General features: G+C 46.3%; 2 protein-coding genes across 5 annotated transcripts; both read left to right on the top strand.

Moving 5' to 3' along the window:
• Positions 1 to 13,036: 13,036 nt before the first annotated feature.
• On the top strand, positions 13,037 to 20,352 carry LOC309962646 (carbonyl reductase [NADPH] 3). The gene is made up of 3 exons (XM_082840561.1): positions 13,037 to 13,366; positions 15,194 to 15,301; positions 19,867 to 20,352. The coding sequence occupies exons 1-3, from the start codon at positions 13,078 to 13,080 to the stop codon at positions 20,301 to 20,303; spliced, it is 834 nt and encodes a 277-aa protein (XP_082696687.1). The 5' UTR covers positions 13,037 to 13,077; the 3' UTR covers positions 20,304 to 20,352.
• A 10,316-nt stretch (positions 20,353 to 30,668) lies between these two features.
• DOP1B (DOP1 leucine zipper like protein B) lies at positions 30,669 to 133,591 on the top strand (the record flags this gene model as incomplete). Of its 4 annotated transcripts, none has more annotated exons than XM_082838990.1 (36): positions 30,669 to 30,806; positions 57,731 to 57,912; positions 58,289 to 58,459; positions 64,146 to 64,335; positions 66,083 to 66,181; positions 66,531 to 66,654; positions 68,582 to 68,691; positions 69,303 to 69,417; positions 72,056 to 72,176; positions 75,109 to 75,228; positions 77,509 to 77,611; positions 78,343 to 78,528; positions 79,968 to 80,652; positions 82,891 to 83,162; positions 88,244 to 88,396; positions 89,413 to 89,513; positions 90,214 to 90,404; positions 93,404 to 95,003; positions 95,493 to 95,604; positions 96,220 to 96,408; positions 99,330 to 99,452; positions 101,688 to 101,822; positions 105,875 to 105,930; positions 108,419 to 108,523; positions 108,621 to 108,687; positions 111,181 to 111,331; positions 116,612 to 116,697; positions 116,932 to 117,041; positions 117,165 to 117,311; positions 118,339 to 118,400; positions 118,904 to 119,032; positions 129,187 to 129,323; positions 130,362 to 130,417; positions 130,642 to 130,803; positions 132,543 to 132,672; positions 133,175 to 133,591. In XM_082838990.1, 36 exons carry the CDS (start codon positions 30,669 to 30,671, stop codon positions 133,421 to 133,423), a joined length of 6,867 nt encoding a protein of 2,288 aa, XP_082695116.1. In that variant the 3' UTR covers positions 133,424 to 133,591. The 4 variants fall into 4 exon arrangements, with proteins under 4 accessions (XP_082695116.1, XP_082695113.1, XP_082695115.1 ...); XM_082838987.1 differs by having other exon boundaries at positions 78,343 to 78,534; positions 111,181 to 111,325; positions 116,615 to 116,697; XM_082838989.1 differs by having other exon boundaries at positions 78,343 to 78,534; positions 111,181 to 111,325.
• Between the last annotated feature and the right edge of the window lie 9,452 nt (positions 133,592 to 143,043).

Genomic DNA, 143,043 nt, shown 5'->3' with positions numbered 1-143,043 from the left:
ATGATGGAAAAGAATATGAAAAAGAATGTATGTATATGTACAGCTGAGTCACTTTGCTGTACAGCAGTAATTAACACAACACTGTAATTCAACTATACTTCAAAAAAATAAATTAAAAAAAAACAAGAGTGTAAAAGTTTTACGATATGATCACTTTCTGACAGATATGAGGGAGGTAAGATGAGAGGATGCGTGGTCCCCACTGCCCACTGACCGGAAACTCCCTTGAGTTTTGCCTGTTGTGGAGTCACCTGACTTTGAAAAATTCAAGACCCAAGATTTTAAAAAGATTCTTTGGAGACTGAGTTCCTAAAAGATTTAGGCGAATTTTTGGAAGGAATATTGGCAGGTGACAAGAGGACATTTGCATAGCAGAACTGCAAGAAATGGGAGCTGGACAAGAAACTACGGATACAAAGCAAAAGACTGATTTAGTGCACGTACATGTTGGGGGTGTCTATGTATGAAGGAAGCTGCCTAAACCAAAGAAGATACAGACGAAACACTGGAGAAAGCATTTATTGCCTCAAAAATAGGAGTTAATATCCTTAATAATATAAAAAGTTTCACAAATCAGGAAGGAAAGTGTGACTGTGGTGGACCCAGTGGACTAGCCCTTAGAATTCCCTCCAACCTCCTTCTGCGGACCTTCCTGTAACTACAGAAGCCAAAAAGGGAAAAGTCATTCTACAAATCAGCTATTGTTATGTAACAAACCACCCCAATACTTAGTGGCTTAAAGTAGCAACCATCTATCATAATTATAAAAATCTTTTTTTTAATTAATTAATTTATTTTTGGCTGCGTTGGGTCTTGGTTGCTGCGTGCAGGATTTCTCTAGTTGCGGTGAACGGGAGCTGCTCTTCATTGTGGAGCACAGACTTCTCATTGCGGTGGCTTCTCTTGTTGCGAAGCACAGGCTCTAGGCGTGTGGACTTCAGTAGTTGTGGCATGTGGGCTCAGTAGTTGTGGCACGTGGGCTTAGTTGCTCTGTGGCATGTGGGATCTTCCCGGACCAGGGATCAAACCCATGTCCCCTGCACTGGCAGGCAGATTCTTAACCACTGTGCCACCAGGGAAGTCCCTAAAAATCTTTTTTTCTGATTGTAAAAATATTTTAGACCAGCATCATATATTTGGTCAAGTGTTAAATATCTCTGACTGTATGCATCTCAAAGCTCTAAACTTGCTTCTCAGGACCAACCACCTGCTGTCTTCAAAAACTAAACTGCTACAAAAAAACAAAAATTGCAGCTGGAAACATAGCTTAAGAGATTTAAGCAGTTGCGATGAATGTACCATATTTGGATCTTACGGCAAATAAAATATTTTTAAATGAGACAATTGTGGAAATTTAAATGCTGGCTCGATATTTGGTTAGCAACTGCTCACCTTTTTAAGGTTAGATAAGGGTTTTGTGGTTATGCTTTAACAACGGTTATCTTTTCCACATTAAAACACACACAACTCCCACTAAGACACTCAACGGATATTTCACCATGAGTATGCAGGGAGAAAGAAGTGATGTACCTGAAAAAGAAGAAATGATAAAAACTTTTCCCAGGAAGGAAACTATATATTTAGCTGGAATTTATGCCAAGTAAGTTGGATGATCAAAAAGATGACAGAATGTCCTTGAATAAGGATCAGTGAGAACTAATTCCTCAGACTGACAAAAGACCCAGAGAACTGGGTGGGGCAGCATGTTTTGAGCACCTACTGTGTGTAATATAAAAAAAAAAGAGTCGTCATCTTGTAAATTCACGAGTTTAGCCACCTTTCCATCTTTTCCTTAGCATCGATACACACTACAGGTTCTACCTGAGCACTTTCCAGAGCGGCCTCATGTACAAATCGGCAAATTTCCCCTTCTTTTTTCTGGTTGTAACTTTTTGTTGATTCAACGTTGAACTCACAGCCTAACAGCACTAAAACTTGAAGGTAGCAGAATATGCCACTCCAAAATATGTCTGTAGGGGTTCAGAACATGCCATCCCAAACTATGCCATATGGGTATATTGACTATTTGGAGCTGTAGGCACTGTAAACAGCAAATGTGGAACAGGCTTTCTGTGAACGCCCCTTATCCACACAGACCCTCCAAAAATGTCATCAATCTCCTCCCCAGGAGTGTCATCAGCTGGGAAGATTGACTCTTATCACAGGAGAAGAGAATGGAAGTGGACACCACACCCAGAGAAACACTGTCACCAACTATCATACCTCCCATCTCGTCTCCTAAGGGCCCCTTCATCTTTCCTAAAAACCATTTACTCTGCCCTAAGAGGCCTATATCCATCTCCCCTTTCCTTATAAGATGGTATTTAATTCTGAATTCTTACTCATTTTTCCCTGCGTATCTCCCTTGTATACATGAGGTAGACATGTTAATAAACTTCTGTCCGTTCTTCTCCTATGGTTCTTTTATTACAAGGGTATCAGCTAAGAACTCAGAAGAGCGGAGGGGAAATTATTGTTCCTCCCTGACAGACTCATGCCTGAACAAAGCTTTTCAAATACAGGTATTTTCTGGGAATTCCCTGGTGGTCTAGTGATTAGGACTCCATGCTTTCACTGCAGTGGGCCGGGGTTCGATCCCTGGTCAGGGAACTAAAATCCCCGTATGCTGTGCACTTCAGCAAAAAAAAAAAAAAAAGTTTAACAGAAGTATTTTCTCCATAAGATGCATCAAAGCCTCTTGTACTTAGGGGACACTAGACAGCACTTTAGCTCTGTGCTTGGGCCATTTCAAAGAGCAAAATCAACAACAAAAAGGCAAAAAATATGGCACTAACTAAACCACAATAAGGACACTTATTTAAAGGGCGGGAGAAGAAAAAAGAAGGCAGAATGTCCTGTTTTTTGACCTCAACTGGGAACCTGAATGTTGGCCGACTCGTATTTTGATCACTCTGCGCATGTCTGCAGATGACTGTGACAGCACCTTGAGGATGGATTGGACAAATTCACAAATAGGAATCCACGAATAGTAAGGACCAAGTATACAGGCAATTCTTGATCAAGATGACTTTTGTTTTAAGGCTTTCTTTTTTTTTTCCTTAATTGAAGTGTAGTTGATTTACAATGTTGTGTTAGTTTCAGGTGTATAGCAAAGCGATTCAGTTATACATACCTATACATTTATATTTTTCAGATTCTTTTCCCTTATAGGCTATTACAAAATATCGAGTATAGTTCCCTGTGCTATACAGCAAGTCCTTGTTGGTTATCTATTTTACATATAGTAGTGCATATGTTAATCCCAAACTCCTAATTTATCCCTTCCCCTTTGCTCTTTGGTAACCATAAATTTGTTGTCTATGAAGATGACTTTTTTAAGGTGATCTCTTCAAATTTTTTAGAGTTATCATTGATGAGAAACTTTATTTGCTCAAGTAGGTAGTAATAAACAGGAGACTTTTTCCCCATTTCCAAAAATTGTCTGTTCTCACCATTAACCAGATTTCCCAACATTCGATCTCTTTAACTCATAGCTCAAGGGAACAATCTATCCTTTAAATCGAGTAGCTTTTGTTTTTATTCAGAGATTAATGTTTTCTTATGGTATTGCAAATAGATTTTAAATTCCATCAGATTTTTCCATTTCAAATCAGCTCCCTCAAAACGAAAGAGAATGTGAGCCATAAATGTAAGCACATGTAACTTAATTTTGTAGTAGCCACATTAAAATTTTTTTTAAAATGGATGAAATTAGTGTTAACATTTTATTTAACACAACACAATCAAAATATCATCACTGCAACATGTAATGAGTATGAAAATTGGTGAGATAATTTATAATTTTGTGTACTAAGTCTTTGAAATTTTAACATTTATGGCTCATCTCAATTTAGACTAGTTCGATTTCAAGTGTTTGATAACCATGTTGTGGTTGGTTACTACCATACTAGACAGCATAGTTTTATTTCAAAATAATGATGCAGTCTTTCCTCAAGCATGTGCAGATATCACAGTACTAACTGTATAATTCTTCAGGATTCAATTTATAAGATTGACTAGGGATTGCTAGTATACAATTTTAAACTCGTTTTCAAAAGTTGAATTTTTGCTTTAAATGCACAAACTTTAAAAATATACATACACAGGAACTTCCCTGGTGGTCCAGTGGTTAAGACTCCATGCTCCAATGCAGGGGGCATGGGTTAGATCCCTGGTCAGGGAACTAGATCCTGCATGCCTCAACTAAAAAGATCCCCCATGCCGCAACAAAGATCCCGCGTGCTGCAACGAAAACCCGGCACAGCCAAATAAATAATTTTTTTAATTAAAAAAAATAAAATATACATATACACAAACACACACTGTAAACCAAAATCTCAGAAACAAAGACCTGATTGAAATAAAGAGGCATTAATTTGGGGTTTGTTAGGACTGCTGCCAGGAGACAGATTCAAGAAGTACTTGAACTGTGGGCCACTGGACTGCAAAATAGAAGCTTATAAAGGCAAAAAAAAGTAAGGCCCCAGTTACATAAGTCGTTTGTCAAGTATTCTGATTGGAGCTGGAAAAAAAAAATAAAGGTGCTTGTTAAACAAGGATTGGTTGGGGTCTGATATAGTTAAAAGTTGCGAGGGGAAACCTTGAGACCACAAGGTTGCAGCTAGCAGATGTATCCTTGGGTTTGGTACAGTTCAGAAAGTTTCAGTTCTCAGTGGTGCAGGGATGTATCTGAGTCCTGATTCTCAATGGCTGCCCAACCCCATTCTGTGTGCCTGAACTATGATTACTATGACTTCAATCTGTCATCAACACACACATGTATAAAATATATTTTCATATGCAGTATTCTTTAAGTTCAGATGTTCAAATGTTTAAAAAAAAAAAAAGGCCCGTGTTGACCTAATCTTTACCTGATGACTGACTTCAGATTATTCTGGGAATAACTGTCAGTCTGCGGAGTCAGATGACTTTCCAGCTCGTAGTAGCCAGCCAAGACCATCCCATGACGCCTGCCTCCTATTCATACCCTTTGTAGTCTTCTCCCACATTAGACCAGAACTGGCCTGTGTGACCAACAGACATAGCAAAGTAATGGTATGTAACTTACGAAACTAAGTCATAAAAGACAATTTGGCTTCTGTCTTTCTCACTGACCCCTGGATCACTTGCTCTGGAAGAAGCCAGCAGCCACATCTTGAGGATGCCCAAGCAGCCTATGGAAAGGTCCACTTGGCTAAGAACTGAAGCCTCCAACCAAAGGCCATATGAGTCAATCATCTTGGAAGGGATCCTCCAGCTGCAGTCAAGCCTTTAAGGCTACAGCCCCAGCTGACATCTTGACTGTAACCTCACGAGCCTTGAGCCAGAACTACCCAGCTAAGCCACTCCCAAATTCCTGATCTACAGAAACTGTGGGAAAACAAATGTTTCTTGATTTCAACCACTAAGTTTGAGTAATCCGCTATGCAGCAATAAGTTTTAATTTTAAATACACAGTTATAATTTTAAAATTAAAATTGGTAATGGGAATCTATCTGTAAAATTCTATTTAGATATAAATTACTTAAGGTATTGAAGACTTCTACAGCTTCAGAAATTTGATCTTTCAAAAAATATATTTTAAGTCAGCAATTTCTTAGCACTTTAAAACAAATTTTTAAAATTAAGTTAAAAATGTAAAATAAGTTAAGTATAGATGAGCAAAATAGAATATTGAAATGTTTTAATTAGTTAAAATTCTGAAAATTTGACCATATTTATAGTTATTTATAGTTTTAAAAAACTGATTTCTAAAACCATAAACTCTATAATGCCTTTATTGTATCAATTTTACTGTGTTCAATTAATACCTTTAGAAATAAATATTTCTATGAACTAAAATTTCAGTACAAAATCCCATCAAAAATCAGATTTGCTAAATGTGAAGTTCAAAAGCCAATGAGATACCACAACACAAATAAACCTTGAAACATAATGTTAAGTGAAAGAAGTTGGTCACAAAAGAGTATGTATCTTATGATTCCATTCATAGGAAATGTTCCGAATAGGCACATCTACAGACAGAAATTAGGTTAGTGGTTGCCTAGGGCTCGGGGGGCATGGATGTAACTGCCAATGGGTATGGGGTATCTGGGGGCTCATGAAACTGTTCTAAAATTGTGGTGATGGTTGCACCGTTCTGTGAACATATGAACAACCCGTGTGCTTTAAATGGGTGCATTATTCAGTATGTGAATTATCTCTTAATAAGGCTCTTTTTTTTTTTTTAAGAGAAGGTTCAAAGAACAAGAGTTGCTAAATAGCAGAGGATAAATATATCTTTTGACAGCAGCACAAAGATTCTTTCGCAAGGAATATAATGTCTCTGGAAAATGGTTGCTAAACAATCTTCTCTTCTATAGGCCACTGATAACTGGATGTACCCACCAGCAGCTGAAACAGAGAGGAGCAGAAAGCATGAGACGGCTGTGAGAGGACATCAGTGTGGCTCTCTAGGCGCTTTCAAGTCTGCTTTCCAAGGAGTCCCCCAAGCTCGGCTCTACAGCATACAAGCCTCACCTTATAGTAAAAGGGGTTGCACTATTAAATGCTGAGAGCAGGAACTCAATAACGATTAGCCGTTATTCTTCAAAAAGCCAGGAAGGGAGGGAAGGAAAAGACAGTTAACAATCCAATCAAGTTCTCTTTAGGGAAACCTAATGCCAGATAACAAAAAACAGTAAAGATATCATATATAATTTCTACGATGATAGAAAAAAGTATGACGATAGAGCAAATTATAGCAAACGAAAGCTACATGTTATACATGTAGGCAAGAGTCCTTACTTACGATAAACAAGTCGGGAATAAGTCATTGATTATACTGACTGAAATGAAACAACAGAAAGTTTAAAGGTTAGCAGTAGGTTGGATGATGTCCCCACAAAATTCATGTCCACCCACTACCTCAGAATGTGACTCTATATGGAAATAGGGTCTTGGCAGATGTAATTAGTTAAGATGAGGTCATACTGGGTGAGGGCAGGTCCCAAATCCAATGACTAGTGTCCTCAGAAGAAGGGGAGAGGACACACAGAGACACATAGGGAAGAAGGTCACGTGAGGATGCAGGCAGAGATGGGAGTGATGCTGCCAGCCAAGGAACTCCACGAAGTGCTGCCAACAACCAGAAGCTGCAAGAGGCCACAAGGATTCTTTGCTAGAGCTTTGAGAGGGAGTGTGGCCCTGACAACACCTTGATACAGGTCTTCTGGCCTCCGGAACTGTGAGAAAATAAATCCCTGTTGTTTAAAGCCATGCAGCTTTGGGTACTTTGCTATATACGACAGGCACAGGAAACAGATAAACATGCCATGAAGTGTAGCCACCAGGCCAGCAGAGGGCACTGTCCACCACCAATTATTACATAAACAAACGGGCCCAGAATAATTGCTGAGGTTTACAGAGAAAGCCGTACAAAAAGTGTTCAAATATAATTTAAACACTTGTACCTTTCCAATGATGATAAACAGGTTAAAATGTATCACTTTAAATAATTTACCACCATTATCATCTTACTGGCTAACCTGTGACCTTTGCAACAACTTGGCTGGGAGCTGCTTTTCAAGAACGTCCCTGTCTGGCGTCATTTCACACCCACAGGAGGTTATCTGTAGGATAAATTCCCCCAACAATTTCCCTCCAGGAAGAGATGTATATTTTAAATTTCAATAGATAGGGCCTAATTCCTCTCCAAGGAAGTAATACTACATTACATACTCACTAGAAATGCACAAAAATGGCTGGTTTTCCCCAGCCTTGGCCATACTGTTCTAGAACCAGCAGTGACGTGGGTCCCAAGAACAGGGCTAAGGGCTCTTAGATCCGCATTTCTCAGCGCTGGTGCTTCACCAGCCTGATGGTACTAAAGATTCCCGACCTCCCCAAAACCCGTCTCCAGCCCAGCATGGGCACAGTCGATTCAGGCGCGGAGCCCAGCCTTTCAGACACCACACTGAACTGATTCATACCAGATCTGCAGGGAGAATGTCTTGCTCCAAGTCAGCAATGTTTACAATAAACAGCACCCCTTTTTATGTCACTGTGAACATAGAGGCCAAAAAGCAATTCCAGGATTCCAAAGGGACAGACACTATGGTAGTCTCAAGAATAGCTCTCTCACCCATGCATAGAAAAGACATTCTCTTCAATACATGGTGCTAGGAAAATTCATTATTCACATGTTTAAAAAAAAAAAAGAAACTAAACTCCTATTGTAACACCACTCACAAAAATTAACTCCAAATGAATTAAAGACTTAAATGTAAGACTAGAAAGCATAAAACTCCTAGAAGAAAATGTAGGGGAAAAGCTCCTTGACATGGTTCTTGACAATGATTTTGATGGATTTGAAACCTAGAGCACAAAGCAACAACAACAAAAAGTGGGACTTGTTTCAAACTTAAAAGCTTCTGCACTGCAAAATAAACCATCAACAAAACGAAAAGACAACCTACAAGGTGGAAAAAAAAATTGGAAACCGTTAGCTTATAAGGAGTTAATATCCAAAAATACATAAAGAACTCATACGACTCAATAGCAAAAAACAAATAATCCAATTTTTAAATGGTCAAAGTACCTGAATGGTCATTTTTCCAAAAAAAGATATACGAATGACCAATGGGTACATGAAAATGTGCTCAACATCACTGATTATCAGGAAAATGCAAATGAAAGACATGAGGTATCACCTCTCACCTGTTAGGATGTCTATTATCAAAAAGACAAGAGATAACAAATGCTGGAGAGGATGTGGAGAAGAGGGAACCCTTACAGACTATTGGTGGGGATGTAAATTGGTGCAGCCACTATGGAAAAAAGTACAGAGGTTCATTTAAAAATTAAAAATAGTACTGTCATGTGATTCAGCAATTCTACTCCTGGGTATTCATCTAAAGGAAATGAAAACATTATCTCAAAGAGATGCGTGCACTCCCATGTTCATAGCAGCATTAATTACAATAGCAAAGACATGGAAACAACCTAAGTGTCCATTAATAGAAGAATGGATAAAGATGTGGTGTACATACAGTGGAAGATCATTCAGCCACAAAAAAAGAAGGAAATCCTGTTACTGAGTTTGTGACAACATGGATGAACTTGGGGGCATTAGGCTAAGTGACATAAATCAGAACGAGAAAGAAAAATACTGTAGGATCTGGTATGTGGAATCTAAAAAAAAGAACAGATTGGTGGTTGCCAGAGGGGAAGGGAGGAATGGGGAAGGGGATCAAAAAGGTTTAAAAAAAACACCAGAACCCATAACTTCTGAATACGACCGTTTAGATGGTGGGAATTTGGATATGACAAAAGAGCCTACTTCTGCTCAGATCCACCAACCAGGTCATGAGTCAGATGGTGTCAAGCAGCTTTTCCCCCTTCATTCATTTCTCCTCAACCCTCAGGAAGGTATCAAAGTTTTTTCTAAACCAGTATTTTCTTAAGATTTGTTCACAATTCAAATCCTTTGTGTGATGCCATACTGGGTACAAGTGAGGGGTGTTTTCACTCCATCCTGGAGGTAAGGGGAGAATCCTCCGTGTTAACTGTATTAGTTTCTGATCGCTGCTGTAACAAATTATCACAGATTTAATGGTTTAAGACAACACAAATTGATCAACTTACAATTCTGGAGGTTCGAAGCCCTAAAATCAAGACATCAACAGAGCTGTGTTCTTTCTGAAGCCTCCAGAGGATAACTCATTTCCTTGCTTTTTCCAGTTTCTGGAGGTTACCTGCATCCCTGGGTCCCTGGCCCCTTCCTCCATCTTCAAAGCCAGCAATGGGAGCATCTTCAAATCAGTCTCAGTCTCCTTCCCTCCCTCCCTCTCACTGCTTTTATCTTATATCTCCTTCTGCCTCTGACCTTCCTGCTTACCGCTAATAAGGAGATTTGGGATTACGTTGTGCCCAGCAAGATAATCCAGGGATATCTTCCCGTCTCAAGATCCTCAATTTAATCACATTTGCAAAGTCCCTTTTGCCATACAGAGGGACATCCACAGTTCTGGGGATTAGGGCTGGACATCTGGGGGGGGGGAGGGGACTGTAACCTGTGCCATTTTTGAAACTTTTCTCCTCCTTTCTCTCAAAAACCCCTAGCTCTTTTTTAAAGATTGTGTCACTTGTAACCAATTGACTCTCCTCTTATGTAACCCAATGTTCCCCAACCTTTGCTGCACATTGGAATCAGAGAGCTTTTAAATCTCCCAATGCTTGGGTAACACCCCAGCACAGTTAAATCACGATGTCTGGGGATGGAGCCAGGCATTAGCACATTTTTTTTTTGAAGATCCCCAGGGCATTCTAATGTGAAAAAATTGGGGAATGACTGCTATGAGCAACAGACTTTCTCCAAGCCACCCTAAGTACCACTTCATCGACCTGCTGCATAATTTGCGGGGCTCAATGCAAAATGAAGATGCGGGACAAGTGTTTAAAAAAAAAATCAAGAATTTCAGGACAGTAACCGCAGAGGGTGCAGACCCTGAGGCCAGCACGTTGGGCAGTGTTTTCTTCCCTCCTCATCTCTGAGGAGGTCAGTAGCTACGTGCAGGATCCATCCAGTGTCTTGGCTTCCCAGTCCCTCGACCTCCTTCACACCAACAAGATTTCCCTGTCCCGTTCATGTGGTTCATCCGTGCAACCTCTGAGAACTGGATCTCAAGGCATCCCACACTGACTCCCAGGACCCGGCTTGGCTCCAGTCTCCAAGCTTCGCCTCCAGGGGTGCCCTGCCCTCGGAGACCTCTGTTCCATCAACCCTACTGTATTTCCCTTATTATGAATTTCCGACCCTCTCGTGTCCTTTCTTCTGTCCTTAGAGGCCATAGCCCCACACTACAATCCTTTGCTTGCAAACATCTTTCCCTGTGCTGTGTGAGCCTGGCAAAACACCAACTTCCTCCACCAGCTGCACTAGGGATTGGACGATGCTGGGGGGAAACTGAAAGAGGCCGATTGTGCTGTCTTGACATTTATGACCACAGGTCTCATGTGGGCCCCCAACTCTGCTGGTCAATGCTGCCTAATTCCCTAATAAATTCACTTTCCCATTCTGCAAGATGGCTATGCCTCCCTCAAGTTTCCTAAAAGAATCCTTCTTGCTAATGACCTCAAGTCACTCATCCTTCAAAGAGAAAACAGTACCCTCAAGGAGAGCCACCCAACATCCTACAAGTGGAGCCACACACGCTGATGTTTAGATGATTACTATTGTATAAAAACGTGCTTTCATCTCTCTCTCTCCCAGCTTTAAAAACTCTTTTAAAAGAGTTCAAGTCATACAAAGTATGTTCTCGACTACCACAGAATGAAGAAATCAATAACAGCAAGATATGTGGATAATCCCCAAAGAGTTGGAAGCTAAAAAATATACTTCTAAATACCCTTGGTCAAAGAAGATGTCAAAAAGTAAATTAGAAGGTATTTTAAACTGATTGAAATTGAAAACATAACATATCAGTGTTTACGGGATGCCACTAACATAGTACAGAAAGGGAAATTAATAGCCCTTAATGTCTATATTAGAAAAGAAGATCTTAAATCAATGATCTCAGCTTCCATGGTTAAAAAAAACCCACAACACACACCAACTAGAAAACCCAAAGTGAGAAGAGAGGAAATAAAGATTAGAATGGAAATATAATATAACCAGAAAAAACAGAGAAACATATCAATGAAACCAAAAGCTTCTTCCTTAAGAAAATAAATAAGTAAATAGTTCTAACCAGAGAGATCAAGAAAAAGATATGAAAGACACAAAATACCAATATCAGGAATGAGAGAAGTGGCGTCACTCTTGATATTAAAAGGATGGATAAGGGCATATAATGAATGACTTCATGTCAGAGTCAACAACTTAGGTGATACACACAAATTTTTTGAAAAACATGAATTAAGCTCACTCAAGAAGAAACAAAATACCCGAATAGCCTTATATCTTTAAAATAGAGTTCCAAATAATCTTTAGGAGAAAAAAGAAAATACTAGGTGAGCCCCAGCAGGTGCCCACCTTCCTGACCTCACCTGTTGACTTGATGGAGAAAGTGGAGTCAAGGTGACAGACACAGGCAGCTCAGCCAACCTGTGCTTGGGTAGAGCTGAGTCATAATGAGATCGTAGCTCTCCATAAATCTAAAAGTCACTAATCAAACACACTCAGATCAAATGCACTCAGATTACACTAAAGAAGGTGGGTGGGAGAGTTCTAATTGCTTGTCCACACCGTGACACACCTTTGGAGATTCATTTTCAGTTGAACTTTGTGGCCACAAATTTCACTTAGAGAAAAAAATGCATATATGTATCCTCCTTGGACAAACCTAAAATGCACACACTTAGCACCCGTAGGAGTTGTGTAAGATGAATAAAAACATTCCGGTAAGAGGCTTCATCCACAATGAGAGTTTCATAAACATTCTCTCCCACTTGGGGGCGCACACAGCTAGGATCCCACACAGCTAGGTACCCTGCCCACACCTGTAAATCTGTTCTTGGGACCTTTTTTTCTCTCATTCCTCTCTTGAGTTTCTCTTAGGCAAGGAATGAGATCTATGTCCTGAGAAGCAGTTACCATGTCGAAATAATTTCACTGTAGTCAAGGAAAAAGCGAACATCCTCATTTTGCAGTGGATGACGGACGCACGCCCAAGAAAATTACTCAGCACTTGTTTTTCTCCTTTTGGGGTTCTCCTACAATAGTTTCTTCAATCCAACTGCAAGGAATCTCTAGACCCTATCGACCCGTCACCGTCCGCTTTTGCTTTAGGGGAACAACGTCTCGACCCCGCAAACCACAGCTTGGCTCAAGAGGCGGGATCAAAAGAGGGCGCATCGCGGGGAGGGGGCGGACCCGGGAATGGGGCGTTACGAAACCTTCAGGAACAGACGGCCCCTCCTCGGAGGGGAGGGACCGAGGACCGGAGCCTTGCTCTCTGCAAGTCACAGCGCTGGATTCTAGAACACAGTTCTTCCTGGCTTCTCTGACTGTGGCCGGGCCTCCGCAGCGCGCGTCGCCCGTGGCCCACGGCCCGGTTCGCTCTTCACCCAACGGCCTCGCGCGCCCGGCACCTGGCCATGCCGTCCTACACCCGCGTGGCGCTGGTCACCGGGGCCAACAAGGGCATCGGCTTCGCCATCGCGCGCGACCTGTGCCGGCAGTTCCCGGGGGACGTGGTGCTCACGGCGCGGGACGTGGAGCGGGGCCGGGCGGCCGTGCAGCAGCTACAGGCCGAGGGCCTGAGCCCGCGCTTCCACCAGCTGGACATCGACGACCTGCAGGGCATCCGCGCCCTGCGCGCCTTCCTGCGCAAGGAGTACGGGGGTCTCAACGTGCTGGTCAACAACGCGGGCATCGCCTTCAAGAGTAGGTGTGGGGGGCGGGAGGTCCCCGGGCGCTCCGAGGGTGCCAGACAGTGAGCCGCATACGCCCCCTACCCGCCCACTTAAGTTATGGAAGGCAGAGCCCGCCCCTCGGGATGCTCTCAGCTCTCGCCTCCCACGGCTGGTTCTCGCTTCCCACGGAGTCGCGGGAGCGGTTCGTTTAGCTCAAGACCCGCCCGAGCGCCGGGCACAGTGCGCCCCGCCCGCCTGCCGGCCTCTGCGGGCCCGAGCACGCAAGAGCTCATCCCAGGACCCTCCCAGGACAGATAGCTGCTGAGGTTTGCAAGAGAATCGGTCTCCTGCGAGGGGACCACGCCCTGCTAAGCTCATCAGCTTTCTAATGCAAGAAACATTTTCTCTGCGAATGGTCTCCAAACTCACTTTGGGCTTTCTCTTTCCTTGAAAGGGCGCATTCATAGATACGAGGAGGCATCTGCTCGGGACAGGAAGTGGATCTCGGGAGCACGATTAGTGCGCACGTGCACGCGCTAGTGGACTTGAGAGAGCTTTGATGGAGCTTTTTAATGGGGAGGTTTGATAGGCTCTGGCAAAAAGGAAGCGAGCGTGGTTCCCACCCCCAGGGAAGCTATGTTTGTTATCAAACATATATAAGTGTGGTCTGAAGTAGCACCTTTCTTTGGGGCCGGGGTGCGGGAGGGGGGAGATCAAGGAGCTTACTTACTCTTATTATTCGAGTAAGAAAGTTATCGATCTGCCATGTGCCGCGGGTAGAAATAAACAGGGCAGCCTCACTTACAACCTAGTGGGGAAGAGAAATCTAAGAGGCAGAGCGGAGGAAAACGAAGTATTGTGAAGCGTTAAGTCTTCATCCCCTTGGCCTTGGACCCTCGGCAGCGCCCTGCACCTGCAACTCGGTCTGCGGGCTTTCTGGGAGCGCGGGCGGGGGCGACTGACAGCCCCCGGAGCCGACGGCTGGGGAATTGGTGGATAAATACCCGGCTTCCTGGAGGACACACGGAGGAACACTGACTTCAGCTGGAAGCTCTTGCCCCTCAGAGTGTGGGCTGTCGGCCAGCAGCGCCTGCCCCGCTGGACACTCGCTGGAATCGCAGAACCCCAGCCCCGCCACCACACGTGCTGCATGATAATCTGCATTTTAACAGAATCCCCAGGTGCCTCCTATGCCCATCCAAGACTGCGAACTTCGATCACTGCTGCTCGGAGTGTGGCTCTCAGACCAGGAGCCGTGGCGTCACCTGGGAACTGGTTAGAAATGCAAATTTTGGAGCCTCACCCCGGACCTTCAGGATCCCAAACTCTGGGGGCTGGGCCCAGAATGCTGTGTTCTAACAGGTCCTGCAGGTGCTTCCCACACACGCTCCAAGTTTGAGAACCACGGACCTCGTGGTTTTAAAATTGTTTTAAAGGTAGTTTGTTTGGGGGACTTCCCTGGTGGCGCAGTGGTTAAGAATCCACCTGCCAATGCAGGGGATGCGGGTTCGAGCCCTGGTCCGGGAAGATCCCACGTGCCATGGAGCAACCAAGCCCGTGCGCCACAACTACCGAGCCTGTGCTCTAGAGCCCCCCCGCCCCCGCCGCCGAGCCCGTGCTCCACAACAAGAGAAGCCACCGCAATGAGAAGCCCGCGCACCGAACGGAAGAGTAGCCCCTGCTCGCTGCAACTAGAGAAAGCCCTCCCGCAGCAACGAAGACCCAACGCAGCCAAAAATCAATAAACTTATTGTTTTTAAAGTTAGCTGGTTTTGTCTTTCATTAGAGATAAGATCCACTTTGTCTTATGAATTTCAGGAGGAAATGCATCACTTTGTTTCCTTCTCTTTTTTGAAAGTTGATGATCCGACACCGTTTGACATTCAAGCTGAGATGACACTGAAGACAAACTTTTTTGCCACGAGAAATGTCTGCAGCGAATTACTGCCGATAGTGAAACCTCATGGTAAGTCCAGCTTTGTGGACTGTCAGGTTGCCTCCCCTCGGCAAGGCGTGACCCACCCCCCCGGGGGGTGTGGCCGGGGGGCTGTCCCCCAGGAATCACCCAGGGGTGCTATTTCTCTGTAGGGGGAAAAATAGAAAACTGCATGATGTTCTCATAGTATCTGGCCGCTCATACGAACATTTCAGCTTTATTGAAAGATATGTATACCCCACTCCAAGTTTGTGGAAGAATTAATTCCCTTTTCCCCCAGAACTTGTATGTTTGTATGCAGGCAGGCATGAGTGAACTTAGGCGTGTAGAGATGCATGTATGTTTAGATACCTGATTCATTTGAAGTTTATCCTTGTGTAGAAAGGAGATGGATCTAAATGTACCATTTTTCATATGGCTACCCAGTTGTTCTCTCAACATTTATGAAAAGTTCATCTTCTCCCCCACCTCCAAAAAGAAAGATGTGTATGATACATGGTGATGCTCTTGGGTCCCAAGTCATGAAGTGAATCCTAGAAGGATAAGGTGTTTCAAGTCCCCAAAGGCCTCTTGCCTTTGAGCAACTTCAGTGAGTCTTTCTCGGTTCCCCAAGGTGGCCGGGCCTCACCCAGTTCACCTGGGGCTTGGGGAAAGCGTCTGTTCTCTCATTACTATGAATTTTCCTCTATTCCTTTCTTCTTGCACCAACCTTTGCCAAGCTGGTTCAGAGCATCCAAAAGAAACTTTTCTTTATTAGGAAATATCTTTCCCACACTTTCAAGTATTCAGTGAATAACTTTTATTACTTTTCCCACAAACATTTATTGAGCGCCTACCATAATCCAGGCATGACCCTGGTGCTGGGAATACAGTGGTGAGTATTGTGGGCAGGGACAGTCCGGTCCATGGAGCACAGAGTCCAGTGGGGGAGACCACTGCCGACAAACAAGCCTAGCTGTGTAAATTACAACTGTGCTGGGAGCCGGGGAGAGAAGCCTTGCTTCCCTGAGGATTTTCTTTCCCAAGAAATCAACTGTGATTCTTAGGAAGAAGAACTCTGTGATTCTTACTAGAAACATGCTTTTCTTAATTTAACATTTTGAAGAAAGATGATCTCCAGTGCAAAAATATTTCAATTTCAAAAGATGCATGGTGAGAGTCCCACCTGTCTGCCCCTCCCCATTCTCCACAGGTGATTCTTGTTACTGGTTTCTTAGTGGGATGGGATCATAGAAAGCTCACAGGTAGAGTTTCAGGTATTGGCTCATAGAAGCCTTGGGTCCAGGGTCATGGAGTTGGTGAGTGCCCAGGGTCAAGGGGATAGAATTTTTAAATGCAAATCTAAGCAAAAATAAATGTGTGTGTGTATATATATATATATATATATATGTATATATATATATATTTGCTTCCCTTTTTACAAAAAAAGAAAGGACATTAAGTATAACGTTTGCCACCTTGCTTTCTTCACTTACTATATCTGGGGCTCTTATTCTTTTTTACAGCTGTATAGTATTCCATTGTAGCTGTGTGTTTTACCAAGTATCATGAAATCTTCCTATGGATTTTAGAATCATAGAATTTGAAAGCTGCAAAGTATTGAAAAAAAACTTACATTTTTAAAGTACATTTATGGTATCTGTCTACACCTTCACTTTATAAAGAAGGAAACTGAGCCCCAGAGAAGTGAATACAGCCAGGTAGTAATAGAGCTGGAAACAGTATCCCAGTTTCCTAACTTCACCCCTCAATCAAACCAGGATAATTAGTTCTAGTTAGGGAAGGATTATAGCACCAAATGATTGTGAACCAACCATTTTGAAAGGAAAGAAGTCTTTGGGGAGGGTGGGGCTCAGGGACCAACCCAGTGCTGGTGAATCACTGTCTTTAACCAGTTTTCTGTTACAGTAATTCCCAAAGCGGGAATCTTTGGTTTGCAACACATTGAGAATAGTGGTGACTTTTCAATAAACGTCACTCTGGAGGGCAAAACGCTGAGCATCACTGCCCCTTGGTTTGTAGGGAGTCGCTTCCTCCAGATTCAAAGCTGATTTAAAAGCCACTCTTTATTTAGCTTTATAATATCACTTTAAAGAAAGTTAACCCGCTTGCTTATTGGTTCAAGATTGAGTGAATAGGTTAAGCCACTAGGGGGAGCTACTTGCCCACTCTTGCCGGAACGCAGTAGGGGTTGTTTCCGGACCGTGGAGCCACCTGGACCTCAGCCAAGAGTGGTGGTCATGGTGTGGGCTGAGCCCTTTTCAGGGCTGATTGGGCCCATTTAGCTGTTGCAACTGTCACCCCTTGGTCTCTCCCCCAGGGGTGTGCCTTGAGATCCAAGAGGATGCCTCTTCCTCTTAGGAAGTTTTTTACTTCCATCGACGGCATAGAGTAGCTCCTGTAATTTGTTTTTTCTTTTCTTTCCTCCTTTCTTGTTTGAATTTAATTCCTTGTAGCAAACAAGCGTTTGAATACAAAGCTGCTTAGCAAGTAATGAAGAGCATAACTTCAGCAAAGCAGAATTCCTGGCCGAAATATTGAAGTGAATCTAATCATAAAAAAAAAAAAAAATCATGCCAATCCAAACTGGGGGAAATACTATAAAATAAAGGCTTAGAGTCTTTATAAAGATCACTGTCAACTGCTCTAGTGTAAATAGACTAAAGAGATAGGACAACTAAATGCAATCCATTTATCCCTCCAGGGTCCATGCAATCCATTGGACCCAGAATGAAAACAAACAAAAAACCTATAAAGGAAGATTATTGAGACAATTAGGGACGTTTGAATATGGACTATAGTTTAGATAATCGTGTTGTACGATGATTAATGTGATCACATTTGCGGTTATGGAAGAGAATGCCCTTCTGTATACTACAGTGTTTTAAGGTGAAGGTTTATGGTATCTGCCCACAATTAAGAGAAAGATAGAAAGCAAATGTGGCAAAATGTTGACAGTTGGTGAACTCAGCTGAAGGGTATATATATGGGTGTTTATTAAACCATTCTTGCAACTTCTCTGTAGGTTGCAAAGTTTTTCAAAGTTAAAAGTTGGGAAAAAGGGCACCCCTGGTGGTACAATGGTTGGGAGTCCACCTGCCGATGCAGGGGACACGGGTTCGTGGCCCGGTCCGGGAAGATCCCACATGCCGTGGAGCGCCTGGGCCCATGAGCCATGGCCGCTGAGCCTGCGCGTCCGGAGCCTGTGCTCCGCAACGGGAGAGGCCACAACAGTGAGAGGCCCGCGTACCGCACAAAAAAAAAAAAAAAAAAGTTGGGAAGGAACTATGTTATTACCAGAGAGAGACAGAGAGAAGGAAGGAAGGAAATAATATACTGGAGAGTCTTGGGTCCCTGCGGGCTATGTGAGATGCTTATGTACAAGGACAGAGTGAGGGCATCTCCGTATGGGGCTGGGCCCACAAGAATCTCCCAGCATGTACACACCCCACCAACAAATGTGTACCTGTGGTGAATGCCACTCAGAAAATGAAATAAAATCCAATTATCCTGTTGGATGCAAAGAATATGGATTCAGTATAATATGTGAGAAAATAACCCCCCAAATTTGGTGCTTTTTGATGTTGGACAGAATGTGTAAATTCACACGTTCACTGGTTTGGGGATTTCTATCAATGCTTCAAATTATTTTCTAGTTTTTGGCCTTCATATTTTATTTTATGGACAGATCTGTCTCATTAGTAGCTGTGAATCATTGCTAATATGAATATTAACTCACTAATTATATTTAATTCTTTGTTAACTATGGGCTAAAAAAAGGAATGAAAATCAAAACTGGGATGGAGAATCAACCCATTCCACATGTGAAAGTATCCATCATTAAGGATAGACAAGGGTCATTGGCAAGGGATTGCTTAAACCTGATTTTGGCACTCGGGGGTACAGAGGTGGCCCCAGGACCCCAGGAAATTATCTAAGGGTGAGGGCGCTGTCCCCCAGAAAGCAAGTTCACAAGTACCTGGAAATGAGGGTGTGTGTAGGAGGGTGTGTTTTATAAAACTACCTGGTGATTCTCCTACAGACCTACCTTCTGCTCACCTAATGAATCACTGCGCTTTAGCCCCTGTTATTGACAGAAATGTGTTCTTCCTTTTGGGAGAACAAGGGACAAAAAGTTAAAACTCACTGGTGCATTCTTGAGGCATTTTTGAATACCTTTGGAGGTTTTTTTTTAATGCCTTCTAGAATCTTTATTTTTTTAAAAGGGCTTAAAAATGCTTGGCTATTTATTTATTTATTAGAATCTTTTTTTTTTTTTTTTTTGCGGTACGCGGGCCTCTCACTGTTGTGGCCTCTCCCGTTGCGGAGCACAGGCTCCGGACGCGCAGGCTCAGCGGCCATGGCTCACGGGCCCAGCCGCTCCGCGGCATGCGGGACCTTCCCGGACCAGGGCACGAACCTGTGTCCCCTGCATTGGCAGGCGGACTCTCAACCACTGCGCCACCAGGGAAGCCCTAGAATCATTTTTTAAATCAGCAATTACACCTGCCCCATGACTCAATCATGTTTGTCAGTAGTCAACCAACGATTGTTTATTTGTGACATGCTTCTATATTTTTCTTATTCTGTTTCAGGGAGAGTGGTGAATGTCAGTAGTTTACAGGGTTCCAAAGCCCTTGAAAACTGCAGCGAAGATCTGCAGGAGAAGTTCCGATGTAAGACACTCACAGAGGAAGACCTGGTGGAGCTCATGAAAAAGTTCGTGGAGGACACGAAAAATGAGGTTCATGAGAGGGAGGGCTGGCCCAACTCTGCTTATGGGGTGTCCAAACTGGGGGTCACGGTCTTATCGAGAATCCTGGCCCAGCGTCTGGATGAGAAGCGACAAGCGGACAGGATTCTGCTGAACGCATGCTGCCCCGGGTGGGTGAAGACGGACATGGTGGGAGCTCACGGCTCCAGGACCGTGGAGGAGGGGGCTGAGACTCCCGTCTACTTGGCCCTCCTGCCTCCAGATGCCACCGGGCCTCACGGGCAGCTAGTCCGGGACAAAGTCGTCCAAACCTGGTGAATGTCTGCTTTGGCACTTGAGGCTTAATAAATGTTTGGGGAATGAATGACTTCTGGTGTTGTAGTCCGATTCTGTTTCTGTCCTTGCGGGGCATTGATGAGAAAGTGTCTAGTTCTGGGACTTTCCTGGTGGCGCAGTGGTTAAGAATCTGCCTGCCAATGCAGGGGTTCGAGCCCTGGTCCAGGAAGATCCCACATGCCGCGGAGCAACTAAGCCCCTGCGCCACAACTCCTGAAGCCCACGTGCCTAGAGCCCGTGCTCTGCAACAAGAGAAGCCACCGCAATGAGAAGCCCGTGCACGGCAACGAAGTGTAGCCCCTGCTCACCACAACTAGATAAAGTGCGCACACAGCAACAAAGACCCAACACAGCCCAAAATAAATAAATACATTTATTTTTTTTTAAAAAAGGAAAGTGTCTAGCTCTGGAATGGAGCTGAGCAATTTTGCTCTGCCCAAGCTCTAGCCTGAGAGGGAGATGCACATAGTCCGGTGGTTCTCGAATATTAGAGGGCAGCCAAATCACTTGGAGGGTGTGTAAAACATTGCCTGGAATTGGGGCCCAAGAGTGGGCATTTCTATCAAGTTCCCAGGTGCTGCTGGTATTGGGATGGCACTTAGAGAACCACTAGCCTCCTGAGAGGTCCCAGGGCTGCAGAGCAGGTCCCAGCCACGTTCCAGGTGTCCCTTGCTATTTCCAGGTTGTCGACCACAAAAAAAAAAAGATAAAGAAAAGCAGCTACAGCATGGCCCAAAGAGAGATGGCCCCTCTTCTCACAGTGACATCCATTCCCCAGCTTCAGACCATCCCTGAGATCCTAGGTTCTAAGAGATGCTCTAAGAAACTCTTGTATCCTTTAAAGAAGTTTCCCTTTTCCTTAAGCTGGTCTGAAGTGACTTACTGTTGCTTGCAACCAAAAGGAATCTAACGAACAGAAGTGCATGAAAACGTTTCATAGTATGCTGTAAAGGCAAAAATATCATGAAGTGAGAACCCATGGCGTGCTAGTCCATATGTCACGCTTAACACTTTCCTGACATTGTTTTATTATTATTTTTTTTTTGCCGTACACGGGCCTCTCACTGTTGTGGCCTCTCCCGTTGCGGAGCACAGACTCCGGACGCGCAGGCTCAGCGGCCATGGCTCACAGGCCCAGCCGCTCCGCGGCATATAGGATCCTCCCGGACCGGGGCACGAACCCGCATCCCCTGCATCGGCAGGCGGACTCTCAACCACTGTGCCACCAGGGAAGCCCCTGACATTGTTTTACATAATTCTCACAACAGTCCTTTGAGGTAGGGATTAATGTCATTTTTTCAAGTGAGGAAATAAAGGCTTGGAGAGGCTGATTAACTTATTCAAGATCACACAGCTAAGAGCCAAGAGTCAGAATTGTATCCAGGACTGTCTGACAGAAAACTTCCTTGGTGCCTAGAACTTGGTACATCCAGCTTCACTATGACGAGTCTAAAGACCACAGGCAACTCCCCTGGTGTAAAAATTAAGGAAGATGATACATTGAATCTAAGGGATTTGTAAGCCATATGGTTATTAGATCCCCAAACCAGCCTCTGTGTGAACTTTTCCATAAAGTAGATACATGAAATACGGTCTTAAAGTGGCATATTTTATTATTTATTTATTTGGCCGTGCCACACGGCATGTGGGATCTTAATTCCCCAACCAGGGATCGAACCTGCACCCTCTGCAGTGAAAGTGTGGAGTCCTAACTACTGGACTGCCAGGGAATTCCCTAAAGCGGCATATTTTAAATGGATTATCTCATACGTGTTTTTAGGCACCAAACGGTGCCGAGATCCCATCCACATCAGCTTCTCTGTGATATACGTTTCTAGGTTGACACCCGTGTGGGAAACCCACACAAGCATCAGCTTTAGACCTGGTCTGTAGACTGTGCCCTCACCTACTGAACTGTAACAGGATTGTGACAGCCCAAGAGCCCAAACGGTGATACGGTGGAGATCAAAGCAGGAGATCATGACGATCCTGACAAAGGTTTACTCGTTACTGCACGTCAACCGCAAAGTGGGAACAGCATCAACTTCAGAACTATGCAAGATTTCTACAAAGATGGGTGGAGAAGAGACGGGCTTGGAGGGTCACCAGTATCTGCACACGGAAACTCAAAATGAGTTTCCCTGGGCCAATCTTCCTGATAGGTGGGCCAGCCTGACCCATTTCCTCTGATTTACAGTGCTTTCTTCACTCTCAAAAGGGGTAAAATTCTGATTTAAATTAAATCTGAAGTGCCCTAATTAGTTTGAGTATTATTATGCAAGGAACCTATGTTATTTACATGTCTTAAACAGATGAACACAGCTCAGTACATCAAGGGTGACAAGACAGCTTGACCCAAGTAAACAGATCCTTGTAAGAATAAACTTTTAAATCTTAATGCTGTACATTTACATATAATCCTGATTATAAATGGAGTTCTTTTAAGGGTTTACACTACCCTTATTTGTCAAAGTTAATTTATATTAACCTCCACACACCTGGCATTCTTCAGAGCTAGGTGACTTAACTATAAGGGAAGTGTTTTATTTTATATAAATGCACTAGGACAAAGTTGTACATGGTGGTTTGGGCACAAACTGATTCTCTCTCCTTAATGGTGGGTATAAGCAGTTCTTTTATCTCTGTTAGTTCAATGCCATGTGCAGTGTGGCTAGGATTTGAGAAACCTAAAAAAAAAGAAACACCTGTTTGTCAACTTTGTTTTTGTAAAGATGGAGCTTATCGCATCTTCATTAGGAAATCAATTTTCATGAAATTAATTCTTTGTCTTGCAAATGCTCAATCCTTTAGTTTTCTTCTGTTTTTACTTTAAGACCATTCCTATAAGTGACCATTAGAGGATTTACATCTGGGACACTTGGTATATGCCAATTGGGTGGAGATGGAATCAGAATCAGAAGCCTGGCTGGTGAGAGGTCCAGCATCCCAAACTATTAAAACATTCTTGATGTTTGGGGGGAGGTGATAGATCCCCTCGGGAATCTGATACACTCTATACTCTTTCTCCAGAAACATACATAAACCCAAAATATTCTACACAATTTCAGCGTGTTCATGGACTCCCCACTCCCACCCCCCCAAACTCTTTCATGGATGGCCTAGCATTTATGAGCCCCAAACTAGGTCTGAAAATTCCCAGGGGACAGTGAGGGGTTAAATTGTTAGAGGCTTCCATAGAAATCACAACCTCAATCAACAGGTGCCACTGTTTTGGTTGGCTGGGAGCCTGAGCCGGTGCAATCAGGATGCTCAGGTGAAACGTGCCTGAGTCCCGTCATCAGGTGCTTCTCGCTCTGCAGCTGTCAGGCCAGGTTGGGTGCATCTGGACTGTCCGGGTCCGAAGGCTCCTGAGGATGACGGGAAGGGGTTAGAGTTTATCTGGAAACATGAATGCTCTTTAGACTTGATGTGAGGTCTCCTTTCTGAGCCAGAGCCCACATTAAGAAGCTCATTCCAGGAATTATCCACGTCATCTTCTCAGATGCCAAGGGTCGGAAAAGTGCGGCCTGTGGGGCCGGCGCACCTTACCAGGGTCCCCAAACCTCCAGCGGCCCGAGCGTGTACAGAAGGGTTCATTTCGCTTCCTCCCCGAGAGTTTGGGTGTAGTCCCGATGGCCAAGTGCGATGGAGCGCACCTTTCTCGGGTCCATCGGTTCTCCTTGTCTGTAACTCCAAACCTCTCCTTGGGCCGGCTGATTCACTGACCGACGTCCCCTTCCATTTGGGTGTGTCGGGGGAAGGCCCAGATGAGAGGCGGAGCCAAACCTCCCCCCAACCTGTGCGATGTCTCCCCAGAAGCAGACCCGCGGCGAGGGCAGGAGCTAGTTGTTCTCGCTGAGAGCGACGCCCGCCGCCGGGAAGCTGCGGGAGACTTGGGGTGGGAGCCCTGCGCTCTGGAGTCCGCGTTCAGGACCCGCCCCCGCGCGCTGAGGACCCGCCCCCGGGACCCACCCCGCCAGCCGAGGTACCGCCTCCTGGTCCCGCCCCGCAAGCCAAGGGCCCGTCTTCCGGGCCCTGCCCCGAGCGTCGAGGACACTCCCCGGCCTCTGCCCCACTCACCGAGCGCTCTCCCTTAGCCACGCCCCCCACGCGCCGAGGGCCCGCCTCTCCGCCCTGCCTCGCCCCGTCCGCAGAGAAGCCCCACCTTTGGCCGCGCCCCTATAAGCCAAGGGCCCGCCTCCCGGCCCAGCCCTTCTAGGCTCCTCCCCACGCACCGAGGGCCCGCCCTTGTCCCCGCCCCCAAGCGTCTAAGATCCGTCCCCCCGGCCCGCCCAGTGTCCTGGAGCCGCGGCCGCTGCGGCTCCGGAGCTGAGCTTCCTCCGCCGTTCCGGCTGCCGGCCGCGCCGCAGCTGCCGATCGTTTAACCCTTGGCGTCCAGCTCAGCTCCTCCGCGCCTCCCGTGGGCGCGCCCGCTGAGAGAGGCCGCCGCCGCCGGTAAGTCAGGCCGGAGCCTTCGGCCTCCAGGCGAAGCCGAGGGAGCCGGGGCGTCTCCTCTTGCGGGTCCGTGAGCGGCAGGTGCTTCCTCTCCGGGTGCACAGGGTTCGGGCGGCGCCTTGGAGGCGGGCCTGGTGTGCAGGTGGCTCCCCCGAGCGCGGCCGGGGCCCGCCGGCGCTCACTGCTGCAGTGCGGGGGCGGCCCTAGCGAGGCCGCTAGTGGGCGTGGGCTCCGGCCCCGGCCCCGCAAGGGACAGCCCGGGAGGCTAAGCGGGGTCCCCTCCCGGTTCCCCCGGCTCCCCGCAGCGAAGGAAGAGCGGCCGGGCCCGGCGTGGCCTCTCGTCCGGCAGGTAGAGGTCAGGTGGGTCACGGCCCGGCCGCCCCTCACCGCGGCCGGCGGATGCCGAACGCGGCTTTGTTTGCTCGAGGTCCTGGTCGGGGAGCAGGGCTAGGGATTGAGACCTTTATAAGTTGAAGGCTTTCCTGTTAAGGGAAGACCCCCCCAAGTCTTCCCGACTGTCCGCAGGAGAAGGGGTCCCAGCCGTAGTGCGCGCTCAGCCGCCCGGCCCCTCCGTCCTGCAGGATTGCCAGCTGCTGCCTTCCTGGATGGTCTTTCACCAACTCAGTGCCGCTGCTTATGGAGTCTGTTACCCTCAGGTGTTTCCCTAACCTGGGACAGCTGCCCTACACTTGGGAGAATCTTTGCAGCATATTTTGGTAAGGCAGTGGAGGCGCTCCTCTCCCCCCAAGGCTTTCTCCCATTATGTGTCTTACATTTTTGCCACCTCAATTTAATTACCACTCTGAAAGACCCGATTCAAAATCATGTGCCCTACTTGATTAAACCACTTGCAGATGAGTGTTTCTGTGCTGTGACTGAGGATAACACTGGTAAGTGTTCTGGCTCATGGGAGGGTGACTGACACTTTTCACTCATCTATGTTTTCATTTAACGCAGAAACGGTCCTTCGTGTAAACATCTTTAATACTAACTTCTTTTGGATCTAGACAGGTGATTTTTCACTCAAACTTGTTTTCCTAAGAAATTAAGAATGGTTAAGGTGAGAGATCCCCAGCTGACATTTTCCATTTTCTGGCGGATTCATCTGGTCTGATACGCCTGTTTGTACGACTACTCCTTTGGGTGTAATTGTTAGGAGGCTGTAGAACTCTATCAGTCTTACTGAGCTATTGAGTCTCTCACAGAAAAGGTATCCAGAGTAGATTGCAAAAACATTGTCAAAAGAGGTCTATAAGGGCTGCGCTATTAATTTTACCTGTAGCTTAATGTAGTCGAGGCTCTGTGGCACCTGGCTGGCCTGAGCTGGAATCCTAATTCTGCCAGTTGCTTGCTATGTGACCCCAGCAATTTTCTGGAGTGCCTGATTCCCAGTATCCTCATCTGGAGGCTGATAATACCCATCTCTTAGGACTCTTGTGTGTTGCATGAGAGAAATACATGCAGAAATGATGGATTTGTCAAGCCCCCCCCAGAAGACTCGCTTACTAGCATAGTATCAAGTGCCCCATATTTTGAAATAAAAGAGCTTGCATATTTCCAAACTTCTCACCAGTGCTGTTAGTTACATTGAATCATACTTTCTTCTTATAGCCAACCATAACATTGAACTGCTCCAGTTACCTGCTCTTACCTGGCTGACGCCTTCCTAACCGTGAGCAGTGGTACCCCTCTGCCACCTCCCCTCCTAAACACATGTTATCGCTGACAAGGCTCTCTTCCTGCTAACAAGCGCCCACACCTGTGGACTTTGAGGACGTCTCTGCTGGTAGCTGGGCTTCCTCTGCCCTTCTTGCCAGCATCACTGTTACATCAGCCCACCCTCCATCACTGTGCCGCATTAAATTGAAATTACATGTTTAGCTATTTCCTCTTTTATTAGGCTCTGAACTGTGAGAGTAGAACCCTGCCTTGTTCATGTTTCTTTCTCCAGTGCGTAGACACCTAATACAGTGAACAGACTGCATGGAGTATTGCAGTGGTTCAGAGACATGGGATTTCAGACCTGTACATTTCCTGGAATTAAAAAAAAAAAAAACTTATGGACTGTAGGGATGTACTAATGTCTTATCTCTTTACTTGGCAAAACAAACTACACCTCTCCTTACCATCCTTGATATTTTCAAAAAGTATGAAGGCTGTTATTTCAGAAAAAGGGGCAGGCCTTTCCAAGAATGAGCAGGCGATCTTACTGTGTGCCTATGCATAGCACAGTATATTTTTGCAGAGAGGCCCAGCATGTGCAAAGGCTCTGTGGTAGAATGAGTTGTCTTAGGACAAGCAGAGTGCCTTGAGGAGAGTCAGGTGGAGACTTGTAGGCCACAGAGTGGGGTTGGGGGAGTGTGGACTTACTGTAGGCTTAATGGGAAGAGTTTAAACATGGTGGGGAAGTGCTTTATGTTTTAAGAGGACTTGGAGTGCTGTGTGAAAGTACACTGGAGAGGGGCAAGAGTGAAGGAGAACCCTTAGGAAGCTTCTGCAGCAGGCTTGCAGGAGAAAGGTGGCTTGCACAGTGGAGAGTCCACGGGTATTTTGGAAGAAGAGCCAACGGGACTTGGGTTGAATGTGACAGGTGAAGAGAAGGAAGAGTCCAGGACGATGTTGAAGTTCCCATAGATGGTGGGGCCAGTTTCTGAGGAAAAGAAGACTGGAGAAGGAGCAGGTTGAGCAGATAGAATCAAGAGTAGAGGGTTTTTTAAACACGGAAGCAACTTAAATGTCCACTGACGGATGAATGTATAAAGAAGATATGGTGTATATACATGCAATGGAATATTACGCAGCCATAGAAAAGAGTGAAATAATGCCATTTTTAGCAACATGGATGGACCTAGAGATTATCATACTAAGTGAAGTAAGTCAGAAAGAGACAAATACTATATGATATCACTTCTATGTGGAACCTAAAATATGACACAAATGAACTTATCTACGAAACAGAAACAGACTCACAGACATAGAGATCAGACTTGTGGTTGCCAAGGGGGAGGGGAGGTAGGGGAGGGATGGGGTGGGAGTTTGGGATTAGCAGATGCAAACTATTATATATAGAATGGATAAACAATAAGGTCCTACTGTATAACACCGGGATCTATATTCCATATCCTGTAATAAACTATATTGGAAAAGAAGAAACAAAGAGGGTTTTTCAAAAACAGTGTTATTGAGGTATAATTTACAGACCATAAAATTCATTCATTGAAATATACTGTTCAGTGATTTTTAGTAAATTTACAGAGGTGTGCAAACATCACCATAATCTAATTTTAGCACATTTCCATTACCCCCCAAAAGAACCCTTGTGCCCATTTGCAGATACTCCCCTGTTCGTACTCCCCACCCTAGGCAACCACTGTCTAATCTACTTGCACCTCTACAGATTGGCCTATTCTGGGCATTTCATATAGATGGAATCATGCAATATGTGGCCTTTTATGACTGGCTTCTTCCACTAAGCTTGTAATTTCCAGGTTCATCCACCCCGTCACATGTTTCAGGACTCTGTTCCTTCTCATTGCTGAATAGCGTGCCATCGTGTAGCTAGACCACGTTTTGTTGACGGACACTTGAGTGTCTAGTTTGGGATGCACCTGGCTTGAGACACGCGTGCCATATCCGGGTGGAGAAGTCAGGGAAACACTTGCATGAATTTGGGCCTTGGAGGGGGAGGTTCGGGAGGTTGTAAATCTGTGGGTCATGAGCATGAAGATGGTATTTGTTAGTTAAAGGGATGGAGAGATCATTGAGGGTGGAGAGAGAGAGAAGGCCCAAGCTTGGTGCCTGGAAATGCCAACATTTGGCAGGCGTGTAGAGGAGGAAGGGCCTGCAGAGAAGGTACAGCAGAGATGTCGGTGGGCCAGAGGAGTGTGGGCAGACAGGAGGCTGTTTGGAGAAGGAGGAAGTGGGCTGCTGCACCGTCCTCCTGAGAGGTGAATGAGGAAACAGGGTCCACTGACGCTGGCAACTTGAAAGTTGTGTTGGCCTTAAGAAGACCGCAATGGGCCCAGAGCAATCGGAAAGCGAAGTAGAAGATATCATGGGAGTCTTACAACCTCACTGTGGCCAATAAATGAAAGATTGAGGGTTAAACATCACGTTGTCCCTGCAGTTCAGTTTCTTCCGTCTGCGATATCTGGCTTTTTATTTGACTGACTACATGCAGCTCGGTTAGCCAACTAACTCCAGCTCAGGGGATTTAATCATGTCACCATTGCTCCGTATTTCTCTCTCCTTTCAGACCACGTCCTAGTGAGATATTACTTAGGTTCATAAATCAAACAGGATTGTGTTTGGTTGTGAGTAACAGAAAACTTGATTGAACGGCGGCTTAAACAAATTAGCTCTTATGTGCAGAAAACAGTAAGTCCAGGGGCAGAGTGTCGAGGGTTGGTATGGGACCTTCTTAAAGCCATCTGGGGCCTCAACTGCTCTGTCCTTCCACTTATGCAGGGAAGTCGTGCCTTAAAGATGGCTCTTTCCTCGTGGTTGCAAGATGTGGCTTCAGCTCCAGCATCAAACCTTTGTTTCGGGCAGAAAGAAGGGGAAAGGTGGAGGACAACAGGCCAGAAGAGTCCCCCACCAGCAGTTCTATTTGTCCAGCACTGTCACACGGCCACCTAGCTGTAAGGGAGGCTGGGAACTATAGTGCCACCCTGAGCAAAATGAGGGTTCTCTTAGTGTGGAAAAGGGGGCAAGGAATTTGGTGTGGGTGCCTGCCACACTTTAAATAGATCTTAATCAGATGAAGACTAGAGAAGGGAGGCAAGTGGAAACCCTAAGGCATCACTGTTGAGAAAACCTTGGAGTATGGAGCTTGGCGACAAGTGTAGAGAACGATTTGACATTTCCACGCCTTGTGGAGTGCTTTTCAGAGCTGTAAGTTGTTTGAATAGACTGATGGCTTGACCTTCAGATTTTTTTTTTTTAAATGAAGGAGTAAAAACAAAACTTAAGCATGTATTTCTATATGTTATAATGTATAAATGGTGGATGTTTTCAAAAAGGCAAATCTGCAGCATCTCACGTTTCCTTTTGTCACATTGGGGATGAGAAGAAAAGGAAATGGTTGCTGTTGGCATCGGGGTCAGGTAGTCGACGTCTCAGGCTTTGCAGTAGCTGCAGTGGTTCATATATAATGAATGCATCTATCCACAGGAAAAAAAGAAAGAAAGAATCCATCAAAGAATATACAAGGGCCAGAATAAAATGATGACTGCTTGGGCCCTGGTGTGACACACCTCCGCGCAGACTCCTCACCCAGGGGCATAGAGCTGTCGGGGGCCTGACAGATAATTGGCACTTAGTAAATGAACAGGCACGCGGTGGGTTTCTGACACCACTGCTGTCAGACGCTTCACCCTTAGGTCCTTTTTTTTCCTCCTGGTTTTCTTGTAGAATATTTCCAATCCTCTCTCCGAGTCTAGTTGTAGAGGATTGGATTGCTAAACCAACTGTTCAGTGAAGACCATAGAGCTGCTTTTCCTTAGGTCTTGTAAATGCCCTATGCTGGGGGGGACCGCCTGCGTTGAGAATTACCAGTCAGCAACAAGATGCAGTTAGCCACTTTGTGACTTGGGTCCTAGAATTCATTTTGTCCATTGAGTGGAACTCTAGCGTTTTACTTCTTTCTGCTCTGTCCATTTGTCTCCCTCGGAGTCCAGGAGGGCCGGAACCGTTTATCTTTTATCTGCCATCGTGCCTGGCTCAGCAGCCTTGCTAAATATTTGAGTTGGATCGCCCAGCACGTTTGTGCATAGGAACGTTTGTGGCCGTGTGTCCCCTGGGACTCTGGGCTGGGAACGCTTTTCATCCTCGAAGAGCTGCCTCATTTGTTTATTCACTGATTCCCTCTTAGATACCTTCTCTGCTGCAAGAATGGACCCAGAAGAGCAGGAGCTATTGAATGATTACAGATACAGAAATTACTCTTCTGTGATTGAAAAGGCTTTAAGAAATTTTGAGTCCTCCAGCGAATGGGCAGATCTCATATCCTCACTGGGCAAGCTCAACAAGGTATGTGGGGCGGGGAGTGTTTGGATTGCAGGGAGGCAGGGACACAGCTGTCCTTTTATTATTTCAAGGACTTGTCTTTTTAATATTACACTACATGCTGATTACAGCCATTAGATAAGAAGAACCACCGATAATTCTGTCACCCAGAGTTACCCACTATTAACCTATTGATATACGTTCCTCCCCTTTCAGCCCTTTTTTTTCTGAGCATAGACATGCAGTGTGGATATAGTCGATAGAACAGCTGAACAGTCTGTTTTCTCAACAATATTTAGGTCTGAACAAGATAAATTTATAAATTATCCAGTTATTCAAAGATGAATTGTCCTTCGTGTACTGCTAGGATCTTTATGGCTTTTTCTTCTCCAGTCTACTTTTTTCACCATTTTACTGCAGACTGGTAACTCCTAGAAGAATAAAGGATGAAATAATTACGGAAATCTGCCCAGAAATTGTGCATGTGTTTGGACGAGGGAAAAGGGGTTGCGTCTGAGAAAACCAAAACTGGTCGCATGTGGTCTTGACCTCGTGTTCTGTGGATGGGGACCATTGTATTTTTCCATCCTGCCCAGAAGGAGGGTGACACAGTGATGCTCAAACACTCAGGTGACCACTGTGACCTGTAGGAAGAAGATACCTGGGCTCGAAGAGGCTGTGCCTGGCTCCGTTACTGTCTGGCCAGGGCTCCTGGCTGTGATACCTGACTTTGGAGCCCGAGTGCCATATGGGAGCTGGGAGATGTCCAGCCTAGTCTGGGAGGTCCCTATTCCCCAGGTAACACACACCAGGGGGACTCTATAACAAACCTCGCTAAAGAGAAAGAATCTGTCCGTTTACCTCTTCAAGGGACCAGGGTAGGGGGAGTGAGAATGCGAGCAGCCTGACCACGGGGGCAGCGCCTGGGCAGCCGTCCAGCACCAACCTCCTGAAAGCAGCTATCAGCACCCACAGATGGCAAAGAGGAGATAGGCAGTTATTACAGGCAGTGGCCGGGAAACTGCACGGTCTCTGCAAAGTGTATTTACAACATGTGAACATCACGGCTGGTGCTGGCTGGGGTGGAGACGTGTAATAAAACAGCAAATAAGGGCTTGAAGTGCTTTGGCTGTAGAGCTCTGACTCAGGACTTTTTCTAGCTGAAGGTAGCATTCACTGTCTTAAACGAAGGTGGGTTGCCTTTTCAGGGGAAAGCGAGAAGCCCTGGAATGGGACTTGGACAGATTCGGCTTCTTCTAGATGTTTCTCTGTTTTAGTACTTGGCTCTCCTGGAATCTAAAAACAGCATACTTTTGGGGAGAGGGGGGGTGTGTTCATTATTTTTTTGTTGAGTTAAAATTCATGTAACATAAAATTTACCGTTCAGCCATTTTAAAGTGTGCGGTTAAATGGCTTTTAGTACATTCATGATGCTGTGCGACCATCACCACTATCTAGTTCTAGGACATTTTCACCACCCCAAAGGAAACCCTCTCCATTACTCCCCTTCCCCTGTCCCTGGCAGCCACTAATCTACTTCCTGTGTCTATGAATATTTCATACAAAAGGACTGGTACAGTGATGTGATATTTTGTGTTGGGCTTCTTTCACTTAGCACGTTTCCAAGGTTCATGCGCGTTGTAGTGTGTAGCAGTACTTCATTGCTTTTTATGGCTGAATCATGTTCCATTGTATGACAGACCACATTTTGTTTATCCATTCATCAGTTGGGTTTCTACCTGTTGGCTCGTGTGACTAGTACTGTATGGATATTCATATACAAGTTTTTGTTTGAACACTATTTTCATTTCTTCCAGGTCTATACCTAGGAGTAGAATTACTCAGTCATGTGGTCATTCTATATTAAACTTATTGAGGAACCACCAAACTGTTTTCCTCAGTGACTGCCCCATTTTACATGCCCACCAGCAATGTACGAAGGCTCCAATTTCTTCTCAATCTCAGTAACACTTATTTTCAGGTTTTTTGTTTTTTTGGTGTGGTACGCGGGCCTCTCACTGTTGCGGCCTCTCCCGTTGCGGAGCACAGGCTCCGGACGTGCAGGCTCAGCGGCCATGGCTCACGGGCCCAGCCGCTCCGCGGCATGGGGGATCTTCCCGGACCAGGGCACAAACCCGTGTCCCCTGCATCGGCAGGCGGACTCTCAATCACTGCGCCACCAGGGAAGCCCGATAGTGTCTTTTGATGCACAAAATTTTTAAATTTTTGATGAAGTCCAATTTTAACGTTTTTTCTTCTGTTGCTTGTACTTTTGGTGAATATCTAAGAAACCATTGCCAAATCCAAGATTGTGGAGATTTACCCGTGTTTTCTTCTAAGAGTTTTATAGTTTTAATTCTTACATTTAGGTCTTTGCTTCATTTTAATTTGTGTTTTGTTTTTGTTTTTCATAGATGAATATCAAGTATGTAGTAAGGATAAAATTAACTCATAGCACACATGCAATTCAAACATGTAAAATTAAACAATCTACCATTGGGAAATACAAACAACATATGTGCCAAAACTTCTAAAAAATACATGATAAACACAATGACCATATTATTGTATATAACCAGGGATATTAGATATCTCTGGGATGGAAGGGGGTGGGTTTGGGGCATGTGCATGCATTCTGATGTTCTGGAAACATTTTCTTTTTCTTTAAATTTAATTTTTTATTTTATATTATAGTTGATTTACAATGTTGCATTAGTTTCAGGTGCATAGCAAAGTGATTCAGTTATACATATATCCATTCTTTTTTAGATTCTTTTCCCATATAGGTTATTTCAGATTACTGAGTAGAGTTCCCTGTGCTATACAGTACGTCCTTGTTGATTATCTGTTTATATATAGTAGTGTGTATATGTTAATCCCAAACTCCTGATTTATCCCTCCCCCCACCTTTCCCCTTTGGTAACCATCAGTTTGTTTTTGAAGTCTGAGTCTGTTTCTGTGTGTAATTAAGTTCATTTGTATCATTTTTTTTTTAAGATTCCACATATAAGTGATATCATATGATATTTGTCTTTGTCTGACTTACTTCATTAGTATGGTAATCTCTAGGTCCATCCATGTTGCTGAAAATGGTATTATTTCATTCTTTTTTTACAGCTGATATTCCATTGTATATATGTACCACATTTTTTTTATCCATTCCTTTGTCAGTGGACATTTAGGTTGCTTCCATTGTCTTGGCTATTGTAGCTAGTGCTTCAGTGAACATTTCAGTGCATGTATCTTTTCTTTTTTTTTTTTCTGGCCACGCTGTGTGGCATGCAGGATCTTAGTTCCCCGACCAGGGATCAAAACCGTGCCCCCTGCATTGGAGAGAACAGTCTTAACCACTAGACCTCCAGGGAAGTCCCCCACCCCCTTTTTTTTGCATGTGTCTTTTCGAATTATGCTTTTCTCTGGGTATATGCCCAAGAGTGGGATTGCTGGGTCATATGGGTCATATTTTTAGTTTTTTAAGGAACCTCCATACTGTTCTCCATAGTGGCTGTATCAATTTACATTCCCACCAACAGCGCAAGAGGGTTCCCTTTGCTCCACACCCTGTCCAGCATTTATTGTTTGTAGACTTTTTGATGATGGCCATTCTGACTGAGTTAATTTTGTACATGGCGTGAGGTGGGGCTCCAACTTCATTCTTTTGTGTGTGGAAATCCAGTCGTTTTGCGTGTGCAAAGCCATCTGTTGAAGAGACTGTCCTTTTGAAGGGTCTTGGAATCCCAATTAACTATAGAGAGATGGATTTAATTCTGGACTTTCATTTTTTTCATTGATTTATATGTTTATCCTTATGCCAATACCACACATTTTGATTATTGTAGCTTTGTAGTAAGTTTTGAAGTGGGGAAGTAAGAGTCCTTCAACTTTGTTGTTTTTTTTTAGAATTGTTCTGGATTCCTTGAAATTCTATATGAATTTTAGGATCAGCTTGTCAATTTCTGCAAAAAAGCCAAGTGGGATTTTGATAGGGATTGCATTGATTCTGTAGATCACTTTGGGGAGTATTGCCGTATTAACAGTATTGTCTTCTAATCGATGAACACAGAATGTCTTTCCATTTATTTAGGAACATGTATATTTTGAGGTAGGTAAAATTATAAACTTGGAAAGTGCAGTTCTTGAGCATTGAGGTATTCTGTGAAACAGGCTTTGTTTCAGTGTACCTGAAAAACTTTCAGAAATGTTTAATCATTTTAACCCAACCCAGGTTATTGAGTACAGTTGAATCTTTCTTTAAGGAACTTTGAAAGCATTAGCCATTCATTCTTTCAGTGGCCATCTGAGTGCCTAAAATGTGCCAGTAGGTGCCAGGGTGCAGCAGAGAGCAAAATTGACAAGACCGTGCCCTCATTCTGGTGGGGATGGGGGAAGCTGGATGATAAAATAGACGTGTTGTTAGGTGGTGATGAGTGCTGTGGGAACCGTGAAGAAGGGAAGGGAGGGTGAGGGTTGCTGAGACTATGCCGTTTGACCAAGCCCAGAGGCTCTGGTGTGTCTGAGGCCAGGGAGGTTGCCACAGAGCAGGCGAGGGATGGGGAGAGTGTAGGAAACGAGGCTGCAGAGGAAAGGGGTGGGGAGGACGTCTGATCGTGTCGGTCCTTTAAAGCTGGAGTCTGACAGTGGCCCCTGAGCTGGGGGCGGCTGCCCGGCAGAGTGCCACAACCTGGCTTCCCTCTTAGGTGCTAGAACCATTTCCAGCTGCTCTACTGGGTGGGGCCGGGCAGAAGCAGGGAGACCATTTAGGAGCTGTTGCTGTAACGAAGATGGGCCAGCAGGGACGTGTTTGGATTCTGAATGTACTTTGAAGGTGTTGCTAACAGGCTTTGTTCGCGGAGCGGATGTGGGATATAAGGGGAAAAGAGGAGTTCAGCATGACTTGCAGGTTTCTGCAAGGTTTTTGGCTTGAGAAGCTGAAAGGATGTGATAGGGAGGCTGGGCAGGGAGACCAGGGGCTCCCGTTGGAAGGTGTTAGTTTTTTTTTTTTTTGCGGTACGTGGGCCTCACACTGCCACGGTCTCTCCTGTTGCGGAGCACAGGCTCTGTACGCGCAGGCTCAGTGGCCATGGCTCACGGGCCCAGCCGCTCCGCGGCACGTTAGGATCCCCCAGACCGGGGCACGAACCCGCGTCCCCTGCATCGGCAGGCGGACTCCCAACCACTGCGCCACGAGGGAAGCCCAAAGATGTTAGTTTAAGCGTCTGGAAGATGTTCCAGTGTGATGTCCATGGGCTGTGGGATATGAGTTGTATTGGATAAGAGTTTTAAAAAGACAACTTTTTGTTGTCAGCCAATTCCATGTAACCCCGCTCCTGTGTCCTCTTTGCGCCAGCTTCCTGTCCTCTGCTGCAATGATTAGGTAATGAGGATGAGTGGCCCCCTTGATGAATTTGCAAGATGTCGGTGGGATGAGGGCGACACCGTCGTCTGTCCCTCCCCCAGCCTTGCCGATGACATCCGTAGAGAGCGCACTGTGCTGAGGACCTGGTGTGCATCCTTGTATAGACTTACAGCATGTCTTGAGATTGGACCCAGACTAAGCAACTTGTGCAAGATCATAGCCGGCAAATAGCAGAGGGAGGACCCAGACCCCGTCTGCCGGCCTCCAACACGGTGCTCTGGAGCAGGGCCCCCAGCTATTTTCATGTCAGTATCTGTGGCTCACGTAAGGGGTCAGGGATGCACCTCTTTGCTTTCTTCATTAGCCAAACGAGGCAGATCCGATTATTAGCCCCATTTTACTGGTGAAGCCCCCTGTCATATGGCTGCTCAGTGGTTGTTAGGGGTTGAATTGTGTCCTCCAAAATAGACCTGTCGTAACCCCCAGTATCTCAGAGTGTGGCCTTATTTGGAGATCTGATCTTTACAGAGCCTGTCCAGTTAAGACGAGGTCATTATCCAGGATGACTGTGTCCTTATAAAAGGGGGAAATTTGGACCCAGACACAGACATGCAGAGAGGGAAGACGCCATGAGAGAATGAAGGCAGAGATCCGGGGGATGCAGTTAAAAGCCAAGGAATGCCAAGATTGCCAGCCAACTGCCGGAGGATAGAAGAGCAGCCTGGAGCAGATTGTCCCTCACAGCCTCAGAAGGAGCCGGCCCTGCCGACAGCTTCATCTCAGGCTCCTGGCCTCCATTTCTGTTGTTGTAGGCCTCCCTGCGGGTGGTGCTTTGTTACAGAAACCCTGGCAAACTGATACAGTGGTAGAACCACTGTATACCGAAGACTTAGGTGCTTGGGACCCAGCACTGAATACACGGTTCCTGCTCTCATGGAACCTAAGGCTTTGCTGGTAGCAGACAAACAGCGAAAAAATACGTGCCGTTGGGGGCTGAATGCTAAGAGGAGAAGTTAACGAGGAGAGCTGGTAGCGAGGAAGGAGGATGGGATGCTAGTTCAGGCAGAGACGGCTCTCTGATAATGTGACATTGGAGATTTGAGCAGGGGCCCGGATGCGTCGAGCTAGCTGGTGGGGAGGCCATCTGGGGCACCGGCCTGAGTCCAGGATCCAGCAGGAGGCGGGCGTGGCTGGAGAGGAGAGGTGATAGGGGTTGAGGGAGGAGAGGTAGCCAGGGCAGTCCACCGGGCTTTGTCCTGCGATGGAGGGACGCCACTGAGCTTCCAGGAAGGCTTTGAGCAAGGTGACCCATCGCTGCCTTTCTCCGTAGAGGAATCCCTCCGGCTGATGCATGGGGAATGAGCCTGATCACGGGAGCCTGCGGGTGGGAGTGGGCAGCCTCGGCACCCGCATCAGAGTTACTGGATGTGGAGGGTTTGGGAAGGTGCTGGAGAGAGCGAGCCTTGATCAGCTTAGCGATCACTTACTTCTGGGAGACTCGTGACTTCTGCATTCAAGGGTACCTGATAGGAGTTGATGTGAATAAAAAATTTTCTTAAGGCTTTTGTGATGCTTAGACTTCTTGGACTCTTGTGTGGACACACAAATTCAGTGAGTGAATTAGTGACGAATTAGTAAAAAATGCAAGCAGAAACAATATCGTGGTGTGCAAAGTTAGGTGCAGTTGTGTTCTAATTAAGGTGGACGATTGCAAGTTATAAAACACAAACCGTATACTCAACAGCAGAAGTGTATCTGGCTCAACTTGACAAGAGAAAACTGAACTCCAAGAGGTCTTGGTTTGTCGGACTATAGACAGGTTCTAATTGTATTATTTCTAAAACTTGCTAAACTTTCAGTATCATGTTTAGAATCTTTCTGTATTATGGAAAAGTTTATCTTTTATAGTTTTATGTGTATCAACCTGAACAGGGTAATTTTTGCTTCGTTGTTTATCTGAGACTTCAAGCTGTCACCTTTCACGGATCATTTTTAGATAAATTTTAATCAAGGGCATTTGAGCCCTGTGAACCCAACCACTGTACCAAGCCTGGGGTAGAACTTGGATTATGGAAATGAAGGATAGTTTATTTAAACTCTGTACATTTAAAAAACCTTAGCACTGAAGCTTCTTTAAAAATAAAAAATCGTAATGGTTCTGAATGAACCACGTTTTTGGGGGGGGATTTTTTGCTGCTTTTATTCAGTATCCCACTATTTCACAAAATGGCCAGATAGCAGGTGACGTGCATGAGTAGCAAGGGAAATAGGTCTTGGGTATTGTTAAGTGTTTCATCTTCTAAAGACTTAACGCTGAACGACAAGCACCTGCTTTTTTTTTTTTTTTTTGCGGTATGCGGGCCTCTCACTGTTGTGGCCTCTCCCGTTGTGGAGCACAGGCTCCGGACGCGCAGGCTCAGTGGCCATGGCTCACCGGCCCAGCCGCCATGGCTCACCAGCCCAGCCGCTCCACGGCATGTGGGATCTTCCCGGACCGGGGCACGAACCTGTGTCCCCTGCATCGGCAGGCGGACTCTCAACCACTGCGCCACCAGGGAAGCCCGCACCTGCTTTTTAAAGCGGAGCTTCCTTGTTGTGGCATGATGGGAAGAAGGTGGCCGGAGCTCGGAGACCAGGTGAACTGTTCTGGCTCTTTACAGATCAGCTCCAAGACCTCGTCTACCTAAACACTTGATGAGTCTCACCTGGATCCTGACGTTTACCCGCGCCCTGATAACTGCTTCTCTGTTAAATAGCATTAGTTCAGATAAAGCCTCTTTGGTTTGGGGTCTTTGTTAGTTTGCTAGGGCTGCCATAACAAAATACCACAGACTGGGTGGCTGCAAGGACAGAACTTGATTTCCTCGAAGGTCTGGGGGCCGGACGTCCAAGATCAAGGTGTCGGCAGATTTGGTTTCTTCTGAGGCCTCTCTCCTTGGCTTGCCGACGGCTGCCTGTCGCTGTGTCCTCTTCTCCTTGTGTGTCTGTGTCCTAATCTCCTCTTCTTAGAAGGCCACCAGTCAGTCATATTGGACACCACCTATATGACCTCATTTTACCTTGGTCACCTCTTCAAGGACCCTGTCTCCAAATACATTCACATTCTGAGGTACCGGGGATCAGGGTTTCAACATACGAATCTTGGGGACACAGTTCAGCCCATAACAGGGTATGATAATGAACTGCAATTTGTCCCTCCACATATGAACTGTTTAAAAAAGTTCATTTCTGGTGGAAGCCCAGGTGGCTTTTCATCACGTGCCCATGGAAGAGTAGAGCGTTATTTATTTAATCTTTTTTTACTGCCCTGGAGCACTGTGGAGAACTTGAGCTCTTGTGTGTGTAGTAATACAGGATGTGCCCGGAACTTCCGAGTCCCTCAGGGCAGCCTCCCGGACTGCCTCAGTCCACTGGGGCTGCTGTGACAATACCACAGCCTGGGGGGCTTATCGACAACAGACATTTGTTTCTCACTGTTCTGGAGGCTGAAGCCAAGGTCAAGGTGTAGACAGATTCCGTGTCTAGTAAGGGCCCTCTTCCTCGTTCACATTGGCTGTCTTCGGTTGTGTCCTCACGTGGTGGAAGGGGCAGAGATCCCACTCTCGAGGGCTCCACCCTCATGACCTAATCACCTCCCAAAGGCCCACCTCCTAAGACCATCACACGGAGGGGACACAGACATCTAGACCATGACCCTGATGACTTGTGCCCCACGTGACTACACCTCAGCGGCTCTGCACCAGCTTCTTTGTGGGGCTCTTTGCGGGGTGTCTTTTAGGGGAGTCCAGCCCTCCAGGTTGGGCTTCCCCATCTGTCTCCCTGTGAGGACCCTCTCAGTCCTCCTCCCACTGAGACACAGTCAGAATTGCTGCCCGTGATCCCTGCTGGACCAGACTCTGCTTAGCAAGTGAGCTGGAGTCAGGCCATGAGCCCCTCTCAGCCCACGTGATGCCTGCTTCCATCTTGTCGACTCACTTTTGGGCCCCCATCTGGTAGAGAAATGGTGTCTCAGTTTAGGGCATTTATTTTAGTCATTTTCCAGCAACCTATTGCTGCTGTCTGGGGTGGTGACCTTGAGGGTAGAAGCTGTCAGATAAATGGGGTGTCAGGGTCATATTGGAAAGTCATGGGCGTAAATGCCTTCTGAGAAGAGACCAAACTTAAAGGATGTTGTTGGCAATTACTGACTCCTTTCACCTGTAAATAAAGTAGATCCCGCACCTCTGCCGGAGGTGGTGAGCACAGCGCCCACTTGTTTCTGGCAGTGTTCTGATCTTCTTGGCACTGGGACTTGAGAGATGCAGCTAATAGAACTCCCATTCCTAATGCGTGAAGGCTGCCCCATCCTGTGCCACTGTTCTATTATCCTTCTTTTTGTGGGTGATGCCCTAGGTGGCATCCTTGCTTCTTCCCCTACCCCAGGTTCTCCAGAAGGAGCTGAGAACTGGCAGGCGCTTTGCTGTTCAGTGTTGAGAGAATGGCCTCACCGTGAGCCACTCAGACACCATAAGGCTGACATGGTCCTTCTGGAAAAGTGCATTTCTTTTTGCTGAAGGGAGTCTGACAGGCTGCCAATAATTGATAGCTAGGATAATCTATTTATTTTGCATCTGAGCCAAGGATTTTTTCTTTTCTTTTCTTTTTTTTTTTTGCTGGTCTTCCTTTCAGATCTGCTGGAGGGATGGAAATAGTCCAGATTTGGACAGGTGAATTAGTCTTCCAGTAATCTTATGACAAAAGCTCATCTGAAAAAAAAAAAAAGGCTCATCTAGCAGAAGTGAGTTTATGGATAAGGAAAAGGGCTGTAGTTTCCTTGCGTGTTATAAACACTGTCAAAAAAGCTAAGAAACCAGAAATATCATGTCAGGACTGAACTGTGTCGTCCCCCCAACCCCCACCTCAGCCACCAAATGCATACATCAGAGCACCCCCTAGTGTGACTGTATCTGGAGATAGGTTTTCGGGAGGTAAGGTTAAATGAACTCATAAGCGTGAGGCCCTAATCCAGTAGGACTGTGGCCTTAGAAGAGCGAGCTCTCCCCTCCACATGAGGACACAGCGAGAAGGCACCATCTACAAACCAGGAGAACTGAGTCAGTCGGTACCTTGATCTGGGACTTCCAGTCTCCAGAATGGTGAGAAATACATTTCTGTTGTTTAAACCACCTAACCTGTGGTATTTTGTTACGGCAAACTAATACAGAAGGAAATAAGTTTAAGCTGGGCTATTTTTCAAAAAGGACGACTGATTGAACATGAACACCAATATACAAGCTTACATCTGAGCAGACATTCCCATTTAGTTATCTTTCTAAATGGTCTTCTCTTTTTTCCCTTTTTTTTACAATTTTGTTGTACAATAAACTACACATATATAAAGTGTATAATGGATGAGTTCTGATGTGTGGATATCCCTATGAAACCATCACCATATAAGATAATGAGTATGTATCCGTCACCCCCAGAAGTTTCTTCCTGGCCTTTGTGGTCCCTCCTCCCTCCCTCCCCTCTCTCCCCCATCCCCAGGCAACTGCTGATCTGCTTTCTATCATCATCGACTAGTTTGCATTTTCTAAAATTTTATATAAACAGACTCATACGGTATATACTCTTTTTTTTTTTTCCTGGTCTGCCTTCTTTTGCTCAGCCAAGCTATTCTGAGAGTCATCCAAGTTCTGTGTATTGATAGTTTTTGCCTTTTTACTACCGAGTAGGGTTTTGTGGATATACACCATTTATTTATCCATTTGCCTGTTAATGGACATCGAGTTGCTTCCAGTAGGTATATATTTAACTTTAAAAAACCGCCAAATTGGGCTTCCCTGGTGGCGCAGTGGTTGAGAGTCCGCCTGCTGATGCAGGGGACACGGGTTCGTGCCCCGGTCCGGGAAGATCCCACATGCCGCGGAGCGGCTGGGCCCGTGAGCCATGGCCGCTGAGCCTGCGTGTCCGGAGCCTGTGCTCCACAACGGGAGAGGCCACAGCAGTGAGAGGCCCGCGTACTGCAAAAAAAAAAAAAAAACCTGCCAAATTGTTTTCCAAAGTGTCATTTTACACCAGCAGTTACGAGGACTGCAGTTCTTCCGTATTCTTGCCAACACTTGGTATGGGCAGTCTTTTTTTTAAGTTGAAGTATAGTTGATTTCCAATATTTTATTAGTTTCAGTTGTACAGCATAGTGAGTCAGTATTTTTACAGATTATACTCCATTAAAAGTTATTACAGGATAATGGCTTTAATTCCCTGAACTGTACAATATATCATTGTTGCTTATCTATTTTATACATAATAGTTTGTATCTCTTAATCCCATACCCCTAATTTGCCCCTCACCCCTTTCCTCTTCCCTTTGGTAACCACTAGTTTGTTTTCTATATCTGTGAGTCTGTTTCTGTTTTAGGTATACATTCATTTGTATTTTGTTTAGATTCCACATATAAGTGATATCACAACACTTGTCTTTCTCTCTCTCTGACTTATCTCACTAAGAATAATATTCTGTAGGTCCATCCACATTGCTGAAAATGGCAGAAATTCATTCTTTTTTTCAGTTGAGTAATATTCCATTGTGTGTATATATGTGTATATATCACTGTGTGTATATCTTCTGTATCCACACCACATCTTCTGTATCCATTTGTCTGTTGATGGGCATTTAGGTTGCTTCCATGTCTTGGCTATTGTAGACAGTGCTGCTGTGAACATTGGGGTACATGTATCTTTTCAAATTAGTGTTTTCATTTTATCCAGCTATATACTCAGGAATAGAATTGCTGGATCATATGGTAACTCTGTTTTTAGTTTTAGTTTAGGGACCTCCACACTGTTTTCCATAGTGGCTGCACCAACTTACATTCCTACCAACAATGTATGAGGGTTCCCTTTTCTCCACATCCTAGCTAGCATTTATTTGTAAACTTTTTGATGATAGCCACTCTAACAGGTATGAGGTGATACCTCATTGTGGTTTTGATTTGAATTTCTCTAATAATTAGCCATGTTGAGCATCTTTTCATGTGCCTGTTAGCCATCTGTATGTTTTCTTTGGAAAAATGTCTGTTGAGGTCTCCTGCCTGTTTTTTTGATTGAGTTGTTTGTGGGTTTGTTTTTCTTTCTTTCTTTTTTTTTTTTTTTTTTGATATTGAGTTGTCTGAGCTCTTTGTATATTTTGGATATTAACCTCTTGTCAGTGATATCATTTCCAAACATTTTCTCCCATTCTGTAGGTTGTCTTTTTGTTTTGTTGATGGTTTCCTTTGCTGTACAAAAGCTTTTAAGTTTAATTACATCCCACTTGTTTATTTTTGCTTTTATTTCTTTTGCCTTAAGAGGCAGATCCAGAAAAATATTGGTATGATTTATGGCAGAGTGTTCTGCCTATGTTCTCTTCTAAGAGTTTTACAGTTTCAGGTCTTTACATTTAATCCATTTTGGTCTTTAATCCATTTTGAGTTTATTTTTGTATATAGTGTGAGGTAATATTCTAATCTCATTGTTTTACATGTGGCTGTGCAGTTTTCCCAGCAACACTTATTGAAGAGACTGTCTTTTCTCCATTGTATAGTCTTGCCTTCTTTGTCATAGATTAATTGACCATAGGTGTGTGGGTCTATTTCTTGGCCCTTTATTCTGTTCCATTGATCTGTGTGTCTGTTTTTGTGCCAGTACTATGCTGCTTTGATTACTGTAGCTTTGTAGTATAGTCTGAAGTCTGGGAGGGTGATTCCTCTAGCTTTGTTCTTTTTTTCTCAGGATTGCTCTGGCAATTCAGGGTCTTTGTGGTTCCATATGCATTTTAGGATTATTTGTTCTAGTTCTGTGAGAAATGTCCTGGGTAACTTGATAGGGATCACATTCAATCTGTAGATTGCTTTGGGTAGTATGGTCATTTTCACAGTATTAATTCTTCCAATCCAAGAGCACGTGGGTTCGATCCCTGGTCGGAGAACTAGATCCCATATGCATGCCACAACTAAGAGATCCTGCATGCCGCAACTAAAGATTCTGTATGCTGCAATGAAGATCTGGCCCAGCCGAAATAAATAAATACTAAAAAAAGAAAGTTCATGATCATTGTAAATTTTTGTTTTGTTTTGTTTTTTAAATTACTTTTTGGCTGCATTGGGTCTTCGTTGCTGCGCATGGGCTTTCTAGTTGCGGTGAGCGGGGGCTACTCTTCATTGCGGTGCATGGGCTTCTCATTGCAGTGGCTTCTCTTGTTGTGGAGCATGGGTTCTAGGCACGCGGGCTTCAGTAGTTGTGGTACATGGGCTCAGTAGTTGTGGCTCACGGGCCATAGAGCGCAGGCTCAGTAGTTGTGGCACACAGGCTTCATTGCTCCATGGCAGGTGGGATCTTCCCGGACCAGGGCTCGAACCTGTGTCCCCTGCATTGGCAGGTGGATTCTTAACCACTGCACCATCAGGGAAGCCCTGTAAATTTGTTTTAGTCCTATGGAAATACAGCACAAAGAGAGCTCTGAAAATCTGCACTGTTTCTTTGTATGTAATAGCAAAAAAAATTGGAAATGACCACCCTCAGTAGGGGAGTGGCAGTAGGATAAAACATGACACGACAGCATCCAACTGTAGTTACTAACTTGAAACTACATATGCAGCATCCAACTGTAGTTACTAACATGAAAGATGCTCACAGTAAAGTAAGGGGGCAAAAAAAGACAGGTCAAACCGTTCATGTATAGCGGTATTGTGTGTGTGTGTTTGTGTGTGTGCGTGTGTGTGTATGTGTTTATGTAAAAGAAGAAAGGAGTGAAAGGGGATTGTATAGGAGTGGACAAGATCTAGAAGCCCTTCGTTGTTGGCCTAGTTTGCTTCCAGTTTTCATAACTCTAAAGGAGGCTCTAATGAGCATCTTTCTGCCTGTGGCTATTTTTGTAAGGTATGTCTCCCGTGGTGGAGCTGCTATGTCAGTGAATGTAGAGTTAAATCTCTGGACACACAGCTTTATTTTGTGTGGACTTTATTTTGCTCCACTAATTAAATTGTCTGCACGGTGCCAGAGCCATGCCTTTCAGCTGCTGTGTTTACGTCTTTATCTGGCAGGAACGTGCTCTCCACCCCAGCCTAACCACTCTTCTATTCCAGAATTTTTCTACCATTCCCAGGCAGTCTTCTTCCAGATGAACTTCAGAATCATTTGCAAAGTTTTTTAAAACTCTTATGGGGCTTCCCTGGTGGCGCAGTGGTTGAGAGTCTGCCTGCCAATGCAGGGGACGTGGGTTCGTGCCCCGGTCCGGGAAGATCCCACATGCCGCGGAGCGCCTGGGCCTGTGAGCCATGGCCGCTGAGCCTGCGCGTCCAGAGCCTGTGCTCCGCAACGGGAGAGGCCACAACAGTGAGAGGCCCGCATACTGCAAAAAAAAAAAAAAAAAAAGCATTCACTTAGGTTCCTAAGCATTGAATTGTTCTTCTTATGTAAGTCCTTCTTGTGTCTTAAATATATTAGAATTTATACATGTATTTCTGCTGTTATCAGTGGGGTTATTTTCCACTATATGTTTTAACTGGTTGTTGCCACGCAGGAAACTATCAATTTATAGAATTTGGAAACCAGCCAACCTAGTGAATTTATTTCTAAGTTTTTCCAGCTAATTGTGTTGAGTTCTTTGGGTAGACAGGTGTACATATCATCAACCAGCCCTGAGTTTGTGTTTTTTCCCAGTGTTTTGTTAGCATTTTCTGGAATAAGGTTAAATGATAATGATACTATCAGTGTATCAGTAACACTAACGTTAGCTGCTGTAACAAAGAAGTCCAAAAATTCAGTGCCACCATAAGACTGAAGTTTCTCTCTCATGGATCAGTTCTGCATGCTGGTCCAGATTGGGCAGCTCTCTTCCATATGGTCATTCCAGAGACTCAAGCCAGGGACTCTGCCATCTTTAACACATGCCTTCCAGAGCTGCTCTATTCACTGCCGCTCTGTCCCACAGGAAGGAGGAAGAGCGTGTAGGTGCATGCTTAGACCTTAATGGCACATGTTACTTCCACTCATATCTTCAAGGGAGAAAAATATCGGCTGGTCCAGCAGCCCTGGCCCAGCTGTACCCTTTAGCACAGGAGGGGACTTGATTTAGGTGGGCGGTCCCCATCCCTGCTCCTACCTGGCGTGCACTAATCTTAATGGGAGTGCCTCAGCCCTGCAGATCCATCGTATTGCTTGTCTCATCAGGGATAAGCTTGTTCCTTATTTACTAACCTTAATAACTTCTTATCTTTATATGACAAGAAACATATGTCATTTCACTACCTCATCAGTTTGTAAGGTATTCATTGTGGTTTTCCCAAGCAGCACAGTTCAGCCTTACATTTTACTCACGTGCTTTTGGTGATTATTATCTGGCTTAAGCCAGATTCTCCCAGTGCCTGAGATATGTCTTGGAAGTAAATTTGTTGGAAGGTGTGCTGATTCAGATGTTGTGGGGTGAAGGAAGGAACACCGAGCTTGGGGGCAGAGCACCAGGGTTCATGGTCAGACTGACCACTTCTCAGTTTGGGGCAGACGTGCTGGTTGCCACCCACTCACCCCCCTCTTCCTTCTTGTCAAAAGAACCCAGGTATGTTTAGGGGTCAGGTGGTAAAGTGCTACAGGGTGGTAGCCCCCATCTTCCTGCCCCACTGGTGAACATTATTGTTTGAGGACTTAATCCTAGTCATTCTATTTTCCTATAGACACAGGCACATGACCTTGTCTGGCCATGAGATGTGGCCGGCTGGCTTCTGGAAAGGATTTCCTCTAATACAGAGAGACAAAAAAAGGAACAAACTTTTTTTTTTTTTACTGCTCTCTGTAGCCATGTGAGAATTTAATGCCTGATATGTGACAGATATCTGAGGTTATGGCAGGAAAAGACTGAAGATAAGTCAATTCACCGTTGGGAGCATATAAGCATGAAAAGGCTTGGGTTCTTTTAGGATGTCGTTGAGCGCTTGCATGAACCAAACGCAGAAGTAGGCTCCCCTAGACCGGGGTCTCTCAGCCTCGGCACCGTTGACCTTCTCCGATGGGGCTAGGGTGCTGTCCTGTGCATTGTAGGGTGCTTATCAGCGTCTTGGTCTCTGTCCCCCAGATGCCAGGAGCACCCCATCTCCCCTACTGTGACAGCCAGAAATGTCTCCAGACGTTGTCCAATGTCCCTTGGGGGAAAAATTACCCCAATTTGAGAACCACTGCTTTGGACTTCTGGTTGTGAGGTGGCAGATTTCTTCACTGAGACTTGTATAGTCAGATATCCTGTTCTTTACATCCAAAAGCTTCCTAACTGATCTGCAGCCTTGGACCATCCTTAACCCAGGGGGAGCCTGTTTCCTCTGCGAGCTGATGCAGGCACACTTGTTTCTTGACAATAGAGGGGTGTGTGTGCCCTTAAACCTGCAGCATGTCCTGTGCTGATCTGTGCCCTTGCCGTTGGCATTCCTGTGGTTCTCGCCGGAATCAGGCCTTTCTGGAGTAGCTGCCGATGATTTCCTGTCTCCCCATCTGCACAGGTTTCATCCAAAGTACAGAACTTCCTCATATTTCTGAGGAGATCGTGTTCTTCCAGCACCTGCTTTATGCCAGCCACACGTCTGCCTCTCGGTTCTGAGTGTCCCAGGCAGTTTTACAGCTGCTGGGGTTTGGAGAGGAGAGGCAGCGTTCCCGTTATTTTTCACACCTAGAATCCTCCAAAATCAGTGCCCTGTGACTCCTTTTACTGATAAAGACACCGAATGAAGCTCAGACTCTTCTGCGTACAGTGTTTCAGCCCAGCCAGCACCCCTGCAAAGCCCATGGGGCTGGGGGGTGGCACGTGGACATGAGGGAGGGCCGAGGACCGGCACTGCATTCAGCAAAGAATAAAGTCTGGAAACAGAAAGCGCTGGGAAGCATCACAGTAGCCCCTGAAGTTCCTACGTGGGAGACAGGGAACGTAGGTGTCAATGGTGAGAGCGAGTGACTTTTACAATCTAAATGTAATAAATTCAGAAGGGGGAGAAGAGCCATGTTTGAGCACGTGTGTTGTAGCCTGCCTTCTGTGAGGTAGCGAAGCGTTTGTTGTGATGTTTCAAGACGTGGTTTTCTGACCTAGCGTTAGATTCCTGAGTCGTGTTAGCCAGGAGCCTGGGATGGCCCCCGGTGCTATGTCTCACGTGCGTGCGCATGTGTGTGTACATGTGGGTACGTGTGTGTGATCCTGATGCCCTGTGGGGTAGAAGTGGAGTGAATACCCTGGATGCCTCTGCTCCCTTTAGAGTCTGACCTGCAGGACCAGCCTGTGAGTAGGTAGCGGCGAGTTTTCTTCGTGAGAAGCTGGGGCGTTGGCGCGGGCAGGAGCTTGTGACAGGCTGGACGGCTGGTGAGGGCCCGAGCCCGGCTCTGACCCAGGTCCGCCAGTCCGGAGCCTGTGCTCTTCATCCTGTTGCCCCTGCCGTTGCCTTCCTGATCTTTCTCAGGAGTTAGGCCAGCAAAGCATTCCCTCCGCAGCAGAGCCCGCCAGGTAAACTGATAAAAATGAGTTTCTGAAACTGCCGAGCTGAGGCCCAGGCCCAGGGCTCGATCAGGTGGTTCTTCCCGCAGATGGTTAGTTACTGCCACCCTGTGCCCCTCGGCCGAGGCCTGGCCTGGGGGCTGCTGCCCTCACCTCTCAACCATGATTTGTAAGGTCTCCAGGCGTGTAGATGCTCAGCCTTCAGTCGTCCTCCTACGCATGGTATTTGTTCAGAAAGTGCAAGTTAATATAAGCTACAACAATAAGGTAAAACTGATGCAAAAGAAATAATTTTTAGAAAATTAAAAGAAAACAATGTGTTCTAATGGGTCTCTGATGCAGGCAGTTGAGTGAGCCAGAGGCCCCAGTGCCCTGCTGGCAGCTTCAGTGCAAGCCGGGACTGTGGGACGCGGATGAGAGTTGACTAATTGGGTGCACGGCCCTGCAGGTTTGCTGTAAGCGTCGAACAGAAGGAAGCAGCACAGTGATTCTCCGGTCGGTGACCTTTTTGAGAAGGAAGCTCTTCCTTTACAAAGGAGTTGTACTGGTGTCATTCCCCCAGTTAAACCAAAGCTGGCCTCACTTTGAGAAGGAAGCTCTTCCTTTACAAAGGAGTTGTACCGGTGTCATTCCCCCAGTTAAACCAAAGCTGGCCTCACTGGCTACCTGTGGATCCCAGCTCCCCGAATCGGCTCTCAGGGGCCTTGACGAGGTGCCAGTCTCCCCACCTGTCTCCTTCCCTCCCTCGCCCCCCAAGCTGCTGCGGTGGCTCGGTCACTGCCATTTCCGGGAAGGCCCGATGTTCCCCGGTGTGGCCTACTTTAATATGGGAAGTCCTGGCCAGTTTGTTATTGCTCAGTGTCTGTTCTGTTCTTATTCTGTCGGAAGGGCAGAATTGCTGTTGCGGTCCTCTGGCAAGTATTAAATGAGTGTTCAAGCTTGTGCCAACTGGCCAGTCTTATTCACTGTTCAGCTTCCTTTTTGTGGCATGAAATGAACATCCTTATAAAGATGACTGACTTCCAGAAGGAAGACATGCCAGTACTTTACCATTTGCTTGATGAGAGCCATGCTTTTAAATTGGCTTCCTTACATCCTTTATAGACACGCATCAGGCATTCTGAGGTCAGTGCTATCACTGGGAGAGCAGGTCTGGGCTGTCTCTTCTGGGAACTTTTATCTATCTATCTATCTATTTATTTAATTTTTATTGGATTATAGTTGATTTACAATGTTGTGTTCGTTTCTGCTGTACAGCAAAGTGAATCAGTTATACATATATCCACTCTTTTTTATATTCTATTCCCATATAGGTCATTACAGAGTACTGAGTAGAGTTCCCTGTGCTATAAGTAGGTCTTTATTAGTTATCTGTTTTATATATAGTAGTGTGTATATGTTCTCTTCTGGGCACTTTTAAAGGAAACATTTAAAAATTCATTTTAAAGGCTAGAGCATTTTAAAATATAATTTAACTCCCCTCACCCATATTGTTAAATTACCCTAAAGTTTTTAAAATTGTGATAAAATACATATAACATAAAATTTATCATCTTAACCATTTTTAAGTGTATTAAGTTACTTTTTGAGTCCTCGGGCTACCCTTTTTGAATTTTTAATCATGTTTTTTACATAGAACCGTTCTAAATCATGCCGAGTCCTGGAGAATATCAGACTGTCAGACTGTATAATGTCAGAGTAAAACAAAGTGAAACGTAGACATTGCCTTGGGTGGAGTGAAGTGAGACACTTCCTGGTCTCTATTCGCGGAGCTCAGATGTGGTTCAAACTTTTTTTTTTAAGCTTACATTTTGTATTTTATTACTTTGTCCTAAGGTCAGTCTGCTAAGCCTATGAATACAATGAGGTTAAAAATATTGTAATTATATCTTAAGGAATACTTTTAAAATAGTATAGTGCCTGGGTGAAATAAATAAGGAAGTTTAATTTCCTGTCTAATCATATTTTTCCTTTCTGGTTAGCACATAAAAAAGTAATTTTGAAAGCATGGCTTCCTTGCCAATTCATCTGTTTCCCTGAGATATCTATTCTACAGTTGTAGAAGAACCTTTTTCTCTCTCTCTTTTTTTAAGTATACATCCTTTTCATTCAGAGTTAAAACAAACAAACAAAATATATATATAGGTATGTATATGTATATATGTGTGTATATATACATAATATTAAGCTTACTGGCCAGTCACTTTGGGTTTCTGTTTTCCTGAAAAACACAACCTGGAAATATTCCCTGAGCTTTTCTCGCTGGAGAAGGCTCTTGCCAAAGCGAAATGCCCAGATGGAGGCTGGAGACAGGAAGGCAGAGTCAGGGTGGCCTTCCCTGACCTGACCCGGGTCCAGTCATGGCAGGTCTTGAACAGCTGGGAGGGGCATGAGGAGGGAATCAGGCATTTTCAACCCCTAAAGGGTGCGACTCAGTTCAAGGGGGCTATTTTGCCAATTAAGGGTTAAAAACTCTCACTCAGGACAGGCTGGACCCAGTCCCTGTGTCCCTTCAGGATTGTTAAAAGGAGGCCCTTTGTTCTCTGGTCGGGAAACAGTTTTCAGTTTAGTCCAAGGTGTGGACGTCACTCGGGAATTCATGTTCCTTGCAGCTCAAAGCCAGTCCGGCAAGAGCAGTTGGGGGAACACAGCGTTCGTTTTTTTATTCTTTTTTGGTGGTAAAATATATGCAACATATGTTCAACTGTTTTAACTATTTTTGAGTGTACGGTTCAGTGGCGTGCAGCGTGTTTCATTGCTGTGCAGCCATCACCACCATTCATCTCCAGAACTTTTGCATCTTCCCGAGCTGGAAACTCACTCCCCATTTCCTCCTCCCCCAGCCCCCGGTCACACTGCTTTCCGTCTCTATGGATTGACTACTCTAGGGACCTCGTGTAAGTGGAATCATACAATATGTGTCTTTTTGTGTCTGGCTTATTTCACTTAGCACAGTGCTTTAAAGGTTCATCCAGGTTGTAGCACGTGTCAGAATTTCCTTCCTTTTTAAGGCTGAATAATATTCCTTTGTGCATATAGACCACATTTTGTTTATCCATTCATCCATGATGGGCACTTGGGTGGTTTCCACTATTTGCCTATTGTGAATAATGCTGCAGTGAACATGGGTGTGCAAATATCTGTTTGAGCCCCTGCTTTCAGTTCTTTTGGGTGTGTGCCCAGAAGTGGGATTTCTGGATCAAATGGTAATTTGGTAAACAAAGCAAATGTTTAACATTTTGAGGAGCACTGCGGTTGCACCATTTGACATTCCCACCAGCAGTGCACTGCACTCAGTTTTGAAACGTCCTAGGACAGGGCTGCTCTGAGTAGAGTGTCTTCTTTTTCAAAAGCAGTGGCGGCTGAGGGCATCAGGCTTGATCCCACCTCCCAGAGAGGATGCAGCAGAACCCCTCCAGGTTCCTATTGAGGAGTGTCTTTGGGAGCCTAAGGTGGGCTGGCGGCGCTGGGCACTTCACTCGTGCCCAGGCCTGATGGCTTGGGCGCTAGCGTTGACAGCCCACAGGTAGAAGAGCTTCTGAATCGAGGGTGTCTGCCTGAAGAAAGCCACCGGGCTGAACCAGCACACGGAGCTTTGACTATGTAGCAGCCAGATGGGGAATGAATCATATCTAACGACCTCATTCTCTTTTAAGTTTGCCCTAAAAACATGGAGCTGTTTCCCCCATGGCCGTGCTTTAGTCCTCAGTGAGACAGAGGAAAAGTCTCACGTAGGTAGAATTTGAGATGCTACTTAGTACTACTCAGGTAGAAGGTGTCTTTGAGTGGGACCCACACCCACTTCCTGTGTAAATTAAGTCACACTGGGGGAGGTGGCACCCTGTCTAGGGGAAGACTTTGTTTCCAAAAGTGCTTCCAGTCTACTACATGGAAAACCTTTTCACCCGGCAATTCTGATCTCCAGTCTTACCACATTTTTTTTTTTTTTTAAGATTTTTTTTAATGTGGACCATTTGTAAAGTATTGAATTTGTTAAAGCATTCCTTCTGTTCTGTGTTTTGGTGGTGTGGTTCTTTTTTTTTTTTTTTGGTTTTTTGGCTACGAGGCATGTGGGATCTTAGCTCCCCAACCAGGGATGGAACCCACACCCCCTGCACTGGAAGGCGAAGTTTTAACCAGTGGACCGCCCCAGGGAAGTCCCTCCGGTCTTACCACTCGCAAAACATTTCTTTAGAGTTTTTTCATTAAATATCCTTTTAAAATAATATTTTCTTTCCTTTTTAATCTTAAATATTAATGACTGTTTACCTTTTCCTTTGTTGCCTTAAAAAGAAATTTCAGGTTCTCCAACTCCACCTCTTATTATATGCAGATTTTTCTCCTTGTCTTCAGTGTCTCTTGGAAGTCTGATCATCTGTTGGGTCCGCAGTTGATTTCATCTCCAAATATACAACAGTTTGAGTTTTTCTTTTCTGATACAATGCATTCCTCAAACTTCCTTGTTAACACATCTAACTAGTGTCCTTGTCCGCTTTTGTGACAATAAAGGATATTATTGGTAAATGATTGGATTTCTGTCAGTTCTTTTAAAATGCAATGCATTTTGTCTCCATCTTTAAATCTGGTACTTAACAGTCAGCTTGTCATTATAATAAGAGGAGATGCTTGTTGATTGCTTGCTTTGTGGCAGGCCCTGAGCTAATTTCCTTAAGTGTGGTATGTCATGATGCTTGAAACTTCGTTAGGCACCATTATCCCTGTGAAACCGGAGCCCAGAAAGGTTAAGGGATTTACCCAACAGATGATGGAACTGGAATTCCAGGCTCTGACCCCCAAGCTCACGAGCTTAAACCAGGCATTATAATAGCCGCAGTCTTGTTTGCTTGTTTAACCTGCGTGTTGAAGCACATATTAAGTGCCAGGCTCTGTGGGAAGTGTGTTAACAAAATCACTATGACCCAGGCACCATTTTAGCCCCATTATTCGTGATGACAATGGTACAGAGGGGAATCAGTGTCATAGCTGCTCCAAGGAGCAGCCTTGCAAATCCTGTCCGGCCAAATCCTGACTGTAGGTTGGATGAAACCAGTTCATGATCTCTGGGTGTCTCTGCTCTACTCCTGAACCTGTGTGCTTTGATCTCACTTACCGATCTGATGGGTGAAAAGTATGGCATTTCATAGTAGTTTTTTTGTTTTGTTTTAAAATTTTAATTTTGTTTATTTTTGGCTGCATCGGGTCTTCCTTGCTGTGTGCGGGCTTTCTCTAGTTGTGGTGAGCGGGGGCTACTCTTCATTGCGGTGCGCGGGCTTCTCACTGCGGTGGCTTCTCTTGTTGCAGAGCACGGGCTCTAGTCGCACGGGCTTCAGTAGTTGTGGCACGCGGGCTCAGTAGTTATGGCACACGGGCTTAGTTGCTCCGCAGCATGTGGAATCTTCCTAGACCAGGGCTCGAACCCGTGTCCCCTGCATTGGCAGGTGGATTCTTAACTACTGCGCCACCAGGGAAGTCCCTCGTAGTAGTTTTAATTTGCATCTTTTAAAGCAGGAAGGATGAGCATCTTCTCATTTTTCTAAGTATTATCTGGTTATATCCTTTGTTCTTCTCTGCATTTTCAAATCAGACAGTGTTAGACCTGCGCGGTCTCCTAGGAGTTTTGACTCGCCCAGGAAACAAGAGTCGGAAGCCAATGCAAAACGCAAGAGGTTTATTGAAGGCCGGTGCACCGGGGTTCCTTAGTCCTCACGTGGGAGGTGGAAGAAGGAACCCTTTTGGGCGTGAATATGTCAGTTTTATAGGTTCCCACTTCCCCGTATGTAAATTATAGATTTGGTTGTGTTCTCCTGCTGATTGGTCCCGGCTTAGGCTCGGACCAGAGAGGGAACTTGTCCCCAGCTGCCTGATTGGTCTTTGACAGACACCTTTTTTACATTTTGTTATCTCCCTCCTTCTCCCCAGCTGCCTGATTGGTCTTTGACAGACACCTTTTTTACATTTTGTTATCTCCCTCCTTCTCGGAAGGGGGCCGGACATCCTGGAAATTCACCCATTGTCTAAGAAGCCCCTATTGTCTGGAGAGTTCTTAATCATTAGCTGGAACAATGTCCCTCGAGTCCCACAACAGCTTCCTTCATCTTCAGTGTACCTTTCCCTCAAGAGGCACTGACTCCCGGACTCAGATATGCTGTGTTGCTTGGATTAACATGGACAGCATACAATGAACAATCCATTCCACATGTCCTGGTCATGCCCTCAGATTTTGGTTATGTTTCTTATTCTAATTAAATTAAATGGGGTAACATTTAAATGAGAAAGAAATAGCAACCCGCCTTGTTCATTTGTAATGAATGGTTGTGGTTCCTTGTAATTCCATTTATATGGGAAGAAGTGTATTCATCAGAATAGGAAAGGTTATGCCATGGTAACAAACAGTCCCCAAGCTCAGTGATTTTTACAGTATTGTTGAATTCTGCCTCAGTGGGTCAGCGGGTGGTTTCTGCTCTCTTAATTTCTCAGGGACCCAAGCTGGGAGGGGCTCCAGTTCAACCTGTGTCTCCGTGATCTTAGAGGCCAGGAAAGAAAACCCACTGGCCTTTGAGTTGGCTTCTGAAGCCTGTACCAGGAGTGACACATCATTCCACTCAACTCACTGGCCAGAGTAAGTCACGGTGCCACGCCTACATTCAAAAGGGCAGAGAAATGGGATCCTGCTGCTGTACAGCCCCAGTGAGCCAAACACTTTTGGATCCCACGTGACCACCTTAGGAGCTGCAGCCCATCCTTTGCGCCTCAGTTAGCAAACGTCCTTAGACTATGCTGAGCAAAAGTGAGACGGTGACTTAAAAAGCAAGAGCTCGGGGCTTCCCTGGTGGCGCAGTGGTTGAGAGTCCGCCTGCCGATGCAGGGGACACGGGTTCGTGCCCCGGTGCAGGAAGATCCCACATGCAGCGGAGCGGCTGGGCCCGTGAGCCATGGTCACTGAGCCTGCGCGTCCGGAGCCTGTGCTCTGCAACGGGAGAGGCCACAACAGTGAGAGGCCCGCGTACCGCACAAAAAAAACAACAAAAAGCAAGAGCTCTGCCTGACAAACATAACAGGTGAGGACAGAGCTTAGTTCTCCTCTGAGGTCATGGAGAAAGCCCACAGCTGCAGTATCGCTAAGCCAGTGAGCCACAGACATGGTTTCCTAAAAGCTGTGTCGTCAGGACTGGCCAGCTGATACTTGTTGAAACTGGGTGATGAGTACTTTGCTGTTCTACCTGCTTTTCTGTATGTTTGAAAATGTCCATAATAAAACGCACTCTTTCCTGTGCATTTCCCACAGTCGTTTCCTCTCTTCCTCGGCACCTCAGTTCTTACCCACATGTGTTTCCAGGTCACCTCCTCAATTTTTCTTTTTGACACGAGCACATTAAAAAAATTATTTTGTTGGCTTGCCCTTTGTTTTAAGCTATCAGACTCTTACAAATAATAGTATAAAGTATTTCTTGACGACCTCTAGGTATAGCTGGTTTTTTAGTTGTAGTTTTATTGAATTTGAGAGTTCAATTAGACCACATGCTTCTGATGGAAAATATTATTTTGCTTCTTGTCCTTTTATCTCCTCCATAACCTCATTATGCAGGATCCCATTTCTCTGCCCCTTTAAACATAGGCGTGGCACCGTGACTTACTCTGGCCAGGGAGATGAATGGAATAATGTGTCCCTTCTGGCACCGGCTTTAGAAGTCAACTCAAAGCCCAGTGGGTTTTCTTTCCCGGCCTCTAAGATCACGGAGACCCCTCCATGAGCTGAAACCCCTCCTAGCCTGGGTCCCTGAGAAGTTACAGAGAGCGGTGTATGTTTTAGAGGGGGATCATTTTCTTCGCTCCTAGGAAGAAAGCTGTCATGGCCCTAAGACCACATGGTCCGGGGGCAGCGGTTCTGACACACGTCCTGTGACGGTCTTGTGGGATGCCTGCCTTGTAGGAGGCAGGTTCAGAGGGCCGAGAACAGCAGACGAGGAAGATCTTGGGTGCGGACCCAAGTAGCTCACCACTGAGCTCAGCCCTGAAGCTCATGGTCACAGCACGCGAGTCGGTGACATGGGCACTTGGAACCGGGTGGAGCACAAATAAACGTGTTCCCCGCCTAGAGTTGGGGACCATTCTGCCTCGGCGAGTTGGGTGCACAGCTGAGTCTCCCATGAGGAAAATGTTCAGGCAGAGCCTGCACGAGGCGGGCAGGAGCCACAGGTGGACCTGTGCTCTTAGGAAGCTTGAAGCTGAAGCATTAATACATGGAGCAGGTGAATCGGGCAGGAGTCGCACCGTGGAGGCCTTTGAACAGCTTTTTAAGAAGCGTGGACTTTACCCTGTCGGCTTTCAGTAAATATTTGTATGGATTGTTTCACTGCAATGACAGACACTTGGTATAGAAGATTGAGTCGTGAGGACCCACCCAGTGCTCTGCGTGTGGTCGCTCGATGCCATGAAGAACGGTGTTGACCTACTCCCGACAGGGAGGTGCCCTGTTAGCAAGAAATCCGCCGACCGTGTTTCTCAGACGCGGCCAATGCCCAGGGATACTTTAGCGCAGGCCAGGCCTGTGTCCTGCTGGAGGAGGCCCAGCTCGGGGACTGTCATTCCATGTCAACAGGGATCTGACTCCCTCCTGGGGAACTGAATGGTGAGGACGCAGGAGTCATGGCCTATAGGTGTGTCCCAGACACTCAGGGCCACCTGGCTGTGCAGCCAGGCTGGGATAATGATGGGGAAATCCAGGGCTTCCGTGGCACACAAACGAGGGGTTTTCTTGGGGACGGGAGGTCTGTGTTCTGCTTAGTCTCGTGTGTAGACTAGAGGCTTCCCCAGACAGAAGCACACGGTTCCATCAGAAACTGGCCTGACAGGGACAGCGTCCCTTTGAAGGGATGCAGGGTTTCCCTTCACTGCTGGGGGCTTCCCGGCCCCGTGTCCCTGATGCTGGCTCGTGGCCTCCCTCCCCAAGCCCTCCCGCGCAGTCCCTCTGTTCTCCTGTCCTGTCACGTCCCACCTCTTACAGCCACACCGGGGCCTGCGGGTGTCTTCCTGGCCTCGGCAGATGTCCTCTCCACAGTCAGTGTCACTGCTTTCGTCCTTATGTGCTTTTCCTCTTGTTTTCCAGGCTCTCCAGAGTAACCTGAGGTATTCCTTGCTGCCAAGACGGCTCATCATCAGCAAGAGATTAGCTCAGTGCCTGCATCCTGCTTTGCCCAGCGGTGTGCACTTAAAAGCCCTAGAAACCTATGAAATTATCTTTAAAATTGTGGGGACCAAATGGCTGGCCAAGGATTTGTTCCTATACAGGTACGATAGCATCCCCACCGTTTTACTTTTTTATTACCCAAGTAATCCATATTTCAGTTCACAAGATGAGAAAACGATAAACAAAAAAATACAGAGGGGTGTGTCAGTTCACCACAAAGCCATCACAGAGGTCACCAGGGCTCACCTTCTGGAGTATGTCCTCCCTGACTTTTCTCTAAGTCGGAGTGTAACGTGCATACTGCCTACCGCCTGCTCTGGGCCAGCAGTTCATGGTGACCGTCTCCTGACAAGCGAGCACCTCCACCACCAGTGTGGATGGCTGGCTGCTTCTGAAAACCCCCTTGGGCTGCCCAGTCGCTTGGAGCTTCTGAGCACGTGTCTCATTTTCCCTCCCCTCCCTTTTTCTGTCCCGAAGCTGTGGGTTGTTCCCTCTTCTGGCGCATGCAGCCATGTCGGTGAGGCCCGTGCTGCTTGGCCTGTACGAGAAGTACTTTCTCCCGCTGCAGAAGCTGCTCCTGCCAAGCCTCCAGGCCTTCATCATCGGCCTGCTGCCCGGCCTGGAAGAGGGCTCGGAGATCTACGACAGGTGGGTCTCATCCAGAGCTGACGGCTGTGCCCATCCAGGTGGGCCGCCCATGCGGTTTGTATTTTATTTCACTGCTGTATAAGAAACAGGGACAGTGGGACTTCCCTGGTGATGCAGTGGTTAAGAATCCGCCTGCCAATGCAGGGGACATGGGTTCAAACCCTGGTCTGGGAAGATCCCACATGCCGCGGAGCAGCTAAGCCCGCGCGCCACAGCTACTGAGCCTGCGCTCTAGAGCCCGCGAGCCACAACTACTGAGCCCACGTGCCACAACTACTGAAGCCCGCGCGCCTAGAGCCGTGCTCTGCAACAAGAGAAGCCACCGCAGTGAGAAGCCCGTTTACCACGATGAAGAGTAGCCCCTGCTCGCTGCAACTAGAGAAAAGCCTATACGCAGCAACGAAGACCCAACGCAGCCAAAAATAAATAAATAAATAAAAATTTAAAAAAAGGAAACGGGGACAGAAGCGCAGAGACCCATGAAGCAGGGCGGGTTGATGTTTACACTTCTGTGGTGGTCTCCGCCTGATGAAATACCGTGTGTGCCTGGGAATTACCTCACTTCCAGGTGAGGCTCAGAAGGTAAGAAAGTTTCCTGGAGTCGCAGTCAGTGGGCAGCAGAGATGGGCTTCTACTCCCCATGTGTCACATTCTGAAGTCCTCCTCCCTCCTGTTATACGAGGCAGCTTCCAAATGAAAAAGCAAGGCCACGTTTCATTGATGGATAAGCTCAAAAAGGGGTGAGGCTAAGCAGAATAGCTTTTGACAAGTTTCAGAAGCACCTTGGAGAAATTTGTCCAACTCATGCGCATAAAAGTTCGTGCAGTGGTGTTTGTTTGTTTTGGTCATTGCTTAGGAACAGGAGAGGGGAGAGAGGCTGTATCCATTCAGATTGAGTATACAGAGTGTCCTGTTTTTCTGGAGAATCATGATGTGAGAACTCACTTCCAGCGTATTAACTATTCTGAGTGATTGCTGCAGTGATTAACTTCTGTTCATAGGACCCATTTTCAGAGCCCACGTACAGCCTGACTGGGAGGTTTAGAAACCTGTGTGCTTGCAAGAGTTTCCATTTGATTACACAAGAAACTGCTCGAATTTTCCCCATGCCAGAGGCTCCGGCCATGCCACCTTGGCCTATTTGGTGTCGGCAGTGACTGGAGGGTGCAGGGGGTGTGGAGTGGAATCTCACAGTCAATCCAAATAATCAGAATGGTTTGTGGGACAGTCGCTGGTGACCAAGGGTGCATTAAAGTCACAGGCATCTGTGCTGGGATTGGATGTGCATTTGACCGTTGGGAGCTTTCACACAGAGCAGGTGGTGGCCATCCACTTCCCAGTGGGGAATCCACCTCGGCGGTGCACTGAGTCACTAGCATCCACTTCCCTAGGAGGCAGGGCCTGTCTCACTGCTGTTTTAAACCTTGGGGAATCCACGTCGGCGGTGCACTGAGTCACTAGCATCCACTTCCCTAGGAGGCAGGGCCTGTCTCATTGCTGTTTTAAACCTTGGGGAATCCACCTCGGCGGTGCACTGAGTCACTAGCATCCACTTCCCTAGGAGGCAGGGCCTGTCTCATTGCTGTTTTAAACCTCGCACCATGCCCTGAGGGGCTGGGTAGGTGTGTGCGTAAGGGAACAGTCAGGGTCATATGGGGTCAACAAGAGGACCTTTACCAGACTCTGTTTCTTGACTCTTAGTCTCAGGCTCTTTCTAGAGTTCTGATCCATTCACGTTTTCCTAACAGATGTGTGTATATAAATGCTTTTTTCCCATCATCTGAAGATGAACACTTCAGCTCCCAAAGCATATTGCAGTTTTTTTAATCTGTAAGAGTGAATCACACCAGGAGCATGTCAGTAGTTGGGGTGTTGTCATGTGTTCTCCTAGTTGATAAACAAATGTTCATTTGAACAGTCGCTAAAGTTGCTTAACACGGGTGTTTTCTCCCAACATTGTGATCTCTTGACGTTGAACCAAGAGCTGAGTGAAGCTGCGTGAACGACTGAGTAGAGGCAGGTGTGACAGAAAGCCAAGCCCGGCGACTGCAGCCCTCAGAGGTAGGAGTGACTGGCCTTCCGAGGTGGAGGCTGGTCTAGGGTTGTGTGGTCTCAGAGCACGGCAGTCGGGTGACCGCACGTATCCGTGTCAGTTTGAGAGAGTTCAGCAACGACTCTTCCCCAACGTGCATAGGAATTGAGTCAGACACCCTCGACCCCAGCAAATACTCTGCAGAGACAGGAAGGGGGGGGTCTGGGTGTGGGGGGTCGCGATGTCCAAGGTGATGGAAAAGGCTAAGGGGTGAGTGAGTGAGTTTGGGGCTGGTGAGGACGGGTGACTCAGGGGTCTTGTGGAGGCGGAGACAGTTCCTGGTCTGTTCTTGTCAGTGAACCATAAGGGAATGGAAATTTTGGCCAGTGTTAGGACTCGTTATTCCCCCTGGCTTTCTAATAACCCTTTGATGTCTGCAGATCACTCCTGGCCAGAATTCCTTTTTTAAAGTGCCCAAGAAGTAGCCACACAGTTTGCTGTGTTTTGCTGTACGGAGAAAACAGGATTAGTGGTATTGGGGGCGGGAGAATACTCCACTCCTGTTCTGAGAAGACGGAGGAGAGGTGGAGGTTTCCAATGGTTGGAAAGCCAGCAAAACCCGGCTCCCCAGAGATGTGCCTTTAAATCAGTGGCTCTCAGCCCCGGGGTGGTTTCTGTCCCCCAGGGGACACTTGGCAATATCTGGGGACACTTCTGGTTGTTACACCTGGGGCGGGGAGGGTGCTACCGGCATCTAGCGGGTGGAGGCAGGGGGTGCAGCTGAACTTCCCACAGTGCACACGATTGCCTCCACAGCACAGGAGCGTCTAGCCCCAGGGGGCCACAGCGTAGAGGTTGAGAAAGCCCGATTTAGATAGTAGTTGAAAAATATTTATTGACCTTTCTTTTGGCTGACTCCAGGCACCATGATGATGAGCTCTGCTGGGTCTAGAGCTTTCCCCCCCTTCTTTGACATATATCCGACTATGGTGGTGCAGAGCGCTGTTGTCACTGCCCTGCTTGTTCAGATGGTCACACCCCGCGCTGTTCGGTCTTGGGACAGCTCGGCTTTCCACGAGGGTCCATTCGGCAAGTGACTGCAAGGCCAGAGTCGTGCAGCGCCTGGGGCTCATGGCGCACGGCCTGTGTCCCTCACCTGCTATCAGTTGAGTAGAGGAGAGCGTGTCGGTGTCGTTAGAATGGGCTCGTGTTTGCAGGGGGCACGAAAGCAGCAGCCAGGGTGGCTGAGGAAGGATGGGAGGAGTAGGGATTGGGGCTTGGTGTGTGTGTTTTGTTTTGTTGATTGTTGGTTTTAAATAGAAAAGATTACCATTCTGGACACTAAACTGCACACTTACTTTGGAACTTCACAACTGAGGTGCTATGAGTAATTCTTATTTAGTAGAAAGTTACTTAGTTTTTAACCCCAGTTACCTTGCTCTTTACTTTGCTCTCCATAGCAAAGTCCTGTCAGCATTGCCATTTTCGGACCTGTAGCATCATTTCAATTTTTAATATCCATTAATTTTTAGAATAAAATGGGAATCTTTATATTTATATATAAAGCTGTGTTTCTTTAATAAAGAAACCTAGCCAGTGTTCTGTAAATATTGAAGAAAGGATAGCATAAGTGGCGTTCCCCAGGCTCCCGGACAGTGGAACCTCTCTACTGTGGAACAGCCCAAGTGGCCAGTGTTCCGTGGAACGTACTTTGGGGATATGCTGTCCTAGTCAAAGGGGATGTGATAGCAGTGCGTGCATTGTCGTGTTTGCGTTGGGTTTTAGCTAAGCGGTGGTCTTCTGGGATCCTGGGGAGAGGAGCACTCCGGGGGCTTCCTAAATTACTCTGTTGCTGTGGGAATCTCTCCCTAGCTCAGGACCATGCTGTCTGTCCAGAGGACACAGTGACCCATCTGCCCGACTTACTGTAACCGCAGCTGCTGAATGGCGCTTCTGCCCCAAATTAGGGCCTTTATTTGGTTGTTTTCAGACCTGGGCAAAGGTAAGCTCTATTTGTTTGCTCAGCCTTGATAGAAGACCCATCAGTATCTTTAGCCACTAAACCATTCTGTGTCCTTCTTCTAAACATTTGGGTGTTACTTGTGCTTCTTCATTTTGTTTTTTTCTCTGTATCTTTTGCTACAAATATTTTATGAGTCAAAAAGAAGGCTTAAGGAGGCTAGGTTTAGGGAGAACAAAATTTATTTTTTATATCAAAAGGTAGTAGGCATTTTTTGTATGAAATGTTTTAATATACACGGAAGTGGTTATTAAAAAGTAAGCTGAAAACAGTTTGGCGTATAGTAAAAGGGAAAGAGTGGCATTCATCAGACAGTTTTTTCAGGTGTGTGTCAGACGCTCATCTGGGCATTGGGGGGTGTCAGCCAGCAGAGCAGACTTAGTGGTGACGGTGGCTGTGTGGCCTCAGCATCAGCTGTTCTCCTGTGCTGAGTTTTTGCTCAAAGACTCTCAGGTATTTTCACAACATTTGCATCCCTTTTCCCTGCCATAGCTGAGAGCTGAAATGCACAGAGGTTTCACTTCTGTGCAAGTGAAATCCCTTTGTGGGAGTTTGCCGCCGCTGTCGTATCGATAGATGCTATCACCCGGCCTGCAAGCTTTGTGTTCGCAGTCGGCGGGAAGGTGCCCCGTCAGCTGCAGGTGCACCCCGAGCGGAGAAGGGCCAGGCCTCGGTCAGTGTCAGTGGAAAAACAAGCCCGCACCCACTGATGCTGCTGCTTCTGTGAGGACGGCCGTGAAATCGCTGACGTTGTGTCACGGGAGACCTGGATAAAGATAAAGAGGCGAATAAATGTTGGTCGTCCGCAGGAGGGCTTCCTGGAGTGGGAGCCGGTGTATGGAGGTGCTGTGGGCAGAGTGATGGGAAGTCGGCTCCAGACCTTCTGGAATGTGCCGTGAAGCAGGAGGCCCAGGGGAATGTTGTCCCCAGTGTTTCTAAAATCCGGTGTCACTGGGCACATTTTTGGCTGTGCTCAGGTCGGGGGTGTCTTTATCATTACTTAGGTCTTCAATCAGTCACATAAGCCTTTTTTTTTGTTTGTTTTTTGTTTGTTTGTTTTGCGTTACGCGGGCCTCTCACTGTTGTGGCCTCTCCCGTTGCGGAGCACAGGCTCCGGATGCGCAGGCTCAGCGGCCATGGCTCACGGGCCCAGCCGCTCCGCGGCATGTGGGATCTTCCCGGACCGGGGCACGAACCCGCGTGCCCTGCATCGGCAGGCAGACTCTCAACCACTGCGCCACCAGGGAAGGCCAGCCTTTGTTTTTTTTTAAATGACGCCTCCTACTTTTACAGAGTGGCTGATCTGCTCATCCACTTTGGGCAGTGGAACCTGTAAGCACCATGTAAGCTCCACGGCATCCGCAGCAAGGCCGGAGGCGGAGACGGATCTCTGCCACGGGGTGACACAACCGGTCAGATGCTGCCTCCTGGCCAAGAAGCCGCACCCCTCGGTGACATGTTTGTTTTAGCAAATTCAGTTTCAGTGACAGCCAGCAGGTGGACAAACACAGAAGGGCAAGAGATGGCAGCATCTCAAAATGAGGAGGAAGATGGTGCTTCCCGGCCAGGGAGAGAGAGCCGCGCCCGTGAGAGCCCGCGGGATGCGCCCTAATTCTATGATCTCCCGCCCACAGGACAGACGCGCTGCTCCTGAGGCTGTCCCTGGTGGTGGGCAGGGAGGTCTTCTATGCTGCCCTCTGGGGGAGCGTCCTGGCGAACCCGTCCATCCGCCTGCCCGCCTCGCTCTTTGTGGTGGGCCACATCAGCCGGGGCTCGCCCGGCACGGAGCAGAAGTACATGCTGGGGACTGACTACCAGCTCACGGTGGGTGCTCCCGGTGGCGTGGCGTGCCGGGCTGGCTCCCCAGCACAGGTGTCACCAGGGTCACGGGGCGGGGGAGGGGGGAGGGGAGGGGAGGGGCAGCGGGAAGCAGAGGCGCTTTGAGGTTGGGCAGGCGAGGAGGCAGCATCCCTGCGTAAGCCGCAAAGGGCGGCGTAGGCTTCTAACACCTGCGTCACGTTTGTGTATTCACGCGAGGAGGGCCCTCCGGGAGGCCCCGCAGCTTCCACGTTACGGGTGGCAGTCGCCGGCGCTCCGCGGAGCCTGGCTGGGGTCCGCTGTTGAGCCACAGCCTCGTTTTCTTCCCCTGCCCCTGTCACACCGCCCACTGCCCCGCACAGTAGGCTCGCTCCAGCTGCTGCCGTCATCCCTGCCGCCCTCCTCTCCTCTGGCTGCGCTCACACCTAGGTTGTCCGTGCCCAGGCCCCTCTTCCCTGGCAGCGACCTGCCTTCTCATGACCTTGAAGAATGGGAACTTCCCAGATCTTTCTCTCTTTTCCCCAAACTTAGCATTTGTTTAATGGCCTGCAGTCTGTCACCACCTAGTGGTGGACCCAAGGCTTTGAAGTTAAAATGTTCAGAAACTGAATCCGTCATTAACAAAGTTGCACCGATTACTTACCCCTCTGAGTCCGTTCCTCTTTGCAAAGTGGGAATAATAGAGCTTCCTCACGGGGCTCTCTGAGTAAAAGAGTGATGAAAAGGACCTCTGCTTAGGGCAGAGGAGACCCTCAGTAGTCACGTTCCCTTCTTCCCCGCCCTGTCAGTACCACTTTGTTTCTTTCTCTGTTTTCACTGCCCTGCCTCAGCTTCTTAGGTCTGGTTCCTGGACCATCATGTAATTTTCTAACCGGTTTCTCCCCGTCCAGTCCTTTTTTGGTTGCTAAGAGATTCACTTTGCTAAAACATAGCTTTGCTCAGATCTGTACTGTGCTTGCAAAATACCTGTTTCCTGGAGATAAAATCCATCCTCAAGAGTATTCTAACAGTCCGCTCCCAGCTCACCAGATGCTTCACTCTCCACTTCAGGCCCATTACACTCCCAGAGCTGGCTGCTTGGCCTGGTCTGGCACGTCTGTGATGCTGTCTTTGCTCCAGCCAGCCCCTCATCCTGCGCTCACGGCCTGTCCCTCCTCTCCCCCGTCTCAGCGAATATTCTGCCTGTATTACAAAAAACTCAGCTCACCCCCAAAGCTTCACTGTTCTCCCCAATTGAAAGATCTCTCCCTCTCTTCTTCCCGGTTCTCATAGCTTTTTGTTACCACTTGTCTTATGGCTCTTATCTGTTATGCAACTGTATTACATCTATCTATGCTCAGAAAAGACACCCAAAATGTCTGCTTAATTGGTTTGGAGTCCATTTGACTGACTGTCTTTGAAGTTTTAGTGTAGCTGAAAGTTCCTGTTGGAACCTAAATGTATTTGTTTCTGGGATTATAGAATTTGAGGTCTTAGAATCTGACGATCTGGTCCAGACCCCTCCGTCTCTGAGATGGAACAGTGAGGGCTGCAGCTGAAGGTCTTCCCGATGTCACACATCGCCCCCTAGCGTCTGGAGCTAGAACCAATTTTCCCATATTTAGATCTTATTATTCCGTTCCACACGATATAACACGGTGGTTTCAAGATTCCCAGGAAAAGTTTTTTTCATTTTTATGACTATAAAGAGTAGCCTGCAAACGCTGTCCAGTGTCTCGGGCATGAAATGTTCGTGGCTTTCTGTCTTTTGTAGGTAAAGTCCTTATGTGCATCCCTGCTGGACTCAAACGTGCTGGTGCAAAGAAATAACCTGGAGATTGTCCTGTTCTTCTTCCCATTTTATACCTGTCTGGTAAAAAGCCGTTTGTGTTCTTCGAGGGGAGTCGCTGGTCTTTCCTGAGGCCGTGGGGTAGACGGGAGAGGTCCGAGCCGTTTCGTCTGGAGGGGAGGGCAACCACTCAGTGACCACTCTTTGCTTTCAGCCATTCAGGGTCCTCGGTCATTTCTGTGAGGGTGGTGTTTCCATAGCGAAAATTGAATAGCCTCTTTCCCTGGGCAGCGTGTGAAAAACCAACCCCTTTTGAGAACCGCCTCTTTAAGATAAAGCTTTTGTAGACTGGTAAGGAGGGGTCACGTGTCGGAAAGCCGGCGATTTACTATGTCATCTCCTTGCAGTATAGTTTTCTCTTTCCTCCTCATAGGATTCCAACGAGAGAGCCATCCCCCTGCTCAGATCCGACATGGTGCACATCCTCTCGGCCGCCACCCAGACCCTCCTGAGAAGAGATATGTCTCTGAACAGAAGGCTTTATGCGTGGTTACTAGGTACTGAGTAATACGTGGGAGTTGAAAAGTCAGAGTTAAGGTGACACCTTTGAGTGCTGATTTTTGGAATAAAGTCGCAATCTTGTTGATCCATTTCTGAATCACAAAGTGTGGAAAGATAACGCGGTGACTGAATTGACACTGGTCAGCTGAGTTCTGCTGCCTACCCCGCAGCTTTGGTTATTTTGCAGCTGTTACATAAAAAAACAGAAGTAATGGGATTTTTTAAATGTTAACCGAATTCCATTTTAAGAAGCTTGAAAGACAACAAAATGATGGCTAAGCCTTATTCAGGGAGGAGTTTCATGGGATAAGACTGTGTGTGAGAAAACCCAGAAACATGGAATATATGTAAAAGAAAGTTTTGTCTGGATGGGAACGTTTGTGGCATTGACACGTTTGGGGAGATATTTGGATGACTTTGGAAGAGCACGAGAACCCAGGTTCATGTTTCTGTGAGCATGTGTTCTTGTGAACAGACTGCAGACCTGTAGGAAAAGAGCCGTTGACTGTTGGTTGGATGGAAGGCTTCAGGGGGACAAGTCCAGGAAATCACAGGGCCTAAAATTCCCAAGTCCGTGTACCTAAGAGAAGGTGGTTTACAGAGCGATTGTGAAAAATCTCCATTTTTTTTTTTTTTAGAAAGACTTTATTTTTTTAGTACAGTTTTAGGTTCACAGCAAAACTAAGAGGAAGGTCCAGAGTTCCCCACCTCCTCCCTCCTCCCCGCCAAGCACGGCCTACCCTATCACCGGCATCACCCACTGGAGTGGCACGTTTATTACAGTCGAGGAACCTACACTGATACCTTATCGTCACCCACAGTCGGCTGTTTACACAGGGGTTCACACTTGGTGCTTTGCATTCTGTGGGTTTAGACAAAGGGATAATGACATGCGTCTACCGTTATAGTGCCACACAGAGTATTTTTCTGCCCTAAAAATCCTCTGCTTCTCAGCTTCTTTTTTTTTCAACCCTCATAGATCTTCCCATACCAATGTCAGAAAGTCCTCTTAACCTTTCTTCCCCTAGTTGTAAAACTTCCAGAAGTCATAGCACAGACGCTTATGAAGGGTTTCCAGAAGGATATTCACAGGCTCTTTGAGCATTTTTGTTAAAAGGATGATTTTGTTAAATGCATGGCTGCCTTCCAGTGGGGCTCGGCACACTGTATGTAGACAGGACCGGCTCCTACTTGCTTAGCCACGACCCCAGGGGTCCAGACTCTCTGCTTAGAAAGATGCTGTTCCTTGCCCTGAGGACCTTAGAAACTTAAACCAAGGCTCAAAATGAGGGCATGTAGTTGAGAATACCTTGATTTTTACATAGTGCCATACAAATAAATACTGGTTTTTAAAAATGATACTCATTCCATTAGATCCTTGTAATCATACTTGTCAAAGACACTCAGGATGAATTCTTGGGGTAAACTAAATTGATGCCTGTTGAGATGGAGTTCTGCCTGTCTGATCCCTGGCCCACCACTGTCAGAAGAAAATAGGTCTCGGTTTTGCTGGATCTGATTTTGGTTTTCTGTTGGAGGAATTCTATTTTTAATAGTGTCAGAGCAAAAAAAAAAACAACAAAGCAAGAAAAACAAAACCAATAGGGGCTTCCCTGGTGGTGCAGTGGTTGGGAGTCCGCCTGCCAATGCGGGGGACATGGGTTTGTGCCCCGGTCCGGGAAGATCCCACATGCTGCGGAGCGGCTGGGCCCGTGAGCCATGGCCGCTGAGCCTGCGCGTCCGGAGCCTCTGCTCTGCAGCGGGAGAGGCCACAACAGTGAGAGGCCCGCGTACCACAACAAAACCCCCAAAAAACCCAAAAACCAAACAAACAAAAATGTCAGAGCATGAGACCTTTGCACAATAAGGTGTACTTTAAATGTATAGATTTCTTTACAGCTCATGGTGCTTGTTCTTTTATAGGTTCAGATATTAAAGGAAATACCATTGTGCCGGAATCGGAAATCTCAAATTCTTATGAAGACCAGTCCTCGTATTTTTTTGAGAAATATTCCAAGGATCTTTTAGTTGAGGTAAAGGAGCATTTCTGGAAAGTAGATCCCAATTAGGGCATTCCTGACCATGGTTCTTCAGTGGAGTTCCTTGTGGGACCTCAGAAGTTGACAGGGGGCTTGTTCCTTGGTACACGGTTGGGAAAATCTCGTATATGGTTGTCCCTTGGAATCTGCAGGAGACTGATTCCAGCAGCCCCCCACTCCACCCCCATGGATACCAAAATCAACAGATGCTCAAGTCCCTTATATTTATAACTTGGCCTGGTATTTGCATATAACCTATACTCATCCTCATACCTTAACCCGTCTCTAGATTACTTAGGATACCATCTCTAGATTACTTACGATGTAAATGCTTTGTAAATAGTTGTAGAATACAGTGTAAATGCTATATAAGTAGTTGTCAGTGCACGACAAATTCAAGTTTTGCTTTTGGGAACTTTCTGGAATTTTTTTTCCCGAATATTTTCAATCTGCAGAACCCACGATATGGAGGGCCGACGGTAGTCACCTCGTGCTGCATGACTGCTTTTACTTCTATCCCAGAGCATTTAACAGCTAGAACAACCAATAAAGTCATACTGTACTTTATATAATACCCTAACATGTGGCTTTAAAAAAAAAAACAGGGTCTGGCTGAGATACTGCACCAGAAGTTCCCTGATGCTGACGTAGAGGAACGCCACCACATGTACCTGAAGCCTTTCCGCATCCTTACCAGTCTGCTTGACAAGCCAGAAATAGGTAACATTAGATGAGCTTTACCATCATACACCATTGAAACGCCGGTGAGATACAATCAACGTGTTATTTAGAATACAGTTTAATCTTTGGAAGTTCAGAATCTTGAAGTAGTTTAGTCATGCTGTGTGTTTCAGTTTTCATCATCTGGGCACCACTTAAAAGTTTTACACAATTACTTGAACGTTTTTGTGAAGAAATTGTAATACCTTTGAGCTGTTGTGCTCGTCTGCGCGCGTGCCTGCAGGGCACGCACAGTACTGACCTTGTGAGAACGTTTCTTCAATCAAATTATTTCTTCAACTGAGTCTTGATTGTATTCTCAAGCAAATAGGGGATGTTCCTCCATCTTCTTGCCTTGTGACCCTGGGCAAGCCCCTTCTGCTGTTTGGGCCTCACTGTTTTCCTCTGTCAAATGAAAGGGTTTGAACTAGACTCTAGTTCCAAAAGGGTCGCCCCTATATACCGTGGTCCTCTGGGCACCCATTGAGGAAAGTGACCTTCTCTCCCTTCCTTTAAAAAAAAGAAACTGGGGCTTCCCTGGTGGCGCAGTGGTTGAGAGTCCGCCTGCCGATGCAGGGGACATGGGTTCGTGCCCTGGTCCGGGAGGATCCCACATGCTGCGGAGCGGCTGGGCCCGTGAGCCAAGGCTGCTGAGCCTGCGCGTCCGGAGCCTGTGCTCCGCAACGGGAGAGGCCACAACAGTGAGAGGCCCGCGTACCGCAAAAAAAAAAAAAAAAAAAAGTAACTGCCCCAGTATCCATTCACTGTTAAGATCTCAACATCTCATCCCTGGAACACGATAACAAGGAAGGAAACCCCCTTCTCCGTGGGATTCATCCCTGATGGCATCATCTGAGCGCTCAGGACGTGCCCACTGTCCGGGTGCCGTTTGCAGAGAACGAGAGCTGAGGGTGTTCTCTCAGTTCCTCCTCCCTCTGGCCTCAGGATGGGGACCCTTTGTTTATGCATTCAGAGACGGGCGTGGGGCATCTGTGCAGCAGGGAAGCTGCTAGGCTCTAGGTGTACAAAGGGCAACGAGGGCTTCTGGTCAAGGGAGACGGAAGGGAGACTGAGGTCCTGGTGTGTTTTCACTGTTGTTAATAATAACGGTGACATTTTTTTGAGCAGTTATTTTGTGCATCGTTAATACGCATCTCCTTGCATACTTCTGTACCTCCAACAACCCTGGGGTAGATTTTCTTACTGTACACATTCTACAGAGGGAGAGACTAAGGTTGAGCAAGGTGAAGTCATTTGCCAGGGGCCACCCAGGAACTGGGACTCAAACTCTGAAGTCTGTTTGACTCCAGAGCCTGAGCCCTCTTTGTCAGGACTCTGACGCTTCCTTAATGGCACTCGGACGGCCCATCCCGAGATGTTACTCATGTAACACCGGTGAACTTGGGTACCAGGACAGGTGCAGCCCTGGCTGCTCTTGACCAAAGTCAAAGCACGAAGAAGCTTTTGTGCCTCCAAGCTCCACCCTTGGAGATGGGTGTTTTACGTCAAGGCCTTGGCGTGAGCCAAGTAAAGCACTGAGCTAGCTTGGGCTCCAGGTCATATTTTCTGGGGGGGGGGGGTGGTGGTGGTGAATGGCAGGCTTCTGCCCCATCCCAGCAAATTCGTCCTACCTGATAATTTAGTTTTCCAAGGAAAGACACACTTGAAGGGCAAAGGAGTGGATTGATAATGTAGACTAGAAGGCATAGGAGGGTCATAGGTCAGTCTTATCTGTGCTTTGGCCACCAGGCTTTAGCCACGTCCTCATTTCTTCCCCTGGAATCCTGACCACAAGCTTTCCTTCACTAGTAAAAAGCATTTGGCAGTGTTATGCTATAGATAAAATACACCTGGGGCTTATCGTGAAAAAGAGACCTTTTGTCTTTGGAAGCGTAAGAGTTTAGATTATTTGCTGATTCCTTGTTTGACAGAGCTTTTGTTTTCTCTGAATCATCCTGTGTTCATTCCTCTGAATACATGAGTGGGAAGTCACGCCCTCCCTTCAGGCCTGCTGGTTGATGTTTGTGGAGCAGAAATGTCCAGCCTGCCTGTCGGGCAGGATCCAGTTCTTTTGTGCCATCTGAGGCTTTTCTGGGTTGGTGTTATTTCTTTTGTGTCGTTCTAGCTCATCAGTTAAAGAATTCAGAACAGGAAGTTGCCCCACTCTGTTGGTGCTTCTGTGGAGTGACGGCCTCTGGCCAGGCAGTTTCTGCACACTTAAAACATTTAGCCCACTCCCTGCCTCCTTCGAGAATCTTCCTGGGGCAAGTTATTCAGCGTCTGGGCCTCAGTCCTCTTGTCCCCTTGTAATCAGGACAGCCTACCTGATTGCATACCTGGTTCTGTGGCTATTGTGAGGATTAAGTAAGTTAATAGTTATAGAATGCTTAGAACAGTGGCCAGCACACAGTAAGCGCTACAAAAATGTTGGCTGTTTTCACAGATGTTACTCCTCCAGCTAAAGGTGTCATTGTCGCAACTAAAGTTTCCATACATTTAAGACTATATAAATTATCTATGTGTTAGATAGAGTTACTCTCAATACGCTTTACACGTTTGTCACTGGTTTACAATGGATTTTTACGCAAACATTTTGATTATTAATTTATTTATCTGGACATTTCCTTTTCAATTGCAGGGCCTCAAGTTGTTGAGAATTTGTTTCTTGAAGTCATCCGGGCCTTTTATTCTTACTGCAGAGTTGCTCTCGGCTCTGATCTTAAACTGAGCTACACTCAGAGTGGAAATTCACTGATAAGGTACTGGTGGGGCTTCCAGCTTCACTCTTCCTCCCTCCCTAATGCCATGATTTTTTTTCTCTGTTTACCATAAACTGTGAAGTGCTCAAGAAAGTGGGGATGCAGAGGGTCAGGCCACGCCTTAAAATAGCCTGTGCTCTTAATCAATATGAATCGACTCTTCCCTATTGAATATTGTGATGATTAAAAGGAGTTTGATCTTGTCTCTGCCCCACACTGGGAAGTACAAACCGTATTTACTGATCAGGTGTGAAAAGTTGCTCAACAAAGGCAACTGGGTCTGGTTTACAAGTGGTGAGTGACGGGGTGGGGGGGTGGGGGGGGTGGGGGGGGCGGAGGGCCGGCGGGAGGTCAGATCAGGAAGTGGGGCGAGTGGGTGTGGGTCTTCAGGAGACCAGTCAGAAGGGGGGTAGCAGGGAGCAAGGCGAGGGCACCCCAGGGGCATGAAGGCTCTCTAGGGCCCTGGAGGCAGGGTGAGTGGGGTTTGGGAGACAGCAGACGTGGTGATAACTTAAAGTGTGTAGTTAGCCATCAGCCCTGTGTTTTGTTCTGTCTTTGTACTTTCTAAGGTAGTACAACCTCTTCCTTTTTACTTTACTCTTAATATGATTTCCTTCTCCCTGACTCGGCATTGGGTGTATTAAAAATTTAAATCGATTAGAAGATTTTTCTGGTGTATTAATTGTAAGTGTACCAAGAGTCTTTAGTGTTTGCTTTTTTCTAGCAGAATGAGAGTAGTTTATTGTTTTCCTGATATGAAAAGTAATACATATTCATCGTAGAGTATACCAATATTTGAAGGTGTCACGGGAAAAGATATTACCCATAATCCCACTGCCCTTCAGAGAAAAACATACAACATTTGTATTTCTTTTCAGATTTTCAGTGCATAAGTACACAGCTGCCTATCATTTATTTTTAAGGTGGAGTTACAGTACCTGTTTAGTTGCCTGTTTGTTTGTTTTTAATGCAAGTCGTGAATAGGTCTACACTCTTCTCCTGGAGGATAGTGGTTGCCTTTAAGTCCTCAGTAAGGAGTTACACTTATTTAAGAAATCCTGACTGATTGACCAATCTCTTATTGATTGACTTTTGGGCGGTTTCCACTTTTTCAATATTTTAAAATTGATCTCAGAGAGGCAGCAGCAGTAAGGGGTGGCTTGAAGCAAGATCTTAGTTCCCTGCTCAGGAATCGAACCTGGGCAGCCTGGATGAAAACCAGGAATCCTAGCCACTAGACCAGCAAGGGCAAGAGACTAGACCCAAATTTTCCCTGGCTCTTGCCTCCGTTTGAAAGCAAGACTGTTTCAAGGAGGCAAAAACTATAAAAGCAGGTGCCAAGTTTATTATTAGAGGCACAGCACGACAAGTGGGAGAGCACACAGAGAAACCATTTATTTCAGTTTCTTTTTCCACACCTGACCTGCCCTAGGACCCTCCCCGATATGTGCGTGCAGCTTTTTTCCAGGACGGATTCCAGCCCAGAGGCCCATGGCGGGGGCCTTGGCATCACCTATTGTGGGGTGGCGGCCCCTCCTTTCTGACCCCCAAGGAGCCTTTCTGCGCCCACGCCATGTCTCCCTTGCCCCAAGGATGGGAAATATGGGACCTCTCCATCTTTTACTCAGACAGGGTTTAGCCCCTCTCTGTTCCTGCCATGACTGTTATCGTAAAGTGTCCTCAGGAGACAAAGCCTGGCTGTTTACTCTGTTTCTGCTGTTATTTCTCTTTCGAAGTGCAAACAGGAGGCTGGATGTAAATGCCTAACCTGGAGCCCATCTATCTCCTGTCTCAGGAAATGCAAACAGGAGGCTAGTTGTAAGTGTCCAGCCTGAAGCCCACCTTTTTCCTGCCCCAACAAATGTAAACAGGAGGCCAGTTGTAAATGCCTAGCCTGGAGCCCATCTATCTCCTGCCTCAAAATGACATTGTCATGATATCCTTATGCCTACATCTTTTTTTTTTTTTTTTTTCCTGGCCGAGATGTGCAGCATGAGGGATCTTTGTTCCCCGACCAGGGATTGAACCCATGCCCCCTGCATTGGAAGTGCAGTGTCTTAACACTGGACCACCAAGGAAGTCCCCCTTTGTCTACATTTTTGTGTACCTCTACAAGGATTTCTGTAGGATAAATCCCTAGAATAAATTTCCTGAGTCATAGAAGATGTGCATTTAAATGTTAGCCAAACTTCCCTCCTAAATGGCTGTACTATGTTATTCCACCAATAGTGTATGTAATTACCTATGGTTGGACTAAAACTGGTTTTCCATATAACATTCTTTTTTACAATAGCTCTTTTTTCTTTAATTTATTTACGTATTTATTTATTTGTTTTTGGCTGTGTTGGGTCTTCGTTGGTGCGTGAGGGCTTTCTCTAGTTGCCACGAGCAAGGGCTACTCTTGCGTTGCGGTGCGTGGGCTTCTCATTGCGGTGGCTTCTCTTGTTGTGGAGCACGGGCTCTAGGCACACGGGCTTCAGTAGTTGTGGCTTGTGGGCTCTAGAGTGCAGGCTTAGTAGTTGTGGCGCACGGGCTCAGTAGTTGTGGCTTGCAGGCTCTAGAGCGCAGGCTCAGTAGTTGTGGTGCACGGGCTTAGTTGCTCCGCGACATGTGGGATCTTCCCGGACCAGGGCTGGAACCCGTGTCCCTGCATTGGCAGGCGGATTCTTAACCACTGCACCACCAGGGAAGTCCTACAATAGCTCTTAAGCTTAGTTCTGAGGGAATGGATCAGTATAAATACTGTTTAGGATGGCATGATGCATTCTCTTCCCTATGTAAGAACAGTAATACTTTTTATCTATAACCGAGTTTGTCAGTCTATCTAGAAATAAGTTGTAAATGGTACAATGAATTCGTTTTTCAGACATGGCATTCCCGTAATACAGGTTTTTTCATAGATATATTTGTAAATATCCCTCTTCCTTTACAGTACAATAAAAGAAAACAGAAATGCCTCTGAGATTGTTAAAACAGTGAATTTGCTCATCACATCCCTAAGCACAGACTTCCTCTGGGATTACATGACAAGGTGCTTTGAGGACTGTTTTAGGTAAGCCTCCAGTTCACGGCTTGTGAACATGTGGGAAGGAATTGAGGGTGTCATGGTTTCGCAGCTGCTTGTTGTGGTCAGATTATACTTAACTCGCTAATGCTGGGTCGTCTCTGCTGAGTACACGATAGAATTCACTTAAAATCGTAGTAGAACTAAAAACAGTGCCATTGAGAGGGTTCACATGATACTGAAGCTTCCTCATTGAAGTCGAACTTCAGAAACTCACCTGTGCATTTTCTGGTTAGGTCGATCTAATCGGCTTTCTTTGCACGGTGCCCTTGGAGGCCTAATCTATTCAGGAAGCTTAGTTTTGTGGTCCTGGGGCTGGAAAGAGTGTTTTTGAAGTCATCAGTCATCTTAAATTCTTATTGAAATCAGTGTGTAGCTGTTCAGATGGAAGCGTTCATGTTCGAAGCTCCCGTAATCAGCTTTCCCGTCACTTTCAATCTGGTGGTTTGCACCACCTCCAAATTGCTGACGGTGGCGCGCTCAGGACAGCAGACTTCCCTGTGGAGTCCTTTCCCGTGTGATTTGTGCTGTGAAGGAGGACTGATGTAATCTCTCAAACCCCATTTTGTCCTGTGAGTCATGCTGTGAAACTTCATTCTTGTCACGTCCTTTGGAATGCTCTGTGTTCTCACAATGTCTTCAGTACCTGCAACTGTAATCAAAGCATAACTTATTAACGTTTGCCGCGGGCCATGCCCTGGACACCCCCAGGAGAAGCAGGGCCATCCATCATATAAGCAAGAGGAGCTCAGAGATGTGAAGTACCTTGTGTGACATTGCACAGCAGATCGGCAGCAGCTGAGATTAGAACCAGGCGTGCCCGACGTCCCAGCTGCTCCTGCCATGCCCTTTGCCTCGTCTGGTGCCAGGCCCCAGCAGGTGTTCAAACCTGTGATGAGTAAATTAATTGTAATCGGATCCACGGCGGACAGCAAGGCCGTGTTATACTGAGGCTGGAGTGTATTTTGGTCAGCTTAGTTCCATTTCAGAGTTACGAGGAGTGCTTTCTTTAAAAAAAAAAAAAAAAAAAATTAACTATGAAACATTCCAATGTAAGAAAGGATGGGAAATGACGTCAGACACTCATGCACCCATTGCTGAAATTATAGACCACACTTGATCATTGTTTTTCACATCTTTTTTATTAAAGGAATAAAATGTTGCTACCCAGATAGAGCTAACTCCCCACCTTCCCAGCACTTTTCCCTCCTTTCATCCCAGTTCTGAAATTCATGTCTGTCCTGTGATACCTGTGTTTTTATAACATGTGTAGCCAGAAATGACATAGTCTGTTTTGTCTGTTCAAATTTTATATAAATACTATCAAGTTGTATATAACTTGTTGCAATGTGTTGTTTTGGGGGGTGGGGGGTGGTCCACAGCCCTTTGGAGATTTATATATACGTAGTTCATTCATCTTAGGTATAGTAGTCCAGTGTGTGAATAAACCAGTTTCAGTCTTTTCATTGTTGCAAATAGTACTCTGGTGACCGTGTTGGTCCTGTCTCTTTACACACAGATGCGTGGGTCTCTTTAGAGCAGGCACCCAGCAGCAGAGTCTCCCAGATGTAGTGGTTACAGTTCTTCAGTCCCTTACCAAGATAAATGCCAAGATAACTAAGCGATAATTTACAATGAAGAAAATTAACTCAGGTTGAATCCTACTGTGATAGCTAGATGAATCCAAAATTACTGTTTTGGGAACTAGTATGTTGACTTTGTAACTTACGTATCCAGTTGCCTACTTCTTGAAAAGGAAGTGTTGAGCTTGAGAATAAGATAAGCCCAGTGGAGTTACACTTCTCTGTGGGAGCTGAGAAATTCTAAGCAGCTCGTGGGGATGAGCTCCTGGTGACATGCAGGGAGCTGTCTCTGGTTGCTCTGACAGCAAATTGAACAGCTGTCCTGCATTCTGTCACCAGGCCCTTTCCCCGGGAACATGCCTTTGGTTTGGGGCTGGGGGCCTGGAATTGTTGCTGTTGGTAGCTCCAGATCTGCTGGGTAGGGAATCCCACGTGGGCATGGACCACCCTCACCTGATCTGATGAAGTTCAGGTCAGAGTGAACCTGTTTTGGAGACAAGCAGATTCAAGACTTATTGACACTTGTCTATGTTAGATAGTTTTTGGCACCAAAGCTTCATTATTAGAACTGCAGAAGCTGTCTTTCATTATGGTTGAAATAGAATAAAGCAACTTTATTGGAAATCATAGGAAACGCTTGAAATTATTATAAGAGAGTTGTTTTTCTTTCCTGCGACTCACGCAGACCCGCAAAGCAGAGTCACGCTGCCGGGAGACGCGTCGGCGCCCCCCCGACAGTCTCGGAGCTCTGCACCCTCCTTGTGTTCCTCCTGGACGTGATCCCCCTGGTAGGTCCTTTGCTCTAAGGCGATGGCCCAGTGCTGGCTGTTACTTACATTCTGATTAGTGTTGTTGGCCTTTTTATGAACCTAAACTTACTGAAGAAGTAGTTTTACCTAAATACATAGCACTGTGTTAATGTGTGTTTCAGCATGGAAGATGTAGCTGGATGTTGTCTCTTTTAGGTCCTTTTAATATAAGGGGTTATAACTTTTGAGCCAGTTGTAAGTGGGCTGAGCTGAAGTTATGGAAAGCAGATGATGAGCTGAGTGTCATCCATCCTAAATAACAACAGTTATTTAAGAGTGAGAGTTAACGTATGTCCTTTTTTAAAATTTTTATTTATTTATTTGGCCGCGTTGCGCGGCACACGGGATCTTCGTTCCCTGACCAGGGATGGAACCTGTGCCCCCTGCGGTGGAAGCGCAGAGTCTTAACCACTGGCTTGCCAGGGAAGTCCCAGGGAGTAAATGCATTTCTTAGTTAAAGTCACAGCCTTGGCTAATTTTCTCAAAAGAAATTGATTTCTTTAATATAGAAATAAATGTGGCGACTATTTTCTGCTAGAAAGAGGAAAGCCACCTGAAAGGAGAGGAAGAACGTCCACTGATTTATTTAGATCAAAAAGAAATATTATTTTGTTTTCTAATTTGGGAATTAATGTGAAACAAACTTATGCTGTAAAAAATATTTGAATTTTCTACTGGTTACACATTAAACCCGTGTCTCTGTTTCACAGGAACTTTACTCTGAGGTGCAAACCCAGTACCTCCCTCAGGTGCTTGGCTGCCTGGTGCAGTCTCTGGCCAAGGAAATGGAGGCGCTAAGCTTACCTGAACTCACGCACGCCTTGAAGACATGTTTCAAAGTGCTCAGCAAGGTCCAGATGCCGCCTTCCTACCTGGACACAGAGCCTGCAAGTGGAAGCTTGGTACGTGCTGGGAGGAGCTGAAGTGGTACTCTGGGCTGAAGGAACCTTGTACCTTCCCGCGTAGGGATAAAGACTAGAAGATATATCGGTAATATCTAAAACACGCTTCTAAAATCCTCACACACTTCATAAAAACTTTTAGTGTGGGAGCAGCCCCCGGTCGTTTCACCCTCTGCCCTGCTACTTCCTGCTGAAGCCCATCAGTAAGCTAATGGTTAGACATAGCTCACTGTCCAGACCTTTCTGTGTGTATGTTTGTATACATGTAATTTTGTATTTTTGGGTTTTTTTGTGCTACGCGGACCTCTCACTGTTGTGGCCTCTCCCGTTGCGGAGCACAGGCTCCAGATGCGCAGGCTCAGCGGCCATGGCTCACGGGCCCAGCCGCTCCGCGGCATGAGGGATCCTCCTGGACCGGGGCACGAACCCGCATCCCCTGCATTGGCAGGTGGACTCTCAATCACTGCGCCACCAGGGAAGCCCCGGCCCATGGTCTTTGAATTATTTTTATTTTCTACTTTGTTTAGGGATTTGAAAATTCTGCCCTTGAAATCCATTCGGTGCAATGGCAGACAGGTGTGCAAACAGACTAAAACAGCGAAGCATTCCTGAAAGACAGCTGTGTGTGTTGGTTAGTGCTGGGGGCAGATGCGTGCCCCATGGGGCTTGCATCTCAGTTTGCAAATTAATTACAGACTGTTGCTTCATTCTCTAAGTTAGTCTTTTTTTTTTCATCTTTTTTCCTAGCTGTTACAGCTGTTGGAAAAAAATATCCTAAAAAGGTTGTAAGATATAAAGTTTAAGCATGTGAAGTGTACAAATATAAATAACACTGTGTTTCTAAAATTGCGTGATACTGTCTCAGTCTTCCCCAAAGAGCACAGTGGGTCAAATGCTGAAAAGTTTTCAGTTTAATGCCGTATGAGCTGAGTAACAGTATGAGAGGTTGATTCATTAAAGGTTGAAGTGTCATCCTTTTGGAAAAGCCACAGAATATATATACGCATATATGTGTGTGTGTGTGAAACATGTACGGGGGTAAACACTTTGTTCTAGCTGTCTCCCCTTGTTTCATTCCTTTGTGCCTTTATTTTACACTCAGCCCAGTTTCCTCATTCATATTTTTACATCTGGCAGAAGCTGTTTTTAAATAACCCTGTTGGACCCTGAAGGGCCTAAATAAATAAAGTGGGCTCAAAGCCAGCGCACCCAAAGAGCCCAGGGCTTGGTCAGCCGCCTCGCTGGGCCGGCCGCCTTTCTCCTGCCCCCTGCATGCTCTCTCCATTGCATTATACATGTGTACACAGGGATCCTCTCGGGGTAGAGAACTGTGATTTTGAAAAGCAGGGAGGACGCGTTCGTAGCCTGATTCAGTTGATGTTTGAATCCCTTGGTCTTTCGAGTTACACGGTACAAACTTCCATTTTTTGCAGAGTCCAGTCAAAGGTGAAAACGGTGAAGTAATTTTAGGCACAAACGCAGTGCTTCCTGGTGATGAAGACGCTCCATTTCCTCCGCTTAAATCTGAAGACAGTGGCATCGGCCTCAGTGCTTCGTCGCCAGAGCTCTCTGAGCACCTGAGGGTTCCCAGGGTTTCTCCGGACAAAGACGACGTCTGGAAGAAGGGCGGCAGCATGCAGAGGACGTTTCTTTGCCTCCAGGAGCTAATTGCCAACTTTGCCCACAAGAACATTTTTGGAGCGCAGCTGACGGCATCCGGAGAAGAAACCAAGTCGGCAGAGCCCACAGGCCCGAGGGAGGAGGGTGGGGTGCGGGGCACAGCAGGCAGCGACTCGGGGAGGAAGAGCTCGTGGGAGGCCAAGCCCCTCGGCGGGCCCCAGTTCAGGCAGATGCTCTCGGACCTGTTCACGGTGCGAGGGTCTCCATTCAAGACAAAGAGCTTGGAGACACCCTCGCCCCTGCCCAGCAGCCCTGGCCGCAAGGGGGTGGAGGAGTGGGCTGTGGACCAGGTGGTCCTTGACCCGGGGAGCCCGAGGGAGGGCTGCAGGGAGGCCTTCGCCGCGGCCTGCCACCTGCTGCTGGACTGCGCCACCTTCCCCGTGTACCTGTCCCAGGAGGAGACCGAGCGGCTCTGCGACGTGCTCTTCCAGCTGCCGGGTAAGAGGGCGGCCCGGCTAGAGTCCCATGGAGGAGCCTTGGGACTCGGGCAGTGGAGGTTTAGAGACGAGCTAAAATCACAGCGGCCGAGAAGGAACTGTGTGCCACGTTTGTTTTCTTCCTGGTTTTGCAGTTAGCCTGTGTGGTTTGGATTGTCTCACCAGATGGGAAATTGATGAGGCGGGGTCTGTATTTTTTTTTTTTTTTTTTTTTGTGGTACGCGGGCCTCTCACTGTTGTGGCCTCTCCCGTTGCGGAGCACAGGCTCCGGACGCGCAGGCTCAGCGGCCATGGCTCACGGGCCCAGCCGCTCTGTGGCACGTGGGATCTTCCCAGAATGGGGCACGAACCCGTGTCCCCTGCATCGGCAGGCGGACTCTCAACCACTGCGCCACCAGGGAAGCCCTGGGGTCTGTATTTTTAAACTAGGGGTGTCTAGCAAAGCCCGTCAAAAGGTCTGGGACTGGGACTTCCCCGGCAGTCCAGTGGTTAAGACTCCGCGCTCCCGCTGCGGGGTCACGGGTTCCATCCCTGGTTGGGGAACCAAGATCCCACATGCTATGGGGCGTCGCCACAGAAAAAAGAAAAATGTCTGGCACATTAAAGGTGCTTATGGTAGTCAGTAACTAGACTCTTTCGTGAGACCTGCTCTTAAAGCTTTACATATTAGTTTGCTAGGGCTGCCATAACGAAGTATCCCAAACTAAGTGGCTTAAACAATAGAAATGGATCGTCTCATGGGTCTGGAGGCCAGAGTCTGAGGTCCACATGTTGGCAAGGCCACGCTCCCTCGGAAGGTGCTGGGGAAGGATGTGTTCAAGCCTCCTTTAGCCTCTGGTAGTTCCTGGGCTTGTGGCAGCCCAACTCTGATCTTTCCATGGTGTTCTTCCTGTGTATATGTCTGTGTTCAAATTTCCCTTCTATAAGGCACCTGTTATATTGGGTTTGGGGCCCACTCTGCTCATTTTAGTTTATCCAATATTTATTTATTTGGCCACGCAGCTGCGGGATCTTGTCTCTTCCCTGGCCAGGGATCGAACCTGGGCCCACGGCAGTGAAAGCTCCAAGTCCTAACCACTGGACCACCAGGGAACTCCCCATGACCTCATTTTAATTAATGACATCTGCATGACCTATTTCCCAATAGGGTCCCATTCTAAGGGGTTAGGACTTCAACATAAGAATTTTTACGAGGACACAGTTCAACCCATAACAGGCAGCGTCTTAGCTTGGGCTGCCATAACAAACTGCCGTAGGCTGGGGGGCTTAAACAAAAGCAATTTATTTTCTCACAGCTCTGGGTCTAGAAGTTTGAGATCAGGGTGCCAGCATAGTCAGTTTCTGGTGAGAGCTCTCCCCTTGGTTATAGACTGCCACCTTCTCACCGTATGTTCACGTCCTGGCTGGGGGGCAGCGGTAGGGGGCTCTCTCTCTGTTGTCTCTTCTTAGAAGGGCACTAGTCCCATCCTGAAGGCCACACACTCAGGACCTCATCTAGACCTAATCACCTCCCCTAAGCCCCGCCTCCAAATACCATCACATTGGGAGTGAGGGCTTCAACGTGGGAATGTTGGGCAGACACAGCTGGGTCCATTGCAGGCAGTGAACACTTGAAAGGAAAAAGGGATGGAGGAAAAAGTGGAAAAGAAGAAAGAGTGATTAAGTTGGTGGGAGCAGAGGGTGAAGATTTCTCCGCTTGTCATGACCTTAAACGCCCCATGCAATTTGTCTCTGGCTCATGAACTGCAAATGACAGTGTACTTGGAAGAAATGCACTTAGAATTGATAGCTTCAGTGTATTTTCGGCCTCTTTTAGAGCCAATGGCACGTGCCCTACCACCAAGAGGGCTTTGAAAACACATTTTGAACTCTGCACCAAAAAAGTGTGATTTTGACTCTGTAAATTTCAAAAAAAAAAGTTTTTTAACTCAAATTTTACTATATTTAAAAAAATTTTTTAATGACATGAAAACAAACATTTTGAATCATTTCAAAACCCTGAGACCGACCTTTGCAGAATTTGAATAATCTGACAAGCGCATGAAACCAGACTTGGTCTCATTTGTCCTCTGGCCCTGAATGGGCACAGCGTATCCCGTCACCACCAGAAGGTTATCACGCTGCTGTCCAGGTGACTTCCCGGATCTAAACGCCTTAGAGACTGGCTCTCAGGCTGGTGAGCGAGTTTCATGAGGTTTTGTCTGTCTCTCTCTGTCCTCTCTGGTTGGCTTCCTTCCAGGAGCTGGCGATTCCAGTTTTCCGTCTTGGCTGAAATCCCTGATGACCATTTGCTGCTGTGTGACTGACGGCTACCTCCGGGATGTGGCCATCTCCACCCTGCTCGAAGTGATAAACCACTCCCTGTCCCTAGCACTTGTCATTGAAGACAAAGTGAAACGCTATAAAAGCTCCGGACACAGCCCATTTTTCAGCAAGCTGCAGATGGTGACAGTTCCTCCCATTGCTCCAGGAATATTGAAAGTCATCGCAGAGAAAACAGACTTCTATCAGGTATTTCCCATCCAGAGGAGGGTAGCTGGGACCCTGGGACCCTTTTCCCAGACTGTTTATTTGAAGTTGTCCCACAAGTTGTAGTGGTGGTGACAAAGAATATGGTGCCTTGGGTGGCAGCCGGTGAGGGTGGCTGGAGACCTTGCCTGCCTTGTCCATCTCTCTAACCCAGGCTCCTGGCACAGTTTCTGTCCCCGCAGCAAGTGTTCAGTAATATTTGCGTTCAGTTTTAGGCTGACCAGACTCCGTCTGGCAGGATTCCTACGTTATCTAAATATACAGAAAAGGAGACTCTGTCCTAATTTGTGAGGTTAGAGGCTTTGAGGTTATTTAGCCTCAAGGAAAACTTAGTTCGTGTCAAGTGTAAGAATGATTGTTGCTGAAGATGGTGAGCAGTGTTGTCCATCTTTTGGGGGGACAGAGTAAGAAAATAAGGTAGTATAGGGCTCATTTAATTGCAAGAAGCTGAAAGATACTCCAGCTAGCTCATGAAAATAAAAGTGAGGTTTATCATAGAGGTAGGGGAGCCCATGGAAGTCCAAGGGCGGGAGTGGAATGCAGCTGGGTCTCACGGGGTCTCACCTGGGAAGCTGTCAGGTCCCGAGGCTGCTTGCTCTGCACATCTCCCTGCCAACCAGGACCTAACTTGGTTGCCACTTGACCTTCAGTCTGCCTGAGGACCCTCAGGCTTGATTCTCATAGCTAATGACAGTTGTATCACTTTCTAACAGTTCTGAACTAACTGGTCAAGGCTATTAAATAGGCAGTCAGCGGGGCACCCTTGGGTCAGGTGCCTTCTGCCGTCCAGTCGACCACAGCAGTGACGCAGGCCAGGGGGAAGTGGTCGTGTGGTATAGACAGGGACCAGCCCGCTCACTGGAGCCTGTAGATGGAACACATTTCCCCTGCAGGTGGTCAGGACAGCAGATGCCCTGCAAATTCGGAGATGCTAAGGAAGAGACATTTTAGATGTTGTATGTGGGGATGAGGTACTGGAATTAAACTGTCCTTTCAGGTCTTGACAGCCCGTCCTCTGAAAGGCTTTCGAAATGGGCTGGCTTTTCACCTATTGGAGATGAGCTCTATCAAGCAAGTCATGTAATTGAGGCCACGTCTCAGCTTTGTTTCCTTTTTTTTTTTTTAAAAAAAAAAAAAAGCATCATTTACATATAATTCATTCATTTAAAGCACACATTTCAATGGGTTTTATTATATTCCTTGTTTTCTATATGTCATATCTTTTTTCCACCTATCTCCCTTTTACTACTTTCTTTTTCATTAAGTGAATATTTTCCAGTGTAATATTTTAATTTCCTTGATGACTTTTTCAATATATTTTGGGAGTTATTTTTTTTTTAGTGGTTACTCTAAGGTTTACCATATACATCTTATCAGAATTGACTTCACATTCATACTAAATTCCAGTGAGATATAGAAACATCCCTCTCGAATAGCTCTATTCCTCTTCCAAACGTATGGGCCACGTTTCCTTGTATCTTCGCATGTCTTATAGTCTTTATTGAAGACTGGACATTTTAGGTAATATATTGTTGTAAAGTTGTACTCTGGCACCTCCCTCCCACCCCACCAGTGACTTGTCTCTTTTGTTTGTTTAGTGACTTGACTGTGGTAGTGATGTCTGTTTCCCCTGCAGTGTGAGGCCTTTGGCGCTGCTCCTTGGAGGGTTCAGCCTTAGGAATGTGCAGCCAGTCTGAGATGATAGTGATCTTAGCAAGATTCTCCTTGACCGTCTGCTTTCTATTCTCATTGACTGTCTGGTCTCTGTTAAACTCTGTGGGTATCACACCCAGATGTTAAGCTCCACTAATCACTGGCTGATTGCTCTATTGTTTTCAACAATGCCCTGGGGCATAAATTACTCCACAGTCTGATCCAATGAAATTTACACCCCTCTCTCAGGTAGTTTTTTGAGGCCAGTCTTTGAGATTGGTTTTGACACAGGAGGATTTTTCCTAGCTCTCTGTTTCCCTGGTTATTTCTGGTAAATGAGCAGGCCTGTGGTTTAGCTTGTTGCTGTCATGGAGCTACCAGCCTCCTCTTAATTGCTTACCGCCCAAATCTCTGTTGTTTTTGAAAGCACTCCTAGACTTGAACATATACCTGTGCTCTGTTCCAAATAGACTCATTTCCCTTATAGAGAGCTATGCAACTCTCTGTTTTATGGCTTGCCTCTCCCGCTGGGCAAATTCTCTGAATACTATTGCACAGGAAGAGCTGCGACTGGGACAGTTGTTGTCTGTTTTTCTTGGTGCGATATCCCTACAGGGTGCTGGGTAAGGGTGCTAGCCTCTGGTCTTCTGAGTGTGCCTCTTTTCCTCTCCTAGCTGTAACTTTTCCCTTACAAGCAAACTGAAGCAAGAATGATCTGGACTCCAGTATTCTTAGCCTGCTGTGCCTGGATAGAGCCTCCATGGAAGGGTTGGGGCAGAGGAGTAAAATGCCTGTGGCCTGTTCCTCCCAGGGAGATGCAGAAGCCTTAGCCTGGGAGCTGGAAGGAGGGGGTGCCCATCTTCTTGGCCACACCCTGCCAAGCCAAGCTTGATTGAGAGGTGGATAGGGGTCATGGTTCAAGTGGCATAGACTATTGCTACTTGTACTGGAATTTTCGTAGACTTTCTTGAGTGTTTCTTCATCTCTTGATAATTTCCGTCGGATAATTTCCAGCAGCTCTAAATGGCTGTCTGTTTAATTTTTTTTTATAATTTTCACTGGTTATGGTTGTAAGGCCAACTGGCCCGAGGCAGGGGAACACAATCAGATTCACAGGTTGCATCAGACCGAAATTCTCCGGACCACCCAGTTCCAGAAACTGCCCTGGAGACATTCCGGACCACCCAGTTCCAGGAACTGACCTGGGGACTTTGAACCCAGCCCAGCCTTCCCGCCTTTCGAGGGGCGGGACTAACGGTCCCCCAGGATACCCGAAAAGACCACCAAATAAGGAATACCCTGCGCCCTCCCAGATTCACCACACCACTTTCCCTTCTTCCCCTATAAAGTCTTGCCCAACCCTCGCCCAGGTGCGACTTCTCTGGCCCCCTTTCTCTGGGACCAGTGAACCTCGCCCGGGAGCGAGCGCTCCCTAATAAAGCTCGCTTGAAGCTTTCCTCTGTTTTGCGGTGCCGTTTGTTAGGATCCGACCTTACGATGGTGGTTTTGCTGGTAGAGGGTCCACAGTCTGTGCAGTCGAGCCCCATTTACGATGTTGGGTCCTGGCAGATCCTGGATTTAATTGCTCTTCAGCTTCTGCCCCTCATTCTCCTTGTCTCCTTCGTACCAAACTTGAGTCACAGTAAAGATCTTGAATCTGTAGAACTTGGAACCAGGAACAGTGCCAACTGTAAGCACAGTGACTGGGCAGATCTTCCGTGGTCCTGCGTACAGCACAAAGCTTGACATAATTCCCTCGCAGGCACAGAGAAGAAAAGAGAAGAAAGAATTGAGTCCATGACTCCTTGGAAAGCTATTAATAGAGTAAAAATGGTAGCACCCATACTTTCCTCTTGTTTGGTGTGAAGTATACTTTTATGAGTTCTTTCCAAAGCCTGGATTTTTATTTTGACTCAGATTTGGTACATACCTGAGTATCTACTACTTGCCAAGCACCGGAGCATACAGTTACATATTATCAGGTTGTCAAGAGCTGGGTGTGGCTGGTACCTGCCCACATTGAGATGCTGGAATTAGAAGTGGTAATGCAACCTGCACAAGTAGCCAGGATGTGCCCCTGGTTCTTGGATTCCAGGTGTTGGGCTGGTTCCACATCCTCTAGCCTTTTTCTCATTCCCATGGAATGGCTCACCTGCCAGCTTTCCTTCTGCACACAGTGCAAATGAGGATAAGGTCAGATATCCCAAGAATACCCTGCCCTTTCTAGGTTGTAAGGCAGATTGCCAGCCACTAATAAAACGTCCAGAACATAGGGATTGAGAAGGCTAAGACAGATGGAGGAGCAGGTGTGTTTTTGTGATCAGTATCAAGTCTCAGAAACCCTCCAGAAAAAACTTTAAACCTTCCAGGTGGAGCATCTTACTCATAAATTTGCCGTAGGAACTGCAAGCAAGGGGACTCTTAGTCAAAAGTTTTGTATCAGAAGTTTACATGTAACTTGTTAATTGGAAATCATGGTCCCTTAGATAAAAAAATAAATAATGGTTAGTGGCTCAAACCAGTCAGTGGTTAATTTGATCTGTGCAGAGAAGACAGTTTTGTTCAAGAGAAATAAATGAGCCAAAAGAAGTTCTCTGATGTAAGATGTACATTATAAAAAGTTATAATCTGTGAGACATCATCTTTTTCCACGACCTGGAAGAATGCCTTCAGAAATTCCGCTCCCGGAAGTGGCCTCCAGCCGTCCTTTTGAGTCTCACTGTGGTTGGGTCAGGCACCCGCCGTGCTCCCTAGGGCTTGGGGAGGGGCTGCAGCCACCTGCAGACCTCATATGTTTAAAGCGCTGAGTTCAGGGCTGGGGAGAGGAAGGACTCTATTTGGGATACAATTTGTGCCCTGAAGGTGAGCCAGGGCATCTGCCACAGCGTTGTGCACAGAATTGGGAACAAACAAGTTTGGGGAAAGAAAGCTGAATGCCAGTTTGAGCCAACCCTAGGTGGTAAGGTCCTACGGTGTCTATCTCAGGATCGCGACCACCGCAAATCCACCAAACTTCCTAGAGGGTGCGTCTCTGGAACCCCAGTGCTGGCATGTAGGGAGCCTTGGTGTATGCTTGTTGAAAGGATGCCTCAGCTGATAGGTTCTTGCTTCCAGATGATTCCCCCCTGCAAGTGAAGGTCTGGGCAAGAGCTGCAGTGTTCTGAGCTAGTCTCAGACATCCAAGTTTAACCTATAACGTTGCCCTTGCCCGGATGACTCCTGAGGGGTCTGTAACGTGGTTTGGGTTTGCTTCGCTTTGTTCTGCTTGGTGGTGGTGGTTCTTTGTGTATTGAGGATTCTCCCATAGCAAATGTAGGCAGAAGCCACTACCTGGGGGCCGGGACTGGGCTGCCACAAGGAGGAAATGGGCGGGAGCCGCCTGTGTTCACACTGTCTCCCCCTCCGTCCAGAGAGTGGCTCATGTGCTTTGGAATCAGCTGAACAAGGAGACCCAGGAGCATCACGTCACGTGTGTAGAGTTGTTCTACCGCCTGCACTGCCTGGCCCCGACAGCCAACATCTGCGAGGACATCATCTGTCGTGCCCTCCTGGACCCTGACAAGGTGAGTCTTTGCAGCCGACAACCTCCCTCTGACATCGGTCCTGACCCCGTGAGCCCAGACAGACTCACCTAGATCCGGCTGGAGTTTTTCTGGGGCTCAGTGGACATCCTGATTAACGGGCAGGCCTGTGGCACTAGTAACATTTTTTTTTTTTTGCCTGTGTTGGGTCTTCACTGCTGCGTGCAGTCTTTCTCTAGTTGCGGCGAGCAGGGGCCACTCCTCGCCCTGGTACATGGGCCTCTCACCGCGGTGGCTTCTCTTGTTGCAGAGCACGGGCTCTAGGCATGCAGGTTCAGTGGTTGTGGCACGCGGGCTCTAGAGTGCAGGCTCAGTAGCTGTGGTGCATACGCTTAGTTGCTCTGCGGCATGTGGGATCTTCCCAGACCAGGACCCGAACCCCTGTCCCCTGCACTGGCAGGCGGATTCTTAACCACTGCGCCACCAGGGAAGTCCACATTAGTAACATTTTAATACATTAATAATCTCAGGACTGGAAGGCCTCCAGAAGCACGAGCTATCCCCTGTGTCATATTAAGGCTCACCAGGGAAATCTGCCCAGGCTCCCATGATGCCTGCAGGGCTTCCAGAGTTCTCAGTGAAGTCGGCAGTCATAGAGAATGTGTCGCCTTGGAAGCCCTGGCTCTGCTTTGCTGTCGTGTCCTGTTCTCTAAGCCATTCAGCCTGGCACTGCCAAAGGCCATGAGAAGGCTGTGCTCTGTGTTTTCCTTCAGCCACAGGCCTAGGTGTGACCCCAGACTCGGGCTGACACTGAGTCTGGAATACGCACTCCCCGGAAAGCACACCTGTGTTAGTGGGAGCAAGGAAGGCAAGGACCCGGGTCCTCCCTGCTCCAGGCGCCATCGGACACCAGGCACTGATGCGACTCCAGCATCTCTGCCTGGGTTGCTGCCTTTCTGCGGAGCTCTTGTTTGTTATTTAAATGGGGTTTGCTGCCACGGAGAACAGTGTTCTGCTAAGAAATCAGGTTCCTCACTCCCGTTTCTTTCCTATTCAAGGGAACGAGACTGGAAGCTCTGTTTCGATTTTCCGTCATCTGGCACCTGACGAGAGAGATCCAAGGCAGTCGAGTGACATCTCACAATCGCTCCTTTGACAGGTGAGGGGGGACTTTTTTATAACTTACCCTTAAAAGCAAGGGGACACTTTGCAGAGGTGCCGGGTCAGTGTGTCGGGCTGGGGAGAGAGAGATGTGTGCAGTGGAAAACCTGACCCCATGTTCTTGGTGCAGAGCGAACGATTCCTGTGATCCCCTAAGTGAATTCCGGCCAGACGGGTGTGAATATCTGGGAGGGGTTTGCTTAATTTGGCCTTGGAGGGAGGAGAAAGCCCCACGTGCCTCAGACCCTCCTGAGGAGCTGGTAGAACGTGCCCCCCAGGGGCTTGGTAGGGGGATGAAGATGGGCTAGATCTTGGCTCGGGTGGCAGCCACGCTGGGCGTGCGCACCTGCGATGTCCTCAACCACATGCTGAAGACGTGAACTGTATCGTAGGCGCATTCTGTTCTACGTTGGTTTTTGAAAATCCCCCACCTTATTTCCGGAGCTCTAGATGCGGCGGTCAGACACACAGCCTTAGAGAGATGCCAGCTGATTCTGGTACCTCCTCCCCCCTCCATTTGGGGTGAGGCCTGGGCATCGGGATTTTAAAAGCTCCCCACCCCACCCCCGCCACCAGAGACTCTAGCTGAGAGCAGGGTTAACGTCCCTGGTCCTCGTCCGCCTGAGTCGGGAAGCCCAGGCCAGGTGAAGCTCCCCGAGGGCGTCGCAGCCGCCCTGACGGTTCGCATCCCCCCACAGGTCCCTGTTCGTCGTGCTCGACAGCCTGGCCTGCACAGACGGCGCCATTGGGGCCACCGCCCAGGGCTGGCTGGTGCGGGCGCTCTCCCTCGGCGACGTGGCCCGCATCCTGGAGCCCGTGCTGCTACTCCTGCTTGAGCCCAAAACTCAGAGGGCCTCCATTCACTGCCTCAAGCAGCAGAGCTCAACGGGTGAGCACGCCGCGCGCAGGCCAGGCCAGCTCTCTGTCCCTGGGGCAGGAAGGGGTGGACCCCAGCTGCCTGGTGCAGCAGCAAGGCACTTAGACCTCCCTGGTGGTTTTGCCACATTCAGAAGGTATGAAGGTACTTTGTGGGGACTTTTAAAATTTAAGAATCAGATGAACCAGCACTTCGAAATGCTAGGTGGTGGGTTTGTTGTGTGCACTGAAAAACATGATTTTTTTATATTAAAAAGGAAAATGTTAGTAACCCATGTTCCAATAAATATAGCTGGTTCTTGGTTCTTTTGCTAGAGAAAGCAATTCAAGTGCATCTAAGGTAGGAGGAGAGAAAAACAGACCATCCATCCAAAGGTCTCCAAGGCCAACCCTTCACTTATGAAAGAAGTCTGAGGTCTGGTGTGAAGTTCAGTTTGGATTGGCTAGGCTAGCACTTCTCAGACCTGGGATGGGAGAGTTGAGGTTGCCTCCAGGTATGAATGATCAAGAATGTTGAAATTTGCATGTAACCTACTCAGTTGTACTTTATAAAAATTACTTCTGCTCCAGAACTGTCAAGAACAAGGTAAGTGGTTTCTTTTCTGTCTGCTCTCCAAGGCTCTTTCCAGCTGTTAACATATAATCAGAAATGCAGAAGAAATAGACCTTTGGGTTCTGAGAACTTTCAGAGGCATCTTTAACATAAATTTAAAAGAGTATGGGTAAGAAGGAGAAAAGAAAGGCTGAAATAAAACCGATGAGTTCATTAAATTTCAGTGACTAACACCTAGAGCAGTTTATGATCTAACATTGCTTCCCACAATAGGTGTATTTTATGACTTCCTGCAGTTTTCTAAATGATGGTTTGACAAGCTTTGATTAGTTTGTTTAGACCACGGGGTTGTAAATATTCAGTGTTTGTCCCAGTCTTATCTTACAGAGAAAAGCAGCCTAACACCTAAATAAGCAAAGATTCCTAAAGTGGTTTCCTTTCCTTACAAGGTTCCTTGCCTAAAACTGTAACTTCTGGTTTTCCTTTAGGTGCCTCCTCAAAGAAGAGGCATTTTATTACTCCACAATTATAAGAAAGGAAAATGCAAAGAAGTATAAACTAAGCACCTTCTTAAAAGTTTGCTCTTCATTAAGAGAAGCTAGATTTTAAGCATTCCTTTGCTTTAACGAGAAAGTTTTAACTCCACGGCTCATTGGGTTTTAAAAGTCTCGTGGCACTCCCTGCTGCCCCCTCTAATTGACGTTTAATGCTACCTGCCTAGTAAGAGACAATGCGTTTTCTCTGCCACGTTCTCTCCCTGGAAACAACTAGAAGGGTTCTGCTTACCCTGCATGCTACCTCTGTGAGCCTGTAGAAATCTACTTTTTAAATACTGTTGTGCACACCAGGCAGCTCCTCTATTTCTAAAATCTTATTCCTCCTTTCCTAACCTGGCTTAGTGTTCATGGAATAGATTTGCTGAAGGCTGCCTATTACAAATGTTTGGCAGTACCAAAGACATCTGGCTTTTCACTCCTTTTTTTAAAGAGACCTGAGCACTTTAAAGTGTTGTGTATTTTCTGATCTCAGAGGTACTAGCGTGCTTATTTTAAGAACTGGAATCTTCAATCGGGAAGTAAAAGCACAAGTGAAAGTCCCTCGCGACGCCGGCTGGTAGAGCGCCTACTGTCAATGGTTCAGTAGCTATCATTCCGGACTTTTTCATAGCTGCATATTATAGGCACTCTCCCCTAACTGGGCTTATTCTGTACAGCTAGATTCTGCAGCTTAGTCTTTTTTCTTCAATACTTAATATACTCTACACATTGCTCCATATCGTACGTGTAGAAATATATTTAAAAAACCCAAACGGGGCTTCCCTGGTGGCGCAGTGGTTGAGAGTCCGCCTGCCGATGCAGGGGACACGGGTTCGTGCCCCGGTCTGGGAAGATCCCACATGCCGCGGAGCGGCTGCGCCTGTGAGCCATGGCCGCTGAGCCTGCGCGTCCGGAGCCTGTGCTCCGCAACGGGAGAGGCCACAACAGTGAGAGGCCTGCGTACCGCAAAAAAAAAAAAAAAAAACCCAAACAGTAGCCCTCTGCATGCCTGTGGCATGAGTGTTTTCAGTCCTCTTACTGTGGATGTCTTGTTTGCTTTCCAGTTTGTTTTTATTCAAGACGTTTCAGTGATACCCTCTTAGCTTTGAAGACCTTCTGCTGACATTTCTGTAGGATACTTTTTTTGAAAGGAAACTCCCGGGAGAAAATGATAGGCATTTTTTTTTTTAAATCACCCTTCCCCTAAACTCGGGATATTTATATTTCCTATGACAATGTAACTAAATGATCCAATTTCTTGAACATTTTAAAAGGCCTGTTCACTTTGCTTGTGTGCCTTCCATCTGTAATGTAATCTAGACTCTAGTGTTGCTGTTTCATGGGGGAATTATATTTTATTTTGTGGTTTTTACACTTTATGTTTTTGGTTGAGGTATAGCTGATTTACAATACGATGTAAGTTTCATGTGCACAACAGTGGTTCACAGTTTTTAAAGGTTAGACTCCATTTATAGTTATTATAACATATTGGGTATATGCCCTGTGCTGCACAGTATATCCTGGTAGCTTATTTCTTGTATACACAGGAGTTTACGTACCTCGTAATCCCCTACCCGTGTCTCCCCCTGCCACCCTGCCCCCACTGGTAACCACTAGTTTGTTCTCTGTGACTGTGAGTCTGTTTCTGCTTTGTTACATTCATTCACTTGTTTTAATTTTTAGACTCCACGTATAAGCGGTAACATACAGTATTTGCGATTTTCTGTCCGACATTTCACTAAGCATGATACCCTCCAGGTCCATCCACGTTGTCGCAAAGAATTTATCTTGTCCCTCCTCCCACAGGAGAATTTTACTAATATTGATCTTTCTGCCTGGCTTTAAGACAAAGATCATTCTAGAAGCGACTTGTCATAACTGACCCTCCTGTTCTGAAGTCGTCTGTTGTTCTGTAATTTTCAGAAGACTGGCGTCATTGGTTTAACAGGAAGCGAACCTCATTCAAAGAGGCGTGGGGCGCACCCGAGCTTCAGGAGGGTGGTGGCGAAGAGAGAGCCCCCCTGAGCCAGTTCCCAACCGTGGACCGCGAGGCCATCTGGGCCGAGGTGGAGAAGGAGCCCGAGGTATGCCCGCTGGGCCGCGAGCCCAGCGAGGAAGACCTTGCCTGCTGCGCGGACCTGCTGGACGGGGCGGCCTGCGACACCGCGGACGACAGCGAGCGCACCGAGTCCGCGGACACGAGCCCCACGGAGAGCGAGCACACGTCCCCCTTCTCCTCCCCGTCCCACGAGCCCCAGGAGCTGAGCGGCGGCGAGCTCTGCCGCACGCCCCTCCCCGCGGCAGCCCAGGGCTCCCCAGAGCCGGCAGCCAGCCTCAAGTCCACTGTCAAGTGGAGCCTGGCGCGCGTGGACTCGGACAAGACCCAGGCTTCGGAGTCGCTGTCCAGCGACGAGGAGGCCGACGCGGAGCTCCAGGCCCTGAGCGTGGCCCGGCAGCTGAAGCAGCAGCGGGAGAGGCAGGAGGCGATCGAGGCCCTGTTTAAGCACATCCTGCTCTACCTGCAGCCCTATGACTCCCGGCGAGTGCTGTACGCCTTCTCCGTGCTCGAAGCCGTGCTCAAAACCAACCCCAAAGAGTTCATCGAGGCCATGTCCCGGACCAGCATGGACACCAGCTCCACTGCGCACCTCAACCTCGTCTCCAACCTCCTGGCTCGCCACCAGGAGGCCCTCGTCGGCCAGAGCTTCTACGGAAAGCTCCAGACCCAGTCTCCCAACGTGTGCCCTCACTCGCTGCTGATCGAGCTCCTCACCTACCTGTGCCTGAGCTTCCTGCGCAGCTACTACCCTTGTTACCTGAAGGTCTCCCACCGAGACGTCCTCGGCAACCGGGACGTGCAGGTCAAGAGCGTCGCAGTTTTGATCAGAATGATGACGCAGCTGGTGTCGGTGGCCAAGTCAGCCGAAGGGAAGAACGTGGAGTTCATCCACAGCCTGCTGCAGAGGTGCAGGGTCCAGGAGTTCGTACTGCTCTCGCTGTCCGCGTCCATGTATACAAGCCACAAGCGCTATGGACTGGCCGTGGCGGCGCGGGGCCACGCCCAGCGGGAGGACAGCCTGTTCGAGGAGAATCTCATCAACCTGGGCCAGGACCAGATCTGGAGCGAGCACCCCCTGCAGATTGAGCTGCTGAAGCTGCTGCAGGCACTCATCGTCCTGGAGCACCACCTGGGGCCGGTGCACGAGGAGGCGGAACACCAGGCGGACCTGTCCCGGGAGTGGCGGCAGACCCTGAGCTTCCAGGAGGCCATCAGCTCCCTGCAGTACGTGCAGCCCCACCGGCTCACCTCGCAGGGGCTGCTGGTGTCCGCCGTGGTGAGGGGCCTGCAGCCGGCCTACGGCTATGGCATGCACCCGGCCTGGGTCAGCCTGGTCACGCACTCCTTGCCGTACTTCGGAAGGTCCCTGGGCTGGACGGTGACCCCCTTCCTCGTCCAGATTTGCAAAAACTTGGACGAGCTGGTCAAGCAGTATGAAAGCGAATCGGTGAAGCTCTCTATCAGGTACGGTGAATCCTTTGATGTGTTAACTGTTTCTTTAATGACAGCTTTAGTCACAGACGGCTGATTTCCCCTAGAAGCCAACTGGAGGATAATTTCAACCTAATCAAAAGCCTAGTTAGCATTCTCAAAAGGGGTAACCAGGAACTAAATGTTCAGCTCCTTTAGTTTCAATTCCACATGACTCCCCAGGCTAGATGAGTGTTGCAGGACAAGTCAGTCTCTCTTCATTAGTGTTGCAAAACAGAAAGAAAAATGAGGATCTTCACAGACATTCTAAAACACCTGGAAACATTTTCCAAAACGACTGTATCAATGTAAAAACAGCACAAATGATGCCTGTCCTTTTTGTAACAGTATTTCATTATGAGAGCCCCAGTTTTTTAAGATCGTGATATCTCTGTGGTTTCTGTGTTTATATGTACGATTAAAAACCTTTATGGCCTCATTCTTAAAGATTCTCAAAACCAGTTTCTCGTTTCTTCACCAAAGCATGACCTCCAAGAGGGAAAACATCTCTCCGGATTATCCACTCACTCTTTTGGAAGGTCTAACAACCATTAGTCATTTTTGTCTTTTGGAACAACCCAACCAAAACAAAAAGGTAAATCATTTTTTTTCCTGAGTTCGAGACAGTTTTCATATATTTTTTTGTTTTCACTGGGGTTACGTCTGTTTCAAAGAAGAAATGTATGTATGTCATATAAACCTATATGCAAACGTTAATGCAAATGAACACACATGCCAATAATGAAGTGTATGCACATATACGTGCAAATGTATGTATGTAAGTCATGCAAACGTGGTTTTGTTCTTGCTGGCGCTCTCTGTGGGCGACTTCAGCCCTCCACCAGTATGGGATAGAATGTCATCTTTTTTCCGGGTACTTTTTACTTGGCCTTAGGGAGTTTGAAGACGTTTTAGCTGTTGGTTGCTCTACCCTATCTGGGATCAGATGGTAGAACGCAGCTAGTGCTTCGGTTGAGTGATTGGAAGAGTTGGTAATGAGGAGCCTCAGATGCACAGGTCTCCCTCTTTGAAAGAAAATCATGGGTTTAAATGCTCAGGGAGGCGTTTTACTTCCAGACCACACGTGGGACTTGCTCTGGAGAGTGCTACAGCCCAGACTTTATCCCACCAGCACCCTGTCCTCGTGGAAAGGGAGGTGGTGCCACCGCAGACGCAGCCGAGTCTCACGTGTTCGTTTTCATTTTTTTAGACCGCTGCTGTGAGTGACTCTACCAATTTGAAAAATGCCAAGAATGCTATTCTGGAAGAGCTTCCTCGAATTGTTAATACCATGGCCCTTCTCTGGAATGTTCTCAGAAAGGAGGAGACTCAAAAGAGACCCATGGATCTCCTTGGAGCCACGAAGGGATCTTCTTCCGTTTACTTTAAAACCACCAAAGTGAGAGAGCTTCCTTTGTGTGTTTACGACTTCCTCTGTCTTGTACTGTCCCACCAAAAAATAAAAATGTACAGGGTTATATACATAAATAATCAAACGTAATGTGCTCAGAGGAACCCACATTAGAAGTAAGTTGGAAGTAGAAATCTCCAGTTTGTTTATTAGAATAAGTTTCCTAAGTTTCCTATTCATGGAAAGAAAAGCTTTGTGAGTAGTTTTCAGTTTATTTTTTCCCCTTGGCCCTTTTTTTTTTTTTTTAAGCCAAACATAAAGTCTCTGAGCGTTCCAGGTAGGGTACCTAAAGTCCTCACCCTGTTTCTGTTAAGCATCTCTACTAAGACAGCTTAGCTCTTGCGTTCTGCTTTCAGTGGTGCCTTGAACAAGTGTTGAGGTGTCTTTGAGTTTTTTATTAAACCAGAAGCTCACAACCCAGAGCATTTCTAGTTCTGTTACCGAACCCAACTTGGGTTCACTCGCCTGCACGCAGTAAAGGCAATCTACTGACACCAGGTCGTGTTAAAGGAAAGTGGGGGGTTTATTTTAAGGTGCCAGACAAGAAGTGTGGGAGCTGGTGCTCAAAAAAACCTGAACTCCCCCGATGGGTTTCAGGGAAGAGTTTTTAAGGGTAAGGTGAGGGAGGGGAGTTGCAGGGTGGGTGAACAGCTCATGTACAGTTCTCTGATTGGTTGATGAAATAACAGGGCCGTGTCACAGGAGTTAACATCATTAATCCTCAGGCTCCAGCGGGTCTGGGGGCTACCTGTTTATGGTCATCATGCAGTTAGCTTCTTCCATTTGGTGGGGGTTTTAGTATCTGTAAAACAACTCAGGAATATGCCTCAGACACTTATCTATGTACTTCAGGGAGGAACTAAAAATTCTGTGACTGCCATATGGCCGATTTACCATTTACATTGTTATCACTTCTCCTCACCTCACTGCTACGTTTGTCATCATGTGTTCACATCCTTGCAATCATTAATTCCTGAGCCAGGCTTTTGTGACTCAGGGGAGGCCTGGGAGACTAAAGCTTTTCTACAAACAAGAGGCAGGCAGAGGACATGGTGGGGAGGGTTCTGTCCCGGGAAGGCCCCCCTAGGATCCTGCTCGGTTACAGTTCACTCTCTCTTGGTAGCGTCCCAGCTCAGTCTCTGATTGCTGTGTCTGGTGGCTCAGAATTATCTGGCTGTGTCTCATTTAGCTGAGCACCCCTGGTGCCAGGTGCGGCCTCGGAGCTTACGCTGGCATCTGGCGGCCCGGGCTGAGCAGAACAGATCAGGACACAGGGAGCCAGATCACCTGGACTCAGCTCCCTGCTCAGGTGCTTTGTGGGACCCTGGGCAAGTTCATTAACCTGTCTGTGCTGTAGTTTCCTCAGTTGGAAACACGAAGCCAGGCATCTTCCAAGCACTCTTCGTTTATTGGCACATTTAGTCCTCACCTGCAAGGTGGGTGCTATTATTATTCCCAGATTACAGATGAGGACATTGGGGTGTAGAGAGAGTGAGTGCTTTGCCCTCAATCGTGCATCTGATAAGCAGTGATGCCGGGATGAGGGTGAGTAGGGAATGGAGCCCGCCTCTGACTTCTGTTTTCTGATCTTTCTATAGTGAGTCAGGCAGTTGCACAGGTGGCCTCCAAAATGTTCTGGCAGTTCCAGAGATACCCTCCAAGGGAAATCTGCTGTATTTCAAGCTGCCACAGGAAACTGCTTAATTTAAGCCTAAAAATCAAGCTCTAGAAAGGTTCAGAAAATCCTCAGGCACGCAGCCTGAGCCTCGGTTTCCTCCTCTGTGAAATGAGTCTGTTATTAGTAGCCCATCTCCTGGGCTGATGGAAGGATTCATTTTGGCGATGGCTAACATTTATTGAGCACTTAGCTTAAGCCCTCCCCGAAGGACCCAAGGCCTTGAGCTGGGGCCCCCGTGGTTTCTCTGGAGCAGAAACCGCAGCGGGAGGGAGAGGATGTCTCCATCCCATGGCCGGTTGTATCTAAGGAGATGCTAAACTAAGGCAGTGGGGACAGAGGAAGCCCAAGGTAAATTCATTCATTCCACAAACATTTGCATGTCTGCTGCTGTGTACCAGGCCCTGCTTATCCAATAGTGGATAAGATAGAGCAAGTAAGTCCTTGTCTGCCTGGCGGATACAGACGTTAACCATCACTTTAAAAATAATGATGAGAAGTGCTACAAAGAATGCGGGGCACTCTTACAGGCTGTGACCCCTGGTCAGGGGGTCGAGGAGGCCTTCCTGAGGCAGAGGGGCTGAGCTGAGACCCAGGAAGAGAGGATTTGCCTGGGTAGGGAGGTGTTAGAGGCTGTGAGACCCACAGGATTTATAGAGGAAGGAACATGGAGGTTTCAGGAATGGAGAAAAATCCAGGCGCAGCCAGAGGGAGGGTGATGAGTGACGTCCGGGGCCGTGCTGTGAGTTTATTTTTAGTTGGTTACATAACAAAGTTAGTTAAATGGTACATATTTCTGGAAATTGAAAAACATCCTTCCTGATGCATATTAGCCCTTCCAGGGCTGGTTGAGACAAGTGAGGCTAGGGGCTTTCCGGATGGGAACAGTGCCGACTCCACTGCTGGGTACCCCCCCCCCCGCACCCTTCCTCACTGTATCTGCAAAGCCTTGGGTGGCTGCCTTCGAGCCCTGCCCTGCTCACAGCTGCTTGGAGGTGGTATTCATCACCTCCCAAGGGTCTCTTCCTGCTCGGCTCCGCTAGCCATCTGTCCGTCCGCCTGGGCTGCCCGCCGTGCCTCTCGTCCAGTTCCTCCTCCCGCGGCCTGGTGCCCGGGATGCTGAGACAAAGGCCCGCCCTGGCTCCCAGGGTTTACAGGTGCTGGTGGTGAAGTGCACAGTCCACCGTAGCCCTGATTCTACTCTGCTCTAACCCTTCGTTTTTCTATTTTTTAGATCATACGACAAAAAATTTTAGACTTCTTAAACCCCTTGACAGCCCATCTTGGAGTTCAGCTGACAGCAGCTGTTGCAGCGGTGTGGGGCAGGAAGAAAGTGAAACGCCACAGTAAGACAAAGGTAAAGCCAGAACTGAAGGCAGTAACTAACTTACTCTGACAAAATACCAGAGGTCATGTGTGATCAAAAGTGACGCCAGGGCTTCCCTGGTGGCGCAGTGGTTGAGGGTCCGCCTGCCGATGCAGGGAACATGGGTTCGTGTCCTGGTGCAGGAAGATCCCACATGCCGCGGAGCGGCTGGGCCCGTCAGCCATGGCCGCTGAGCCTGCGCGTCCGGAGCCTGTGCTCCACAACAGGAGAGGCCACAACAGTGAGAGGCCCGCGTACCGCAAAAAAAAAAAAAAAAGGTGACGCCAGAGGCCAACACGGGAGACTGGGGCAGTGGTTCCACTGTTTTATTTATTTTTTATTCTTTTATTTTTTATAATCTTTTCTTTATTTTTGGCCGCGTTGGGTCTTCGTTGCTGTGCGCGGGCTTTCTCTAGTTGTGGCGAGCAGGGGCTACTCTTTGTTGCCCTGCGTGGGCTTCTCACTGCTGTGGCTTCTCATGTTGCAGAGCACAGGCTCTAGGCATGCGGGCTTCAGTAGTTGTGGCACGTGGGCTCAGTAGTTGTGGCTTGCGGGCTCTAGAGCTCAGGCTCAGTAGTTGTGGCGCATGGGCTCAGTTGTTCCGCGGCATGTGGGATCTTCCCAGACCAGGGCTCGAACCCGTGTCCCCCTCATTGGCAGGCAGATTCTTAACCACTGTGCCACCAGGGAAGCCCAGTTCCACCGTTTTAAATGCATGATGTACTCTAGCTGTGCCAGTTACAACTAGCCGGGGTGTCGGGTGGGTAGGGAGTGGAGGCCACCCCCAACCTCTCTTTTCACATCTTTCTGTAATGAGTAGATTGTACTTCTATTTAACCTTTTAAATCTACTGTCTAATAGTCTGCTTACAAGAATGTAGGTTTTAAAGAAGAACACCGCCATGAACCTGCCACCCAGCTTAAGAAACGGTTCACCATCCTACCTATGAGGACCCCTGTGGGCCCTTCCCTGGTTGTAACAGCACCTGATAGCTTTTTTTTTTTTTCTTTTGCTGTACGCGGGCCTCTCACTGTTGTGGCCTCTCCCTTTGCGGCCATGGCTCACGGGCCCAGCCCCTCCGCGGCATGTGGGATCTTCCCGGACCGGGGCACGAACCCAGGTCCCCTGCATTGGCAGGTGGACTGTCAACCACTGCGCCACCAGGGAAGCCCATGATAGCTTTTTTTTTTTTTTTTTTAACTAATCTTTTTAAAGACTTTCTCTTTTTAAGGCAGTTTTAGGTTCACAACAAAATGAGAGGAAGGTACAGGGAGTTCCCATATTCCCCTGTCCCCGCACGTGCATGCCCTGCTTCCCCCAGCAGCCCCCGTCAGGGGGTTACACTTGTCACAGTTGCTGAACCTACACTGACACGTCCATAATTTACACTCGGCTTTTTTAATTTATTAAAGTAATGCTTGTTCATGATGGTCAAGAAAATTTAAATCATCGCATTCCTGCGCCCAGACTTCAGTGTGCATTTTGTCCATTCCTTCTCCACCGACTGGTCCATCACGAGGTCCTCCAGGAGCTTGGTTCACGTGCTCCTGCAATACCAGCACGTACTTCTTCCTTGGTCCCCTCTGTCGACCATGCAGGTTCCTACCTGGTACCTCCCTCAGAGGGTCTGCCCCACCCCCTGGACACTATCTCAGGGCCCAGCGTAGGCCCCTGTTCCCTGAGGAGGTGTGAGAGGCTGGTGGCCCGGGCCACCCACCTTAGCACTTGCTGGGGCTTCCGGGCGAGAAACCTGATACTTGCAAGTGCATGTCACCACCCTACACAGACTTCTGTCATCACAACATGCCTCCCTCACCGGGACTTGCCTGCCACAGGCAGCTCGGGTGAACCTGATTTACCTGTTTTTCTTGCTGTCCTCATACTTTGGGGGCTGTCTCGATATCAGCCTGTTTCCTCCCAATTAAACGTATCTGTTTCTACAATGCTTTCTCAGCTTGAACATACCTGAGAGACTGCCTATCATCAGCTGCACGTTTTATTCCTTATTTGTATCAGATACTGATTAGGTTACTGTGATTAAATGCTAACCTCACTCTTCATTCCCACCAGTAGAGTCCATTACCCAGTTTTCATTTAAATATTTCTTTAGAAGATTAAAACAAATCTCCCTTTCCAGGAGCAAGTATCATAGAGTACTTTCTGTGCCTCATTCTTATTCTCGTTTTCTCTCTGTGAGCCTTAAAGGAATGATTTTCTTCTCGGCAGATTGTCCCGGCGGCCAGCGCGTCCCAGCTGACCCTCGTGGACCTGATCTGTGCGCTGAGCACCCTGCAGACCGACACGGTGCTGCACCTGGTGAAGGAAGTTGTGAAGAGGCCGCCGCAGGTCCTAGGGGACGAGGTCAGGAGCCTGGGGACCCTCAGAGGAACGCAGCACTCTCTCTAACTCCACATCTTATAAACTGTGTTTGGGAGGGAAACAGAGGTTACAGCAGCAACTCGGAATTCGGGGGCTGTAAAACGAAGGTGTTCTTACCGGACTCTGCGGAGATCCATGAAATGTGCTTCATGGGCTCCTGTTTTGGGGTGCAAGCCACTTGAGGTGAAGGACGGACTTCCATCCTTACATCCCACTGCAGGGTGCTCTGCCCGGTAGTGGTTCAAATCGAATAACTCTGTTAGAAAGAAGAAATGTCACTTGCCTCAAGGAACTTGCAGCTGAAAAGGCGTCAGAGTTAAACAAAGCCGCAGAGAATGAAGAGCAGGGAGGGTGAACAAGCAGGGGCTTCAGCAAAGTCAGGGGAGTGGAAAGTTACAAACAAGCAAGAAGGGGGTTGGTGGATGTAATTAGGCCATCGGGGTTTGCTGACTGTAAAGTGCAAGGTAGGTTCCTGTGCTCCCTTGGAGACTGGGAAACAGGGGCCCTATCTTTCTTGATGATGGTATTTCAGAGGGATGGCTGCCAGGTCCTTGAGAAAGACATCGCTGGGTTGTAGGAGACACACATACATCTCACAAGGGACAGAGCAAGGATTTATAACTGTAAGCTTTTCTTAATAAATGCTCAAAGAAAGGGAGGTCAGGAACCTATCAGGAGTTGGCTAAACACACAGCAGATTCCTTCAGAAGCCTTGAGCTTTCTTTCTTAGGCAGGCATTTTAAGGGGGTTGAGGTCATCCCCGTAGGGACGTGGCCTTGAGCTGCTGGGAACCCGTTGGGACATCCCTGTTGGCACAGTGGTTAAGAATCCACCTGCCAATGCAGGGGACACGGGTTCGAGCCCTGGTCCGGGAAGAGCTCACATGCTGTGGAGCAACTAAGCCCGTGCGCCACAACTACTGAGCCCACGTGCCACAACTACTGAAGCCCATGCTCTGCAACAAGAGAAGCCACCGCAATGAGAAGCCCGCGCATCGCAACGAAGAGTAGCCCCTGCTCGCTGCAACTAGAGAGAGCCCGCATGCAATGAAGACCCCATGCAGCCAAAAATAAATAATAAATAAATAAATTTAAAAAATAAAAAAGGCTAGGAAATTATAAATACAGACCCTACAGTCTGACATAAGCATCTCAGGATTTGGGCTCTCCTCAGAAACATAATTCTCAGTTTTTTCTTGCATTTTCAGTAAAATGTTTTCAGGAGGGCAGGAGAGAGCGGGGAGAGGGAGGGAGAGAAAGAGAAAGGGACTGTTGAGTAATGGGAGATATTTTAGAAGCTCTGGAATCTAATGATTAACCCTGTCATTGATTACCTCATTCACTGACTGTTAAAAAAATTGGAGTGAGAATATTGAGGAATTCCCCAAAATGGCTTGTGACCAAGGGCCAGATTCTTGTACCATTTCTTTTACTGTTGGAAAGCAAAAATATTATAGGAGGAAGAAAAACTATATGATTTAAAATTCAAAAAAAAGGAGAAGAAAAAGAAGAGGGTTCAGAGGAGCCTGACGAGGTCAAGGAGAGCATCTTTGTCAACGGGCGAGTTAAAAGTCTGCATAATTTTTACAAAGGTACAAAATACACATCAGAGGACTTGACTCATCCTGGACGTGCTGAGAAAGAAGAGATTTCATCTGGCTGCAGGGAAGGCAGTGGCCTTTGAAGGGTGACGTGATTGAACCACAAAGCTCTTACAGTTTTACTGCCCAGTTTCGAGGGGGGGCACCTTTTCATTTATGCGCAGTGACTTTGCAACAGAACAGACGGTGTGGTTTAACAGTTTCCTGCCTGAGAGATTTTTGGTTTTACCAAAGCAGACCTCTTTGTTGAAAGTGTTGGAGCTGTTTTGTTCTTAATTAATTTGATAGAAAGCAGGGATTTGTTCCAACTTTGAAATAATTGCCTTCTCTTAGGTAATTTAAAATTATACAGTTAGGAACAATTTAAGAATAATTCCCTAATTGAAAATTAAGGGAGTGGACCAAGTGATTTTGCTAAAAAATAGTTGTAATCCAACAGATATTTGTACGCCAGGGTTCATAACAGCATGTATCGCAATAGCCAAAAGGTAGAAACAGCCCAAGTGTCCATGGATGAATGGATAAACAAAATGAGGTCTGTACCTGCAATGGACTGTCTATCATTCAGCCTTAAAAAGGAATGGAATTCTGACACATGCTGTACCGTGGATGAACCTTGACAGCATTATGCTAAGGGGAATAATAGACAGTATTATTGTATACTGTCTATACTGGACAGTATACTGTCCAGAAGGACAGTATTATATGATTCCACTTATCTGGGGGACCCAGAGTAGTCAACGCCATAGAGACAGAAAGAAGAATGATGGTCACTAGGGACTGCGGGGGAGGAGGGAATGGGAGTTAATGGGGACAGAGTTTCAGTTTGGGAAGATGAAAAAGTTCTGCACATGAATGGTGGTCATAGTTGCCCAACAATGTGAATATACTGGATGCCCTGTACACTTAAAAATGTTTAAAATGGTAGATTTTGTCAAGTATATTCTACCCAAATAAAAAAAAAATTACAGCAAATAAAAGAAATCTTCTTTTTAGATATTAAGGTCATAACACTAAGGGTGGTGAACAAAAGCTAAACCTTGGAATCAGAGATGTGTTCAGCCATTCTCACCCCAGAGTGGAAAAGCTGACCAAGAATACCTTTAGCAGTTTTGGCTATGCCTGCCTTGGAGGAGAACTCCCCCCTTGAAGCTTTTCCTCTGAAAGGCACGTGGCACAGGGGCACCCTCTGCAGAAATGTCCACACTGGGAGGGCCACTCGGGGCTTCTAACCAGTCAGTTACACTCGGGGCTCTGGTCCTCTTCCTTCATTCCACGTGTTTATTGAAAATCAAGTCTGCATCGTAGTGGGGAGTCCTAAATAGTTGACACTGTTCCTGCCTACGGTCAGCCTGTATTCTCGTTGGGGAAAGAAGATAAGGCAGCCTACAGATTTACACTGTGAGGCCAGATTATGGAACTGGCCAAGCGTTTAAACAGTCAGATGTAAAATGGGCACGGGCAACTTCACGGCATCTGTCGGACGTCTGCCCCCAGTCTCCCAAATGCCTGGTAGTCTTGTTGCCTTTTACTCTTGAATGTAAACGTTAAAGTAATGGACCCTGAAGAGAGGGAGCAGGGTGGTGGAGGCGGGCAGCGGCAGCATCAGGTCCTGGGTGGATTGGCATTTATATCTCTGAACAAGTCTAGCTGGAGGGAGATTGATCTTCCGCGCGGCGGGTCGGTCCCCACGGATGGGGTCACAGCTGCAGCCATGGGGGAGCTGGCCCTGCAGCAGCTTTACACACAGAGCAGGCGCTTTCAGGTTTTGTTCCTTCATGTTACCGGAGTTTCTGCAGACACCTGCAACTCCTGGGCTTAAAAAACAAAAAAACCTAGATGTCGTCTGGTTGAGTGGTTTTTGGCGTTTTGAATAACAAAATTACATTTTGTGGTTAGTTTAGTTAATTGGCTCGACTTCTATAACTTCGACAAATAGCCTTTTACAAGCAAGAAGGGAAAAAATGTGTGTCTTGAAACCTATTTCTAAGTAGTTCCAGCCATTTGGGATTTAGGGAAGTTGTCTGGGCTGTTTGAGGGAATTCCTGGAGCTAAGAATTCAAATTTGGCGTTGTCTCTCAACTGTAGCTCCCGAGGGCCAACTTTGGCCACCAACTTTGTGTTTGGGGGGAGGTTCAGTTATAATGCCAAATCTTCCCTAAATACTTGTTAAAAGCCTGGAATGGGAAGTAGGTAAACATAAAGGGAATGACTCTGGGAGTCTGATGAGAGGGGCACTAATGATTTGGGACCTCATAGGATACATTTGTTTTTGTTTCACTTGGGGGATACTTTCTATTATTATATTTGAAAGACTCTAGCTGCAAACATTTGCTTTGTTAGGATATAGAATCTGTTTCATTTCTGTATTTGAATTCTTTTTTAGCCTTATTTCCTACCAACTTGGAGTAATTAGCTTTGCTTTAATTTTCAGAAATCGCCCCTCGTGGATGTCCCTGTGTTGCAGTTTTGCTATGCTTTCATCCAAAGGTAATGCAGCCCCTCAAAGACGTTTCTCAATTATAGATGCTATTGCAATGATTATAAATAATTCCTCTGATTGTATTTCCATTTTTTCTTTTAACTGAAGTATCATTGATTTACAATGTTGTTAGTTTCAGGTGTACAGCAAAATGATTCCTATATGTATATATATGTGTATATATATATATATAGGAATATATATATAGGAATATATATATATAGGAATATATATATATATATATTCTTTTTCAGATACTTTTCCACTATAGGTTATTATAAAATATTGAATATAGTTCCCAGTGCTATTGTTTATTTTTTTAAGATTTATTTATTTTTAAATTAATTAATTAATTTTGGCTGCGTTGGGTCTTCGTTGCTGCACGCAGGCTTTCTCTAGTTGCGGTGAGCGGGGGCTACTCTTCATTGCAGCGCGCGGGCTTCAGTAGTTGTGGCTCGCGGGCTCAGTAGTTGTGGCTCGCAGGCTCTAGAGCGCAGGCTCAGTAGTTGTGGCACACGGGCTTAGTTGCTCCATGGCATGTGGGATCTTCCCAGACCAGGGCTCGAACCCGTGTCCCGTGCATTGGCAGGAGGATTCTTAACCACTGTGCCACCAGGGAAGTCCCTTATTATTTATTTATTTATTTAATTTATTTTTGGCTGTGTCGGTTCTTAGTTGCGGCACGTGGCATCTTTCGTTGGGGCGTGCGGGCTTTCTCTAGTTGTGGCGTGCAGGTTTTCTCTCTCTAGTTGTGGTTCGCAGGCTCTAGGGCACGTTGGCTCTGTAGTTGTGGTGCGAGGGTTCCAGAGCTCATGGGCTCTGTAGTTTGCGGCACACAGGCTCTCTAGTTGAGACGTGCAAGCTCAGTAGTTGCGGCGCTCAGGCTTAGTTGCCCTGCGGCCATGTGCGATCTTAGTTCCCTAACCAGGGATCGAACCCACGTTCCCTGCATTGTAAGGCGGATTCTTTACCACTGGACCACCAGGGAAGTCCCTGTTTATCTATTTAATATATAATAGTGTGTACATTTTAATCCCAAACTCCTCATTTATCCCTCCCTGCCACCCCCCCCCCCCCACATTGTGTTTCTTGGTTACTGGAGAGGTTTAGTTCAGAAAGTATCTGAATGGTGTCCTTATTTCCTCTCGAGGCATGGGAATACCCTGATGATTTTACTTTTTCTTTCTGCAGAGATCAAATCTGACATTTTAAAGTCTGGGTGCTATAGCTTAAATACTTACGTCAGCAAAGCTTTATGTGAGGCCTGGTAAACTTTAGTAGAAGAACCAGTTTGCGTTAAATTGATACCAAAAAAGGAGGGGGGATTTTAAGGACCTCTTTTAGAAAAAGGAGAAGGGATTATTTTTGGTGCTGTCCTCAATGCTTTGCCATGTTTTCTGCCGGATGGCTTCTGCGTGGGTTTACTTTGCTGAATGTTGGCATGCAGGGGTCTCAGCTATAGGAGTCCCCCAGGTGTTTCTCCACGGGTAGAAAGGACGCTGTGCTGGGCCTCGTGCAGATCTTATGGCAGGTCCCGGGTGCGGCTCCCGGACCCCTCCATCGTGTGGGGTGTTCTCGGCTGCAGTAAGGAGGGTGAAGGGAGTGTAGCCCCGTCTCAAGGAAGCCTCAGTATTCTCATGTATCTCAGGGGGTTCACAATAAGTACATCTGACCACCAGCTGCAAGCTCCCTGGTTAACAAGTTCATGTTCCGTGGTTATTCCGGCTCACTGTACCCTGAGGTGGCAAGAAGGATCATAGTCCCAGGATTCCCTGAGTCTAGGGTTGAGCTCAGACCAGCTGTTCATCCTTCACCACAAGCATCCCTGTACTTCTTTCCTGCAGGAGGTAAAGATGAGCTGGTCCCTTCTCGTGGTAACTAATGTGAATTATATCACTAGCAAGCGCCTGTTGCAGGGGCCTAAGTGATATCTGAGCCTTCCCAGCAGCTGCAGGAGCTGCGGCCTCCTTTTACAGAGGAGGCCCTGCCCAGGTCAGTCAGGAGGCAGTAAGTCAGGGACGAGGACTTGAACCTGGGGCCCTCTGGCTGCGGCCAAGCTCTGCCTTTTGTGCTGTGCAGCCTCACTCCGTAGCCATAATCCGAGTCCTTGTTTTCCTGAGGCCTGACCTTGCCCTCTGTGACCTTCTGATGGTTGACTCTGTGTTTCCAGCGACGTCAGAGAGGCTGAATGGTAGAGCCAGACAGGCCCAGAGATCAGACAGTCCTCTAGTTCCAGGCTTTCACGTTATAGACGAGGAAACCAGGGGCATCTGACCTGTCAGCAGGGTTGCAGGTCTCCAAACTCCAAGTTCTTGGCAGAATACCAAAATTTAGCTTGTGTGTATTGTAATTTAAAAAAGAGCAAACAGGTCAGGCGGATATGCCATCTTCCTGTGCTTTCCAACCACCCGGATCTAAAATGTGCTTATAAGTAACATTTTGTTTTGACCTGTTCAGGGTTGGATATTTTTTCTTTCTTTCTTTTTTTTTAAATAGGCTCCCAGCAACAGCCTTGCAAGCAAACTTCCCTTCGCTGTTGGGTGTGTTAAAGGAGTCCGTGCAGTTGAATCTCGCTCCCCCTGGTTATTTTCTGCTTCTCAGGTACCGTGTCCCTGCACTCACGTCACCGTATTTTTCTTCGGGAACATGTTTTTATTTCTGCAGCGTTCTCGGTCTGAAGCTGATTGTCTCTCAACAGCATGCTGAACGACTTTGTAACGAGAACTCCCAACCTGGAGAGCAAGAAGGATCAAAAAGATCTGCAGGTCTGTATGTGCAAGTCTGGCAGGCTGTTACTGTCCCAGGAGTATCGCCCACCTTTAGAGGGTCCCGCTGGAGAGAGTAAACATTGGGCAGAACCAGATCTTAGATGTGCATTTGTTCCCGCGTCTGATTCCCTCTGTTACTGTCCTTAGAGGACTCTGTACAATCTCCGGATGAAGGTTCTCGTGTTAGACTTGACCAGTCGACCGTGCAGTTTACAAGGCACCCTCTCGCTTCCCACTGTACACAGATGTATGCGGACTTACTCTGCATCATGATTGGAACGATAAGTCTATCTTTATGCGCAGATTCCTTTCCTTAGAACCTTCCCCCGTCTTTTTAAAGCAATATAGACCCACGGGAAATTTCAGAAACACTGAAAAACAAAGTAAAACTCACCCATAGGAGAAGGAAAATCTTCTCCTTTGAGTAGAATGCCAACTATCAATAATACATAGATGGGGCTTCCCTGGTGGCGCAGTGGTTGAGAGTCCGCCTGCCGATGCGGGGGACACGGGTTCGTGCCCCGGTCCGGGAAGATCCCACATGCCGCGGGGCGGCTGGGCCCGTGAGCCATGGCCGCTGAGCCTGCGCGTCCGGAGCCTGTGCTCCGCAACGGGAGAGGCCACGACAGTGAGAGGCCCGCGTATTGAAAAAATAAATAAATAAATAAATAAATATAATAATAATAATACATAGAAGTAATGAAGGAGTTAGAAAAGTCACTATTTTGCAACCATTATAATCCTTGAGTGAGGAGCTTTTTGAGTCAAAGCCTTTAAACTGGGTTGTGTAGTTTATGGCTTTGGTGATGTTACTGCTAATCGCTGTGATCCCTGGTGTTTGTGAAATATCTGTCCAGTTCCTGACTCTGAGGCACTAGAGTTCTGCGTAAAGCACAGTGACTCCTTTGACTCAACCGGTAGAGAAGAAAGCATCACCCAAGGGCAAGTGCTGCAGCCCAGCCCTTGGGTGGCACCTCCTGCACTCACCTGGAAGCCCTCCCCCTCCCATGGGCTGTTGCCTGCCGCGGCCCCTCCGTTTCCAGTCCATCGGCCGGACTGTAGCCACAGGCACTACCGCAGCTGGTGCGGCTCGCTCTGCTCCTGTTCGTCAGAGGGCCAGGTGGGCCTCTGCTTCCACCCCAGGATGTCCCAGCCTCCCTGACACTGACTCCTTCCTGCTGTTTCCAGGCACCCCAACTTCTTTCCCATCCATTCACTGCGCTTGAAATGGGAGCTCTTCTAAGTCCTCAACCCCTTTTCTTGATCTGCTTTTAAGAATTTATTTTATTGAAGTAGAGTTGATTTATAGTGTTAATTTCTGCTGTACAGCAGAGTGACTCAGTTATACACACATATATATATCCTCTTTCATATTCTTTTCCATTATGGTTTATCACAGGATGTTGAATACAGCTCCCTGTGCTATACAGCAGGTCCTTGTTGTGTATCCATCCTGTATATATAATACTTTGCATCTGCTAATCCTAAACTCCCACTCCATCCCTCCCCCACCCCACCCACCTTGGCAACCACAAGGCTGTTCTCTACGTCTGTGACTCTGTTTCTATTTCGTAGTTAAGTTCATTTGTGTCATATTTTAGATTCCACATAGAAGTGATAGCAAACGGTATTTGTCTTTCTCTGACTTACTTCACTCAGTGTGATCATCCCCAGGTCCATCTGTCTATTCTTGACCTTCCTTACCGCCGTCATCCACCCCACACCTCTGCCCAGGTGCACCGCGGACAGTTCCCACGGGTGCACCCCCCTTGCCACCGGCAGGCAGACGTTCTCTTGCTTCATGCCCGAACACAGCTGCTGGGCTCGTAGCGGAAGTCAGGACTGTTCAGTTCTCAGACGTCAGGGACGTACAGCCCCTCTTAGCTGGCAACGCTCGATGATACCCACTCAGTGTTTCTACCTCCGTCCCAGCTACTTGACCAAATCCGTTCCTCATGGAACTCCTGATACGGATGACTCCTCACTTCACCCTCGAGTCAATTTAATGTATGCAGTTTTGTTTCTTGTATTATTCAAAGACGCATTTCTAGAAGAATCCATGGTCCTAAAGAAACTGGAAATCTAATCTGCCAAACGTGTTGTGCCGCTGTGACTTCCTGTGTCTCTGTTTTACCCAAGTTGGTCAGAGAGTAGCCTGAGCCACGAGTGTCTGTTGAGCCCTTGAAATGTGGCTTGTCTGAAGTGAATGTGCTGTAAATAAACACACAGCAGATTTCAAAGACTTAACAAAGAATGCGTAACCTCGCTAACAATTTTATATTGATTATATGTTGATACTCTGTTGGATATATTGTGTTAAACATTATGAACTTGTTTCTTCTTTTAATGTAGCTCCTAGAAAACTTGGTATTACCTGCATGGTTCACAGCTGCGGCTTGCATTATATTTATATCGGATGGTGCTATTTTAGGCACTTAAGATTCTTTTCCTTAACTAACTTCCTTTCCTCTTTCTCCTGACTACTCTCAGGAAGTCACTCAAAAAATTCTAGAAGCTGTCGGGAACATTGCTGGCTCTTCCTTGGAACAAACCAGCTGGCTGAGCAGAAACCTGGAAGTGAAGGCCCAGCCTCAGATCTCTCTAGAAGAATCTGATGATGAGGAAGATTTGCACGGTAGGTGTAGAAGGGTCAAAAAGTAATGCCCAGGGCTTCCCTGGTGGCTCAGTGGTTGAGAGTCTGCCTGCCGATGCAGGGGACACGGGTTCGTGCCCCGGTCCGGGAAGATCCCACATGCTGTGGAGCAGCTGGGCCCGTGAGCTATGGCCGCTGAGCCTGCGCGTCCGGAGCCTGTGCTCCGCAACGGGAGAGGCCACAACAGTGAGAGGCCCGCGTACCACAAAAAAAAAAAAAAAAGTAATGCCCAATGCCAGCTAGTGGGTCTAGTTTTGCCTTAAAAGTAAACTGGCTTTGCTTCTTACAACATACGTTGTATGTATACTGAACAATAGGATTCCGTTGGAAGGGTCCCGAGTGGCCCATGCTACCGTGTTAAGCCCTCACTGAGCCGAGATGGGGGTCCAAGAAAGTCACTTCCCAAGATAATTTGCACAGACTCAGTGATAGAAATCTGTGTGGTATAAAGAATAGGAGAATGTATGTTTTTCTTTTTGTGGAGCCGTGGAAAGAAAACTTAGTAAACCAGCTCACTATCGTCAGGCAGTTGATGTTGTATTTCATTTCTGGCCAACACACCCCTGCCTCTTGATGACCCTTGTGTTTGGTCATTGCCTGAGTGGTGACGATTTTATCATGGAGGCCACACAGAGTAGGCACAGCCCAGCCTTGTCGTCAGTTACAGCTTCCTGGGAAAATGGTCTGGAGACTCTCAAACGAGACTCATCTGTTTACTCGGAGGACCGCTGATCAGCCAGATACTCTTTGAGGAGTGAATTAAATGCAACAGGGTAGACTGTCAATTGCCGGTGCCCTAAAGACCGCCGGACGAATGTATCATCCAGCAAATCTCAGGTTACTAGACCTGCTGCAGTGAGGGAGAAACTTGGCTGGGTCATAGGGGTGTCTCAGCTCTAGGGGAGGTTTGGGGAGGATATTTATAAGGTTGTAGGGCCTTGGCTGAGTTGTTTGTGGCAGATCTTTCCAGGTGGGGCCTGGGGCAGAGTCAGTAATAAGATACCTTTGCATTGGTGGGCACAGCACTAGGCGAGGGTCCAGAAGTGGATGTTGACGAGATGCTGCTCGTTTTGATAAGTGAGCCACTTTAGTTGCTTGAGTTTTTCTTTCAGAATTAGACGTATCTTAGAGCAAGTAATTATTTTTGCAAGCTCTCAGTATTATTTAACACAGACAGGAAAGTATGCCCAGTCCCAGTGTCGCTCAACACTGGACAAGAAAATCAGTTTGGTCTCAGTTTTTTTGTTTGTTTGTTTGTTTGTTTTCTGGTATGTGGGCCTCTCACTGTTGTGGCCTCTCCCGTTGCGGAGCACAGGCTCCGGACGCGCAGGCTCAGCGGCCATGGCTCACGGGCCCAGTCGCTCCACGGCATGTGGGATCTTCCCGGACCGGGGCATGAACCCGTGTCCCCTGCATCGGCAGGCGGACTCTCAACCACTGCGCCACCAGGGAAGCCCTGGTCTCAGTTTTATTAACACGAGCAAAAAAATTACATCTAAGTTCTCAGTCGGAACTACATAGCGCAGTGCCCACCACAAGGTCAGTGTTCAAAAGCTGCTAGTTCTGTCATATTTTATGACCTCTGTCATTATTGTTAGCGGTAGTTATATCAGCAGAAGCAAAGCTGAATTTGTGGTTTTTCATATACAAAGGAAGGTGTGTCAAGAAGTCTGGGCTCTTTTCTCTTGCAAGTAAACGAAACCCACTTCAGGCGTGTAGAAACACAGCAGCACAAAACTTTCTGGCTCATGTACAGGAAAAACCCAAGCGTCTACATCTGGTTTTAGTCAGAGCGGGAGCTAGGTGTTCAGATGAAGTTCATCAAGTCTCACGCAAAGATTCCGGTTGGCTGTTCTGGGCCTGTGGCTGACCCAGAGGAGGAGAGGAAAGGCTGGTGCGCTGGAGCTCCGAGAAATGGGCTCCCACCCAAGAGAGGCTTCTCTTGCAGGAGGAGGAAGGATGGTGTTGGACAGACAGGCCGTAGCACCCCCTCCATTACTTCTGCCATATTTGTTTGACAGCTAGTTTTGTGGTTTACATAAGAAAATAATTATACTTTACTCTGTAATGAAGATCCTATAACTAGTATGCTATCGTTTACCAATGTAAACCAACAATTATGCTTTCTCAGGCTGCGGTTATGATTATAGTTGTGGTTCTAGGGAAGGAGAGCTCGTGCAACTCCTTGGCTCATCTGCCCTCAGTTATTCCCGATGTAGGTACTGATATAGGGATTAAACTGCTTCTCCACCACCAGCGCAGCTGAGCCTGGCTTTTGTGCAGTAATTAAATTTAACCTCAAGACAGTCCTGTAGTAAAATGATTACCTGATTTTTATTTTAAAAAAGAAAGCAATAAATAAATAAAATAAAAAAAGAAAGCATAGAATTCCAAAGCTGGAGGTGATGTGGGGGCTTCTCTATAAGACTTAATTAGCAAATTATAGAGTACCAAAAGACTCTTTGGATCCTACACTATACTTTGTTTCAGTCTTGAACAAACTAAGTATGCATACTGGCCGTCTAAATCGTGAAACAGAATGAGGCTTCAAATGATGTGTTTCTCCACTTAGAGTTCTTCTGTGTGCAGTGCACGTGCAGGGTCCTTCCTGTACGTTTGCGTCTGGCGTGTGCCATGCACTGTGTTCTAGATGCTGGTGATGCAGCAGGAAACAAAATGAGCAGGACCTCTGCTCTCGTGGGGGGGCGGGGGATGCGGAAGGTGATGGTCCAAAGTAAATTAACAAAGGTATCTTTCAACTCTTCTGGAAATCCAAAGTTACTCCAAAATGAAAGTGGTTTTTTTTTTTAATGGGAGTGGGGCTGGGGGCCACTTCAGATGTTGCAGAACATGTCCCCAAGGAAGTGTCAGTTGTGCTGAGAAATACAAGGTAAGGGGGCAGCCATGCAAAGATCCGGGAAGGCGCTGCCCGGAGGGGATGGCGAGTCCTGGAGGTGGGAGTGGGCCAGACCCAGGAAACCTGAAGATCAGCTTGGCTGGAGCCTAATGTGTGGTCATGCAAGGTCAGGGCGAGAGCGGGGGTGGAAGGTTGTCCGGCTTGATGCAGAGCACACTTAAGAGCTTGGCCATTAGCCCACTTGCTGTGGGAAACCATTAAAGGGTTTGGAGCAGTGACAGGATCTTATTATTGAGTTTTCAGAAAACATCAGTTTGGCTGCCGGGAGCGATGTGGGCTGCAGCAACCGAGAACAGAAACTGGGAGTTCAGTTGAAAGCATTTCATGGTGCTTCGGGCAAGAGAAGATGTTGGCTTAGAGGCATGGGTTCCAGAGAAAGGTGGACTGGTGTGAGTGCAGCGTCAACAGAACTTGCCGATGGATTGGAAGTGGTAGTTTAAAGGAAAAAAAGGCAAACAAGGATGACTTTGGGGTTTTTGTTGTTTGTTTTATTTATTTTTGGCCGCATTGGGTCTTCATTGCTGAACACGGGCTTTCTCTAGTTGCGGGCGAGTGGGGACTACTCTTCGTTGCGGTGCGCGGGCTTCTCATTGCGGTGGCTTCTCCTGTTGTGGAGCACGGGTTCTGGGTGCACGGGCTTCAGTAGTTGTGGCTCGCGGGCTCAGTAGTTGTGGTTCGCGGGCTTTAGAGCGCAGGCTCAGTAGTTGTGGCGCATGGGCTTAGTTGCTCCATGGCACGTGGGATCTTCCCGGACCAGGGCTCGAGCCCTGCGTTGGCAGGTGGATTCTTTTTTTTTTTTTTTTTTTTCTTTACGGTACGCGGGCCTCTCACTGTTGTGGCCTCTCCCATTGCAGAGCACAGGAAACACTCTCTGGAGTGCTTCCGGAAACACTCTCTTCTCATAGTTTCTACGACTCCATGTTCTCTTGGTTTTTCCTCCTACGCTGCCGACCTTTTCTGATTCCTTCCCAGACATCTCAAATGTAACACATGCAAACCCAAGCTCCATCTCCCTCTCCAGAATGTTCTTGCTTCAGACTTTTCCACCTCAATCAATTGTTTAAACCAAAAACCAAAGTCATGGGACTTCCTCGGTGGCACAGTGGTTAAGAATCCGCCTGCCAGGGCTTCCCTGGTGGCGCAGTGGTTGAGAGTCCGCCTGCCGATGCAGGGGACACGGGTTCGTGCCCCGGTCCTGGAAGATCCCACATGCCGCGGAGCGGCTGGGCCCGTGAGCCATGGCCGCTGAGCCTGCGCGTCCGGAGCCTGTGCTCCGCAACGGGAGAGGCCACAACAGTGAGAGGCCCGCGTACCGCAAAAAGAAAAAAAAAAAAAAAAAAAACCGGAGACAAGGCAGAGAACACGGATATAAATGTTCCAGGTTAATAACACTTAGCGCCCCAACTGAGGGCGTTTCTGTTTGTTTACATTTAATTTTCTAAATGAAACATGAGACGAGGTTACCAGCTGAGGAGGGACAGGTATCGCTGGTTATGGAGGGAGGAGGTGAAAGAACTATGTTGGAGACTGGGAAAGCCAGCACAGCGCTGAGGGACGCGGGGGAGGGTTATCTAGGAGCATCAGGTCATTTCTGAGTTGCACAGTCATGAAGTAAAGTGAGATCTGTTTCAGAGTAGTCTGGTTTTCTCCAGAGCATTTAGCTGCATAGAACTGCATAGGCAATCATTGGGTTTAGCCAGCTTTGCATTTTTCGAGGTGAGTGCTTCAGAGGGAGAGAGAAGCAAAAAAGTGAAGCATGTTTGCAAGGTGGACGATAGACCACGGGTGTGGGTGGGGAGATAGAGAAGTGAAGACCTGGGGGGATTGATAGGTAGTGAAGGACGTGAACTCAGGGGGTTGGAGGCTTGTGCAAGGTTTCAGGAAATTGTCAGAGCAGCATTCCAGGAGGAAGTGAGCAGGAAAGGTAAGATGTGGTTGGTCACTGTAGGGCGCTGCAAGTGGAGACTTTGGAAAGTCATGAGGTCAAGGGTATGATGGTGACAGCGGCTGGCTGAGCTGGAACAAAATAAAAGCTTGCTGGAAAAGAAAAGACTAAGGGGCTCGGAGGCCAGGGTGGTAGAGGGGTCATCCAGGGGGTTGTTGAAGCTCCAAACATGGTGATGAGAATAGAAGCAGGGAGGAAGACAGTGAGTTGGTGCTGATTTATTTGATCAAAATACCCAGATTCTTAGTTGCTGAAGTTGAACACGTTAGCAGAGAAGAATACGTAACATGTACGTACGTACAGAGTCAGTGTGAAAGGCGGGAGCTCATGACTCAAGTTCATCTGATGCTTTGGGGGCATAAATGGTGACCTATTGTCCTGATTAAAACACACATGCCTCTTTCAGCAGATGCTGCTGCCCCCGCTTCAGCAATGGTGCCTGCGTCTGCCCCTTCGGTGTACAGCGTGCAAGCCCTCTCCCTCCTGGCAGAGGTACATACGCATCTGGCTTGCCATCCCCCCACAGAAGTGAGGCTTTGTGAGGGCGTTCATTCTCAGGGGCCAGGGCGCACGGGCTGCACCGTCCCGGGTGAGTTCATAAGCCAGAATTGGCCTCAAGCTGCCCCGTGGAGTTTTCTTGTTAGGCTGTGTATACCCCGAGGACTAAATTTTGTATTGCCGCCTGCTTTAGGAGATTTCTGTTTTCTGGCGGTCCTGTTCTTCTAGGTTCTGGCATCCCTCCTGGACATGGTTTATCGAAGTGATGAGAAGGAGAGAGCGGTGCCGTTGATCTCACGTTTGCTCTACTATGTTTTTCCTTACTTACGTAATCACAGGTAACGCCACCTTCTCCATTGTACCCCACCCACGTGTGGAAAGGTAGCTTATGGGAAATGTGTCCAGCGGGGTTCCTTGCACCATCTCTGACCTTGGCCCTCTCCCCTTCCCACCCCTTTCAGTGCCTACAATGCCCCCAGCTTCCGGGCTGGCGCCCAGCTGCTGAGCTCTCTAAGCGGTTATGCCTACACGAAACGAGCCTGGAAAAAAGAAGTCCTGGAATTATTCTTGGACCCGGCCTTCTTCCAGATGGACACTTCTTGTGTGCAGTAAGAAATGCTGTCCTGATAAAAAAAAAAAACGTGCCCTGAATCTTCAAGTGGAAAAGTGTTTGGGTTTCTGTAATTAATTCTCATTCCTGAAATGGAAGCACAGTTAGCATCAACCCAAATCATAGGACACCACTCACAGGTTAACTGTGTATTTCTGGGAACAGAATTAAGTCTTCTAAAAACTACAAAGGTGGCTTCTTTTAATCAGGAGAAGAATTTCAAGTACGAGAGCACATTTTTCCTAAAGAGCATTGCGTGGGGTTCCAGTGGTACTTGGTCTAGTACTACTTTATCTTGTAATCACAAAATGCTTGACCAGCATTAAGATGACGGGGCTCCATGGTGACACTGCGGTGTCCTTATCCCACTCTTCGGCTGACACTCCCCGATTCCTCACTGAGACCTTGAGGCTGGCCAGGCTCTGCGCGGGCAGCGGAGATCCGTGGCATCACAGGCACAGGATGAACTAGCTGTGCCTTTTTCTTGGAGGTCAACAGAACCACTCGTAACTCTGCCCCTAGATTGACTGAACAGGTCTTCATTAATGGCAGGGGGAGACGGTGGAGACTGGTCAGCTTCTTTATGTGGGCTGAGGGTTTGTCCAGCCACCACCAGCGGCCATGGCTGTAATCCTGTTGCACTGTGGGGAACCCGTTGAGAACAAGTGGTGTTTGTCTTCACAACCCCCATTCTTTCCATTAACACAAGTGTATGGACATCATCTGTGTGAACACATTTAAGGGCAACCCTTGTGAAAGCCAAGGTACCTTGACAATTTGTGTTTTCTTTTATTGTGAGCTGGGAATTATTCATTATTCCCTATGTTATTCATTCCCTATGTTAAGGTTATAAATGAAAAGCTTTCGCTTAACGTTTCCTTATATAAAAACTATTCATCCCTTTCACTAACTTTTCAGAAAGCAGTTTTTAATAGATCTTAAAGGGACATGTTCTTTTCTTGATGCTTTTAATCAGACTGTCACCCTTTGCATATTTAATTAATTTTGCTTTTTTTAATATCCAGTTGGAAGTCCATTATTGACCATCTCCTGACTCATGAGAAAACAATGTTTAAAGATTTAATGAGTAAGTTCTTCTGTTATGTGCACATAAGTCCCACTTTAAAGGACCGATTCCTTTTGGTCATAATCAGCTTTAACCACGTATTTCAGGCCCAGCTCAAACCTTTTTTAGTGCCATTTCAGCCACAGAGTGTAATGTGATGTGCAGAATGTGTCGGGACTACGTGAATGAGCCTTCCCGTTTCCAGTCTATTGACACGAACGCCTTCAACTACCTTTTTTGCAGTTTTATAGCGGAGAAAATACTTTTGAAAGTAATGATAAGTTGACCACAATTGGTTAGGAGTACTTTCCTGTACCTCATATCCTCTTCAAATACCCCATCACTCAGTATCATGAAAGAAATAAGAACTTTTATAAATGTAAATACTTGAGTAACAACTGCATGCCCTTAATCAAGATCATGATCTTTCACCAGGGAAGATAGGAATAGTAGGAATTTCTCATCACTTACCTCTCATTGTAGTGTTCTCACTAAATGGAACTTATTTGCTCTATTTATTCCAGCCATGCAGAGCAGTTCTTTAAAACTGTTCTCAAGTTTTGAGCAGAAAGCCATGCTGCTAAAGCGCCAGGCTTTTGCTGTCTTAAGTGGAGAACTTGATCAGTACCACCTTTACCTTCCTCTGATCCAAGGTAAGAAGTCCTGCCCTCCCCCAGCCCACCCCCCCCAAAAGAGACAGGCCCAGGGTGGCTGACATGGCTGGAAACCAGAGGGGCCCAGGGCAGGTGTTGGTGGAATGGTCAGACGTTAAATGAGTACTCAGCAGAGGTGATTGTAGAAGAACTTTGGAAATATATCCGTAAATCTGAAACTTTATTTTAAAAATCAGTTATTATGGGACGTTCCTGCTGGTGCAGTGGTTAAGAATCCACCTGCCAACGTAGGGGCCACAGGTTCGAGCCCTGGTCCAGGAAGATCCCACATGCCGCGGAGCAACTAAGCCCATGCGCTACAACTATTGAGCCTGCGTTCTGGAGCCTGTGAGCCACAACTACTGAGCCCACGTGCCACAGCTGCTGAAGCCCGCGTGCCTAGAGCCCGTGCTCCACAACAAGAGAAGCCACCGCGATGAGAAGGCCGCACACCGCAATGAAGAGTAGCCCCCGCTCGCCACAACTAGAGAAAGCCCGTGCACAGCAACGAAGACCCAACACAGCTGAAAATAACATAGAAAAAATAAATTTATTTTTTTTTGAAAAGGCAAGACAAAAATCAATTATTATAATGCTATTAGTTTTTAAAATTTTTTAAGATATTTATTTATTTTTGGCTGTGTTGGGTCTTTGTTGCTGTGCACAAGCTTTTCTCTAGTTGCGGCGAGCAGGGGCTACTCTTCGTTGTGGTGCACGGACTTCTCATTGTGGTGGCTTCTCTTGTTGCAGAGCACGGGCTCTAGGCATGGGGGCTTCAATAGTTGTGGCTCGCGGGGTCTAGAGTGCAGGCTCAGTAGTTGTGGCGCACGGGCTTAGTTGCTCCGCGGCATGTGGGATCCTCCCAGACCAGGGCTTGAACCCGTGCCCCCTGCATTGGCAGGCGGATTCTTAACCACTGCGCCACCAGGGAAGTCCTATAACGCTATTAGTTTTTATTAGGTTGTTTTTTAAAGTCTGGCAGTGCTTCTTCAGCACTGTCTCCTGCTGGATCCCTCCTGCAGTGCAGATACTAAGTGAGGCCAGTGACAGAGCAAGATTTTGGAGAAGTACCTGATTTTTCCTTAGCAGTCTTTTCTCTTCTTCATACTCGCGGTATTCTTTGTCTGCTTCAAAAGTGAATGATTGTGGATATTATACATGGTTTTAAAGGCTTTTCCCCCTCCTCATAAAATGTTGAGTTGGTGAAGTGAGCATTCTGTTTTAATTCATTCTCCTCCAAGATACAAAAGAACTCTCAAACAGGAATGTGTTTTCCTTAAGACACGTAGCCTAAATGGAATATAATAAAATAAACAAGCTTTCAAGAATTGTATTAAATATCACGAAGGCTAGTATAACAAACAATTTTACAAATATTAGAATTACGGTGTAAATCCTTTTGGGGTGCTCAGACTTATTAAAGTATAATTTACATACAGTTCTGGCTATACAGTTCTATGAATTTTGATAAACACATGTAGTCACGTAACCACCACTGCAGTCAAGATTCAGAACATTTCCATCACCCCAGAAAGTTCACTCGTGCCCCTCAGAAGGCATCTCCTCCCCTTACCCCCTGACCCTATCAACCACTGAATCGTCTTTCTGTTCACATGGTTTCATCTTTTCTGGAATGTCCTGTAAATGTGAATGTGACTAGACAGTATGTAGCCTTTGAGACTGGCCTCTTGTATTTGAGAGTCATTCATTCTGTTGTATTTATCAATAGCTTGTTTCTTTTTATTGCTATTTATCGATAGTATTCCATTCTGTGGTTTACCAGTTCACCAGTTGAACATTCAGGTTGTTTCCATGTAGAATTATGATATAAATCTCTTACTCTACCCTCTTAAAAAATGCTCTTATAAATACCTGTCGGCTCACAAAGCATGTGTTTTTCCTAAATATTTTTATTAATTCTCAGCCCGCGTCCCTGCTTGATTAACCACTTGAAAGGTCTTAATTATTTTAGGTCAAAACATTAACAGCTTTCACGGGTATTAATTATGACAGTATTTTATATTTGCAACAATGAAAATACCATTATACTTCTACGGACATCATTTCAGCCTGTAAAGCAGGTAAGGAGATGTTCATGACCTAACGTCTTGAATACTTAACATGTATGAAAGTGAATATTTAGATATTAACAAATCCTCACTTGAATCACTAGCAGGAGGCCGCTTGGATCAGAGGGTGGCCAGGAATGCCGTTAAAGGTGGTGGCAGCCCTCCAGAGACTTTGCTCAGTGCAGAGTCAGAGCTGAACTTCGTTGCATACTTACAGGATTTAAAGGGGAGAAAGAACAATGGGAACCACATTTCCTCTAGTTCACAGGCGGCATCTGTGGTGGTGCTTTATGCCCCTGGCCGTCAGACAGTGGTCCAGAAGCGCAGCGTGAAGTTCACTTTCTCAGCAGGAGAGTGTGGTAGGCAGTGCATTGTACAATCCTTGCCATGCCGTCTCACTTTTCTTTTTTTTTTTTTTTTTTTTTTTTGCGGTACGCGGGCCTCTCACTGTTGTGGCCTCTCCCGTTGAGGAGCACAGGCTCCGGATGCGCAGGCTCAGCAGCCATGGCTCACGGGCCCAGCCGCTCCGCGGCATGTGGGATCTTCCCGGACCGGGGCACGAACCCACGTCCCCTGCATCGGCAGGCAGATTCTCAACCACTGCGCCACCAGGGAAGCCCCATGCCTTCTCACTTTGGGAGAAACACCTGCGCCTTCTCTCCCCCATGTCTCATCACACACTCTCCTAAAACCTGGGGTGAGGCCCAGAGAGCTAAAGAGACAGTATTAGATGTGTAGAACAAGAGGAGAACAGACAATGGCCTTTTTCAATCAGTGGTATGGAGAATCTGACTATGGCAGGGTGTAAACATCCAATTCTGAGAAATCATGGCTCAGAGAGGGAGAGAGAAGTAGAGGCAACATAATATTATATACATACAACATATATGAAAGTCAGCATAATGCTGACTTTAAATAGGAGATAGTCTGGGGGCCCTTGGGCAAAGAGGAATTTCTCCAAATAAATACCCTCCACTTTGGATAGCTCAAGTGCTGTTTTTTTTTAAAAAACAAAATACTACATGGGGCTTCCCTGGTGGCGCAGTGGTTGAGAGTCCACCTGCCGATGCAGGGGACACGGGTTCGTGCCCCGGTCCAGGAGGATCCCACATGCCGCAGAGCGGCTGGGCCCGTGAGCCATGGCCGCTGAGCCTGCGCGTCCAGAGCCTGTGCTCTGCAATGGGAGAAGCCCGTGTACCGCCAAAAAAAAAAAAAAAAAAAAGAAAATACTTCATGTTTGAAAAAGTAGAGTGGACTTCCCTGGCGGTCCAGTGGTTAGGGCTTTGCACTTACACTGCAGGTGGCACGGGTTCTATCCTTGGCTGGGGAGCTAAGATCCCTCATTCCACACAATGCAGCCAAAAAATTAAAAATAAAATAAAAATACCTGTTTGAGTCCTTGTTTTAAAAAAATAAGAGGAAGAAGTAAACATGTTTACCCCCTTCCGTTTTTTACTAACTGACAGTTTGCAAAGCCCTTGCCTCTGTATTGTCATCGTCCCCAGCTTCCCTAAGGTCCTGGGGTGATGGGATTCAGAACGTTCTCTGACAGTCTCGGGACATTGACTGGCCCCATGGAGCAATGACGCCCCAGTCAAGGGAGCAGAGGCATCCAGAAGCTCCTGAGTTGCACACCCTGGTGAATAGTTGAGACCAAATCAAAAGAGGCAGGAATGGGGAAGGCATCTCCTCTGGGGTCCTCACCCCCAACTGATCACCATCAGGTAGCACTGGAAGAGGTCGATCGATGCACTCGGTGCAGAACTGAGCAGCTTCTCACATCTTGGCTCGTAGTGACATAAATTTTGCATTGATCTCAAAAGAAGTAAATCGACTCAAAGCAATTATTTTTTAAACAGGAGGGACGATAAAATGCTGCTTGTCTAGGATGAAAGGAGGACAGGCTACAAAGGCCCCTGATGAGGGGATCAGAAAGGTCTAGAGGGAACACTGTTCCCTCTAAGCTGATGAGTGTGGCTCATTCCAGGTCCATTGAAGTCCTTCCCATCTTTTAAGTTTTCTTCATTGTCCTTTATTAGCTCCATTTTTACATCAGGATACCGGTGCTCAGAGAGATTAACACCTGCGTAAAGTTGCATTGCCACTAACTGGCACACCCTGGACTGAAATCTGAGCCCTCTGGCTCCCAGCAGTAGGCTGTGTTCTTTAGCAGGTACCCTTTGAGGCAGGTGAGTTTCACAGATGGGAAATGGGCTCAGCAAGGTTATGTGGCCAGCCGAAACGAGGTTCTGCAACCTTGACAGTGGTGCAGACATTCTGGCTCAGGGCTTTCTCTGGCTCTGCTCACCCAGGACTCCTTCAGCTTGTAAGGTTTATCACTCAGCTAAGAAAGGAATATTAGAGATTCTAAAATAGATCATCTTGGCTGAAGAATCATCTCACGAGTTTAGCTTTTATTTGGAGCATCAATATGAAATATGCCCCGTGTGTACAAACCACTTTTTTTTTTAATACTTTTTATCTCGAAGTAGATTAAGACTCACGAGAAGTTACACAAATAGTACCTGGTGTTCCTGTGTACTGTTCGTCCAGCTTCCCCCATGATAACATCTCACATAAGCATAGTCCCTCATCAAAACCAGGAAATCGATGTGGGAATATTGCCATAACTCAACTTGAGATTTTTTTCAGATTTCACCAGTTTCTACAATGCATTCTTTGTGTGTGTGTCTGTGTGTCTAGTTCCCACATACAAATTCTTGTAGCCAACACCACAGCCAGGATTTAGAACTCTTCCCTCGCTACAAAGCGACACCCTCACGTCACTCACTGCTTTGTATAGTCACACCCTGCACCCAGCGCTAACCCCTGGAAACCGCTGATCTGTTCTCCATCACTTTAATGTTATATAAATGGAATCATACATCATACGTATTATGTAAATGTCACCTTTTGAGATTAGCTTTTTTCGTTTAGTACAGTGCTTTTGAGATCCATCCAAAGGCAAGTGGGGTATGTTCATGGGTGTATAAAGAGTTTGACCTTTTTTAATGAGTACTAACACTCCGTTTTATGGGTGTACCTCAGTTCATTTATCCATTTACCTGATGGACATCTGGGTTGTTCTAGTTTTTGGTTATTAGAAATAAAGCCTAGGGGCTTCCCTGGTAGCGCAGTGGTTAAGAATCCGCCCACCAATGCAGGGGACACGGGTTCGAGCCCTGGTCCAGGAAGATCCCACATGCCATGGAGCAACTAAGCCCGTGTGCCACAACTACTGAACCTGCGCTCTAGAGCCCGTGAGCCACAACTACTGAGCCCGCGTGCCTAGAGCCTGTGCTCCACAACAAGAGAAGCCACCACAATGAGAAGCCCGCGCACCGCAACAAAGAGTATCCCCCGCTCGCCGCAACTAGAGAAAAGCCCACGCACAGCAACAAAGACCCAGTGCAACCAAAAATAAGATAAATGAAATAAATAAATTAAAAAAAAAAAAAAGAAAGAAGCCTCTGGCGATCCAGTGGTTAGGACTCTGTGCTTTCACTGCAGAGGGCCCAGGTTCAGTCCCTGGTCAGGGAACTAAGATCCTGCAAGCTGGGATAAATGCACAAGGGTTTGTTTACTGGGTTCTATGGTAAACGTGTGTTTAACTTTATAAGAAACGGCCGAACTGTTTTCCAGAGTGGACGTACCATTTTGCATTCCCATTTAAACAGTAATTCAAATGTCATTATCCTTTTTTTTTAACATTTTTATTTTTTAATATTTATTTATTTATTTGGTTGCACTGGGTCTTAGTTGCGGCAGGTGGTCTCCTTTTAGTTGCAGCTCGCCGACTCCTTAGTTGCGGCACATGGGCTTCTTAGTTGTGGCTTGTGAGCTCTTAGTTGCAGCATGTATGTGGTATCTAGTTCCCTGTCCAGGGATCAAGCCCGGGCCCCCTGCATTGGGAACGTGGAGTCTTAACCACTCAGCCACCAGGGAAGTCCCTCGTTATCCTTTTGATGTCTTTAGAGATACCCCTTCTTTCATTCCTGATTATTGGTAATTTGCTTTCTCTCTTTTTTGGTCAGTCTTTCTAGAGGTTTATCACTTTTCTTGTTCTTTTCGAATAACCACATTTTCATTTGATTTTTCGACATTATTTTTGTTTGTTTTGTTTCCAGTTTCATTTATTTCTGCTTTTTATTATGCCCTTCTTTGTCCTTGCTTTGGTTTTATTTTGTTCTTTTTCTGGTCTCGTGAGGTAGAGGCTTGGATTATAGATTTGAGTGTTTTCTCCTTTTATAATGTAAGCATTTAGTGCTATAAATTTCCCTCTCAGCAATACTTTAACTCCATCCCACAGAATCGGGTATATTGTAATTTTCATTCATTTCTTTATATTTTTATTTCCTTTGATACTTCTTCACCCCATATCTAATTTAGAAGTTTGTTAATTTCCAAGTGTTTCTGGTTATCTTTCTGTTATTAATTTCCAGTTTGATTCCATTATGGTCAGAGAACATTCTTTGTAGGATTTAAATTTGTTGAAGTTCGGTTATATCATGGGTCGTAAAGCAGTCTTGGTGAATGTTCCACGAGCACGTAATGAGATGTATTCTGCTGGTGCTGAATGGGGTGTTCTACAAGTGTTTATTAGATCCTGTTGGCTGAGGTATTGCTCAGTTCTTCTATATCCTTACTGACTGTTTTCCTAGGAGTTCTATCAGTCATGGGATAGGGATGTTGAAGTTCAGCTACAGTTGTCAGTACTTATTCTTCTTTGAGTTCCGGCAGTTCTTTCTTCAAGTATTTTACACCTCTGTTGTTTGGTGCACAGACATTTAGGAATGTTATATCTTCTTGTTGAACTGACCTTACCACTGTGTAATGTCCCTCTTTGACCCTGGTACTTTCCTTTGCTCTGAAGTCTATTCTGTCCTATATTAATAGCGCCACTCCAGCTTTCTTAAAATGTTTGCATATTGTATCTTTTTCCATCCTTTTACCTTTAACCTACTTATATTGTTATATATTTTTAAGTAGTTTTATCTTTTTTTAAAATTTATTTATTTCATTTATTTTTGGTCGTGTTGGGTCTTCGTTGCTGCGCGAGCTTTCTCTAGTTGCGGCGAGCGGGGTCTACTCTTTGTTGTGGTGCACGGGCTTCTCATTGTGGTGGCTTCTCTTGTTGCAGAGCACGGGCTCTAGGTGTGCGGACTTCAGTAGTTGTGGTTCGCGGGCTCTAGAGCGCAGGCTCAGTAGTTGTGGCACGTGGGCTTAGTTGCTCCGCAGCATGTGGGATCTTCCTGGACCAGGGCTCGAACCCGTGTCCCCTGCATTGGCAGGTGGATTCTTAACCACTGTGCCACCAGGGAAGCCATATTGTTATATTTGAAGTGAGTTTTGTGTAAGATAGCATACAACTGGGTCATTCCTTTTATCCATTCAACCAATCTCTTTTAATTGACATGTCATGTCAGGATATATTATGCCATTTTATTTATTTTCTGTTTGTTCCTTTTCATTCATTTTGTTTCCCTTTTCCTATTTTCCTGAGGTTACTTGAACATTTTTTTGGCATTCCATTTTGATTTATTTAAAGTGGTTTGGGGGTATATCTCTTTATATAGCTTTTTGCAGTGGTTGCTCTAGGGATTACAGTGAACATAGAATATACATACTTACTGTGGTCTACTAGTATCAATATTTTACCACCATTTGCTTTTCTCTTCTCCCATATGATATAGTTGTCTGAAATACTACATTTACATACTAGAACCAAAGGAGATAGAGATACACTTTTTGCTTTCACTGTCCAACATAAATACTCAAGAGGAAAGGATATTATTTATACTCATTTATTTACCCTTTCTATTGCTCTTTAGTCATTCCTGATGTTCTGTGTTTCCTACCATTATCATTTCCTTTCTGTCTGAAGAACATCATTTAGCCATTCTTTTAGTGCAAATCTGTTGGCACTGTTTTCCTTCATTGAGCCTTTTTTTTTCACCTTCATTCATCTTGGTTTGGTTTGGTTGTTGCTGTTTTTTTTTTCTTTCACCTTTATTCTGGAAGGATGTTTTTATTGGAAATAGAAAAATTCTGGGTTGAAGTTCTTTTCTTTCAGCACTTGAAAAATGGCAACTTCTTTCTGACTCTATGGTTTCTAATGAGAAATCTGCTATTATTCGAATTATTCTCCCTTTTAGGTAATGTATAATTTCCCTCTGATTGCTATCCAGATTTTTGTCTTTAGTTTTCAGAAGTTTGATTATGTGACTGAACATGATTTCTTTGGTTTTATCCCTTTTAGGGTTCACTCAGCTTGTTTTATTTGTAGATATATGTCTTTCACCACATTTGGAAAGTTTTCAGTCATTATTTTAAAAATATTTTTCCAACCTATACTCTTTTTTCTCTTTTTCTGTGATTCCAGTGCACAAATGTTAGCTCTTTTGTTGTCCCACTGGTCTATGAGACTCTGTTAATTTTTTTTTTCTGATATTTTCTCTCTCCTTTGTTCAGCTCACATAATTTCTATTGATTGTGTCCTGAATTCCCCTCTTCCTCTGTCATCTCCATTCTGCTATTGAGCTCAACAGTAAGTTTTTCTATCTTGGTGATTCTATTTTTTAGTTCTAAAATTTCTATTTGACTTTTCTTTGTATCTTGTATTTTTTTGCTGACACTTTCCATTTCTTATTTGTTTCAAGCGTCCATAATTGGTTATTAGAGTATTTTTAGATAGCGGCTTTAAAATCCTTTTCCAGTAATTCCAACCTCTGTATTATCCCTGCATTGGTGTCTTTTGGGTATCTTTTCTCATTCAAGTTGAGACTTTTGGCATTCCAGGTTACATTCTTTTCAATTGCCTAAGCTGCAATAAAATAAAAAATTTAAAAACCACATGGAACCCACTTCCAGGTCATTCCTTAAGTCCCAAGTTTCCTACCCAGTCCTGCCACGTTTCCTTCACCTGTTTTCTGATAGTTGGTTTATGTATTTTTGTTCAAAGTTTTTGTTTGTTTGTTTGTTTGCAGTTGGGTAAATAGGATGTATTATACTTACTCCATCTTGTCCAGAACCAAAAGCACAAACCACTCTTTAAAAATGCCAACCTGTTTGTCAAGTGTCTGATCTATGCACGATCCTTCATTTGGTCAGAGTATTTTTAAAGACAAGAAGTAAAAACCCACTTAAGGGCTTCCCTGGTGGTGCAGTGGTTGAGAGTCCGCCTGCCGATGCAGGGGACACGAGTTCGTGCCCTGGTCCGGGAAGATCCCGCATGCCGCAGAGCGGCTGAGCCCGTGAGCCATGGCTGCTGAGCCTGCGCGTCCAGAGCCTGTGCTCCGCAACGGGAGAGGCCACAGCAGTGAGACACCCACGTATCGCAAAAACAAAACAAAACAAAACTCATTTAAGCTACCTCAAGTAAAGAGAAGTTTATTACTAATTTACTACAGCGAATCTTAAGCGGCATGACCATAGTTCAGCTATTTCCTGTGGCAATTTGTCATCGTCCTAAGAAACCTCAAATTATGGGAAAAAAATCACATTCTGCAAACAGTTATTTCAGTGGAGAAGTGGGGAAGACTGTTAGGGACTAGAGAGTTTAGCTCTTTTTCTTTTTCCTGCAGGAATTAAAGTTTTTGTCATGGTCCTCAAATCTAAACTTTACTGAATACTATTTTATTCACGCACTTCACTTGCCACTCCTCACCCCCAAAATATAGTGTCATCTGCCAACCAATCTATATGATCTCATAGTTCCCTCACTCACCAAAGACTCTTCAGTGTCTGTGTCTCATGTTTCATATTCTTAGAAGAATAATTACATGTTTATTGATCACACACTGGATTTCTGGCTTGAGCCAGAAGTTGTTGCCTTTCTACTCAGCTGCAGCAGGGGAATAAGAGGAACTTGATTCACTTCTTTAGCAAAAGCCACAAACTGCTGTGCCTCGCAAAGAACAGTGCTGGGGGCAAACACGGGGCACAGAACCATTCTCCCAACACCCATCTCATGTATGAGGTTCTCGTCAAATGTCAAAGCAATTGCAATTTTATTATTCCTCTTTGTCTAGTGAGAAACTCCAAACTGCCTATTTGTGTGACATCTCTAAAATCTTCTTTCCTTAGAACGCCTGACAGACAATCTCAGAGTTGGACAGACATCCATAGCTGCTGCTCAGATGTTTCTTTTTTTCAGAGTTTTGCTGCTAAGAATATCTGCTCAACATTTGACTTCATTGTGGCCAATAATGGTCTCTGAATTGGTAAGTGCAAATATTTTACTCTTGAAAGCAAAATTGGAGCTTTTAGAAATGCTTTTTCAGGAATAATATTTCATATAGATCTAATTTTATCTGCAAAATTTTCAATCAAGTTGGTAGTGCATAGTCAGCTCTTGCTTAAATAGAGATATTTTATCCTATAATCCTAGTTGCTCTCTCAACGTCAGTTATTCCAATTAATCTGTACAGTTTGATATTATTTGCTTTTTTTTTTTTTTCCGCCGTGCCGTGTGGCTTTCGGGATCTTAGTTCCCTGACCAGGACATGGCAGTGAAAGTGCTGAGTCCTAACCACTGGACCACCAGGGAACTCCCTATTTGCTATTTTTTAAACTGTTTTTTTTCCTCCAGTTTTATTGAGATATGTGTCATATAGCAGTGTGTGAGTTTAAGGTGTACAACTTGATTTGACTGAAGTATATCATGAAATGATTATCACAGTAAGTTTAGTTAACGTCCATGACCAGGGATTGAACCCATGGCCCCTGCATTGGAAGCACGGAGTCTTAACCACTGGACCACCAGGGAAGTTCCCTGTATTATTTTTTTAGATTCCACTTATAAGGGAGATCATACAGTATTTGCCTTTCTCTTCTTATTTCACTTAGTATAATGCCCCCAAGGTCCTTCCATGTTGCTGGAAATGGTAGGATTCCTCCTTTTCGTGGCTGAATAATATTCCATTGTGTATATATAAAACAATTTCTTTATCTATTTATCTGTTGATGGACATTTAGGTTGTTTCCATGTCTTGGCTACTGCAAATAATGCTGCCCATTTTTTCATTGGATTATTTGCTTTTTTTTGTTACTGAGTTGTATGAGTTCTTTATATATTTTGGATATTACCCTATCAGATATTTGGTTTGCAGATTTTTTTTTCCATTTCATAGGTTGTCTTTTCATTTTTTTGATTGTTTCTTTTGCTTTATTTGCTATTTTTTATGGACATATAAATTTTAAACATTAAGCTAGGTTTACTCTCTCTCAAATAGTAACTTGAATTCACATTTTTTTTAAAGATTCAGACATTCATACAGCTTGAAGAAGATCTGAAAGAGGACGATGAATCATTGAGGTAAGTAGTACAGCAGTCTGCACACATATATGAAGGTTAATGGACATCACCTTAAGACGCAGGGCTATCTAACACTAAATACTGTTTTCCTGAAGTAGTTGTGAAGGGACCAGCTATTCTGACCATTTCTTAAAAGGAAAACCTTCTTATGGACATTGCATAGGCAAAAGGACCACAGCAGATGTGAATGAATTTATAACAAGAGTTTCTTTGCAAATTTACAGAAACAGCAACAAAATCAACAGAATAAAAGTTTCAGTCTCTGATGGAAATGAGCCCTCGATGGGGGAGATACCCCAGAGTGAACTTATCCTATACTTATCAGCTTGCAAATTCTTGGACACAGCACTTTCTTTTCCACCTGACAAGATGCCGCTATTTCAGATGTAAGTCAGAGAAGACCACGTGTCTTCTTTGAAGCAGATGACTTTCTTTCCTCTTGAGCACTTTCACTTGTTCTTTCCTGTACAATATATAAGACACCACAGCATGGGTTGCTAGTGGCCGAGGAGCCTGCTCAGAATACCAAGTTTCAGGGCTTCCCTGGTGGCGCGGTGGTTGAGAGTCCGCCTGCCGATGCAGGAGATACGGGTTCGTGCCCCGGTCCGGGAAGATCCCACATGCCGCGGAGCGGCTGGGCCCGTGAGCCATGGCCGCTGAGCCTGTGCGTCCAGAGCCTGTGCTCCACAACGTGAGAGGCCACAACAGTGAGAGGCCCGCATACCGCAAAAAAAAAAAAAAAAAAAAAAAGAATACCAAGTTTCACATTACTTGCAACATCTGTGTTTCGGGGAATTTGGCTCACAGTAGTGTTTATGTACGGGTTTCTCTTTCTCTCTCTGTGTGTGTGTGTGTGTGTGTGTGTGCGTGTGTGTGTGTGTGTGTTTAGGTGGGTTTTGCTATTGGGTTCTTATAAAACAGAGTCACCCACTGGTGATCCTCACTGGGTTTGTATAATCTTTTTGTCTCTTTGTTTTTAATTAAATAAATGGAACTTGCCGTCTCCGATTGGCTCTGCCCTTGTGGGCTCACATTTCCTGTGGGCTTAACACAGCTGCTCATTTGTCTAATTTCATGCCTGGCCCCAGATGCCACTTCTCTCTGTCCTATTTCACAGAGTGAAATCATGTAGAAATGTTTGTGGTTAGAAACACTAAGTGAAAGAAGCCAATTTGAAATGGCTACATACTGTCTGATTCCAACTATATGATGATCTATAAAAGGCAAGACGGTGGAGACAGTAAACAGCTGAGTGTGTGCCAGGCGGGAGGGGAGGGTGAGGCAGAGCGCAGAGGATTTTTAGGGCAGTGAAACTACTTCGTATGATACATGTCATTGCACACTTGTCCGAGCCTATAGAAGTTACAGCACCAGGAGTGAACCCTAAGGTGAACTCTGGACTTTGGGTGATGATGTTGAGTCAGTGTCAGTGCATCGATTGTAACAAATGTACCCCTCTGGTGGGTGTGTTGGTAGTCAGGGAGGCTGTGCACGGCAGAGCAGGCCCCAGGGCAAGTGGGAAACCTCTGTACTCTCTGCTCAATTTGGGGTGAACCTAAAACTGCTCTAAAAAAGAAAGTTTTTTTTTTTTAAGTGAGTTCCAATGACATGAGTATGCACAGCAGCATTAATCATAATAGGCAAAAGGTAGAGAAATGTCCATCAGTTGACAAGTGGATAAATAACATGTGGTGTATCCGTACAATTAAATATTCTACAATACAAAGAAATGAAGTACCGACACATGCCACAGCACGATGAACCTTGACAGTATCAAGTGAAAGAAGCCAGGCACAAACGACCATGTATTATGTGATTCCACTTATATGAAATGTCCAGTATAAAAAAATCTGTAGAGACAGAAAATAGATGAGTGGTTGCCTAGATCAAAGGGGTGTAGTGGATTGAGGGGTGAGGGCTAATGGGAACAGGGATTCTGTTTGGGGTTATGAAAATATCCTAAAATTGATTATGGTGGTGGATGTACAATTCTGTGAATATACCAAAAGCTTTTGATTTGTACACGTTAAACCGGTGAATGTGATTTACATCTCAGTAAAACTGTTTCTAACTCTTTAGGTGGGCTCCAAGCCAGCATGCCTGACCTCCGATGTCTTTCCTCCAGTTACAGGTGGGCATTTGTTCCAGAAGTAGACACAGAGGGCCCTGCCTTCCCGTCGGATCTAGAGGAGAATCACCAAGAATGCAAACCCCACACTGTCAGGATTCTCGAACTTCTAAAATTAAAATATGGGGTAAATGTTTTCCTTTTTAACAGTTATATTTGTGGCAGAGGGGAGAAAGGCTGGGCAGTGAGTGAAGTACTTCATATGCTATTTGATTTTAATGACTTTGAACAGTTTTCAGAATGCCTCCTAACTGAATGTTCAAACCTGGAGATGGTTATAAATTTCATCTTTGTTTTAGCATTTATATGTCACTTTCTCATCCCAGTTGCTAAGGGGTAAAGCCTCCTGGGTGACACAGTCCTGTAGAAGTAGTCTTGCCCACAGAGTTCCTCTGTGACTCAGAGGAAGAGCCTGCCGGAGAGGTGACAGTGGCCCCAGCGGGGTGGGCTCAGGGTGAAATCCTGGTGGAAGATGGCAGCTGAAGACCTAGGATTTGAGTTGATGCTGCTACCATCAGCGCTGACAGTGAATTTCATAAAGGACCCATCTCTTAGCTTTCACCGCCTGCACGTGCCTCGCGTGCATCTCTAACCCTTAGCAAAGCCACGTCGTTGTGGGTTTTTTGCAGGATATCAGCTCCGATGAGATCGCCATGAAGAGCGAGTTCCCTCTTCTGCGCCAGCATTCTCTTTCCACCATTAGGCAATTGATGCCATTCTTCAAGACTCTGAATTGTGCCTTTAAAACCCAAAGTAAACTGCCTACTGACACCCGGGGGCCTCTACTTGTGGAGTCGCCCGTCGCAGATAGCTCAAGGGTCTTGAAGCAACTGGAAGAATGTGTTGAATACGATTTTTTGGAACATCTGGAATGTTAACCTTGTAAGCCAGAACTTGTTTAATCCATTTACTGAGACTTCGAGAAAAAACAGGATATATTCAAAACAAAAAAGGAGCCAGGATAGTGCTTTTAAACAAGTGTGTCTCAGTTTTGAAAGTAAATTTCAGATCATTTTTCTGGTGGGCACCAAAATACACCTCCCTGAATGCCATGTAATATTTTTAGATCTGATTTTATGTTTCTTCCTCAATTTATGTAAAGAAATAAAATTAATATATCATCTAGTGGTGGCACAACATTTGTGATATAAAGTAAAGGATGAAGAGATTGGAGAGTTGTTTTCTTTGTTGCAGATGTATGGGTCTGTGTCAGTACACCTCTCTAACAATCTTGTTGACTATTATTTTAACCTTTCTCACATATGTCCCCTTAAACATTTATTTTGGTACCACATTTTAAAATGAAAATGTATTATTTTCTGAAAATACTAATTGCCCGTTACCATTGACTATTCAGAGGTGTGAGCTTGCAGATATCTCATTGTATTTAACTCATGCCCATTAAAATCACGTGTTCACACTCTTCTGCTGGGTAAGAAATACATAGTTTTCAAAGGTCTGACAGCTGTAACCTTAGTTATGGCACCACGGTGTGCCTGGCCAGCACTTTCCATTTAACATAAAGCAGTCAGCGTGGTCATGGAGCCTCTAATGCCTGAAACTATTGTCAGGGAAACTCACTCCTTGGACTCTTCCTTATTACTCTGTCATTTCTGGGATCTCTTTACCTCTCTGCAGACATTGCTGTTGATGAAAATAATCCCTTCCTAGGCACAGGCTCCTCCAGGCTGGCAGCGTGTCATCCCACTCTTTTCGAGCCTCTTTGTCTCATGCCAACTTCCTTATTTAGACTCCCTCTTGGTGCCCATCCTCTGAGGTGAGCACCCTCACTCTGCGCCAGTGCGCGGGGCTTGCCTGCCAGACCTGCCTAGCTCATGTCCCCTTTTCAGCCACCAGGGCGTCGTTCCATGACCTCATTTTCCGGGCCAGATGATGCAAACTGTCCTACCTAATGTGTGCTCTCAGATTCATCCTTTCTATAGACAAGGGTGTTTGGGAACTTGACCAACATTATTGGTTAAGTTACTCCTAACATTCTACTACGTATTAGTTTGTGAACACTGCAGAAGCAATTTGTGTCACTAGCCCCAAGATAGGATATGGGGAGCACAGAACCACTTGGTTCCCTAAATAAGGGCTAAAAGTAAGATCAAAAAGCACCACCATATATGGGTATTCATACAAATACGTGTTAAAAATTACATGGAGGGACTTCCCTGGCGGTCCAGCGGTTAAGACTCCTTGCTTCCATTGCAGGGAGCGCGGGTTTGATCCCTGGTTGGGGAACTAAGGTCCCGCATGCCGTGTGGCACAGCCAAAATAAAAAAAATAAAAAAAATAAATAATTACATGGAAACTATGTTGTTTTTGTGTGTGTTGGGGGGGTATCTTTAAAATCATTTGCAAGTTTGGTCACTAAAATGTTAAATATTGAAGTGTAGAATTGTGAATTCAATGTAACTTATATGATGATTTCCCTATAATTCAGGTTGTGAGGAGATAAACATATGCTGATTAATAGTTAACATCAAGGTGGGTACATATGATCACGTATCAAAATTGACAACAAAACTAATAGCTTATTTATATCATCAGTAGCTATTATGCCATGAAAGGTAGGTCTTGTATCTGTACCTAGATTTACAAATTTTGTTTTTTCTTTTTTTCCTCTCCAGTATCTAAAACAGCTTAATGGTCTCGGTCAATACCATATAAAATTTAATCCTTATTTATTAATTTATTTTATTAATAAAATAAATCCTTATTTATTAATTTCTATTTATTAATAGAAATCTTAAAAGAGATTTAATAATACATCTCTGTTTATCATAGAACACTAGGAAAGAAGTCTTATAAATGTGATGTATATCTAAGTCTTTTGTCCGTGTACACACCACAGTGGGTGAGGGCATAGGCTCTGAATTCAATTTGGGTTTGTTATTCAGCTTTACCCACATGCTAGGCTGGACATATACTTTGTTCCTCAGTTTTCTCATCTATACAATAGAAATATCGACTGTAACTACCCCTCAGGGTTATAGCAACTAACCCTCTCTGTGCTCCCGCTGTGGTTTATATAGTTGTTTTTTTTCACTTGACTTTTTGGGGGGGGGTCTTTTATGTCTTTTTTCTCTTTTAACTTTTTGTTTTATATTGGAGTATAGTTGATTGATAATGTTGTCTTAGTTTTAAAAGAGAAAATGGAGATTTTTTTTTTTAAGTGTGAGGAAAAACAAAATCAGCAGTTCTTTTTTGCCTTCCTACTTGCAAGACGACCGCTGTGACTCACTTCCTCTCAGAAGAAGTTAAGCCATGTGTGCAACCCAAGGACCAAAGTGCCACTTCTCTGGGGGCAAGCAGTGTGCTGGGTCCCGTGCTCTAACAAAGCAGACTTTGGAACGCACGGAGCTACAGGAGGGTGTGGTGGGGACGTAGCCCTTAAGAGCGGGTATGAATGGTCGTCACCACGGGAGTGCTTCCCAGGGGCCAGACGTCGTGCTGAGCGCGTCACATGGGTGATTTCCTAACCCCCGTGAGAGGTAGGGACTGTTCCTCAGTTCTCCAAAGTCTGCAGAGCCAGGAACCGAAGCCTAGGTCTGTCTTGCTCTAGAGCACTATGTTCTCAAGCCCAGGGCTGAGAAGTTTAAACAGGAAAACCCTGCAAGGGCTGCTGCCGCGTGGTGCCGGGTGGGAGACAGCTTCTGAGGCCACCCCGCCCAGCGGGCTTCCTGCTGAAACAGCTCCTCCCAGAGCCTCGGCACAGAGCAGGTGGCTCCTGCCTCTCAAGGGGTGGTGAGGTGTTTTAAAGCAGAACAAGCCTTATTTTCCAGCATTTGTGTTATGCCCAGTTAAATTAGAAGTAGAAGTAGCTGGATTCATCGAGATGGTTGATGAAGACTGTAATTAAAAGCTTTGAACAACAACCTGGGAGACCAGACAGAATCTGGCCTTTGGAATTAAATTGAGGTAAGACAATGCCTTCTGCCAGGTATCATTTGCAGTTTAGTAGGACACACAAACCCATGAACATGGAAAAGTAACACCATCAAAGAAGAGTCCACCCATTCTACACTAAGGGGCAACTGGACGTTGTGAGAATCACTACGTAGTACCTTACCATGCTTACATGTTTTGTTAAGTTGTGTAGTCATCATTCCATAAGCTGAATTCCATCATCTGCAATCGGACTTTGTGCTGTCTCTGAAGTTGAGTGAAGAGACCCCCTCCAACCTTTTTTCAGGATGGTTATGGGGACCCGGCAGTTAGAAATCTCAGTTGTGGTTAGAATCCAGCAAAGCAACTTTACTTAACAGGGGTCCTCTCTCTGGTGTGTGCACAGAATCATCCAGAGAGCTTGCTAACTTGCAGAAGGCTTAGCCTCCGCCCCAGGAAGTCTGAATCAGTAAGTGGGGTGACATTCGGGAATCTGCCTGTGTAATAACTTATCTTTGATGCTAGTGCTTTCTGGATCACTCTTGGAGAAACACTAGTTTGCAGAGACACTAGTTTGCAGAGCCACGAGTTCACAGAGATGATGGCTTGGATGGAAATGAGGAAACCCGCAAGGCGGAGGCTTGTCTGCTTACTTCTCATCCTATACAGATAGCTCTTTCCAAGTGGTCCTGCATCTAAATCAATAAGCCTACCTTTAAGCCAAGGCAGAAATGGACTTTAAAATTGGATCTAGGGGGCTTCCCTGGTGGCGCAGTGGTTGGGAGTCCGCCTGCCGATGCAGGGGACACGGATTCGTGCCCCGGTCTGGGAAGATCCCACATGCCGCGGAGCAGCTGGGCCCGTGAGCCGTGGCCGCTGAGCCTGCGCGTCCGGAGCCTGTGCTCCGCAACAGGAGAGCCCACAACAGTGAGAGGCCCACGTACCGAAAAAGAAAAAAGAAAAAGAAGTTGCTTAACATTTTACCCTAAATTGAAATTGTAATTATGACTCTTGGGGCCTGATGGGATTTTCTATCCTCCTGAAGGCCTCAGCTACCTCTCCTGTCTCCTCCACTCAGGGTTTCTCATCTCCTGCATTTCTTTTTTTTTTTTTAAATATAAATCTATTTATTTATTTATTTATTTTTGGCTGCTTTGGGTCTTCGTTGCTGTGTGCAGGCTTTCTCTAGTTGCGGCGAGCAGGGGCTACTCTTTGTGGCAGTGCGGGGGCTTCTCATTGTAGTGGCTTCTCGTTGCAGAGCATGAGCTCTAGGCACGCGGGCTCCAGTAGCTGTGGCACACGGGCTCAGGAGTTGTGGCTCACGGGCTCAGGAGTTGTGACTCACGGGCTCTAGAGGGAAGGCTCGGTAGTTGTGGCACATGGGCTTAGTTGTGGCGCACGGGCTTAGTTGCTCTGCGGCATGTGGGATCTTTCTGGACCAGAGCCCGAACCCGTGTTCCCTGCATTGGCAGGCGGATTCTTAACTACTGCGCCACCAGGGAAGTCCCTCTCCTGCATTTCTTACATATGTTGTTTCATCCACTTGATACTATTTTCTCCTTCTCTTTCACCTGGCGAAGTCCTACTCAAGTCGTTTGTTGGTTTATTTACAAATATATGGGAGCCCGTCTTTGAGATCCAAACTCCCTGGCCTTGCTTCTTTCTATACCTCACAGCGAGGCACTTTCCCAGTGTGGCCCTATGAAAGCACTGAATAACGTAGTAGCCCATCACTGGTCCAAGGTAAGTGCCCTTTTGTGGAAAAGACAGAGCCTGTATCTTCAGTTCCTTCGGTGTCTGACATCGACGAGCAGCCAGCAAATAGCTAAATGAAAAACATAAATGTTGATTTATCTGCCCAAGGTGGCGCTGGAAGGAAGAAGAAAGGGGAGTAAAACAAAGTTTGAATGAATGGATTTGTAGGACTAGGCAGTGTGGGCTCAGGGAACAGTGTGTTTTCCCCCAATCTTGGTCTCTCCGTCACTCTAAGAATCCCCTCCCTGAGACTCATGTGGTTTCCCTGATGACCACTTGGGACACGTGAGGTGTTCTGCTTGGCGTGCTTTCCCCACTCTGTCCTGCTGTTCCCAGCACTGCCTGATTACATAGCCCAACCCATCTGAAGCATCTGTGAGAACCACCCATTCTGTCTTCACCTGGCTTGTCCTTAATTCTTACTGGACCCTTTGATAACCAAACACTTCCGTACTGTATGGAGAGGGCACACTTGACTCTGTGCACTAACCATACTGCTCAGAGAGCTCTGTGTTGTACTAAAGATACTACAGTAACTAATAAGCACTTGATTGTATATTGTCCCATGTTTTCCTTCCAATTATTTTGTTTGTTTCTGAATCTAAGCCAGCCTATCAATCTAAATTCCCTCAGGAAAAACACAAGCTGTTTGGGGACTTCCCTGGTGGCGCAGTGGTTAAGCATCCACCTGCCAATGCAGGGGACACGGGTTCGAGCCTTGGTCCGGGAAGATTCCACATCCTGCGAAGCAACTAAGCCCGTGCACCACAACTACTGAGCCTGCGCTCTAGAGCCCGCAAGCCACAGCTACTGAGCCCCGCACACCACAACTACTGAAGCCTGCGCACCTAAGCCCGTGCTCCACAACAAGAAAAGCCACTGCAATGAGAAGCCTGCACACCGCAACGAAAAGTAGCCCCCGCTCACCGCAACTAAAGAAATCCCACCACGTGCAGCAATGAAGACCCAATGCAGCCAAAAATAAATAAATAAATAAATTTATTTTTTTAAAAAAGACAAGTTGTTTAATATGATTGGGGGCAGGGGGTGGAGCTCGTGGCCAAATGAAGATTATGATTGGCCTAAAGACAAGAAAATTCAATCAGAAGTTAATATGTACACATCAGTATAGTTTTTTTCATTTTTGTTTTTGTTTTGCGGTACGCGGGTCTCTCACTGTTGTGGCCTCTCCCGCTGCGGACCACAGGCTCCGGACGCGCAGGCTCAGCAGCCATGGCTCACGGGCCCAGCCGCGTGGGATCTTCCCGGACCGGGGCACAAACCCATGTCCCCTGCATCGGCAGGCGGACTCTCAACCACTGCGCCACCAGGGAAGCCCAGTATAGTTTTTTTGACATCAATATCTATCTATCTATTTATGACCAGTTATGAGATAGATGAAATCTCACTGCCAATAACAACAACAATAATAAAATAGGGAAAAAAAATGTATAAGTCCTCCTTGAAGACAACACTACCAAAGCAGAAAAGAAGACTTGGAGCTAAAGGGAAGGTTTACTATGTCTTGAAGAGGAAAATGCAACATCATAAAGTTGTAAATTTTAACTTACAGCGTAAATTCAAAGTTAAAGAGTAATGAAGAGAACTAACCTCAGATCTTTATATTATAAAGCTAAAATAATTGGTACCAGTGCAGGAATGGACAAGAGGTCAATAGAACAAAATGAAAGTCTATCAATGGACCCAAACACATAGAAAAGTTCAGCATATAATAAAGGTGGTACTTCAAACCCATAGGGGGAAAGAAAGGTGTCTTATTCAATAAATGGTGTTGAGATAACTGGGTACCCAACAGGGGGAAAGTAAGTTGGATTCATATCTCATATCTTTCACCAAAATAAATTCCAAACAAATCAAAGATTGAAACCATGAAGAAACCATGAAAATGCTGGAAAAATTGAGGAAAATATATTTATATAAGCCAACAATGGAGATGAAATTTCTTAGATGAACATAAATTCCACAAGTCTAAGAGAAAGTTCTATAATTTTGACTATATAAATTTTCTTTTTAAAATTCTGCACAACAGGGGCTTCCCTGGTGGCGCAGTGGTTGAGAGTCCGCCTGCCGATGCAGGGGACACGGGTTCGTGCCCCGGTCCGGGAAGATGCCACATGCCGCGGAGCGGCTGGGCCCGTGAGCCATGGCCGCTGAGCCTGCGCGTCCAGAGCCTGTGCTCCGCAACGGGAGAGGCCACAACAGTGAGAGGCCCGCATACCACAAAAAAAAAAAAAAAAAAAAAAATTCTGCACAACAAAAATCATCATAAGCAAAGTAAAAGAAATGGCAAACAGAAAAATATTTCAGACATATTACCAAGGGGTAATTTCTTCGGTACTGAAAGAACTATCAAAAGAAACAATAGAAAATTGGGCAAAAGATATAAACAGGGAGTACACACACACTGACACACACACACAATACACACACACACACACAATTGGCTTTTACAAATGTAAAAAGACACCCAAACTTACAATATGAGAAAAAAAAATTGCTCTGAGATATTAGTCACTGACCATTTCAGGAATATCCGTGAAAGGGGGAAAACAGCCTCCCCACTTCCATTGCTACAGAGTATACATTGGTACAAGCTCTGTGGAGAAAATGGGGCAATTTCTACCAAAAGTAAAAATGGATGTATTTTTGACCTCACAATTCTACTTCCAGGAATTTATCAGATATATATACATATGTGCAAAATGACTTATGTACAAGTCATTCATTGTAAATATTGATAATAGCAAAAAGTCTGGAGACAACCTCAGTGTCCACCAGTAAGAGACTGACTACATGAATCGCAATACATCAATGTAATGAAATGTTATGAAGCTGTAAAACAATGTGATGAAGATTTTCATGTACAACTACGGAAGTCTCTCTGAGATATAGTCCATGTAAAAGTCGAGATGTGTAACTGTGTAGGTTTGTGAAAGCAACCAGTTTTCACGTTGTTTTTTTTTCTTTTTTTAATTTATTTTTATTTATTTAGTTTTGGCTGCACTGGGTCTTTGTTGCTGCGCGCGAGCTTTCTCTAGTTGGGCTGAGCGGGGACTACTCTTCCATGTGGTGCGCGGGCTTCTCATCGCGGTGGCTTCTCTTGTTGCGGATCCCGGGCTCTAGGCGGGCGGGCTTCAGTAGCTGTGGCACGTGGGCTCAGTAGTTGTGGCTCGCGGGCTCTAGAGCGCAGGCTCAGTAGTTGTGGCTTAGTTGCTCCGCAGCATGTGGGATCTTCCCGGACCAGGGCTCGAACCCGTGTCCCCTGCATTGGCAGGCGGATTCTTAACCACTGCGCCACCAGGGAAACCCTTTCACGTTGTTTTTGATTTAGATCAATTGGTTAGAGATTTTATTTTCTTCAGATATTCTAACTTTTGTATGGAATTTTAAAATTTCTCTTTTCTTAGTTTGGGGTGCTAAAATAAAAATACCATAGATTGGGTGGCTTAAACAACAAACTTTTATTTCTCACAGTTCTGTAATAGGGAAGTATAAAGTCAAAGCACCTTGGGAATTCCCTGGCGGTCCAGTGGTTAGGACTCCGCCCTCTGTCTGCTGAGGGCCTGGGTTCAATCCCTGGTCAGGGAAAAAAGATCCCACAAGCTGCACAGTGCGGCCAAAAAAAAAAAAGCACCTTCCTGGTTCTACCTGCTGTGTCCTAACAGAAGGATTGAGGGATCTCTGTAAGGTCTCTTTTATAAGGACTATAATCGAATTCATGAGGGATCCACCCTCTTGACCTAATCACCCTCCCAAAGGCCCCACCTCCAAATACCATGATATTGGTGGTTAGGATGTCAACATATGAATTTTGGGGGGAGACAAACATTTAGTAAACAGCACTCCCCAAAGAAGGTAGTTTTTACCATAAAAAACACACATCAAACTCAGCTTTGACATTTTTAAAGATAAAGATTTCCAAGTCAGCTTGAGTTTCTCTAACACAAGCAACAGAGAATTTACTTTCCTGAAAAAGCCCCTGTTATACCAACCCAGTTTAAGTTTAGCCTGTACATGTTTGCCTCACATTTCTTCCATATGAGTAAGCCTTGAGAATGTAGAACTCCACAGTATGCTCAATTGTGTTAAAAAAAGATTAGGAGTGGGGAGGCAAGAATTTGTATGTACAGGTAAGTGTTTGCTTGTACATGAATAGACTACTGTCTATTCCTGTTGCTGTTCTAACAAATTACCACAATTTAGTGTCTTAAAAACTGCAGAAGGGGGCTTCCCTGGTGGCGTAGTGGTTAAGAATCCGCCTGCCAATGCAGGGGACACGGGTTCGAGCCCTGGTCCACGAAGATCCCACATGCTGCGGAACAACTAAGCCCATGCATCACAACTACTGAGCCTGCGCTCTAAAACCCGCGAGCCACAACTACTGAGTCCGCGTGCCACAACTATCGAAGCCCACGTACCTAGAGCCCATGCCCCACAACAAGAGAAGCCACTGCAATGAGAAACCCGCGCACCACAATGAAGAGTAGTCCCCGCTCGCTGCAACTACAGAAAGCGCGTGCGCAGCAATGAAGACCCAAAGCAGCCAAAAAAAAAAAAAAAAAAAACCCAGAAGAAATGTATTCTCTTCGAGTTTGGAGGCCAGATGTCCAAAATGAACTGAAACCAAGGTGTCTGCAGGGGCTCGTGCTTCCTGTAAATTCTGGGGGCCCTAGAAGGGAGTTTCCTTGCCTTTTCCAACTTCTGGAGCTGCATTCCCTGCATCCTTTGCTCATGGCCTTTCTCCACTTTCAGAACGATCCACATAGCATCTTCAAGTCTCTGGAGAGATGCTTCAGTGGCCAAGTAGCCTCCTGTGACCAAATCTCCC

Source organism: Leucopleurus acutus (genome assembly GCF_964270905.1).
Source record: "Leucopleurus acutus genome assembly, chromosome: 5".
NCBI lineage: Eukaryota > Metazoa > Chordata > Mammalia > Artiodactyla > Delphinidae > Leucopleurus > Leucopleurus acutus.
The sequence above is the reverse complement of the archived record's forward strand: the minus strand, read 5'-3'. Positions and strand labels throughout refer to the sequence as shown.

Excerpts from the sequence above, each read along its gene's own strand:
- LOC309962646 (XM_082840561.1), top strand. The coding sequence starts at position 13,078 with ATGCCGTCCTACACCCGCGTGGCGCTGGTCACCGGGGCCAACAAGGGC. Across the intron at positions 13,367-15,193 it reads CGCGGGCATCGCCTTCAAGA|TTGATGATCCGACACCGTTT; the intron begins GTAGGTGTGGGG and ends CTTTTTTGAAAG. Across the intron at positions 15,302-19,866 it reads GCCGATAGTGAAACCTCATG|GGAGAGTGGTGAATGTCAGT; the intron begins GTAAGTCCAGCT and ends ATTCTGTTTCAG.